At 43.0% G+C, this 119346-nt stretch overlaps 4 protein-coding genes across 13 annotated transcripts; 3 read left to right on the forward strand and 1 right to left on the reverse strand.

Moving 5' to 3' along the window:
- The first annotated feature begins 16384 nt into the window (after positions 1-16384).
- On the forward strand, positions 16385-40072 carry LOC306787242 (protein tweety homolog 2-like). The gene is made up of 14 exons (XM_079282336.1): positions 16385-16677; positions 20013-20185; positions 23593-23704; positions 27557-27777; positions 30518-30613; positions 32158-32230; positions 34433-34502; positions 34599-34654; positions 36087-36179; positions 36268-36360; positions 37393-37535; positions 37655-37840; positions 37929-38007; positions 39255-40072. Exons 1-14 carry the CDS (start codon positions 16549-16551, stop codon positions 39333-39335), a joined length of 1605 nt encoding a protein of 534 aa, XP_079138462.1. The 5' UTR covers positions 16385-16548; the 3' UTR covers positions 39336-40072.
- A 1150-nt stretch (positions 40073-41222) lies between these two features.
- Positions 41223-47315, forward strand: LOC306787530 (charged multivesicular body protein 6-like). Of its 3 annotated transcripts, XM_079282694.1 has the most exons (10): positions 41308-41409; positions 41544-41675; positions 41826-41935; positions 43908-44446; positions 44645-44732; positions 45000-45086; positions 45506-45571; positions 45923-46003; positions 46847-46922; positions 47043-47315. In XM_079282694.1, exons 4-10 carry the CDS (start codon positions 44373-44375, stop codon positions 47090-47092), a joined length of 522 nt encoding a protein of 173 aa, XP_079138820.1. In that variant the 5' UTR covers positions 41308-41409; positions 41544-41675; positions 41826-41935; positions 43908-44372; the 3' UTR covers positions 47093-47315. The 3 variants fall into 3 exon arrangements, with proteins under 3 accessions (XP_079138819.1, XP_079138820.1, XP_079138821.1); XM_079282695.1 differs by lacking the exon at positions 41544-41675 and having other exon boundaries at positions 41393-41409; XM_079282693.1 differs by lacking the exons at positions 41544-41675; positions 43908-44446 and having other exon boundaries at positions 41223-41409; positions 47043-47313.
- Positions 47316-48820: 1505 nt separating this feature from the next.
- On the forward strand, positions 48821-96588 carry LOC306787107 (BAR/IMD domain-containing adapter protein 2-like). 8 transcript variants are annotated; one of them, XM_079282140.1, is made up of 16 exons: positions 48821-48929; positions 62756-62831; positions 65705-65791; positions 76783-76800; positions 76992-77053; positions 77941-78012; positions 80523-80660; positions 85752-85904; positions 88134-88376; positions 88873-89104; positions 89407-89608; positions 89730-89798; positions 89892-90045; positions 90283-90320; positions 94480-94522; positions 95040-96588. In XM_079282140.1, the coding sequence occupies exons 1-15, from the start codon at positions 48858-48860 to the stop codon at positions 94505-94507; spliced, it is 1644 nt and encodes a 547-aa protein (XP_079138266.1). In that variant the 5' UTR covers positions 48821-48857; the 3' UTR covers positions 94508-94522; positions 95040-96588. The 8 variants fall into 8 exon arrangements, with proteins under 8 accessions (XP_079138266.1, XP_079138263.1, XP_079138267.1 ...); XM_079282137.1 differs by lacking the exon at positions 94480-94522; XM_079282141.1 differs by lacking the exon at positions 76783-76800.
- A 131-nt stretch (positions 96589-96719) lies between these two features.
- On the reverse strand, positions 96720-107333 carry aatka (apoptosis-associated tyrosine kinase a). Its single transcript, XM_079282135.1, has 12 exons — positions 106808-107333; positions 106429-106508; positions 105908-106026; positions 105674-105761; positions 105444-105577; positions 104717-104801; positions 104503-104624; positions 104022-104171; positions 99974-103346; positions 99695-99875; positions 99411-99614; positions 96720-98208 (listed from the first exon to the last, which is right to left on the reverse strand). The coding sequence occupies exons 1-12, from the start codon at positions 106821-106823 to the stop codon at positions 98180-98182; spliced, it is 4581 nt and encodes a 1526-aa protein (XP_079138261.1). The 5' UTR covers positions 106824-107333; the 3' UTR covers positions 96720-98179.
- Between the last annotated feature and the right edge of the window lie 12013 nt (positions 107334-119346).

Genomic DNA, 119346 nt, shown 5'->3' on the forward strand with positions numbered 1-119346 from the left:
GAAATAATGTATAATCGCAAATGGAAGAGAGAGCTGAATATATTAAGTTTTGAACTGAGTTCATGGATAATGTGAAACATGATATGCTACTGCCAGAGGTATTACATATGTGTATGTTTTCTATTTTCAGAACAATGGCCATCACAATAGGCTCAAGCTTATCGCCGCTGTCATGGCTGAACAAAGCTCCGTGAACAGCGTTCCAGGGTCGCACCCATGTGAAGGCAGAGCCTGTACCCTACTTAACGCTCGTGCCGTCACCTTTCCAGCCCCACGCTGCACCTCATTTCGTGTGGATGGATTTATTTCTGGTAGATCCCGATGTTTTTGATCCAAACTACTTTATCTGTGTTTTTCAGTACAGGACTCTTAAAGAGGCAACCAGGATTCCCGAACGTCAACCAAGTGAAAGCGTTACATTTTTTCACATCTGGTAGATTAAACTGAAGTGTAGAAATGGCCTCATCCCGCCATACAAGCAGCACTTCAAAACACACATTAGATGTCTGCAAGATTGTTTTGCACTTTGAGGCAAACAAAAATATAATTTGGTCGCACACAGTGTACAATCTGAAATCTCTTTGTGAGATGATGGCGCCTGAGGACACAAGGTGCTATTTGCATCCACTGAATTAGACCTTTTTATTATCCCCCATGAAATTGCAAGTTCATGGAAATTTGAATGATTGAGGGAGTCATGTCGCTGCATCAAAAGAAGCTTAGAATGAGGTCTTACAAGGGACATCTAACAACACGGAGAGTGTGATGGACTCGCGTTGTGTCCCCGACTCTACCCCTCTCGGCTCCTGTTTTCTCTCCTCCTCGTCCCTCTGGACTCTGCAGTGCATTCAGTCACTCTCAAACTCACAGGATACGCGGCGTTGCCTACATTACTCGTTGAATTGACCTCATCCTCCTGAAATGTTGTGTTGATATTTATATCTACAGTAAATCCAAAGCAATTGGCATATACTCCATTCACCTTATATTTTCCACTTATTTGCGTGACATGAAATTAATTAATTATACGATACGATTGGTTTTGCATCGGTTCTAATCTTTGTTTTACAGTCATACAATCTTTTTATCTGACTGACTATATTGTTCCTTGAGGGGAAAAATAACTACATTTAAATAACTTTGAATCCTGTGCAGCAGATCTCTCATCGCTCTACTGGTTCCGGTTCTGGTTCTGTTCTGGTTCTGGTTCTGGCCTTGTGTTCCTGACCCGTCGACTATACGGCCATCAGTCTAAGATGTCCTGCAGCTCCAACCTGTGATGCACCAACGAGCTAAAGGATTTTTCCAGCAACTATAAAGCGAAAGAGACATTAAAAGAAAATGCTTTAAAATGAAAGTAATTTTGATACTGGCTTGATGCCATAATGATCCCTGCAGCTACAATGGGGGATGATCAGAGAGAGAGAGAGCGAGAGACAGAGAGAGAGAGAGAGAGAGAGAGAGAGAGAGAGAGAGAGAGACATGGTCCAAAGATACCAGAGGAAGCAGAACAAACTGTCACCAGATGGAGAGATGGAAGAACACAATCCAAACAAACCACTGAGTGACATTCAACCAGATTGAAAATGCCGAGATGCCCAGAGGCAAACCGCGGCCCCTTTGTACAGCTTAACCTCCCATCTGCACATCAGAACTGTCAGGTGAATACGATACATTTTCAGATACTAGATGCTGGATTTATCGAGATATTAATGAACTCACCAATACGCTTTTGACCAAAATTAGGATCTCCCTTAAATTACAACTAATATAAAATGCTTCTTAAACTCTCAACTGCTGAACGGTGCGTTCTTCTTTTAAAACAAAATTTGAGTGATAAACGTGAAACAACAAATGTATTGATGATTTGAGTCACTGACTCTACCTGGTCACATGTCCATTCATACATGGCCATTTTATTCCTCATTTATTTATTCATTCGTCTGTTGAGTTTAGTGTGTAGTTAACAGATCAATACATATTCCCTTCATCGAGAATTTGATGATTTGACGTGTGTATATGAAATGATAGGTCACTGTACATCATGTCAACATCTCCGTCAAATGTTGACATTTTGGCTGCTTTTTTATTTTAAATTCTGTTGCTTAAACTAATTGCGTCTTATAGCTGAAGCTGTGTGCCGTCACTTCCCTTCACTTTTTTTACACAAATGTATGGGTTTATGATGCATCATTTAATTATTATCGTTACATGTTTTAATATTGATGTATTATTAATTATAACATGTACTAGCAATAACTCGGATGTGAATTAAAATACATAAGTAAAACATTGGGTAATTAAATGCTGTTAAAAAAGCCATTATGTTTGCCTCAGAGAAGAGACTTTTATGACTGGGCTGAGTCTTCTTCTGACACACTGCGGACTTTTACAAAGTAAATGACACAATATCTTTAAATACTCTTTTGTCATGGGGCTTGTCTTGAAAGATGTGTTCACAATCAGCAGAACATGGGCACACGCCTTAGTAACAGTGATAGAAAGTCAGAGCAAAGCCCCAAATTACTTGAGGATCTACCTCGAAAAATGCTTGGCAGAAAGAACAAAATTTAAGATCTTGTTTTTCACACCTTTGCTGTCTTTCATCTTCTTTTCTCCTTCTTATCTCTTTGCGGCTGAGTGCATTTCTCTCACCTCGCTCGCTGTCTCTGTTCTCTTCCCATGAAATGCATTGCTTTTACTGAATGTCTCCTGGTAAGGTGTGGAGGAAACCATTGTGTGCTGCTGTCAGTCAACTAGATTACAGCTCTGGAGGATCCTTATTGCTCACCCTCCAGAAATAAGTAGATGCCTCCTAACTTTGCTGGCCAAAAATATCTGAAGATGTCTGTTTTTCCCATTTTGAGAGGTTGTGGCACCAAAAAACTCAGCATGAGAGACGGGATTGGAAGAGTAAATCGTAAATTCATTCGACAAAGCTTCTATCACCGAATCCTCACACACTTTGTAACCCTGCAGATGCAAAGATCTATAAAAGCAAAAGATAACCAAACAGACACCCTATTCAAACCTTAAATCCCTTTTTTTATTTTTTGCCTTTAGCAGCTAAGTTTTCTCAACATCAGTTCTCTGTTCACCCGTCAACACTCCCACTGAGCTGTCAGCTTACTTAGCCGTGGTCTTGTGAGGTTCATAGTGTTTTGATGGCTAAAACAGGTCTATAACTGCTGTGCGAGGCTTTGCGTCATCATTAGTACTATAAACAAAATGCCTACTGCATGCAAAGTGATCTCAACAGACAAGATCGTGCTGCTCCTTATCTGTCCAAGTCCAACCTGCTGGTCATCACAACGCTCAGTCTGAAAAACTACATGAAACCCGTTGGAGTGCCCGCCTCTTTTCACTCCCAAAAAGTTTGGCCTTGAGCATTAGAAATTATTTTGGAGAACAGCTTCACCTGGTACACTCTCTATGAAGCAAGTAGTGGTTTTAAAAGGGGCAAAAAAGACTGATGTGTCCAATCTCAGTAGTGAGAGTGGAGGTGGGTTGGTGCATGGTCTGTCTCTTTGCCCTCCTGCAGTGTGCCAGGTTTTGAGATTCTGGTAGATGCGCAGATGAGACCGGGTGAAGATTTGGGCAGGTGAGGAGCAATTAGGTTTTTTTTTTGGCTGAAATTGGATTTTATTTTTGTCCACTCTGAGACCTCCATCTTATCCTGCAACCCAGTCCTCCCACTCAATTTCCATCTCACCATGCTGAAATTGGAGTGATATAAAGATGTGAGCTGTAGATGGAGAGGACAGTCAGAGATGGTTAATAAGGAGGGCAAGGCAATGGCAAAAGATGCAGACAGCGAGATATCGGGGAAAGAGTGAGATGGAAGGCGAACACATTTCAGCATTTCCAGTGCACACCAGCAAATGTCTTGACCAGATTTCTTTTAATAGCTTTTACTCATGTGGAGATGTGTAGCTATCACACTCGAGTAAGTTATTTACTTTAAACTGTTTCCTTCTCGCTTCAAAATATAAACTACTGAAAAGAACATTGTATCGAAGAACTTGTATCGAAGAACTTGTATCGAATTGTATCTTTGGCTACTTAGTATTCAAAGTGTGAGTGAAATGAAACGCCAGCCCTGCCCACTCTCGTCCCAGGTGGAACGACAGAGACACTCATACAGACATATAAATCATCTTGGATGCATTACACGTTGATAACAGGACGGTCAAACAAAATCTCTCTCCTTCAAATGCATTCCAAATCCTCTTTTTATAGAGTCTACAATGGAAATTACAACACATTCACCAGCATGCATGAAAGGAGCGAGAACAAAAATCATTAGCTGAAAGTAAAGAGAGAAATCAATGAATAGAAAAAGGCCCGAATAGCAAAGGTGGGACGGGTTGTATTCGGTTGGTTTGCATTCATAATGTATGGTCGACAGCCCATTAGACAGCATTAAAGGGAAATCAGATTCTGGCCTTCCTCCAAAGACATTAGGCGATGGGGTTAGACTGAAAACAAACTGGTAATTGACCAATAGATTCAGGTAAATTGCAGGTAAATAGTTGGGAGGAACAACAATTCTGTAAACAGCTTTTCTAACTGTTTGTGAGGGGAATTTGGATTGCAGGTGCATTAAAGCAATGACAGCGTTGCAATGAGCCCGGCAATCCGACAGTCCTATTACTTCCAGTTCTGTAAAGACATGCCCCCCCCCCCAGTGCATTATGGGATGTTGCATTGGAGGAAATTGGGAGTTTGTAAATGAAAACTCTGATATTAGTTTGCACATGATTTGTACAATAGAGAATGGCTGGTTATGTGTTCTGCATAATTGAAGAGTCAGAGTTAGTTCAGCTGCTGAACAAAACCTCAGCAGCCACCCGTCAGTCACATTAATGGACACTAACAATAGTAAGGTCAATGTTTTTTTTTCAGATACATTTTTCTTGTGAGTGTTAATCTGCTACCAGCCTGTTAAGCGTGAATTGCTAAACAAGCTTAACCGTGATGCGCGCAAGATTCTGGCAAATTATATTGTATTGATCGAGTGTCAGTGATCATGTTCAATCTGTTCATGCAGGCGCATGGTTTAGTGAGCTTCCTAACATCCATGTGCGTTTAAACAAATTGTCTCTGTGGGTGCAGTGATTAATTCACCTTTTGCAGGAACAGAAAATCAAAATGATTGTAATTATACATCCGATCAAAGAGACTCTTTCACACATTCGCCATTTTACAGGAGAACATGTTTTACTTATTATTACTGGTAGTTATCTAGTAATTCCTGGTATTATGAAATGAAAAACTGTAGCTTTCTTTCAGTCTGTTGAGGACAGTTAGTATGCTGAACACATCCACAAACAGCTACGGACGATGGTTGTTCACAAAACGTGCCAGTCATGTTGCAAAGGCTGAGTGAATTCCAGACTTGGTGCCACAGGACTGAGTACCGGTAGTAACTTGATCTCGCAGTAACGTGCAGGCTTGAATTTGATCAATGCTCAGCAATTACCCTGGGGAAATCAGATCTGCAGACCTGCCTCCACCTCCCGGACCCTTCATAGACAGACCCTGCTGGTCAAAGATGGGAAAGCAGCCTGGTTGATGGAGAGGAGGATGAGGATGAGGATGAGTTGGAGGATGTGGATGTAGGCCCAGCTCTGCAGGTGTGACTTTCGACAGTGGAAGAGACCCGCTGCTCAGTTACAGTGATGAACGACTTTGCCTACCGTCTGATAATTGCTCACTCAGGGGCAGAGAGAGGTCCATTAATCAAAATGAGCTGAGGGACTGCAGGACTCCTCCATGGTAGACTCCAGCATGCCTCAACAACCCTGGGGCAGACCCAAAGGCATCGGCTTCAGAGGAATCTGGCTGCTCAGGACACTGTCATTCTGCGTCGACAGTCAGTGCATCCGCCCGATGGTCTGCAATCCAACTTGCTGAACGAGGGGAAACACAGGTGGAAGAGGACAGGGGTTCCCCGTTAAGCGACTGCCAAATGGAAAAGCCTCTCAACCTAAACTTGAAGCAAACTGCACCTATGGGATTGTCAAACTGACTTTGTTGACATGTCTGAGAGTGAGCGAGAGGAAGAGAGGGTACAAATAAGAACAAAACAACATGACAAATTGAAAAAAGACAACGAGAGTAAACGTTTAAAATGAATTCTTGCAAGAATGGAGTTAGGATGTCTGTTTGTAAGTGATTGTTTTAGTGTTGGGTATGTTTTATAGAAATGTGGCCAGATCACTTTGCCTCAAGAGTCAAATTCATCAGGTCAAAGTTAAGTAATCTTGTTAGGGGACGATCCTGCGTCTTCAGATTGATGGGAAATAGCAGTCAAGGTCACAGTCTTAACTGTTTTGTAGTGTTTGCTCATTCGTTTAGTGCTTTGATTTAAAAGGAACATGTCATGAAAAACTTGTCAGTGCTTATGCACATACATTTTGGTACCAGGACTGCCTACCAACCCACATTATTGTGAATTACTGTGAAATAAGACAACCCAGTCATTTTTGTCGGCTGTCTATATAAAACAAACATCGGATTCCACAGGCCATTCAGATTTGGCACCACTTTCTACGTCACATAGGCTCATCAGAATATGCCGCCCACAACTTGAGAACAATACCTTTGCAAATAGTGCACTACAATTTTCTCAGACTTGGCTTTTTCAGGAGGGGGGCTTAAAGAGAGAGGCACTAAAACAGGGTAAATACAGCTACATTATATATATGCCCAGTCAGAATTATTGCCCATCACAAGGCAAACCGCAGGGATCAATCCTGGGTCCTGTCTTATTTACGATCAATACTAATTGATTGTCTCATTTTCAAGTTGCCGTCAAGATTATCTTTATGTGAATGACACTATTGTCTATTGCATTGCTGACTCTGGGTAACAAGCCATTCAAATTAGTATAAAAAAATCGAACAATATTCATGCTGTTCTCAAGAGCCATAGATTTTGCTTCCATTCATTTGCATACATCCATTGGTAATGGGTCTGACATTTAGAGAGTTACAGAATACTAATATCTTGGCATCTGCCTTGATGAGAAATTTACGTTTGAATTCCATACAGACGATCTTGTCAGTAAACTTTGGAAAGAAAATTGGCTTCTTGTACATGAACAGAATTTATCAGTCTTGGATTATGCAGATGCCGTCTATAGACAAACTGCTAGTTCCACTCTTAGACCCTTAGTTCAGATTCTGTATATCACTTATGGTTCTCACCATCAGACCCTGATCAACAAGGTTGGGTGGTCCTCTCTGGCAGAGAGGCGCGATATGCACCGGCATCTCCTTCTTAATAAAGCCATTGTTGGAGATCTGTCACCTTACATCCTCTCATTATACCGCTGAACTGTTTCATACTCATACCAATGTTTGGCTTATACAGCTAAAATAAAATAAACATAGGAAGAAGCTCAACCAGGTGTGCAACAGAGCTAAAAGAAGACTGAATATCTGACTTAAATCAGCCTGGTGGCCAGAAACACGACTGCAGAAAGGCCCAAAGCGCCAGAGATACAAAAACAAAAACATGGGGAAAAAGATTGTTTGAAATGTGTAAATGTGTATACAGATATGACTTACAACTATATGTTGTAGTCTTTATCATTTGATTAGGGCTCATAGATTGTGAATTCATAGTGAGGTTGATGGGAGCAGCAGATTTAAGGCCCTCCATCAGTGGGCTGGGATCACTCTTTACCCTAAAGGCAGCTCCTACCAGTCTTCAGTGACAAATTCACCATTCATTCATTCACGTCTGTGAGAGCACAAACATTATTATCCTTCAAGCCCCCCACCCTTCAGTGTGTGGATGCCCATGTTTCTGGATGGGTTGGTGGGAGTCCACATCGCACAGCTGGTCATTCAATGAAAATCAGTTCCTCCCATCTCATCCTCACACATTCACACACAATAAACTATATACCTCTACCGTTCCGAGCCAATCTGCAGGCAGCCCGTCTAGTTCACGGCCTAGTTTATTTGCAGTGTGTGTCACTCCTGTTGTGTCCTGTCGCTGTATATACCACACATCTGCTATAATTAGGGGCAGGAGAGAGCCTTGGCTTCAGGGGCTCACATGGGAGCCCACATTGTTGTCATTGCGTTAGGGGCCTATAGCTTATAGTGGTTTATCCCTGTGTTAGCTCTGCCCATCAGATTAGACTGGACATCGGCAGGGTGACTGAGACCTACAGAGTAAATAAGCAGCAATGGGCACCGTGTTGAACACTGAAATAAACAGCGCTGGTGTCACACTGCTGTGGAGACGGGTCATACATATTGTCATGAGACGCTTTCATTCCCCAGCTGTGCTTTCAGTCCATCAATTTGAAACACAGCTGTAAAGATTGAAGAACTGTGCTCTCACTTGCTCTCACTCACATCACTGGCTCATTTTCCAGACAGTTGCATGAATTAATAGCAGACCAGGTGCTTACAGTGCCACCTGCTCTTCACTCAGTCTGGAGATGTGTACTGTGCGGCTGCCAGCACTCCAGGTCATAGCTGTCTACCCCACCAGGAAACCTCCACCAGGCAACCTCTCCTGTGCTTTGTAGTAATTACATGAAGCATAAACTTTGTCATTCAAAGAGGAATTAAATCAGGGCCTTGCCAGCATCTTATTCAGCTGTTCCGTAGAAGAGAAGGTCTTCCTTTTAACGCTCCATTTATATTTTTTAGATTTAGATTTTGCCACAGACACAATGATAATACCTTCCATGAATACACAGCTCTGCTTGACGCTCTGTTTGATTCTCTGTGGGATTGTAGAATCCAATTTAGTGATGGATCTTTCAGTTGTATGCCAGACATACAGCAGTGCTTTGACGGCATGTACAGCATGAACCTGAGAATTAGTCAAGATGAGTGATGGTGTGTTCAAGGTGAAAACTAACTCTTTAGCTGATGCTCAACTATCTTCCTTCTCTCATTCGCAGGATCATGGCGCTCGTGTGAAAACATGTTCTGCACCTAACAGCGCCCGCCAAAAACCTGTGTTGTTTAAAACGAATGAAGAACCAGCTGGTGCAACTGTCCTCAAGCTGTAATGAAGTGCTCAGGGAAACTTTCTGAGAAACCTCCTCTGAGTCGTACAAGGGCAAACGTTCAGGCTGACAAACTGCACAAACCGATCATTACTCAGTGACCAAGTGAATCCATCCGACAACACCGAGCGTCAACACACACACACACACAAACACACACACACATCTTTGTCAAGAGGACACTCGTTGACATAATTCATTCCCTAGCTCCTTACCCTGACCTCAACCATGACAACTAAATGCCATACCCATACCCGTACCCTTAACCTAAACCGAGTTCCAACCTGAACCTTAAAACCTAGCCTGAACCCTCAAACAGCTGCCTCTGACGAAGTGAGGACCGGCCAAAATGTCCTCACTTTCCAAAGAATATCCTCACTCTGAGGGTCTAAACTCAAATGGGTCCTCACAAAGACAGATGTACAAGAACACACACACACACACACACTCACACACATGCACACACAAACAAGGACAGTTGATTACCACCTCCTCCTGATTGCAGCCCCTCTGTCTTCTAAACCTAAATTGCAACTCCAGACACAAAAGCATTCCATGCAGCTGAAGCACATTAAATCAATCTCAGCCACTCTCCGGCTCCTTCACTGCCAGATACAAAGCGCAACCTTTTTGAGAGACAATTAAGCAGCCGCAGAATGCAAAATATGCCATGTAGGACAACACGGTCTGCCCTTCATGACCTTGCACTTCATGTCCAAGGCGAATGGACAATATCTCGAGTACATTATCTTGACAAGTCTTCATGATGCATGGAGACATTGATATCAAAGCTTTCACCAAATGCTCCTTAGTTTATTTTCCTCTCGAATGAGAGTGGAATTTATTGTCCAAATACGTTTAATTTCCTCCACTGTGGCTTTATATATTATTCCCTCCACATCCTTTAAACAATTGGAAATTATTCCTCCAGGAACCCTGTCTGTCTAATTACCCACTGACTATACACTCCATTGATTTGAATTTTTAACAATTCAAATTTTACAATACGTTGCATTTTAAACACTGACAAAACTACTTAAAATTCAGCGATTAAACTCATTGAAGTATATCAGCAGTTTTGAGAGTACATTATCTACTATGGAATACTTTAGATCCACAGCTTGTGGTAATGATTCAAGAGCACACCATCACCACTCCCCCCATTAATTACATGTATCTGTATGGATGTAATAATTTCTCTCTCACCACCTTCACTTCACACGACAGCATTCTCTCTACACTTGGACCCCGGTATTGTTTGTCACATGTATCACAAACCGGTCTTTGATGAACCCTATCTGAGACCTTGTCCTTAGCAGGGGGGCCATTATGTGTAATGGTTGTCAGCTGTTTGGAATGCATCACCCATGTGCCACTGTAATGTGCTCATCTGTACCCTTGTCTAGAGTCCGAGTGCACACGAGCACTCTTGGTTATTCAAAAGCTGAAATTGGAAAAGTTGCCACCATGAATGGACCTCCGCAAATTTGCCTATTCTCCCAAAAAATGTGTTTGTGTGAAATGACTGAGGCTGAGAGGATGTCATTGATGGAGAGATGTTTTAATTATCTGTGGTAAAGCCCTCTTCAGTCAACCTTGCGTGAAGTTGGCTGAGTTCCTTCTCGGAGGAGGACTCATCATCAGCATCAAGAAGGACAGTGCTTGGGGTCCAACAGTACTTCTCCCAGCTGCATTGAGTGAAAATTCTATTTATGAAAGTGTGTTCTAAGTATGATGGAAGTCCCATATGTTGGCATCAATGGGGCATGAGGTCAATTTAGGAGACAATTTACGACACACAACACAAATGAACTACCGAGCAAGGAGCTTTGTGTCACGAAGTAAGATGTATAAATCTAAACGCTGCTCCCCACTTGATAAGCAGAGTCACATCAGCTATGCAGCAGATAATTATGAACTTAAGCATATTAAACTCGTAAAAATGTGTACAGCTTGGAGCAGAGAGTCTCTTAATATAATAGTATGTAGCATTGATAAGCAGCAGATGATCATCAGTTCATTACAACGTTACAAGCAGCATTTGTTGTCATTGTACAAAACAGAGTTGCCCAACGAAATGGTGTTTGTAGTATTTTGCTGCATAAGAAAAAACACACTGGGGTGAGCTTTGTCTTTTAATATCTTTCGAGCACGCAGGCACCTCATCTCACCAATATCACTAATGCTCGGTAGATGGGAACCAATGATGTTCTGAGTTTACTTGAGAATTACAGCCAGTTTTGAGCTTTCTTCACCAGTATGGAGACGTGCATCTGCTCGGCCCGCCCTGTGTTTGTTTCACTCCTCCCCTTTTGCAGGTCATCAGTGTGCTGGCACACCTGGGCTAACGAGTACAAGCCTACAAACAAGCCAGTTCAGGCTGCTTCCTTCCCGCTCCCTCCTACGTGGTTGTTTTGTTTGATTGCTCCGTGTTGTTTTTCCTTTTAGCATGCAACACTATCAGACTCACAGGACTTACATCATCGATGTACTGTGTTGGTCACACCTCAATATGTGTTTGTTAAATTACATTCTTTATGAATTTGTGATACTTTTGGCCTTTCAACCTTTGTGTTATCTCCCTCTTTTTGTGAGATAGCTCATGACACTCGGGTAATAAAAGGAATAACATTTGTGTCAGCCTCTTCTAATTTGGCAGTTTGTTTGCACTTATTTTCCGGGGATGCAAAATTTGACAATTGTTTTGGGGATACTGTTTGGGGATGAGGAAGCTTTTGTCAGTCTGGTGCTCAGTAGTAATATTTGGTGGGTTCACAATGACTTTTGAAAAACAAAATTGTTGCAAGTTAAAATACTGGTAACTGAGGACATGAGTAAGCAACTCTTAGTTTTCCAGCAGTCAACCCGGTGGCTCGAACATTTGAACAACAAAGGGAACTGCTGAGGAGACAGTATTAGAGGTCCTGGATGAGGGTTAGAGGGCCTGGGGTGTCGAGCTCTTCAATTACTTCATCTTTATATGGTAACCTTTCCTTTTCCTCATGCACTTTGTTTGTTTCCACTCCATGGACTCACTTTCAATACAATGCAGTTGCAATTATTACCATCAGCAACCATTTGGAATGATTGGATTTGCTCCAAAAGCTGAAAAATAGACGCAGGCTGTATCATATGGTCGACTTCGCACTGCTGTGAAAGCCATTTTCCTGTGAGGGAATACAAAAAAGGACAAATGTGCCAATGTTGCTTTAGTTTTTTCTCCTCGCAAAAACATTACTGCATGAAAGAGCCCTCATAGCACTGGGTGGCTGTATAAAATAGTATAATACAGCAGCTCCGATGGCTGAGATTAACCTCACACAGGTTTGAAAAACCTCAGCAGAGTAGAGTAGTCAACATACGCCAGTGGAGGGATAGCTCTCGGGGGGACAATGCTGAATGCTTTGCACTCCAAAGTTTTCATTTGGGCCCCAAGCATTTGCACACAACAGACTTTTACAGGAAAAACAAACGGAAGACAAAGGTTCAAGGCAGTCCTTTTGTCAAAAACAAATTAACTGTACAGTTAATAACAAAGTTCATATGTTCTGGCCAAGACTATAGCACAGAACCCCTCGTAGCACTTTGCAAAGCTGTAACACCATACTGAAGAATTTACTTTGTCTCTTTCTGCACTTTTTTGTAACTTTCTGAGGGTAAAGATGGTTAAGAGGTGTTTAAATTCAGCTTCATTAGAGCACCTTCACACAAAGTGCTTATAGCCTTGGTCATTCTGTCGCTGTTTGGAGATAGTGGCTCATGTCCGCAATTAATCGCTGCAATTTTGCATTGCATTGTGTCTAAAGAAACGTAAGGCGAGGCATACGAATCAATGAATGTACTTTCTTTTGTAATGAGGACACTCTTTATGAAATAGATTCCAGGGACTCTGTTCTATTTCATTTACTGTACAGACAGAGATATATTGTAATCTGGTTATTCCCCCTTTGCTTTTATTTGTTTATTTTCAGGTCACCTGCACTGCTTTGACATTTCATTTTTTTTCTCTCCATCCAATGATTGATCAAAATAAATGAAACACGGGAGGCAACCTTTGATTAATTTACCGAAGCAATCTCCTCCGTGAAACATTACCTAAATAGACAAATCCCCCTGATCATGCGGCTATAGCATCGGAGGGACACTGGGTGTTTCAAAGTGGCAATATCCCGCAGATTGCTGCATTGATATTACACTTTAATGCAATCTCAGGAGCCACTGAGCAGCCCAGTTTGATTGGATAATACCGGTACATTGAGCTCTCAGGCATAAATCTTCATTCCTATGTATGAATCACTCAAAATAGAGCAAGGGGATTTGAGTCACAAATCCAAAAAAAGCAATAACCATGAAGGAGGAAAAGTCCAATACAACACATTTCCACATTCCACTGAGCAGTAACTGTTATGGCTTGGAAGGAGCCCAGTAGTATAGGATGTAGACACGAGGCTCTTCAAAACACTTTTAAATGAACCAATCATCCCTGTAATTGTTATGGAGACAGTCAATCAGGAGGTAAATCCAGCGCTGGTTGAGGACACCTGAGCACATGATGAGGAAGAAGCAACAATTACATCACATAACGAGGGCTGGGAAAAGTGTTGTTTTTTCTCCTGTTTTTCATAAAAATAGCATCGGCCAACCACTGCATGTGTCCGTGTCAAGGCATCTCATGCTATTTCTTATTCTACACATTCCACTGGAAAAGTCCTCTTTTCTGTAATTCCAGTCATGGGGTGTGACATTATTCTCAAGGCAGTTCCAGCTCCGGGTGAAATGTGGCTGCCCGCAGAAATCAAGGTCAGAGTATCACCTGCTCCTAAAGGAATATTTGGCCCACAATTTAATATTCTCCAGGTTTTTTTTTTTTTTTTTTAGCTGTAGAACATTCCAGTAGAGCTGTTGGAGCACTACTGCCCTTCAGACCTGTCACTCACTCTATGACTTTATTTCTTCACTGCCCGCTTTGAGGTTGACGGTAAAGTCTAAGTTGCTTGACTTCAAAGTCCTCTTTGATATCTCTTTCCTGTATAGCATCAACGCCCAAACTGCTGACCCCAGATATTATTTCAAGAGAGTAGTGTATCTGATCTATAAGTCAGACTTCATTCAGAGTATATCTCACTTTATGACCAGAATTATGCCCAAAGGAGCTCTGTGCAATGATGGATTGAGATTATGTTCTTCACACATATCCAAACAGAGGACACCACTGGACAGTGAACAGTAAGGTCTAAGGCATTGCAGAAAAGTGCTGGGCTGCCACCTAACGGTCCAGCTTCATTGTCCGTGAATAAGTGGTGGATGAGCATTTGAACCATTTCCCAATTCGTGATGGCTTTTATGCAAAGCTCTTTCAGCCACAACTACGTACATTTATAGTGAATCCTCTACCACAGCCCAGCAGTGTTTAAAAATAATTGAAACATGGATTTACAAAGCTACACTGAGAGCTGAGTTTAATTAGACTCAGAACATGAATTGGACTGACAAACAAGTAGTAAGAAATAAGACGAAAGTTGGGTTTGTGGCTTAACGACATACATCCTTCGGGTACAAGTTCACACTGGCGTCAATGTGATTTGTGGGTCTGACATTTTTTTGTCTGCACCGAAACAACAAGAATAAATGAACAGCAGGCAAGGGGGCTTGATACATGTGGCTTGAATTAAAGATACACAGACAGAGGTGCTTGTATTCATGCCATTCCCTTTTTTCACATTGGTCCCCAGAGTGATTGGCACTGCAATCACCGGAGAGTTTCCTGGCACCATATCCAACTGTTTGTGAAAGCAGAGCATTGTCAAGAATTCATATTCATACAGTGTCTTTCAAGTATTACCTCCTCATAGTATTCAGACTCAGGGCACACTCACTTTTTTACTCTGACCGTGGAGGCGCATCAAAGCATCCAAATAATTGCAGCGGTATAGCACATGCCATATGATATCAAGATGGTTTAGCTTGCAAGGAAACCACTCTATGTAGATAAAACAACTCTTCCTCTGGGAACAATGTAAATGACATTCTCTTCCCTTTTATCTGTCATACATTGTAAATAAGATTTGAAATATCAATGTGGCCCATTTAATTCAGATATGCTGGAGGCACTTCCAGAGGTATCAAACGCTTTCTTCTAAATAAATGAACAAACAAATAAACAGAAATGCAGTCAGAGGCAGATCTCATCACACAGAAGCTGAAACAGTGAATTGTTTCCAGTAGCCTAACAGTCCTGTGAACCAATGTTACTATTCATTCCCAAACACTAGAAATGGGAACAATACTGTATGTCTTAACACGAAACACCAACTCATACACTCATACCACGAATTACTCTTTCATGGTTACATGTTTACAAACTCAAAAACCTTGGTATCCAGCGCCAGTTAAGGTCCGTATGACCCCACTTCAATGCATTTTCCATGTTTTCCATCCTACCCAGTGCCACTCTCTCTCACTACAGCACTGTTAGTCTCTAGATGTAACCATCTGTATGCGTTGCTGTATGAATTCACATAATAATCAATTATAATAATCATTTACTTCTGTGCTTTAGCCATTTACCGGGTCATATACCGTACCACATCAAGCCTTAGCACCAAAAAAACAAGTTTGTTTATAAGTGCCATACCTGCTGGCATTTGTTGTCACTATACGAGTTTAAATGTGTTTCTGCACACGACACCAAAATAGGATCCTGCACGTTTAATACAGTTAATGTGGTGAATCTGATACAGGTGTAAATTCTACTTTGGGAAAGAAAAGCACCACACTGTAAATAACAGCATAGAAGCCAACATACTGCACTCATGTCTGCAGCATCACATTAACATGATCATTACTGTTCACCTCAGTGCGCCTCATTGTCCACAAGAGGTCAGACATTAACAGCAGAAGTCATAAATAGTGTACTTAACACCCCCTGTGCCTCTTGCGCCAAATGGTGCTGCACGTCGAGGCCGGAGTGCAGAGCTTCTTTTTTTTTTATGTGACTCAATTTTATCGTGGAATCAGTATTTTAATTTTCAATGTGGAGAAGTTGGCCCAGGCCATTGACATCCAAACGCAGCTCGTCTATTCGGTGTTTGAACACGTTTTCAGGGTTCACATATTTTGATTTACTTTTTAAAGTGTGCCGTGGCCTGGCCCACTTGACTGCAAAGTGTTTGTCACGCCTTCTCTGTGTTCATACCGTCACTCGATCCCGTGTCTTGGATACAAACGCTTGGCCCGCACTGAAGCTGTATATGTTGTAGTAGTTGCGCAACTTAACAGTTCACACAGAACTATGGGAACCGGAGTGAGAAGTAGTGACAATCTGTCCGGTTCTAAAGGTGTCATGGCAAAAAAAGAACTGACCCAATAATGTTGTGTGGTGATTCTAACCTCTACTAAAGTCGCGTTGATTTTTATTTATTTTTTATTTTTCATAAAACCTGGGAATATTTGATTGTCAATATCTCGAAAGAAAGCGCGCGGTCAGTGGACTGACTTTTCAAGCAGGAATGGCCACTGCAAGACTCGATTACGTCGCTCCGTGGTGGACATACTGGCTGCACAATTTCCCCCACTTCAATTTATTTTTCCAGCCGGTCGACAACACTTTCAAGCCGGAGGAGGCGAGCTATCAGCAGGTTAGTAAATGTACTTGCGCGTAAAAGCGCACGTAGTTTCGAAAGAATCGCGTCAGAACAATCAGAGCTCCCGTGGACCGCTGACAGTGGTAAACAACATATAGATTCAGATTCAAACAAAAAAAGTTGTGTTAGACAAACTGCTGTGTTGAGTGATAAACGCTGTCTTTTCCTCTCTTCTGTCAGGAAGTAAGAGCCCATTCTGTACTGTAGTTCTCACATGATGACACATGACCTGTATTAACTGGACTGTGTACTATTTCGGGTAATAAACGACATGTATCTATATTTCTGCAAGCTTGCACACTCTGCTTAGAGGGACACTACTAACTCTTCTAGTCTTTATTACTCTTGAACACTCAGCTTTAACATGTATATTGTATGTTGTGTACTTTTTTTTATACAGTCTTGTTAGTGTCTTTAGCTAAGTTAAAACGGTAAAACACATCAAACAACCTACTCCTTGTAGGAGATGGTTGTGTTCTGCTCTCTCCCCTAATCCTTTCCATGATTGTATTTCAAAAGAAATTGGATTGTATGAGGCATATTTTTCACAGTGTAAAGATTACATTTTTTCAAATTAAGTATTTCAATTTCCCCAGAGTACATTTATGGCAATTCGAGGCCATGTGAATGTCCCAAACTGTCATGTTTAGTAATGGGCACTGACTGTGGGCTGCAGGACCAGAGTCATTATCGATCAAATACGCTGTGGGATGGTGAAAAACACATGGGTTTCTCATGCTCAGTTGTTGCCATAGTTTTCCGTCTGCAGTCAATCACTTCATTATCGCTGTTATATATTGTGCCTTCGTGTTTTGGACTTAATTTTCTTCGCTTCTTGTCTGTTTGACTCTTGCCATATCAGCCTTGCATTTGTTATTTGTCTACAAAGAGCTTGGATGTATTCTCACACAGTGTACACTGTACAGTACAAATGAGTCACATGATATCACAACAGCGTACAGTTTGACGGGCGTAAATGTAATTAAAAATCACGAATGAAGTTCGTGTGAGACAAACGGTCAACACTGCATTCTTTGATTTATTCCAACAAAATAAAATCTTTGTGTCTATTTGTTGCTTGACAGAAAAAGCTGTTTCCAAATCAAATTTAGGAAAAATTGTGAACATATTGGTTTACTGATTTACTTGGAACGACTCATGACAGCATTGTCTGGGTGATATTACAAAATTACAACAGCCCCCCCCCCCCCACACACACACGAAATATAAATGAGTTTATAAGTGTGTGTCTGTGTGTAAGGGAACTTCCATGTGCCACTGCTTGCTCCTTTTTTGCCCCATTCATTTACAAAGAAGCCGTTACCAAGGATCTCTGTGCTCTGGCTCGTTTCCTTTTAATGTGCCTCTCTCTTCATGTGTCAAGGTCCATGTGGCTCATTGAATCCCAGTAGTGTCACACTGGCACAGCTGAGCACGAGTCAGCGAGGAGTGAAGATAGCCACGGTGGCGTCACGAACACCGTTGGTACTCCGCAAGGCTCGCTCAGCCCCCTCGAGCCTGAGAATAATTCATGTTCTTCACTTGACATGTTCGTCTGTTGTCTTTTGAGGAAAGTAGGAAGTGTAGAGCAGCCACAGAAACATTTCCTAGTGCTCGTTGTTTGCTGTTTCAATAAATTAGACAGGCATACATACTTAAACCTACTTTAAACAGACATCCTTTTGGGAAGATAAAAGATCGATGACTTCCCGGTCAATTACCGCAGACACACTGTAGTTGTTTTCTGTCTCTCTTTCCTCCTCCGTCTCATGCATCCTTTCCCTTGTCTTGGCATTGCAGCCTGTGGAAATTGAAGTGCCTGCCTGTCTAATTACAGTGGAAAATTGGAGAAGAGAGTGGAACTAGCAGAATGAAGGGCCTGAAACGGAGTTATGGTGACAGAAAATCTAACCAGGGTTGAAACCACTGTAGATTCCACACCACTGCGACTCTTGACTCATCAAAGGTGTCCTCATAAATCGATGATTAGTAAATTATTGGATTAAGGTTTATGCCTGGATTAAGGAAGGGCATCTCAGCTGGCTGCGTGTCTGTATTGACCTATTTCGTTGAAGACACAATCCATCTTACGCCACTGGCTGAACTGTGTTTTTTCCCTGTGCAGTCACATGGAAGATATTCAAGTGGGCATGATTGGTATTTTTTCAAGGCCACCATTTATCTTGGTTTGCAAAGCAATGTTCACCCGCACACCCCAGCAATACAGTATTTATTACTGTATGCTTGTTCACTCATCCTGAGCACGTTTTTTTGCGAATCTAAGGGCAAAATAAGGCTCGGCTTGAAACAGAGTTTGAATAATGAAGGACTATGCAAAGACTATGCAAAATAATGTCATTTAAATTCAGCCACAGTGTCAATGTCATCTAAATGCAATCATTAGTCACAGACATCGTACCCAAGGAACAGCTCTTGCTAAGTCAGCCAGACCCAGACTTTATGAACGTGCGGGCACTAAAACCAGAGTGCAAAGTATTTGCAAGTAAAACCAATGTCATGCTGTTCTCTTGTCCTTAAACTAACATCGAGCTCCATGTTTTGAATTTGAGCTATTGAGGATTATAAACTCTTTAGTGTCAAGCAAGACATTTTCCCCAAATATGATCTGATGCAAGTAAACAATGCCATATGTTTGTCTGCCTTGGAGCGTGCTGCCAATAGTGTATTTCAGCAAACTCTATGTACTGATAACAGCTTTGCAGAGAATAAAAAAAACCAAGGACCGCGGGGATTTATCATGAAATAGTCTGTGTTTCACGTACTTACATACTTTTTAATACAGCATTCCCAGCTTCTCTATAGAGTGTTTCTCTCCATCCTTCAGGCTTTGACTATTACACACTCAGAAATCACAAGACCGAATGAAAGCCATTGTGTCACATGATTCTCCCCTCCCACAGCCCTGGATCATTTCTGTTTCCCTCTGAGCCACAGTCCAAGTTCTGCTGTGGCAGAAAAGTCAACATTCTCTGTTGGCTTTTTTCGCCCCAAAACCTCAGACGTCTGTTTCTGTCCCCCTTTTTGCTGCAGTGATGATGATGATGATGATGATCATCATTGGGATGAGGTAGCTACACGCTAACCTCAACAATATCTTTACGCATGAGTGTTGTCCGATAGTGGTGGGTTGTTTTCACTCAGGCTGTTAACCTTTTTCGGGTGGCGGGGTCACGCAGCCTGACATCTCAAACCCGGCTGTCTGCCTCTTTCCAGATATTTGTGGACGTAATCTGCTGAACAGTTCTTAGCCTTGACTTCAACTGATGAAATGTGTTGCCTCTTTTCTCTCTCCAACTGTCCTGCCCCAGTCTCTGATATTTCTAGCATGTGTTGGTGCAGTGGGTCTGTGTCTGAGCCTGCTGGTTGTGGCGGTATGCCTGGTCTGCATGTGTTGCTGCCGCAGAGACACAGATGAAGACACCAAAAGGCCGGATACCTGCTGTCTCACCTGGTCTGCTGTCATCACGGGTCTGGTCATATGGTGAGTCTGAAGGGTTAAATGGTAAACCAATGGCATTGTGTTTCACACATTTGATGACATATGAGCATTACGCTTTGGATTAAGCCTCTCATCTCGTGGAAGAACACTGCAACAATGTCATCCAGATATTCAGATAATCAATCAAGAAAACATTTGACTCTATTTTATTCCATACAAACGTTTTCTCCACTACCTGCTTGTAACCAAAGGTTCAACCATTTCTTTCTAAAGAATACAAATAAGGGTATTTCTGGCAGGCATCGGCATCATCAGCAGGGCCCCTGAGCAGCTGACGGCTGATCAGATTGCTAAATCTCTCAGCTGACTGTTCAGCTGACCATGCCCGCCAAAACTTTGACCGCTGATTGCTTCGCTTCGCCCATTTAATAATTGCTCTACCAAACCGCAATGCTGCAGCTTTTAGAATTGGCCTGGTCTTTTACAATGTTGTCGTGTGCTTTGTCCACTGTTTACATTTTGACATGCTGTCTCAACAGCATACGATATGGTCACAGGGATCTTCCAAAAATTCTCCCAGAGCTCATAATTGTACTTCCATTCATGATATTATACTCCTGTCAGAAACAAGAGTCACCAGATGACAGTCTCCCCAATGAGTCAACAAAAAAGACTTGACTGAATTTGCGTACAGATCCGCTCAAACTTGTGGCATTTATCTAAGTGTTGGGCTTTAACTTTGTTAACTTTCTGTGTGCCGTAGATACCAAGCTGCTATGGCACACAAGGCCTTCTGTGTTGTTAAGTGACTGAGCGTGATGCTGTTCAGCAAAGAGGCTCTGGTCTCTGCTCAGAGCTCTCATTTCTCTCTGCAGAAACTTGTACCAAGGGACTTTAGGATATTCATGTCGACAAATTATATATTTAATAATTGACGGATGCAGCATCCAATTAGATACTCTAGCTATAATAAACAGTCTTCCCATTACAGGTTAGGTTTTTGTAAGTATTGCCTGCTCCCTCTACGCTTACTTGCTGATACCAGCATTTTATCTTTGGCTTGAGATTGTGAAGTTGTTCCCTTTGACATGTTTTTAATGTTTAATAGCTATTGACTGACGTTATTGCTGGTAGTGTTGAGCTGTTGCAGCACAATTGAAAATGTGCTTGTTACACAGTTTTGATGGCTTTTTTTGTCGTTGCTGGATTGGATCAAAGTAGACACAAAGAGATGTGTGTATAAAACAGAAATGCTCATATATGATATGGCACTCAACTGCACATATTTTTGTTCTCTCATTATGCTATCACGGCATTTAAGAAAGATCTAATTGTTCATTCCGTTCACTTTTTCCATCTTTTAAGTGAGCATGATACTCAAACAGAATTACATCTCAGTCGCCCCGCAGAAAATGGAAAAAGGACCTAAGAGCCACTGCACCTCTATTTCTGACCCGAGGAGAATGAATGAGGGTAAATTAAGGTTAACAATAACAAACAAATCGAATATTCTAAAAATCCTTCCTACCTGTGTCGGATTCTGTTAACCCCCGATGCAATGTATTATAGCAGCAATGCACTGGTCTCCACAGAATCAAGGCATTCATCTGTTATTACTTCTTCATCCAGCTGGCCCCTTGTGCTGCTCACAGCATGTTTGAATGCTAAGATGCAATTGTCCAGTCATCACACAGTCTGTGAAGTGATCCATCCTTGCAGGAACAAAGGCACTAAATATCCTGGAGTGCACATAAGCTCTAGTGCTATTGCTTATTGTGTTGCTTTCCTTTAGCTGCTGCAGACAGACCTTTTTCAAAGCCACAAAAAAATACTAATGTTTCCCTGGAGGCGAGACACACGATGTCCTGTGTCATTACTGTGTCGTTAGTGGGTCTTTCTTGTCGCTGACATGTCACTAGGGTTGGCCACAGGGTTGACGAATAGCTCATTGTTCAGCTTGCCGCAGATCAGCTGAAACAAAAAAAATGTATTGAAAAGCTGAAAGCAAGTGGTCTTTAACCAGCTGAATTATGGCATTTTCTAAAACCACAAACATGCATTTATGCTCGTAAGGATTCATTTCATTGTATCATTTTTTGCTCCGACTTGATTGTGCAGATAAAGACCTCAGTGGCCCTAATCATAACCCGAGGATATTAGTTTAATAGATGATACGCAGGCAGTGGTTTTCATTATGCTTACAAGGTTACAGGTACAGGATGCTAATGGGCACACACCTATGCACATAAGCACTCATAGTGAGATATTACACACATCCTGACAGGATGTATTAAATGCTAAAATTAAACCCCACCTCCCTTCTTTGCACTTTAATAACGTCCTTCATTGTCTTTTTCTCACTGGATGATAGTGTTAACGCGGCCATGTGTCCACCCCGCTATCGTGTACTATTTGTGTGGTTTTGCAGCACAGATGGTGTTAAAAACCCTCAGTATGTGAGTCATTTGGGAAAGTAAATTAGCTCTTCGTTTTCCGTACATGTGGTATCACAGAAACGACAATCCTGCTCTGACTTCCTGTGATCTGAAGTTTGATTGATGAGCTCCCTGTAGCTATATGGGAAATGCCCCTAAATGCAGTTGAAAGTGTTCCTAACCTCCGACCTTTGTGCGGAGTGACCTCGCCTCAATAAAGTACAATGGAATTGTGTCATCGCTCATGTCACTGTGGACCGCTAGCATCGGGGTACGCTGACTCAGGGGGTTAGGACATTAATCTTCCCCATAACAGAGGCTCTGAAAATCTCAGGCTGCAGGAAGGTGGCAAATCGGGATCCTGTGTATTCCGCTCTGATACATTTAGCCCTGAATGGGATAACAAGCTGCTGCTGAAAATAGACGGTTTGATACAGTGTGTTTAGCTCAGAATGTATGTGTGAGAGAAAGGGGTCAAACATATAAGTAATACAATTGATAACTGAAGGAAGTAGCACGGGACACAATTTGTACTAAAACTGCACAATAAAGGTTCAAAATGAAGAAGAAGATTATAGAGAAACAATGCAAAGTCTAGAGCGGGTCGCCCTTTGATCTAAAGATCGGTGGTTCGATTCCCGGCTCCTCCAGTCCACGTCGATGTGTCTTTGGGCAAACCCAACCAAATCAGCTGTGCTATGGTGCGTGATTGGTTTACGAGTGTTTGTTAGTTACCTTGTATGCTAGCCCCTGTCGTCAGTGTGTGAATGGGTGAATGACATGTAGTGTAAGCGTGCTTTGGCGCTGTACAAGTCCATTTACCCCGATACATATCTCCCCTAAAGCATCAATGTTCCCCCTTTAGGAGCTGTGAACAACATTTCTTTGTCTTACTTGTCGTCTAATAACCTCATGCAGTCTGTTATCAAGAAGTGCCACGATACAACAAACAGGGCATGATTAATTATGTTTATTTATTTACTCATTAAATCTGAATCTCTCCTTTTTTCACAGTTCGGCTGTGGGAGTGGGTTTCTATGGTAACAGCGAGACCAACGACGGGGTGCACCAGCTGACCTACTCGCTCTACAACGCCAATCACACATTGGGGAGCATCAACAATCTGGTGAGAGAAGCGTGCCAAGCTCCCTTCAGTCCTACAAGCATCACACATATTAGATAATAGATGTGTCAGTGTCGTAAATAATAAGGACTGTCATTTTGCTGTGAATGAATTGTCCCACGCTTCGTATATTTTGGCTTTTATTTTCAATTACTAACATTTTTGATGAGCTATTATGACACAAAGCACCATCTTGCTCGGAAAAGTGATTCACAGCAGGCAGACACTAGAACCCCTCCTCTACTAATGGGGTGTGCATCTGTCTGAAAGCCAGCGCCTCACTGTGGGGGGTCTGTATCCGCGCTTTGTCACAGGGAAGAAGTTGAGGTGACCGCTGCCTCAGGATTTGTAAATAAGGGATTCTTGCCATACAACTGCTGACCTGCATTCGGGGGGAGTTATTTGGGAGGCTTAGAGGGGAGGAGGGGTAGGGAAGAGGCAGGAGAGAGCGAGGGAGTCACAGCCAGGCCCTGCGAGAAGCAATAATCTCAACGAGGAAGAAGAGGATTCACTGCATCTGCAGTGAATTAATGGATGTAAAGCCTCTCCTCTTTCCATCTCTCCCAGTCTCACTATCGATACTGTGTGAGTGTGTGCATGTCCATTTCACCGTCACACATTAACTTAAAGGCCTCATATGCACACATAGTGTTTCAATGTATCGACCCAAACAGCTTTATGTTCACTCGTTTCATTGTGTTTGCTTTAGATTTAGAGTTAATCCATTTGTAGCTCACACGTTGATTCGTGTGATACAACAATTTGGGTCATGATGGATAAAAGGGATCGTTATAAAATATACTCTTAGTTGCCAGTTTATTATGGCCCTGCAATAAAAAATCTGTTCTAGAGAGGTGTTGATTCAACTTTGTGGCGTTTTGGAAGCTCTGTCCACTCTCTCGTGTTGTTATAAATGTGTTATTAGAAACATGTCTCAGTATAATTCAATATAATTCAGCAACGTCCCAAATGACATCCTCCAAAATGACCATGAAGTTGAATCAACACCTCCCTGAAGCAGTTTCAGTTGTATTGGACTGCATTCAGTTCAGGATTACAAATAACCTGGAAAAAGGGTGTACCGGTAGTCTGCACAACATTTTCTTCGCGCTGTAGCAAGTAAATGGGACTCAGCTCTGAGGATTTCACTTCCTTGCTACCGACCTTCTCTGCAGTTTCTTGGTATTGATTTGATCCTGTAGCATGATCTATACCATGGCAGCAAGAGCAACATATATGTTCCCCTGGGAAACAAAGGCTTTCTCACTTGCAGGATCATTGCTGGATGTAATGTATTCCACTTACAGAGCTGATGAGCTGGCCGGCTGTCCATCCAATGAAGCCAAAGCTGCTTTAGCCTTGTGATTGAGAAAGCCATTTATCCACAGATCTTTATTGATTCACCAAATCCTTTCTTGGCCTTCATTTGTGTTTCAATTAAGTTCAAACTAAAATAAAAAAAATGTCACAACACATACACGCGCACACACACACACACACACACACACATACATATATATATATATATATATATATATATATATATATATATATATATATATATATATATATATATTCAGCATATATGAGGCTCCTGGGAGGTTGGTGATTTACACTAGGAGCTGTTTGGCACTTCTGATGGCTTGTTAAGGCTCTTCCCATCATACATTATGCACTCTCACATACTGCGAGGGCCATAATGGCATAAAGGGAAAGATTTGATCAGGAGGACCATTCTGTCTCTCGCTATTGAAGGGGGCTGTTGATTGTTCGCAGGCATCCTTTATTAGAGCTTTATTTCCAGTCTTCCGCTTGCAATATTAAGAGCTCGTCAGCGCTGTCCGGAACAAAAACGAAAACATGGCAATCGCACTATATCTGCGCTTCCAATTTGCAACCGGTTACACTTTTATACGCAGCTCTTTCTCTTTGAAAGTGAAAGCTGTCTTGTGATTCTTGGAACAAAATGATGACTAATGTCTGCACCATGCATCAGTTGCCCTGAATGTCCCTCTTCAGTGTCCTATTTCTCAATGTGTTACGTAGCTTGACTTTAAACCGTTGTGATTATTTATATATATATTTATATATATATATGTATATATATGTATATATATATACTGTGTATATATATATATATATTTATTTTATATATATATATATAGTTTTATTGTCACAGTTAAACAGTAAATCTCAGATATAGAAAATCACTTAAAAGGCAAAGCAATTCAGTTGCATGTGAATTGGCACTCGGACTGCTGCTGCTGTGAGCCTCAAATCCGTGGGTTTCATTTAACAGGCTTGTCCAATGGAGAAGCCTCCTTGTGACCCGCTTTCAGTAAAAGTGAGCTTTAATCCATTTTAAGAGGAGACGGGACGGTCCAGATTAGGGAAATGTGGATCACCCAGAGCAGCTAGCTGATGGATCCCATTTCTTGCACTCAGGCACATACAGGCTCGCAGATAAGATTCGGGGCATTGTGGCAGGAGGAGCTGTGTGAGATGATGAACATAGAGGTGGGGAGTGAGAGCAGTTTACTGGCAATCACATATCCCTCTAGCCTCCCTAGAATTTAATCAAGAGTGTTTGAAATGTTACACTGTCAGGGAGACTGACTGAGATTCCTTTTTATCTTCTTCGTGGTAAGTTTTCGTAGCGTGGGAATGAACAGCCTTACTCAGAGTGTGAGGAAGTCATGGGTCTAATGGAGAAAAGATGACAGATAAAGAAAGAGGGACTGCTGCAAACCGCCTCAGATTAGAATATAGAAAGCAACATCTGCTCAGAATTAGTGGAACCTCCAACTCAGTGTAATGTTAAATAATACGGTTTCTAAGTAATTGTAGTGTGGGTGTTGTGTGTGTGTGTGTCCTTCTTAAACCAGGGACCTCTTGCTGAATTCTTGTTGGTTTAAGAGGTCCCTTTACAGTATACCTACTGTTCCCAGAACTGAAAATATCAACACCATTCTCATATCTTTCTGTTAAATACAAGGCTACATGCTGACATCCAATTAGCTTAGCATAACACAAAGACTGGAAACAGGGGAAACAAGTAGCAGTCCGAAGCTAACAAAGCGAGTAAGCATATTTCCCAAAATGTTGAACTTTTCCTTTAAAAAAAAAAGAGCAAATGTATTGTCTTTCTGCAAACAAATATTAAACCCAAAGCCATACAATGAGGTTCAATTGCTTCGTGTTAGTCCGTGTATTGAAAGACCAATCATTTTGTGTGACAGCAGGTTTCACGCACATATTTTCAATCTTGATGGCAGAGTGTATTGTACCTTTAATGCACTTTTTTTTTTTTTTATATCTTCATACAGTAAGTGGGTCAAGCTCGTGTGCATGAAATGTGGCTACGGCGGAGAAACAATTCCCACCTGCCAACATCTGGCTTAAATTGACCTGTTTCTAACTGATGCTGTGAAAGTGCAGGCATTTACTGCATCACATTGTTTTTGTTCAAACAGAAAAGTAAAATGTATTTACTCTACTCCACCATGCCTCCTCCCACTCCATTCTGACTATCAAAGACCCCTGTGATAAGAAGTCTCCCTGGTATTGTTATCACCATTCCACTCTAACATTGTTTACCTGAATAAAACACACGGTTGAGAAGAAACGTTAATCTTCCCCCTAAGGGAGTGCTCCCTTTGGTTTTTTCCCCTTTCTCTATATTTTCAATCTTCTTTTTATGAATGTCTTTCGATGAATTTATTTATGTTCCCGTTTCCCTCCCCCTTCTCTCTTATTCTGTTACCTTGTTGTTGAAATGTGCTATACAAATAAACTTGCCTTGCCTTGTTACGACTATTTTCTTTCATTTCTTCTGATTTTTGGTTTATTTTCTAGGTTGCAGGATCTCTGGGTAATGCTGAAACTGGACTCAAAACGCACCTGGAACGCCTGGATGAAATCTTTAGCACAAGGACCGACTACCTCAAAAGTCTTCGCTTCATGCAGCTGATGGTCAACAACGTCATCCGTGAGATGACTACTCTGCCGGATATAAACAAAGCCAATGTTGACTTGGAGGCTATCGCTGACCAAACAGCCTTCATTGAGTATTACAGGTAGGTGGAGCCTGGGGAGATCGACACTATTTGATTTAGTCTGTTTTTAGTTGAAGCAAACATGCCCCTTCGAATGGTATGTGATCCAGACGAGTGACGGAGCAGATGGGATTTTATCGATCTTCCCTCTGGAACACAGACCGGAAAAAGCTATTTTCTCTTGATTGCTAAATAAATGAAAGCTGAAATTGAGCTTATTGCCCAGTGTGCAGTTTGAGATCTAATGCTTATGTTCCAACAGAATGTTATGCATGGAACAGTGGCTGTTAGACCAGAAATGATCTCCTTACCCCACAGACCACTGCTCACATTGATTGCAATTATTGTTTTCATGCGGTTTTCTCTTTGAGAACTTTCTTTTCAAAAAAGGAACTGTGAAGAATTAATGAGAGGCCGAGACTGAAATTCAATAAACGGAGAAAAAAAAAAATGAACTCAATCAACAGCAAAGTAGTCCAAATAAATACAATATCCTGCATTCATTTAGGAGAGGGATGGTAATTTATGTGACTCCAAAGGCTGCTGCTCCAAACTGTGAGTGTAATTTTATAGCTCCGGTGGCTTGTTTTATTCCTCAGCACATAAAACTTAATAGTGCTGTTATGCTGTGAAGTTTCACATTTGCAACCTGTTCATTACAGTACTGTAGGAGTATTTTGGACTAAATTGGAATGAATGACTCACGGGAGACAGCTTTAGGGGTATCGTGTGGTACCTTCTGCAATAGCATTTGTTTGATTTACATTATAGATGCAAAGTTAGTCGGGGAACAGAGCTCATCTGGATGTATGCGAGCAAGTTCTGTAGCGACCTGCAGTTTATTTCATCTAATCAAATTCATCCCATAACTCCTGTCCTGTCCCAGTAGGTTAGCAGATTCGGTAGAAGTAAATTGCAGCGTGAAGCAGTCATTCTGAAACAAACTCAACACTGAAGTGCTATTGCTTCTTCAGCCTCGTTTCACCTTAATTCGACTGATAAAAACGCATGTTGAATCAAATTTGTCACCACTTTTCATTGCTTGCGTGAAATCTGCATTCTGCAGTACACACTGATGAATTCAAGTCTATGCCCTCAAAAGAGTAAGAAAAGATGTGCGTGGCTCTGACTTATGTAAGTGTGTGGAGCAGGAGGATTAACAGCACAGTGCGCTGCTTTGTTTCCTTGTAATGAGGCTCATCTCCCTGTGTCTATGGACGGTTGTGTTCGTCACTTAGCCCCTGGTTATATACGAGATAGGAAGTCTCAGACAACCTCCACTGCAGCTACATTTTCTTTTTAACTTTATGCCTTTTTGCTGAATATTAATGCATATGTCCAAGATTTTTACGACCTACTTTCTATCATTTTTTTTACGACATATATTGTCGTTATAAAAATGCAACGAGAGAATGGGCGTTCACTTGTCTATCACCATCCAAACGATCTAAGAAAGCAGATGATTCATTGATGACCTCAAGAGTCCGTCTTGCTGGTTGCTATGTAAGCCTGTGTGTAGCAGAAAGTGTGTGTACACAACAACACAGCAAAACCGTCTGCATAGCTCTGTTGTCAAGGTCTTAATCAGGCCTTCTACTTGAATCATGAAATAAGAATTTTTTTTATTTTTTGATATAAAACTAACATAAATTGCCATATTTCTTTCTTTACTTCTCATTAATGCGTCTTTGGTGATAGCAAATGTCTCCGACTTTTGGCATGACACAGCACAAATATGCACAGTTGTATCCCTGGTAGTGTTCTCTCACTGACATATTTCCATTATTAATTTCATGCATACATATCCCCACATGGTGTGGGGTTGTATCCTGTCATGACACCGGATCTTTCTGTTGGACTACAGTTGCTACTTTGTGCATCCTGACACCAATCTCCTGGGCTTTGATTGAATTTCATGCAGCCATTGAGCAATGAACAGCCTGTGGCAGGGCTTTATTGACGAACTGAAAATGTAATGGGCAACCCAGTGTTAGTCGAACAAGGGAAGAAATGACACCGCTCTGTTTTCCAATATTATATCCTCCCTTCCCAATTCTGTTTCTGTATTCATCCCGGTCCCTGTGCTCAGACAAACCATCCGCAGTTGTCTTTGTGCAGACAAAGTAACGCGCAGCCTCTTTTAGTGTTTATCTCCAAACGTATTCCCTCCTCTGAGAGCAGGCTGCTTTCAAAGTCTATTAGTGTACATCCAGACTTCCTCACATAGCATGAGAGAATCATATTCTCTGCTGACCTTGGTGTACAGATTTACAACAATACTTCTCAGCCGGAATCTTCAGAATTCACCATCCTGAACGTCAGTGTCTGTAATTTCCTTTGTCGTTGCTAAAAGATTTATAACGCTACCGGGGCTCGTGGAGTTAAGAATGAGTCATGAGCATTCCCACGTGTTTGGTTGGTCAGAACACACTCACAGACACACACACGCACACGCGCGCGCACACGCACGAGCGCACACACTTCAAGTCCAGGCTGCCTGTGAAGGACATTTTCAGAGCTTGAAAAATTGATGCCTATGGATTTGTGGTGCTGAATTATTAAGCCAACAGGCTGGAAATTACCTGAAACAGATGGGCTCTAACTAGGAGACAAGAATGCTGATGTACAGCACACAGATCTCACACTTTCGGTCTCGAACATATGTTGGGCCAGCACTTCCCGAGGCTTAACCATAAAGTATGCAGTCTGCAAGTGAAAGCGATCAATCAGAGTTGTTATACTGACGCCTCCTGTCCCGTAGATGGCTGACCTATCTGCTGCTGCTCATCCTGGATCTGGTCATTTGCTTGGCCATGTGCTTGGGGATGGCCAAGCAGTCTCGAGGGCTGCTCATCATGTAGGTACCCCGAGTGTGTATGTGGAGGTATTTGCTGTTTATCTTGTTTCTGAGGCCTTTTTTTTTTGTTTTAGCTTTTTCTTGCGGTCGATCAATGTTCTCTTTGGCCTCTGCCTGGATCACAGACTGCAGGCAGACAGGGCACCAGTCAGCCTCACTGGCTCCATATTGGTCACTCCATTAACGGCACCAGCGATAGCATTACATCTTCAAATAGCACTGATAATAGCACTGCCCTTATCCGTCTCCTCAGTGACTTGCATTTTATTTCCACATACAATTAAAGGCAACTCTACAGTATTTTACGCTCAATCAAACCGACTGATCAGTTTGCTGAATGTAAATTGCATGTTTTATATCGAAATTGATCAAAAACACAGTTGTTTCTCCTCTAAAAAATAGAAAATAAGAACTGGAAAGATTAGGAAAGATTAGGAATAGGAACATTTTGTTGAGTAAATTGCAGCCATTCATTTTTAACCAACATCGATGTCTGACAAGCATATCCACAGCCAGACTTCCCATCCCATTTGCCCAATTTAGTGCAGCCTACGTGTCGGTGTTAGCAGAGGATGCCCAGGATCCCTCCTCACATCTCTCTCTGATGGGTCTCACTAATGCCTATTGATCGCCCAAGCAGGATGAGTCCGCTCCCTCAACTAATTATTAAGTGCTCTCAGGCTACTTTATGGTTGCTTTCAAGACGGTCGGAGAAGTGAGTTGAGAACAGAAGCCCTCTGTAACCTTTTTACATCCATCAGGGGGCCATTCCTCCTCTTTTTAGTGGTTTATCTCCCTAAAATGTACATCACTTTCTCTTCTTTCTGCCAGTGATCACAAAGAAATTGGGGTTAATAGTGGGGAGTTTTTTTTATTTATTTATTTTTTTCTCATAAAACCACCTCGACAATGTGAAGACCCTGTTGAACTCATCGCGCTTTCCAGACAAAAAGGGGGCAGATAGCACAAGAGGTCGACATAATCAAATATTGTGGCAGCTTTTGATTGACAGCAACATCGCCGAGTGATGTGACCGCCATGCTTGACAGAAAGAGCAGCCAATTAAGATGCTGCCAGTGGAGCAGAAATGACAAAACGGGTCAAAAGTCCCCAGACTTCGAGTCGTATTATCTTTAGTTGTGCCATTGTGAGACCTCTATTAAACATATCTGTTTAGATATGAATAGAATAGAGAATAGATCTTTTCTCTTTTTTTATAGAAGTCTCGAGCAAACGAGTAAATTCTGCATGGAGTCGTGAGATAATTCATCTTTATATCACCCTCATAATAAATAGAACTACGGCCGTATCGTCTAATCTACGGTGCACCAGCACAACGTGCGAGTTGGGCCTCCGTCTTCAGGCAGAGGGAGAACAATTCCCAAGCAAACGCTGAAACGCATAAATCAAATGAACCAGGTGAAAAAGAGCTGAAGGTCATTGTTACAAAGACAAGCTGGTTCATCTGCTCCTCCCCATGTGTCTTTGTCTTTGTGCCTCCCTGTCACCTCAATCGTTCTCTCCCTTTTGCTGTTTTCCTCCAGGATCATGGCTTTTGTCGTGCTGTCTATGATCCTAAGCTGGGCCTCACTGGGAGCGGGCACTGCTACAGCTGTGGTGAGAAGAAAATCCTAACTTACTTGCTTCTCATTTATTTATTCATGCAGGGTTACATTTGATATTCTGCTCCTGCCAACCAGTTTGCTGTTTGTTAACCCACAGTGTTGGTGGAAGTTGGTGGTTCTTGTGTTAAGCTCATTACTTTCCCAGTGGTTTTACTGTCAATAAGCATGTGTTCTTGGACATATCTGCATCTGTTTGTTCAGTCTACAGCGGGCACTTTTCTGCGGTCAGTCATGCAGTAAAGCAGATTACAAGTCCCGAGCGTTTTAGGTTTATCAACCCTCAGCCCTATCATTGTAAACAAAGGTGTTTCTAGCTTTAATTACAAGCCCGGTTTTCTTCAAAATCTCTTCTTTTGTTGTGCTCGGCTTTATTTGTCTGTTAGTCCTCCACATGGCTGACAGATTGCGCTCTCTTCCTGTCAGTATGCCATGTACATCTGGACTACATCTGCTTAGTGTGTTTAATGAGCTCATATTAGGGGCAGTGTCTGGGGTAACAAAGAGTAACCCCTTACTTCCAGCATTCCTCTATTCCCGCTGTCTTTTCTCCTCCGTCGCCTCGCCTTCAAGGAATTTACATCTGGACAGCTGTTTCAGTGAGGCAAGAAGAAACGAGAATGAAGCATAAGAGGGGTTGATAGCTGCTTTTAACCTGGAATTAACGACACAGGCGTGAAAATATAGACACATATCTTGTGGTTCTCTGTGAATGCAGAGCTTCTCTGCAGGTGTAAAACCCGATTACCAATATCACGGACTGTGCATGTGGCTTAGTTCAGCCCATTATAGTAGAGCATGAACCCGCATTCAAAACAAAATAGTTGAGCACAGCTTTGCTCCAGCAAGCATCTCTTTGTCGCAGACTGTTGCGTCACAGGTCGGGCTGTCCTCGACCAAAGAAATTCTTGGTCCACTATCACTCAAACTATTTTGACTATTTCGACTAATCTATTAGTTGATTTAATTGATAGGTCTGTAAAACTGAGTTTCTCCACAAATAATCAAGCAAAAACTTTAATCATTGCGTCTTCAAGAAAAGTTGTAATTATCCAAAAATAACACAGTTTTCAGTTAAATCATTTGAGTATAGGACCGTATGCATCATTACTCAAAAATTGCATGGCGCAAAAACATGGTGTGTCTTGAAAGCAAGGTAGATGATGGTGGTGGCCTAGAAAATGCTCATAAATGTCTACATATTTGATGAGACGAAGCACAAACAAAATGTCCCCGCTTGTATAATGAGATAGTGATGAAGGGTAACATCCTAACGGTGCCTGACACACGTTGCTGTTCAGTTTTTGCTGAGAACAAATGTCATGTGACCCCAGTCCGGTTTAGAGATGTTGGTCATCTGCAATTGAGGTGAAATAAGTGTAAATCGAAGGTTATTTGTGCCTATTATGTGTTTTGTCTTGCTTTGTAGATGTATTTCCAAGCGTGTTATTTAGTGGCATTTCATGTTTTTTTTATAGGCTTTGTAAAGTCCTTTGAGCGGTGCTTTACAACGAGAGGCTGTAGAACGATACTTTTGATTGGGGCTGACATGAAAAGCAGTGGACTCAAGAATTATATGAGAAATAAATGACATGAAGCTTTTGATGTTTCACTCGGCATCACAGCAGATTTCTTGATCCCTTTGAACTTGATCAATTTGAAGAGCGGCCTGTTATTTTCCACCAACTGTCAATTATGCATGTCTTTGAGAAGTTCTTTTTGTGTTGCCCTCTTTTTGTGTTCTAGGGAAGAAGTGCCAGAGAGACTGTGTGACCCTTACTTGTTAGCGCATGTCCATTAGCAGGTCTCCATGGATGTTTCTCAGAGCATGAACATATTTAGTAGATTTCGCCGATGGTCATCAAAGCAACAAGCTCTACACGGTCAATACAGCACGAGGCCAGTCCCTACATACCACACGTGTTTCTGTGTGCTTGTTTAAAGCACGTGTGTGTGTGTGTGTGCATTTGTGACAATACCAACATTTCACGGACTCACTCACTGCGAAGTTAAATGGTGATAAAAATATTGTAAAACAAATAGTTTGTGTTGGGTGAGAGATTCACCATAACTGCCCAGTGCAAACTCAGTTTCACTCAGTTGCAGCACAATACATTGGATCGAGTTCACAGCTTGAACACATCTTGCACTTCTTTCTGGTCTTGTAAGATTACAGCATGTTGTTGTTTTCCTACAGGGCACCAGCGACTTCTGTGTGTCTCCAGCCACGTTTTTTGTGAACCAAACCAAGGATTTCCTCAGTGCAGGTAATTCATTTCAACAAGCAGACACCTCTGTGGCCTTGAATCTGAAGACACAATGCTAATCTGTCTCCCTGTCTCCCTATTTCTCCCACCCTCCAGATGTTGCACACTATTATTTGTTCTGCAGCCCGAATCTACCAAACCCTTTCCAAAAGGTATTGACAAAATGTCCAAAGTCTCAGCTGGCTGCTTACGCATGAATTTTACACGGAGTCACACGCTGGAAAATGTATTTCTATTTTTAAATAGTTTTTTTCCGTGTTAGATGCCAAGCTGCTAGATCGTCATCGGGCCCTAATCGGATACGCTCTGAAAAATGAGCCCCCAACACTAATTTAATTCCTTAAAGTGATAAACTTTGATCAAAGAATATTCCTTTTTCATATGCCGTTCTCCAAAAAAATTAGCCGTATCTTTTACCCTGTGCATAATCTCTGCCTTGGGGTACTCTCACAAGCAACATTTCTGAGTTATTTATTCAATTTACTGTAGATCATGCATAAAGGCAACCACTATTTAGAGGCAACTGGAACATACTTAAGAAGGAGGAAAAGGAATTAAGAATCCAGATTTATTTCTATGTTTAAAGACATCAGCCCATCACTTCTTGCATATACGACTTTGGAAAGAAAGATTAAGACAACTCAGACATTCTTAGGCTAAGTATTGCTACTTCAATTGCAAGTGCATTACAAATATGTACAATATATATATATTCAAAGCCAGCAGACTTAAACATAACCTTGTATTATAAGCACAAAACTCAATTTTTCTTCCATTGTGTTTTTTAATTCGAAATTATTTACAACTAGATGTCGATTGCAAATGTGGTCTTGAAACTGTAACGGCTGTGAAACAAAGTTTTGTAAGCGGCATGGGGCTGAAGGTTAAGGTTATCTTTCTCTGTATGACCAGGTGTACCACATGAGGTTTTCAAATTCATGGAGAGGACGATGAAGTCAGCCTCCATGATCACTTACTCTATCTCTGCACAGAGTGAGAAAGTGACGCCGACTCACAAATGACAAGGAGTAATGCTCCACCTTCCCACCACAGCAACGTGCACGGCATCATGCAATTTAAGATAGCGTGCGTCATATTACTCCTTATTAATATTTCTAGTTAAGATAGTGAGTCGAGATTTTTTTTCCATGTGCTGTTAGTGTAAGGCATGCATTGATGGAATTTGTGAAGGATAAATCCATGACCAATATGTGTTTAAAACCTGCATGCTTTGTTATCATCACAGTATCCATAGGGATTAAAATGATGCCTGTTAAGTGGGTGAAAGATAATCTTTTCCTCTGATGGCCTCGTTGATATAAATATTGCTCTTTTGTTTGTGCGTGAGATTGGGTTGGGGGGGAATGGGAGGAGGGACAGCGGGCGAGACGGTTGGTGGCTAATCTGGGCCTATCTGTCTGGAAAGAAATGTGTCCCAAGCGCATTGGAAAGCCTCTTTTAACACCAAAGTACTTGTTGACATGCTGCATCCCAACAATGCTTTGCTTAATATGATCCTCTCTTTTGTTTGCTGTGTGGATGTCTGTGCATGTGATGTTGGTGGGCGATTATGCTTTTTTGCAGTCTCTGACAATCTGCCAGCGTTCCCTGACCACCATGCAGATCCAGATCCAGGGCTTGCTGCAGCTCTCTGTGCCCGTCTTTCCCACTGCTGAGGTAAGTGGCTGGCTGACGGTCTTTTACAGACCATTGGAAGATGTGTATCATTCTCTCCTGTCTTTTATACCTTTTTTTTTTTATACAGAGAGACCTTTTGGGGATCCAGCGACTGCTGAACTCTACCGAGTTCAGTCTACACCAGCTAACAGCCTTGCTCGATTGCCGCGGGCTACATAAGGTAAGGTCAGATTCCTACCAGGACACTTTTTAATAAGGCTGCTTCCTAGCGTAGCTCAAAGCCACTCGGAGGACCAACTTGGCTGATGTTTAACCATACCTCTGTGTACGTCCCATGGGCTGACCTGTTTTTATACACCATTGCAAGTGGCGTTACACTCTGTCTCTGCTAAAGTGGCTCCATCCACCAACCCCGGTTTTCCTCACTTTAAAGTTTACGTTTGCTCGTTTCAGAATGTCAAGAGCTTTTTCTGGAAAGGGAATAAGATGTCTCAGTGCTTCTCGCTGCTGTGATCGCAACATCAGATGTCTTTCATGGCTTTTAGATCCTATGACTATTGTATTCTGCGTGTGTTGTGGGTGAGTTATTTTTTTAACAAAAGCACATCGACAAGGTAAGGTGGAGGGTGGATGTGCTCTATTGTCACATCCGTATTCACTGCGTCAGTGTGGTGGTGGTTTAGTGAACGCGGAGGTCAACATGCACGCCAGTAACATGTGCTATTTACGATAAAAGTGAGGATACTCTAAAAGACTTAATAATGCTGAATAACAGTGACAACACACACAGAGAGATGCAAACAAAGTCGACACTGCTCTCAGAGCTGGTTCGTCTAAACAAACAAAGAATGCATTTGTTACCTGCATGCCATCAGAGTAACAGGAGTGTCTCAATACACTGCATTGTGTTTGTGTGTATAAAGTGGTCCGTCCATTTCTGACATATCGTCCGTGACAGGCTACAGTAAGACAGAGAATTCACGCTTAGAATAGAGCTCTAACGTTGCCCTTTGAAAGACATGACTAGAATGGAAGTCAATTAAATGTAGTGGTATAAACAACATATTTGTGTGGTCCATCATTCTGCCCATGTTACGTTTGTCCATACAACTCTTTTAAGTTCATGGATTGATCTCTGTGGGTTTAGAAGAATAGTTATACGAACCTAATACACCGAAGTTCTCTTTGAAAGGTAATATTTTTACTGGACACTGACAGTAACTGACTGTACTATATGTGTCCATTCTTCTAGGACTACCTGGATGCCCTAATGGGTGTGTGCTATGATGGGGTGGAAGGGCTCCTCTACCTCTCCTTGTTTTCTCTGCTGGCTGCCTGCACTCTCTCTGCCATGCTGTGTGCAATTTTCAGAGTGTGGACACTAATGGGCAGCAGGTCAGAACCAAGCGACCCCCTTATCCCATTACGTACTGCCGACAATGCACAAATTGTTAACGCCTGCACTCTCTCTGTTTCTCTCTCTCTCTGTGTGTCGGTGTCCCACTTTCATCCAGAGACAAAGAGTATGCCGACAGAGATGAGGAGGACCCATTCAACCCCGAGGCGCGCCGGCTGTCCTACAACCCCAGAAGGTCCAACATCCACAGTTTTTGTAGTTATACCAGCAGCCTCAGTAGCCAGGCCAGCCTTCATCCACCTCCGCCATCTGCCTCTAATGTCATGCCACCTCCTGAATACATGTAAGATCAATCGATGATGATAGTATATTAGTATTTGCGTGTTTCATCGCTTACATTTGTCCTTTTTTCTTTTCACTGTCCGCCACAGGAATCAGTCCATGCTGTTTGGAGGGAGTCCTCGATATGAGAACGTGCCGCTGATAGGGAGAGGATCCCCACCTCCCTCGGTGCGTTGGCCCTATGAGGCACTCGTGTCCCGAGTGTGATGTCGACGATGGCACTACTGACCGCAACACTAACAGAAAGCATGCATAAAAACGCCATGAACGAAACAATGCATGTACGCTGTATGAAACCTCACACTGTCAACAGTTAGTGAGGAGAGTTTGCAAGTGATGGAGGACTGCTCTCTGCTGGCCATTTACTGAAGTGCATACACTTCTAGCCCAGTGCCATCTCTGTATGCAAGACACACACTCTCACTACTAACCTCTGAGCATATGCTCATGTTTTTTTCACCATTGCCTTGGATTGCAGTTATTATTCTTATAAAGTAATGGTTTACTAAGACTCAGGAAATAACCATAGGTTTTTGCAGTGCAGGTACCTAGTTTTAATGGTAGAACTCATAGTCTTTAAGCGTGCAGTGTGCCTCCGGAGCTGAAGCTAGATGATAAATTAGGCTCGTAAATCTCATTTGGGTCAAGTTTTTTTTTCCGTGACGTTTTTTTCGTTTGGGTGGCTGAGTCACTGCTTAAACTGCATTCACAGCGTAAAGACTTGAAAACACCTTTTGAGAGAAAAAAAGGGAGAGAATGTGGAATGGACCATTGATTGAAATGTTCGTCTGTGAGGCACATATTTAACAGCTACTGGCATGTTCCTCAATGCATTTTACTCATGCTATTATTTAAGCTGTCTCTCAAAATGTTATCTAACTGCTGAATATTGACCAGTGTTTTGTAACTCACCCTTTTATTATTTTCATTTTTTTTACTCAGACTTTTAAAAACCGTACGTTTTTATCGTCGTCTGTCTTCTTCCCTGCTTTGTTTTGATTTCATTTTCATTCCACTCCTTGAAACTGTGGGCTTACCTCTGTGGTGCTGCTTGCTGTGCAGAATGTTTTAACCTATAACCCCAACACCCTCTTAACACTCCACACAGTACCTCAGCTGTGTGACCTTCCGGTACTGTTTTATCCACGGAGTGTTTTATGTGAGTGTAACATATTCTGTGACCCCTGACTCATGCCCTCTGTCTGCTCTTCACCTGCTCTTTAATTCCCCCACTACATTAAAGTACCACCCCGATTCCACAACCTCCTAATTAAAGAGCAGCTCATAATTAAAAGAAATACTCTCCAAACTTGGATCAGTTTACACTATTTAAATATCTAATTTGATTTTAAAATGCTGTTGTTTAAATGCAGATGTACTAAATTTTGTTTTTTTTTCAATCATTTCCCTTGCAGTACTCGCCCAGTATGAGGACCACCTATCTATCTATGACTGACGCCCAGATCAGACACTTTGGGACTGACTTCCAGGTGTAGCCTGCTGCCTACTGAATCCTTTCCAGAGAGACACTGTCTGAGACTCTGGGTTCTTACCGAGAATGCTGGCGTAATCCTGTTTACGGGATCTGCAGCCTGCTGTCCCAATCTGAGACATGAAAGCAGGCCACATGAGGCTCAGAAACACACCAATGCAGTGCTCTGAAAGCCCTGCATGCAGTTTTGAACTGAGAAAGCCTCTAAAACTTAATCTCAAGACTGTTGTTGATGTTATTATGATGTTTGGAAACACTGTTGATCCAATACAAGCATTTCTGTGAGCCACATCAGGAGCCTCTGAGCTGATTGGATCAAAAATGTGTTTTACTTTTTCCTACTTTTTCCTACTTTTTTGTAATTTTTAATGGTTCTGTCTTGAACAATAAGAAAAAATGAAAACTATTCCAAATATTGTGGTTTTGTTGTGAAGCCAAAGATGCAACTTTGTTGATATTTGTCTGTATCTAATGTATGACCTGCTGATCAGCCACGAGTCAAATAGTCATAGCTGAGGGGTTTATTATTGTTTTGCTATATTTGCAGACCATATAGCTGTTGCATGTGGGAAAATACCCCAAGACTAATTAAGCACAACAGAATGGGATTTGATTCACGTCCAGGCATGTATCACTGTGCTGCTACACAGCTTGTTCTCAGATCCATACCCTCAGTACCTTGTGAATGAGAAATTGTTTGAAAAATCTGTATGCCGTTTTCTGTGTTGGATAATATATCAAAGTAAACTAATATGGACCATAAATGCTGTATTGTATTGTATAGTATTGTGTCTCCACTCCATAAAACATCTTACAAATAACTTTAAAAGAGATATTAATGACAGATATGTCTTGAATAATACACAACATTAAAGTCATAATTGACGAGTTACATTAAGACTAACTAACTAAGAATAACTTATTGTCTTACCAGGTTTTTAAATGTGTACATATGCAAATTATGCATTAGCTCATCAAATATGTGTTAATTTGCATAATTCCCAACACAGAAATCTGTTCGTTAAAGCCAGATTAAAAATTATTGTTTCATTTTGTTAACAGTAAAGTCAAAGGTTTTTACAGAGGGAATTTTGGATATCTCTTTCTGTCAACAGCCATTACAAAATAATATATTTCGCCATGTTTCTTTGATGATGTTATATACATCAGGCTCTGAATGGTATATGAACAAACACCTCTCTGTAAACACATTCAGAATATAGATGGGAATGAAACTGGCAAATTTGATATAACTGAGGTGGAGATATTTGGCGAACTTTGGGTGAATTTAAGACACAAATAGACAAAGTCTAGTAATATAAACAACTCAATGTGTATGTTGGATTGTTTTATTTCTATTAGTCCAGCAAAATAGCCCAAAATCTCAACATTGATTGGTGCATGAAAAAAAAGTTTTTGCCTGGGGTGTTTCCCCTTCATTAATCTGATCAAAACAAAACACGTGGTACACTAGGGACTGTACAATTGCAACTATAAACCTGTATTCTATTCAGATATGATGACTGTTGAATAGACACGCTGCAGCATCCTCCTGTCTCAGCTCAGGTGGGTCATTTTCACAACATTGATTGCTGTCCAAGGTGCTGATCCTGGAACCCTCCGGGGAGTCTGGAGCTTTCCAAGGTAACCGATCATGCTACTAGATGTGCTAGCTACTAGATGTGCTGCTACATGTGCTGCTATATGTGCTGCTAATGTCAAATGATATGTGATGACAGTTGTGATATGGCTGCTCTATCAGGATAATGAAACGAAGCAATGCTAGTCGGAGTTCCAGACTTGAATGAAGTCAAATACTACAGACTTCCAAATGTGATGTCCTGCCTCGCTTGCCGTAGGAATCACGGACAAACTGTGGACATGGTGGTAACGTTAGTCAGTTAGCCTGCTAGCCATTGCTTTTGGCTGTTTATTATCATGGTAAAATGTTCGATAATATGTAGTGATCTGTCTGTTGATGCAGGAGGATGTGGAGGGGATGTGGCTGAACAATGGGTACCGTTTTTGGGAGAAAGAGTCAATCTACGCGTGTAACGGAACAAGACAAAGCCATTTTGGTGAGCTGATAGCGGTGGGAGCAGCAGATTACTAGTCCCGTTACATTAGCACAAGGCTACTGTTAGCTTGCTGCACAGCGCTGCGGGCTGCTAGGCAACATGGAGTAATGCTAGTCTGTTTTTCTGTCATTCAGATTGAGACAGAAGTCCTCTGTTGGGACGTGTTGTCCGTCATCTGTGAAGGGAAAATATAACCCACTCTACATTACAATGTAGTACAAAACACTCGTGTTACTTTAACTGTTGGACACATTGTCAGATATGTGGTAATCCAACGTATTGCACATATATGCCGACAGTTTTTGTATTAATGAGTTCCCCCACTGGGGAGCTTTCTAATCTAATTCAGAATATAAGCAATTTCGTTACTTCATTACTTAAAAATACATCTGACTTTGTGTTGTTTTTTCCTCCAGCAATTGAAGCAGCAGAGAGATAAACTGAAGCAGTACCAAAAGAGAATCACCCTCCAGCTGGAGAAAGAGCGACTTCTGGCAAAGCAGTTGCTAAAAGATGGAAAGAAAGAGTAAGCATATCCCCATGTAGTCAGTAGTGTGTGACGGTAATTAGGAGTACTGTAGGTCGATTAAATAACAACAGTACACGCATGACATGCAGAACTTCACACAGAGGTGCAGATCTCGCCATGGGCTCAATGAAATCATCTATTTGATTCTGTATATATATTGTGGCAGCCGGAGGGGCAACCTCAGAGGAGAAGTGGTAGAGGGACGATATTGCCGGACATGGAGGCGGAGCCCCATGTCAGGGAGTGGAAAAGAGCGCCAAACCACCATCAGCCCAAACAAGCAACACCTGAGGAGGAGAGCCGAGGGAGCGACCACACCCTATCGGAGGAGGAGGAGGGGACTATAAAAGGGCCCCGGACACAGGAAACTAGGAGAGAGTAGGAGTGGAAAGAGACGGAGACACAGCAAACGCATTGGAGACAACTGGCTTACCCCTTGATCACCCTGGAACGTCTGACTACCCGCCCGGCTCCCGACCCCTGCCTGTACGACTACCCTGCTCCTGCCCGCGCCCTGGACCGTATGAGGAATACCCGTTGTGCACCGAACCGTGGAAGTGAACCCCGACCATCCCTCTGGAAAGCGGACAGTGTATTGTTGAGTGTCTATCCTACCCCTATCCACTCTCTATCTTCAGTAAAAACCTCACTTGCACCATTTATCTACCGACTGGTTGTGTTTATTGGTCCGTGTTGTCGTGAAACCCCCTTGCCACCCCGGGGGCTGTCACAATTTGGTGGAGAATGTGGGCACAGTCCGGTTCTGGCAACACTGACCGATAGACCGACCAACCCAGTAAGCATGGCCACCCCGGTGCCATTTCAAGAGCTGCTAGCGGGGCTAATCGCTAGCAACCAGGAAACCCAAAAACGCCACGAACAAGCCATGCAAGTACAAATGCAAATCCTCCAAGCACAGCAGCAACAACAATACCAACAGCAAGTACACATGGAGCAGTATATGGCGGTACAAACCGAACGCGCGGAGGCGATGCAAAGCGACATCGAGGGCCAGATACATCACCACCCTCGACTTGACTAAAGGCTACTGGCAAGTGGCAGTAGCCCCCGAAGACAGGGAAAAAACGGCCTTCACTACGCCCATGGGACTGTACCACTATAAGAGGCTGCCGTTCGGTCTCCACGGAGCCCCCCCCACGTACCAGAGACTGATGGACCAGGTACTACGTCCCCATCGAGAATACGCGGCAGCCTATCTGGACGACATCGTCGTGCACGGGGAGGAATGGGGGGCTCACCTCCAAAGACTGGAAGCCGTCCTGAAAGCTCTGCGAGGGGCGGGGCTGACAGCCAACCCCAAGAAATGTCGCCTCGGCCTCCGGGAAGCTGACTACCTGGGGTACACCATCGGCCGCGGCTGCGTCAAGCCCCAGGTAGGGAAAGTCGAGGCGATCCGGGAATGGCCCCGCCCCCGCACAAAGAAACAGGTACGAGCATTCATTGGGCTAGCTAGCTACTATCGACGGTTTGTTCCCCAGTTCTCTGCTCTTGCAGCACCCCTGACGGACCTAACAAAAAACCGGCTGCCAGATCGGATCGTATGGACGGCAGAGACCGAGGACGCCTTCGAGAAGCTGAAGGAAGTACTCTGTTCTGAACCAGTGCTGGTGACCCCGGACTTTACGCAACCATTGGTGGTACAGACAGATGCCTCCGAGACCGGGGTGGGTGCCGTCCTGTCCCAGCTGAGGGATGGAGAGGAGCACCCGATCACATACGTAAGCAGAAAATTATTACCGAGAGAAACGAGATACGCCACGGTCGAGAAGGAGTGTTTGGCCATCAAATGGGCTCTGGGGGAGTTGAAATATTATCTGCTGGGACGACACTTTACCCTGGTCACGGACCACGCCCCCCTGGTATGGATGTCCCGTTCAAAAGACAATAACGCCCGGGTCACACGCTGGTTTTTATCCCTTCAACCATATGCTTTCTCTGTTGTCCACAGATCCGGGGCCGCTCATGGAAACGCGGACGCCCTGTCTAGACGGGACGCCCTAGGTTCCTGGAGCAGTCCTCCCCCCAGGTCGGATTTAAGGGGGGGGGTATGTGGCAGCCGGAGGGGCAACCTCAGAGGAGAAGTGGTAGAGGGACGATATTGCCGGACATGGAGGCGGAGCCCCATGTCAGGGAGTGGAAAAGAGCGCCAAACCACCATCAGCCCAAACAAGCAACACCTGAGGAGGAGAGCCGAGGGAGCGACCACACCCTATCGGAGGAGGAGGAGGGGACTATAAAAGGGCCCCGGACACAGGAAACTAGGAGAGAGTAGGAGTGGAAAGAGACGGAGACACAGCAAACGCATTGGAGACAACTGGCTTACCCCTTGATCACCCTGGAACGTCTGACTACCCGCCCGGCTCCCGACCCCTGCCTGTACGACTACCCTGCTCCTGCCCGCGCCCTGGACCGTATGAGGAATACCCGTTGTGCACCGAACCGTGGAAGTGAACCCCGACCATCCCTCTGGAAAGCGGACAGTGTATTGTTGAGTGTCTATCCTACCCCTATCCACTCTCTATCTTCAGTAAAAACCTCACTTGCACCATTTATCTACCGACTGGTTGTGTTTATTGGTCCGTGTTGTCGTGAAACCCCCTTGCCACCCCGGGGGCTGTCACAATATATATATAACATGCTCTTTGCTGTATTATGTATTTTTTTTCTTTGTATTTGTTATTGCAGAAAAGCACTGCTGCTTCTTAAGAAAAAACGATATCAGGATCAGCTACTAGACAAGACTGAAAACCAGATATCCAACCTGGAGCGGATGGTAAGTTTTTGTGCCATTATGCTATTTGATGTCAGCGTGTTTTAAGTCACCAAGCCTCAGCCAATGTGTGTGTCAGATTTAAAGTTCATGCACTTGTTTTAAAGAGCAAGGCACATTTTTTTTAATGTGATGGAAAACATGAAGATAAAAAGTCAAATCTTCCAAGGTCTGCCTATTCATGTTCTGCAAAATGCAAGCTTTACCTGAGCTAGAAAAATCTGTATTTTTGGACATTTTTATGTTTTACATGCTAATATTTGTCAACAGGTTCAAGATATTGAGTTCATGCAAATTGAGATGACAGTCATCGAGGGACTTAAGGTTGGCAACGATTGTCTGAAGAGTATGCACGAGGTAGATATGCTTTCATGTTTCTTTCCTGCCTTTTGTGTTTAAAAATATGCCTTTTATGTGTGATTCATGTGATAACACCCCCTCCCTCAAGCTTTAGATATGTGAGAGTACACGTCAATAATGTCAAACGCTTTAACTGATAAACACACTTTATTCGATGTGATCCTTCAGGCGAGGATTGGGCAGCGGAGCAAGCTTGTGGTTTGTGTTAGCATGGCCGGTGCACATTGTTTGAAGATTAAGGGATTAAAAAGCAAAGCCTTGACTACAGCGGTGTGACTGCAGCACATCCTTGGATACAAGTGTACAGATCTTTGCCCTGGAAAATTCACAAGCCCACAATGTGAGGAAAACACTTTTCATCGCAAAACACTTTTCTTCTGTAATGTTGGATTTCCTTTCTTCTTGTTTTGTGACAGATCATGTCGGTTGAAGATGTGGAGAGAATCCTGGATGAGACCCAGGAATCAATTGACTATCAAAAGGTAAATGTCTGCTTGATGTCACAAAACGTCCACTGTGAGCTCACGGGAACACGTTTGGGCCATAACTCAAGAATTCATATGCCAATTATGAACATTTCATGCCAGTGTCTTAATAGAATAAAAATGATGACGAGATGACATTTTGGAAAGACATTGACGTAAACTGCAGCATGACTCATTGGCAGAGGCTACGTTTAGAGGCCGCAGACTGCTTTAATCTGGAACTCTCCTACACATTGTATATAGATAACTGTCCATGTTTATAGTACGTCAGCAGAAGAAAATCTGAGCTGTCCGTCACTGTGCTGTCGGCTAACACATTTATTCATTTTTTTTTTGCTCCTCCTGCAGCAAATAGATGAAATGCTGGCTGGAGCCCTGACGCAGGAGGACGAGGAGGCTGCATTAGCAGAGCTGGAAGCTATCACTCAGGTGGGTGTTGCGCTACATCTTTAACCTTTTACAAACACAGAGAATGTGTTTACACCCCCCCCCCCCCCCCTTTGGTATTTACAGTGAGACCTGGAGTAACTGCAGGCTTCAACTGTTTGCCACTTACTGTAGCGCTTCCTCTGGAGCAGTGGTGATGTTAAATCTGTGATTCAGAGTTAAGTCAAGTGCGGATTTCATACCCAGGCATGCTGGTGTTTTGACCAGCTGTGTACATTATCCGTCTCTCGAGGAGAGGAATAAGTGTAGCAAAGTTAGAGGCCACAAAATCATAATTTGTGTGTCATAACAGGCTGTATAATAGAAACAGTTGTGGATATGAATTTGGCTGATTGCTAATAATTAAAACCTCAGCAGATGTTTTCTCTTTTGTGATCTAATTATCTTTCCAAACGACACCCACTCTCAAAGCCTATCAAACGACACAAATGATTATGTCTCACACTTGAACACAGACGCAGACTCTAATTCTGAGTCTTCTCAATTTGACAAAAAGGCAGCAAGCAATGTAATATTCCTTTTAACAGTTTATCTACAAATGTTTTAGATGTTTGGGTTTAATAACGTGCCTCTATTTACACATGTGGCTTCAAATAGAACATTAAAAAGTACAGTGCTTAGTTGTATCAGGGACATTAAAGGAGAGGGTCAAGAAGTAAAAGATTCAGAATCCTGACGCTTGCATTGCCAAAACGTCAAGTTTTTTGGAAGTGAAAAACACATTTTCAGCGTGGCAAATAAACACTTTTGTGCCTTTCTTCGTCGGTCACTGTAACCTCCATTATTTCAACGTATACTGTTACTCTGTCCCATCTCATGTAACAGGGAGAAGATTTAGCACTTCCAGAAGTCCCCACTGAGCCGATACCAGAGGTCCCAGAGACGCATAAAGCTGAGACAGGTATACGGTTGTTTTTCTTATTTCACACCATGAAGCGTTCCTCACACACTTTTTGATATATTTGTACAGCAATTGATGCCAGGTTGATCTTATTTACTTCACTTTGACTTTCTTTTCTAGAGAGAAGAGAAGCAAAGGACAAGCCAGACAGAGAGATGTTAACAGCCTAGAGACAGAGTCAATTTGTACTGATGGTCACTCTGTTGATTTCACTCTTTCATCCTTAATTGTTAGTAGATGAAGGCGGGACCTGCACGCATCAGTGCTCCCCTGAAGTATCTACATAAAGGATTTGTATCAGCAAAGAAATGTCACATTGTAACTGTCATGGTTATGGTGTAACAGAATGAACGGACACATTTTTAGATGTTTTACACGTTGATTTCAGATGTTTTCCATATTAAATTGAGCTGTGGCCACAACATGAATTCTTTTGACTCGATATGTTGTTCACATTTTCATCTTGTGTGTCATAAGTTGTCCAGAAGGGGGCACCCTTTGCTAGTTTTCTTTTGACTCAACAGTTTACAAAACAGGTGTGTTCATTCGCATCCCATCAGCAAAGTGTGTGTGGTTATTGGCAGAAAGTAGAAAGCGCATGTTGCTGATATGTGGGAGATGTTTGACAAGAAAGCCAGTATAGTATTTACAATCCTACACTAAGTGGGCACTTAGACTTTAATTGGCATGTACAATGAAACTACACACAAAGTACCCGCTGTGAGAAAAACATCAGCTATGGTGTTACTGACTCACTTACAGACTTCTGCAACGCAATTGCATACATAAAGCTGTCTTTGTAAACATAGAGAAGAGAAACTTAATGGGGACAACTGTCATTTTTTTAGGTTGCTCAGATGACGGCAACAGTGTGCACAAAGGCTTTAATTGGCAGAGGCAGAGAACAACAAAATGCACCATGCTGCTGTGGACATGGAACACTGGGGACAGGATACATACTCTAAATCTGTATATTCTGTCTTTTTATTGCTGGATTGGTTTTTTAAAGCAGCCAATCTTTGTCAGAATGAAAACAAACGGGTTTGATTTGCTTCTTTGCTCTGACGACAACATGACAGGGTCCCTCCTGCAGTATTTAATCACCTTGTGCAGAGTTTGGCTGTAGGCAAATTGTTTTATATTAATGCAAATTTTAGAGAACTGTGTATTTTAAGCTCTTAACTAAATCAATAGGCAATTACATCGTAAATACTTTTTTCTTGGCCAAGAACTTTATTTAAATACATGTTTTTTTTTGCAGAGAAACAAATGTAAATCTGCATATTATAGCAATGATGGAGCTCAATTGGTACAGAAATATGGGGGGGGGGGGGGGGCGTGCACCAAATGTGCACTAACATAACATGGTGCTGCGTTCTGATACTGTTGGAAATATTGGGTTTATGGTTTGAACGAAGTGTACATGTGCTCTGGATCCATGTCAACATGGAATATACCAGCATATCATTCTCCTTATTTAATTAGTTAATGCAAGCCTTGACAATCGTTTTTTTCTAAATCACAGTAGCCTAATTTAGTTTTTTTTTATGAGATTACATTCCTGAATATCTCTATCACTCACTAGCGCAACGTGTAAGTATTGCTGTATTTTACACAACATTATGTAAAATGTTATTTTCTGTGCTTTTTGTGTTTTCACCGTATTTTGCACTTTATTTCTGCACGCTTTTACCGCGCGTCTGAACTGCGAAAAAAAACCAAACTGTCGCTGAGACCGTGAAGGCAGCAGCGGGCTGTCAGCTGAGCAGAGGGAAGGTGTGTTTTAGTTGGAGTGGGGTTTCGGGAGCGCAGTGTTATCTCCCTCTCACGGAGCGCGTCGCCTCGCCTATTTGATCAAACTCGCGTATTTATCCAGTCACCCCCCCCCCCCCCCCCCATTTTACGCGGATACATTGTTGAAGGAAAGAACCGTTTATGGTCCTGGCTGAAGATTCCACGATGTCTCGCACCGACGAGGTTCACCGCATGACGGAAAATGTCTATAAGGTAAGATTCAACTTATGAGTAAAGTTTTGAGTTCCGTTTAATAATAAGATTCCAGCTGTGAGACACCGTGTATTTCCACCATGAATGACACCTATGCATTTACTGACCAAGACGCATTCAGAGCCTTGTCGTTTAAATTGTTTTAACGATAATCTATTTAGGGAGAGGCGCCGTAGCTCATTTGGTTGATTTTTTTTGTTTTTTTGGGGGGGGGGGGGGGGATTAGTCTTCCACCTCCACACATTTGTCATCGAAACCAGGTTTGCTAATTAGGGCAACACCTCTCTGCTAAAAAAAAGCCCCCGTGCGTACCAAACCAAACTCATTCATTCTTTTCCTACATGTTGGCCTATTTTATTCCTATACTCCACCGAACGTTACTGCTCTGATAATAGGCTATTCCTAAAAAACCAGTGGGTTTCTATAGCTTTTAGCTTTCAGGCCGAAATGGGGACGGATTGCATTCCAGAAGTGAGTTTTTGAAGGAGAAGAAAAGGTTGGGCTGATTTGTTGCAACAAGTAAACATTTGCCCCAAAGGAGTTTCAACATTCAAACCTGTTCTGCCTAAAAACCCGTGAGAACTGCATGCAGTGGTAAGCCTCAGCACTGGGAAAACATATTCAAGTATGTTTTTTATTATTTGATCATTTTGTCTATAAAATGGCAGAAAACAGTAAAAAAATTAATTATTTTATTTATATTATTATTATTATTATCAGATCCCCAAATGTTTTAATTAGCAATGCCGTAAAAGGAAGAGAACCAGCTAATCTAGGGATTTGTCATGTATGAATACTTGATACGTGATTGAAATATTAAATTGACTATGGAAGTTGTTGACGTTTAACTGTTCGCTGAACATCTGATCAATTAATCGACAAATCATTTCAGCAGTATAGTTGCCATGTAAATCTTTAAAAGTCCGGACTTTGGTTCATTACGCCATGTTTCAGCACGGCAGGAATGACAGCAAAAGTCCAGGTTATGAGGGCTCCACACCTCAGTGTCTTGTGATAATCTCATGTTTCTGTTTTGATTGGAGCTTCACTGATACCGGAGGAAGTCTCTTTCAATATTTTCTCACTCGCACAACAAACCTTAAATGGTACTTTAGTTTGAACTGCCCCCATCCAGCTGTAGTTCAGCTTAACAGAAGGCCAAGGATGGGTAGAGGGTAGCTGTTCATCCTCCTGCAGGGAATAGACTTACATCAGTAAGGAGGTCGGGTGAGCCAAGAGTGACCGACTGCTGCTTCTTTTAGAGCCAACAAGGGAAGCAAATGTTTCAGGCTATTTCTGCCCAGGATTGGTCAAACAACCTACAGTGTATCCTTCTTTTTCATTGTGAATTGTGTGCCCATGCTCTGTCGGGTTTTGTCCAAGTATTTACACCTACTAATGTGGGCAAATCAACATGGACACGCTGTAGGTGTCTGGGTCCCGAACCCTCGTAGATGGTCTTGCTCATTCAAGCACAAGCCCAGCAGTGGGGCTCTCTCTCTGGGGGTGAAAGCACCGTGTCAGCCAAGAACGCTGATTGGTGGCAGAGTGGAGAGACGCAGACCTTCTTCCACACTGGGGATCTGAACTTGTGTCAAAAGCTCGGAGCTCACAAGAGTGTCATCTATAGTCGCTGCCTATTTGGCGTTCCTCGTGCTTTCTTCACCAACGTTGCAGCGTAAAAGCTAGTTTCTTTAGTGTCCTGTAATATTGAAAGAGATGGATTCAATTAGACTCTCAACATATCTCAGTGATGATACACATCAGTGTTTCACTGCATGTTTTTAGGTGCTTATAGCCTCAAAACCGCACTTGTTTTATTTTAAAGTGATGCTGTTTTATTATAGATGTAGGTGGGAATCGGCTGGTTTTGTCAATGACGTTTGCTGCCATTGAAGTGCAGACTGTCACCTTTAGTTTCATGGGCTTGTCGGCCACATTGAGGGAATGGTAGAGCTGCAAGACATCTGACAGTATGCTGAAAGTTTACCCGAGTTCACCCTGTCATTAGTGGCACAGACAGCAGGGCACAATGATCGGGTATTTCTTAACAAAGTGCAGAGTGAGACTCTATATTGGTGCCCCCCCCCCCCCTAAAGTCATGTTCAGAGTGTTATACCTTTGACTCTTTGTGGCTTTGTTCTATTTTTATAATGCCGTTGCTAAATGTTTGCAACGATGATTAAACATGGAGAGTCATGAGTCTCCAACTGTTGGACAAACTCTTAACAGCCAGTCACTTACCTCTAACTTTGGGGGGGCAGACACATGGCACTTCCATAACGCTGGCTGCCCACTGTGTCCATTTCTCTCCACGTTACGAGTTTGAAAGCGTCAGTGGACAGCAATTGTTTTCGTATGCAAACGGACCTCTCCTGAGGGAGAGGAGATCTAAAAAAGTACGGCATGGCTGCAAAGTCACTGCGGCTGGGCAGATACTGAGTAATCGCAGAGGAGGAGAGGAGGGTAACTGCACCGCTGTGACTCATGTTAGCCCAGTGAGTTGAGAGTGTTTGTTTAACAGGGCTGGGACTGTAAGCATGGCGAGGGTGAGACTGGAGATTCAGCATCTCCCGGTGAGTGTTGCTCCTTAAAGGCCAGAGGCACTCCTAAATTTTCTTTACTTTATGGTAATCAACCGGGGAGTCAACCCTGTGAAACCCAGCAATCCGAAAGTGATCCTCTGTGACTCACTTCAATTCTCCTCCCTCACATAGACGGTTCCAGACGTGGCGAATGGCATCTAGTCATTCCCGCGCTGACGGGGGGAGACGGATACTTAAGACTGACACGTGTGTGTGTGTGTGTGTGTGTGTGTGTGTGTGTGTGTGTGTGCACCACAGTCATCTCCACCAGCTGGCCTTGTTGCTGGGTGTCTTGGAGAGACGGTGTCCGGGTCAAGCCCCATAACATGCCGATTGATGAAGTCTGAGCGCAGTGTGGGGGGGGCCACAGGCACATACTGAAGTGAACAAACAGATTAATCAGACTAGAGGCCAAAGAAGAATGGGACTGTGTATTAAATCAGTTTATAATGAGGCCTTTTAATCGCTACTTATAACGTTTAACCCTCAAGGTAGCACGGAAGCGAGCCGGTTGAACACACCCTTTTAGCGCGAGATAACTTTTACTTATGTTTAATTAGAGTCTTCGTCATGGAAGCTTTGTGTGTGTGTTGCAGGTTTTGAACACACCCTTGCAGGTAAGGGAGTACAAGGGTGTGTCTCGTCTCCTGCAGCCCGCGGGACAATGCTCGTTTTCCCATTCTGCAACCACTCCCTAATTGTCAACAGTGGACGCCATTTTCTCAAATGGCTGTTATGAGGAAAGGCAAAATCGTGGTTTGACGTCAAGCGTGATACTTGATACACTCCGGTTAGAGGATCTTCATTGTGTGACGAGTGCGATACTGCTGCAGTATAGGCTGCTTGATCTGGATCGGAACCGCAGTTTTTCCTGCCTAAAAGACATGCGGTTATATAAGAGGTTCCTCTCTCAGTTAAAATATTGTGGTGACATTCGCGACACTCGATTGAATCATATTCTGATAATGGTAAGAGGACTAACGGTTCCACCTCAATCTCATGTGGGAGATCTGAACAGGTGGTCTCTTAGCAACAACGTGCCATTATTCTTATGCGTTTCTGTCGTATCATTGTGCTGAAAGACGTGCAGTAAAGCGAAGGGCTGGAGAAGGCGAGTGAGAGGGAGGAAGAGCAAAGGATTTTTTTCTTTCGGAGTTAAAAGAGATGTTGTAATAGACGGGAAATGCTTCATGAAAGGCCCACAAGGGCTTCAGTGTAAACCAGCCCTGTCTGATGTGTACACGGTGCTGTGTGGTCCTGCATTAGGAAGCTGTCTAGAGGCACCCGAATGATGACGCCATCATCACGTTATTTACCTTTTTTTTTTTCTTCTTGCAGTATATCCCATCAGGCACCACTTCCCCCTATACTATGCAATTTAATGGAGTTTCAAATGACTTCAGCTCCTGAACATCTGCCTCCAGAATATAGTGTTTCAACAAGTTTGTGCCTGCCGGTGCCATGGGCCTTGAAAAGATTGCATTAGGCACTGCAGGAGATATCATAACATTCATTGCCTGTGGAACAGCAGATTTGTTCCCTGTGCCTTTAGACTGCGATGCAGAGAGAGGACTATTGCTCCACACACCCACCTTCTCTGCACGTCCGGGGGTGGATGGTTTAGAGACATTCTCTCTTTTCTTTTACTCATCACTGCTTTTTCCAAGGACTGAGACTGGAGATGCTCGGTGCTAAAATCCAAGGCTACACTGAATTGACTGCAAAAGGGGGCTTCATAGCTGACAGAACAGGTTCCTTCAAAGTCATCTCGTAAAGATAGGATGAAACGGTGTTGTCCATGTTGGCGACATCAAATCATCTGTAAGGGAACCTTCCGTTAATGTGTCCATCGTCCCAAAATGTTACTTATCTGTCACAAAAAAACCCGGCGTGCATGAGAATGGACTTCGCTTTATAGAGTGCATTAGAATGCTTATTGTGGGGGTAGAAGAGAGGAGATGAAGAGAAGGAAACATGGATGGAGAGATTCCAAATCCTTGTTGAAATAGTCCCTAATTACTGTCGAGGGTGAAGCTGTAATTACACGGACCGAAAGAGACACACAGAAGCAGTGACAGAACATCTCAGTAAGTGCTGCGGCAGTGGACAATGGCCTTACATTTATGGGTCATGGACTGCAGTTAACGTGCCTGTGGCTAGTGTGACTTTATGCCTCTGTGGCAGATGCTACTACTTTCAGTCGCATTGGCCACACTCCACCCACTTAGGCACTGAGACCCAGACCAGTCATGCTATTGTGCAGAAAGTAGGAAATTCGGCTTGCATACCCACATGGTTTGAATGTTCCTTTTGGTTATAAGACATTTGGACACACAGCGAGACATTACGATTGGGGTGTAAAGTGACGAATGCAACAGACACTCACTAGTAGGGCATTCCCTGGACTTTTTTTTTTTTAGTGTATTTGTTAAAATCATCATCATTTAGATTATGTTCTTGCTTGTCACTGTGGGACACTTCACTAGGAGACATGCATGTTCTTTGGGTTTACATCTGTCAAGCACTAGATACATGGTGTTCTGTCCATGTAGGGCTGTGTTGAAATCTGAACGTGGCAAGGAGGAGGTCAGCAGTGGCACCCTCGCGCAATGCATCCATAATTCATAAACAGCCCTCCTGAAAGCTGCCATGCAAAATGTGAATTTGCAGATATCCTCTTCATCTGACCATGAAGCAACCCACACTCAAATGAAGTCCGTCATTCTACAACGTGTTATTTTTCCTTTGATGGTCATTTGAAGAAACGACGATCTCTGCTGCTGTCAGTTTATTACCTTTCGAGTCTTTCATAATTCATTGGAAGAATATTTTTTGGGGGGATTTCACAGTTTTTCCTCCACCAAAATGAACGAGTGTTTTGCTGGTCAAAGAACTAAAGCTTGCAAATACGTCTGGGTCTTGGTTGCTGTGGTAACCAGGGCCTGTGTTGGGTTAGGCTGTCGAGTAGGCTGAGTAGAGGGGGAGGGGGGGTCACACTGGCTGCAGATGACGGCAAAGCAAACAAACGCAGTAAATAGTTGGTCTCTGGCAAGCAAATGATTTGTTTTGCGTTGGCAGAGGATTAAAGGTGGGGAGTGGACAAAGAGTTTTTGCTTCTCCACCTGAGGCCCCTTGTTGATGACTTTTAGGTCATCAAGCCTCATGTGTGACTAAATCTAACATTGGTAAAAAGCCTCTTATGTTTCTGTTATGTTTTTGTTTGTGACTAACATTTGCCAAAGTGTAAGGATATCATTTTATTTGCAAGGTGGGAGGCACTGACAGTAGAGTCCTTATATACTTGTCTTGGATCTCTTCAAGATTCTGCTGGGTCACGAGTTTTTCATGTGACTTCTGTAGCTACAACCCATGATTGGATAATTGGTCACTAATGACCTGCAATAGCTAGCAATAGAACACACACACACCGTTTCATCATTGTTGGAATGCTGTTAAGCATTCCAACTATTGTTATCCTGTTTCTTTATTGTTGGAATGCTGTTAAGCATTCCAACTATTGTTATCCTGTTTCTTTATTCCACTATTTCTTCCGTCCCCCGTTTCGTCGCAACGCTTCTTCTTCTTCATTTTTTAAGCTACAGAAACCGTTCAACTATCAAAATGTTCAGCTCCTTCAGCTCATCTCTGCTATGACTTTTTCTATTTCTAACCTTTAAACTTTTTGAATTATTAAGCTTTTTGCAACTTTTTTTTGAATGGGTTTCTATGGAGAAGATTTTCAAATCCTTCAAAAACTTCAAAACCTTCTTCAACTTTCAAATCCTTCAACTTCCTCATACTTTCAGCAACAGACACCATTGCAACTTTCAAATGTTGAGAAAACCCTCAACTATTGCCAACATGATTCAGCTTTTTGATATCTTTTTAACTTTTTGAACTGCAGCAATTTAAATTTTATGATTTTTCAGCCCTTTTCTGACTTTATAATGGGTGTGTATTGCGCAGCTTAGAGTGCGTGATGTCACCGCTAGAGTGAAGAGCAGCTTGAGATTCTTGTGAAAAAAACATTTGTTTTGCCACTGTGTCCACAATCTTCACTCTTCATGCATAATTTCTGGATGTAGAAGTAGCTAATATTGTCCTTGTCATAGAAAAATTACTGTGGAATCCCACAGATTTCCACATTTGACACAGAAGCCGTTAATTGAGAGGAAAACCAACTTTCTGCTCCATAGAGACCAATGTTAAATTTAGCTTCAAAAACATCTTCCACAGAAAACGGTACCCCATTTCTAGATCGCCAGTTAAGCCACATTTTTAACACTACAGACACAATTTGTTGTGTATGTAGCTGTTACGTGTTGCATCTCGGCCAATCAGACATGAGTATTCTGATAAGTTTCCTGATTCGAGTGACATTTACACACACCGCGACACAAGAGGGAGAGGTGAGGAAAGACATGGCAGAGCAGGACAACAGTCATGTAAGCTGTAAAAGATAAAACATCAGACAATCTCCAAATGAGAAAGTTTGCCAGAGATATCAGAGCCTCTCTCTCGCTCTCGCTCTCTGCCTCTCTCTCTCACAAATTCTTTCTTCTCTCTCTCTCACAAATTCTTTCTCTCTCTCTTGCTCTCTCTCTCACAAATTCTTTCTTCTCTCTCTCTCTCTTGCTCTCTCTCACAAATTCTTTCTTCTCTCTCTCTCTCTCTCTTGCTCTCTCTCTCACAAATTCTTTCTTCTCTCTCTCTCTCTTGCTCTCTCTCTCACAAATTCTTTCTTCTCTCTCTCTCTCTTGCTCTCTCTCTCACAAATTCTTTCTTCTCTCTCTCTCTTGCTCTCTCTCTCACAAATTCTTTCTTCTCTCTCTCTCACAAATTCTTTCTTCTCTCTCTCTTGCTCTCTCTCTCACAAATTCTTTCTTCTCTCTCTCGCTCACAAATTCTTTCTTCTCTCGCTCACAAATTCTTCTCTCTCGCTCTCACTAATTCTTTCTTCTCTCTCTCTCTCTCTCTCCCTCCATCTATGTTTCTCTCTCATACAGTCATTCAGGTCTTAGCGACTTTTAGAGGACCCCCCCCACACACACCCCATTTCAAAATAAAAGCCCCAAAGAGTGAATTCTAATTGAAATGTTTGTGATGAAGCCAGGCATTTAATAACCTCTGTTTATGTGTGTCAGACATTATGATTATGTCTCCTCTCCCCCACCCAGCACCACCCTTTCAAAATAAAAGCCCCATGGATTAACTGTATTTTACCATAAATTTTACCATAAATAGTATCACTACCACTACTGCTATTACTACCACTACTATTATTACTTATACCACAACTGCTAATACTGCTATTCCTGCTACTACCAGTACTACTACTACTACAGCTATTAGTACGACTGCTACTAGTACTACTGCTACTTCAAAAACTGACTTTACTATTACTACGACTACTTATTATACTACTACCACTGTTCTGTAAAATACTACGACCACTACTACAGCTATTACTACGACTACTGATACTACTACTTCTACTACTTCTTCTAATTACTAATACTTCGACTTCAACTTCTACTACTACTGCTACTACAAATATCACTCCTGCTACAACTAGTACTTATTCAAATGCTACTGATACTGCTAATAATACTTCTCCTACAACTTCTACTACTACTACTACAACAAATATCACTACCACTGGAATTCTTTTAAGCTACAGAAACCGTTCGAAGATCAAAATGTTCAGCTCTTTCAGGAGAAGGGTGATGTAACTTCATATTTGTAATCTTTCAACTTTTCGAATTAATAAGCTTTTTGCAATTTTTTTAAAAATTGGATATCTATTTTCAGCAATGTTTTTGAGATTCATTTCAGCTTTCAGCATTCCAACGGATTTTCAGCAGGAAATGCATTTTCTAGTTGTTTTTAACATAAGAACAAGCGCTGGAACTTGAGCTGTTTTTGCAGCATCAACAAACAAAGCATTGCCTGGCACTTTGTGACGTTAGGAGAACGTGTATGGGTCTGTGTTTGACATGACTGATGTGCGATAATGTACTCGGTACTCTTCCGTAACAAAAGAACACGAGAGCTGCTCTGGAACAGCACCGTCTTCTTTCAGCCCACGATGCTAAGAAGTTTGCTCTCCTCAATACAACTTGGAAAGGACACAAATATTCACGTGGTATTCTTGGACTTGCTGTTCGCTATGGGTTCTGCTGAAAGCACATGCTGTGACTACTGCAGTAGGCTTTAGGTATGCAAGAAGAAGTACACACTTCTGTACTGGCAGTTGGCTCTGAAATAAGGATGTGACGGTGTGTGTGTTGTCTCTGAGGTGTGTCCTTAAGAAAGTGCTCTGACTTGTCTTTGCACTTTCCGGCAATATGTAATCGAATTTTTTACAAGCGTTCGCTGTCTTTCCAATACAGCAAGTCTGCCAGTCTCAGTTATGACAGCAGGAGGGATATATTTTAACAATGTGAACAATTTGTGAGAAAATGTGACTGGCCTTGGTACTAAATGAATTCATTGGAGAATGAAGAACCCAAAATGACAGAAGTGAACCAGACTGACCCTGGACAAATTACCCACGCCTACTCCGCTAACTGTCTGCTTTTTCAATACAGTTGATACATCTTACACTATATGCAGTAATATCTATATTTCATAGTTTAATATATATTGAATAACTTCTACGATCAGTTGTTGGGAGCTTTTTTTTCTGCTCTCTGACCTTTTTTTTTAATGCCGCATTTAAATCAGAATCACAGAAAATCTTAACTGTCCTTGTTATGTATTTTCCATTGTTGAATTGTTCCTGCTTGTATTTTATAATACTGATATTTCCGGCCTGCTCATGAAGGCAGCATGATGTATTTTTGACACAAGTGATCAGAGTACAATGACTGCAACTGAAGTAAAACAGGAAGAGGTTGGCTGTTTGAGATGTGGTTTAACACCCCAACCACATACTGTACACTCGTCTGTATGGAGTACGCTAGCCTACTGCAGATAACTCAAAATAAATTGCACTGAAGATTTAGTTTTTGCCAAGAATTTCGGAACCACCTGACCTACACATTGCAAATCTATTGCTCTGCACCTACCGCACTAACGTGCACACCCACAGCTTTCCCGAGGCAAAACTAAGTGGCATTGGTTTTAACTTTATTTAATTGTAGTTCATTTTGTGTGCGTATACTTGCATGTTGCAAAGTACATTTTTAAAACTAGAAACTCTTACTCTGCCTTGCTGTGTTTTATTTTCAGTAAACAATCCACAAGTGATTCCACGAGCTTTATAATTTAGCTTCACGTAATGATATCAAAACATGATATGGTACAATTAGCAATTTTCTCTTTCGACGCTATGTTCAAGCCTAGTTTAGCGTGTGGACATCTGCAACACAGGGTTCCCCTCGGGAAACTACTTAGCCGAGGTGATGAGACCAACCAGATCCGGTCGTGTCGCTTCCTGGTCTGTCCAATCAGACGGGAGATTACACAGCAACCTGACTATTTTCTCTTGGCACAGTAATTGGTTCATGCTAAATGTCTCCGCTATCATCCAGATGATTGAGACGCATCATAAACCCCCACTGCTTCTTATTAGGGAAGACAAGACTGTTTGTGGGGTTGTCATAACTACATCCGCACATGATGCTCTTTCTTTACATTCCTCTGGATTACATCATTAGGCTCGGCCTAATGTCGCCACATTACGTGCCCCTACAGTTCTCACGAATACAATAATTGGTGGCTGCAGTGCTCAGCTGATCCTGGGCATCATCAGGTCCGCGTCTGGTTGCCATGTAGAAGAGTGGCTGAGGAGGAAGGAGCGATGGGAAGGCGTGAAGGAACAGATGATCATGACTGCATCCTGGCATCTGATTGCGTGTGATTTCCCCCTGATTCTAATCAGCTGGTGTTGCTTTGAAATTAGCCCCTTTGCATGTCATTACTGGGTGTGTGTGTGTGTGTGTGTGTGTGTGTGTGTGACAGAACAGAATGAGAAAAGATGGATGAATATCCCATCATTTGAATCGACAATCCATTTCCCACACACTGGCCTTGTTTGCTACTTCCACGCCAAGGATAAATTCACATTATTCGTGTGTTTTCTCTTATTTGCAGCCTTTATGCTTGTGCTACCGAGTTCTCCAGTTTCTTCCCGTCTTATTTTATTCATTTTGTAGGAGACGGTTCTCTGCCCTCCTTTTAATTGTCTGCTTTATGATTTTTGGCCTGAGTGCTGATAATGAATTAATTTGGTCCTCGTGTAGGCAGCCGCAATATGGACAAGCTTCTCTGTCCCTGCAAAGGAAAGAATTACACTTCAGCCGTGACAGTTATTTCATTACTTCTTTCAGGGAAAGATGATACAGAGGAGTGTTTCAATGGGAAGGGATGTAAAGTACATGATTACATAGACGCATTTGCTCTTAATTTATGAAATATTCCATCCTCGCAATTTTCTCGCTCTCGCTCTTTCGCGCTCTCTGTCGCACACTGTCAAGTGCCTCCTGGCCCCATTTCCCAATTAACCACCAGAATTAGGGTAACGATGTAGTACAAGAGAACTTGAATGACAAATTTAGCAACAATGGGAAGAAAGAACCTACCTCACTGTACTTTTCCGTCTTCTCTTCCCTTCCCCTTAGCTGCATGTCGCTGCAAACGTATCTTATATAATCGTTCTATCCGTGGCTAATCATTTAAACGCCTTATGTTCCATTACTGCATGCGTTTTCTGTCTATTCAGTGGCAGTGGGTCAGCGCGTGTGTTTGTGTGAGAAAGGTGGCCGGGCTTGTGTCTGCTACCTTTGTCCCCCTCAGTGGGAGAGTGTGCCGCAATGATGCTGCACAGGGGCCATGCTTTGTTATGTAACCCACCCACAAGTTTGAAACACCACCACTCTTTTTATTATAAAGCCTTGTATTCATGTGGGTGTGTGCACGAGTACACGCTGATGCATAAATGATGCGTGTGTGTGCGATTTGCACACATTCATGTGACCTTATCCTCATTTATGGGATGCACTCTACATGGGAATGAGGCAGCGCGAAGAAACATTTAGGTATTAACATTTCTCCAGCGAGGTCCTGAGGGATGTTAGTCTTTCATCTTCCCAGAGGCAGCGAGAGCGGGGATACCTTTTTTATTTTTTATTTTTTAAAGCAGCGCTGTGTGTGCTTGAAGATGGGATTCTCCCTAATTATGCTCCTAGTCTTCCAGTATATTAGACTAGCTGACCCAGATGGTAAAGACAGGGAGCTGATTTAAACAGGAGTTGCTATTAGAGTAGCTTATAAAGCTCATTAAAGCATCTTTGTGGTAGCTGGGGGATGAGTTCATGTGAAAGAATAAGATGACACGGTGCCCTCTGTAGAAGGTAATCAGCTGTGTATTTGAGTGCTCTCTTTTTCTTTTTTTTGAGGACATCGCTTCCTTCAGGAACAAATGTTTTTAAAAGAAGTTTCTCTCTACAGTCTCCTGAAAGCTGCTGAACCGGTGCACAGAGTCCATTGCGCCCGAGGGCTATAGGGCCAGTTAACAGACAGGAACTCAACAGAGTTCAGCCAGCCAATATTCACGGGGACCTGCAGTGCACCTGTCTGTTTGCTCACTTTTGTTACTCATTTACACTTTTAGCCGCAATGACCAGAATTTAAAAGGGTGTTCAAATATTTTATACACAATTTTCACCAGTTAGGATGCTTCTGGAAAACTATAGAAACTATTAGAGCTGCAACAATTCAAATATTTAGTTGATCAAGATAGAAAATAATCAGCAACTATTTTCACAATCGATTCATCCTATTTTTTTTTCAAGCTAAAATGCTAAATATTTGCTAATTCCAGCTTCTTAAATGCGGGATTTTATGTTTTGTTTTGTGGCATACAAAAGTAAACAGAATATATTTTAGTGTTGACTGTCAAAATAAAATAAGCTACCTGAGACTTAAGACAAAACATCTGATCAGTTAAATCGATCAAACAATTGGGAGATTAATCAATACTTAAAATAATCGTTTGTTGCAGCCCTAGAAAAATCTGTAGTAATACTTTGACACAAATGTTTGCGTGATGATCAGCACAAGTGAACCGATTTCATTCAAACTATTTACAATAGGTAAGGCCACATCCTTGACAGATGTCATTGGTGGTGACTGCATCTTTTCCAGATGCAAGCACAGTCATGGAGAGTAGTAGTACAATAGTTACTGTTGGTAATCACGGTATCAGTGGTTTATGTGTGACTCGCTGGTATTTCTACTGTAGGTGGGTCGCGCTGCACTCGAGCCACTTGCAAAAATGCTGATGTCTGACTGAAGATGAGAGGCTTCTGATTTTCAGAATGAGCTGCGGGATTGTTTGAGGTTGACACTGGTGGTGGCGCCTTGCCATATTATTCTGCCACAGTGTGAATCCAGCCTAGAAGGAGATTATGAAGTGTATTGATGGCTTGTGTGTCGAGACTGCTGCTGCGGCGATGTTGCGGCCGTCTCTCTGTCCCCTGGCTTTTCCTGACTGGCTGACTGGGGACCGGCTAATTGGAGGAAGCACAGGGAGAGGTAGAGGAAACAATGATGGTGGGAGATGGCAGGCATCATGCATTCTCCGCATTTACCGACTCTGCCCTCAGTTTAGTGTGACACTGCATCTCTGCAGTAACGGCGCGTGTTACTGCTGCCATGACAAAAACAATCTGCTTGGTTTCTAGATTGTTTCTTATCACAGGATACTTGCATTATATCAAGATATACAATGTTATAGCTGTAATTTTAATTCTAAATGCTGATTCCTTATGGCCATGTCTGTAGAATCTACAATTCTCTGTTCACTAGCAACCACAATGACTCTTGGTGTCAGTCATCTATCATGCTGAAAGGTAACGCGCATCCCTGTCGATTTAGTCCCGCGAGTATCCATCCCACTCCTCCGCCACCATCCTCAACCCCTGCCTCGTCCCACCTGGACTATTCCTCACCGTAAGAGGGCAGAATGTGGGTGGAGGAAGCCGTTCCTGCCCTCATCAACAACAAGACAGCCACTTAGTGTGTCCAAAGATTCTGTCGGTGCCTATATCTGCCTCTGTGCGAGACAGATTCTGTGCAGCTGAAGGAGGTTTGTGTATGTCAGAGAGAGAGATAGAGGGGCAGGGAGTGATAGTGAATGAATAGAGCAAGGTGCAAGTCTTTCTTCTCTGCCCTTGACCCCGCTCTGTTGATAAGTGAAACCTGTACCTCCCATTCATCTCTTGTTTTCTCTTTCAGACCATCATGGAGCAGTTCAACCCCTGCTTACGGAACTTTGTTGCCATGGGGAAGAACTATGAGAAGGCTCTTGCCAGTAAGTCCTTTTTTCTCTTTTATTTTCTCCATGCTCCCTTTTTTGCCGCAGGTTTGGGCAGATGGCCAAGCCAGCACTCTCTTTGTCTCTTTCTCGTGTGTATGTATGTGTCTATCTAGCTATCTATCTATCTAGTGCTCGTGGACTCTGACGAATACAAGATGCCTCTAATCTGATGCAGAAGTGAGGATACCTCTCTGTTAGCAGTCAAATTCACAAAAGATGTATGTTTGTTTCACCCTAAACACTTACAGCGGTGCATCATGCTTTTTGAGATTTTTGAAAATGTCCCTCAACCCTAACACAAGGCTAACTCCCCTCAGTCCAGCTAATCCAGCAATTAGTGCGTCCCCCCCCCCCCCCCCCCGTTTTAAAGCCTGTGTCTTTCGCCTTCTTTCCACCTGACACACACACAATAACTAATCCTGGCCTTGGTATAGGTAGGAGACAGACTGGCTGAGCCATTAAAGACACACTTTGCAGAATTGGCTCGACCCAAGCGACTAAGAGGCTCTGCTTTGCGGGGGCAGGGGGATGGGAGGACACACTTCCACCCATATGGTGCAATCACTGAAATTAGTCAGCATCAGAAATTCCGAAAGGGCTCCATGGGGTAGGCTTGCTAGATCTGGATATGGACACGGTTCCAGGTTTTCTAACGCGCCAGTGAGTCGCTAGTTCTGACAGCGTTTGGTAAGTGTAAAAGCAACAGATGCATACAACTGAGTGACTCCAACTGCCTACGGAACACAGCCTGGAACGTATTCTAAAAGTCCCCCAACAGCATGATGGGGGATGACGCAAGTACAGGAAATGATCGTTGTCCTGATTAAGGATGTGGTTCTTCCACCTCTTCTCCTGAGTGATTGATCAGTAGCTCTGAGATGAGCCCCTCCCCTATCAATTGTCTGTCTGCCTTACAATCAGAGATCCGATAATCCTCATATATATATATATATATATATATATATATATATATATACACATACATACACATATATACACGCACACACACACACACTCGCCCTCGCTGCTGCAGCAGCGTTGGGCAAGAAGATAGAGTCTGCTGCTTGCGTGTACAGACACACATTCACGCACACTCTCCACATCAAGGCAAGCAGTGGGGTGTGTTTGGCATAATGAAGGTGAAATCAGCTGCGATGCTCTGGAGGCTCTGCTCTCAGTTCTCAGGTGTCGCCCCCCCCCTCAGCAAGAGAGGAAGGCGGAAACGCACGCCGCCTCCTGCCGTTGACTCAGCTGTAATTGGGATTATCATTAGCATATGTGCCTCAGCCTCGGAGCAGAGCCGCGAGGCTTCCAGCCTGGGAGACTTCCTCTATCGCAGGGCTGCTAGGATTAGCCTGCCCCTGCCAGGCTATTGTTGTAAATGTGTATGTGTCTTTCACCTGGCAGCTGTCTGCAGGCACGGGGCCCCCATCTGTCACCTGGACCGCTGTTGAAGTCTCCTCTAAAAGCGGCGTCCATTCATCACTGGAGATGGGCCGATTGGCAGGCTGTATGGCAGTCGGGCAGGAGTCACTGGAAGCTGACTCTGCCCTGTGTGACCTTTTTATTGGCCAGCACAGCAGCAGTTGAAATAATAGGGACTGGAGTGGATATTGATCTGGACAACCAGGAGTACTCTTGATCTGTGTTTAGGCGGTGGGAGAGAAGAGGCGATATGGCTGCTGATTAGGTTAGCCGTAACCTCACTGATTGACACAGAGCAGAGGTCAAGCATTTTATGCGTGTGCACACGTCTGCACATCTGTGCATACATGTGACCTCTTGTTCTACTTGACCCGTGGACTCTCCCACTGTAAAAAGGGATTTTTTATTTCAGCAAATAGGTAGCCCCATTAGATTTTAAAAGCCTTTAGAGTTGCATTACTACACATTCCATCAACGCCAGAGGGAAAGACTCCTTTCCCCCCCAACAAACAAAAAAAAGATGCTGCAGTTTGGGCCACAATACAGCATCCAGCAGCAGGTGGAAGCTTTGTCAATACAGGTCTCCTCGTCACTGTGTCAACCTGCTGTCCAGTGTTCAGACATATTGACAAAAGAAGACTCGATGGAAGGAGGAGAAGGCAACTGTTGGTTATCAGCATGTGGTTAACACCGTGAAATTACTATTCACTTGGAGACACAGCTATTGGCTGGTAAATATTGCTTTTTGTAGTCAGTTTGGTCATAGATCAAGAGACCAAGTATGAACAATGGGCCAAAATGTACTCGAACGCATGACATCATAAAGTTAAACGCACATAACAAAGCTGATTGGCTCACTGTAATGTGTGTTGGTGTCGGGGGTTCCAGTCCTCTGGAAATTGTAGAAACTGAGTTTTGTGCAGCATTCAGGCGTCGCTGACTGTGAAGTGTAGGGGGAATATACTTGGTGCCAAAGCCCTCTAAATATTCAAATTGCTCACATGCGCTTTGTGCCGATAATAAACCAACTTTCCTTCTCATTATGCCACCAAGCCATGACCAAAACATAACGGCAAAAACACATTTGTATGCTTTGTGTGGCTTCCCCATCAGGCACAGATTAGCTGTCAGAAAATAATTTCCTCTTTGCAATCAAGCGTGCAGATTGTCAACAAGATGAGTAATTGAGTCGCAACATCAGTGCTGCTTATTTGCTGGTGGCGAGAAGCTGGGATTCAGTATTTCAAAAACTATCTGAGGAAAACCAGAAGTGGAAGGAAAGAGTGCAAATGTTTTAGGCCGGACTGCTGACTGCTTTGTTTACTCGAAGCTAAGACGTATTACAGTTTGTCTTCCTATTTGAAGTGACACGCTGCACTGTTACTTTTAACTTAATCACTCATCCTGCTTTCCCTTTTGTTCTTGCTTCTCTCCGTCTCCAGACGTGACATTTGCTGCCAAAGGATACTTTGATGCTCTAGTCAGAATGGGTGAACTGGCCAGTGAAAGTCAAGGATCCAAAGATTTAGGTAAGTGACTGACGTTCAACTGATGACCAGCTTTCTCTCATTCTTTCTTATTGTTGGAACAACAGCAACATCGGTTCATACAGACTCTCGTGATTTGTATTCAGAGAGACGCGTGTGTGTTCTAGTTAGAAACATAGTGGTCAGTTGGCAACCAACACCTGGTCCTCTCATAGTGAATTGTTTCCTTGGTGATCGGTGTCTCTGAGCGAGTCTGTGTTTGCCGCCACCGGCCCGTGGGAAATCAGCTCCTGTTTGTAGAGATTCCCTTTGCACTGATTGGGCTTTTGGCTGCTTGATCTACGTGTAAATAGCTTGTTGATTTGACGGGGCCTTTGTTGCAGTGGAGCTGGGATCTAGTTTGGGTTTCCTTCAGCCCAGCCAACAGGGACCGACATGAAAGTGCTCTCAGGATGTTTTATTCAGCAAGCGTCCCTCCATCGCTCTATCTCTGCGAGGTTTTCCATTGATACAGCAGCAGTATCTCCGGGTCGTACTGTGCCTCGCTTACAGTAGCGGGTTCTTCCAAGCCAGGCATCCTCGGCTGAACTTGTCGAAATAGAGAACAACATGTACGTGATCTGACTGACTGCTGATCTAATCTCTTCTTGCGCCGAACGCTGTGGCTCTAACGGCGAGGGATTATTTAATCGAATAGGTTGGGTCAGAAACTATTAAATGTGTGACACTGGTCGACCCTCCTTCGTTGTTACACATATTGCTATGGTAATTTTGGAAATTGCGCATATCTGCGAGTGTGTATGGTAATGTATCAAATTGCTCACCTCTTTTGTCACAAGTTCGTGTGAGGGAACAATAACCTGATCCAATTTCAAAAGCCCTGGCTGGAGGAGGATCTCCAATGGACTGGATATTTGAAATGACTCGTCCTCTCCGTCTTTACATCAGTCTGTTTTTGTCTGTTCATCGACTTGACTCGCTCTGTGCAGTTGTACGGTTGCGGTGTAGCTAAGATATCAGCCCCCTGTTGTTCACCGGCAATCTCCAGATACGATGCGCCAGCTACACCAAACTCCCTCCTGCATGCCATTGTGGTTCCCCGGAGAAGAATCGATGTTGTTTTATTTTCCAGCCACCTGCTCTCGAGTCCCCGCCCTGAGGTCGCCACCGGTGCCTTGACCTCCTGTCAGACTGCATGCAGGGATGTGTCCCAAAGCTCAGAGTTTCCTGTTAGACCGGGGTAGAGCACAGAAATAGCCACAGATTGGAGGAAAAGAGAACGCTGGAGGTGAACAAAGCACCGCTTATGTGCTATGTTTTCAACCAATATCTCACATCTGTAATATTTGCGTTGTCAGATATCGATCTTAATTCAATTGAAAAATGATCTTTTTATATGCGTCTATTGAATTTAATGCCAGCGTTTATTTGTTCTATTCTCCACAGTAACGTTGTCTTTAGAGATGATTTTACCCGCTGGTCATGTGTGTATTCATGGAGACTTAAAAAAAATAACACCAAGGGGATATTAAGGCTTGGAGAGAAGTATATCTTTGGTATTAAGCGTGATAATTGTTGCTTGCTTGGTTCATTTCAACTACACTCAGGCTCCGTCTTCAAGATTTTAAATTGTTCCCACCTACACACCTAAGAGCCGGCAGCTGCTCTCCGTCTCTTCCTCCCTCCGGTTTTTTTTTCCTCCGTTCTTTCGCACACATACACTCTCATTAGAAGTATGCTTTAAGCAGGGAATTGAATTACCTCGTGAAATAATGCCCGCTATTGCAGTTTTTGTTTTGTTTTTTTTATCGACAAATTAACATGCACTCTACTCTGGCTTAAGTCTTACTTCATTCCTTTAGAACACAGTATGGTCCCACAGCAATCCACCCTTGTGTGTATGCACTGTATGTGCGTGCATGCTTATATGGTTGTATGCATGTTTTGTGCATATATATCGTTTGTAGGGGTGTAACAATACGCGTATTCGTATTGAACCGTTCGGTACGAGGCTCACGGTTCGGTACGCATGACGAACCAAACAATACGTTCGAATAAAAAAAATTAAATATATATATATATATTTTTTTTTCTTTTTTTTTTACCTTTATTTAACCAATGAGATGAAAAATCTCTTTTGCAAGATGTAAGTAACAATACAAGATGTAAGTAACAATACTACATCACATTAAGGAGCAGTTTTAGTTTTTATGCTTATGTGTCGCTAAGAAGACACCCCAGAAGATGAGTCACTCAGGTATAGTTCCATCATTGTTCAAAGTCAAAGAATAACTTCATGATGTTAGTTGTAATGAATAAATATATTTTAAAATCAAGTACATTTCTCTGGCATTTATAGTTTTCTACTGTATCGTACCGAACCGAACCGTGAATTTTGTGAACCGTTACACCCCAAATCGTTTGTCATTTCTATGTGTTTATACAGTATAGAGTGCTCTTTTAATCCACTTGTGTATGTCTCTGCCGAAAGAGACAGTCAGCCTTTTTCTCTCTCTCTCTCTTCCTCTCTCTCACTCGCTTGCTCGCTCACGCGCGCCAGCCCCACTACTCCCACACACTCCCTCCCACATATCCTCCTCTGGTTGGGCTAATCATCGCCTGTCACTTTGCCACCCGCACACACACACACATTCATGCACACGCTTACGCACACCCCTGCCCTCCCTCCCTCTCTTTCCCTTCGCTCCCTCTGTTTCTGCCATCCTCCTCCTCCTTTATCCCTCTTCGTGAGGAAGGAGTAAGCACTTCAGTGACATCTGTGGCTTTCCAACCCTTCTTGGGAAATGTAGAGTTTGTGGGGCTGAAAATATTTACGACAATCTTCTCCGACTAGCTCGGCTCCACTGTGTTTATATTCCTGAACTAAGAGGCTTGTTATTGTCCACCCCACCCAGAGCGGAATAGTCCTGAAATTCCTAGTATTTTGATTCGTCAACATTCCTAGAGCTCATTTATCTTTGTTGAAACTGCCAGACATCCAACCAACCAATCACCTTTGACTTCTTACAAAAAAGCTACCGGTATATCAAATGGCTCCGAGTCAGTTGAATCAGCTAGCAAGTGTTTGTACATTGTAGAGATTACTTCTTCTGCAAACTCAGAAGTCTTATCTTTCACCACATTTTCCTAATATGGTTTTCAATCAGAAGTTCTTCTTCAGATTACTTCTCAAATGGTTTGGTTGCAACGATCATGCGTTTAGCACATCTCTCTTGTTTACTCAGTTTGTGTTCGCGAATAGATTACAAAAGAGTCTAGTTAATCCGACCCATTGCGTGCCATGTTGCCCTATCAGTTGACGGTACGTTTTCAGGAACACCACCCACTGGAGTACAAGGCACGGCCTGTTGCTTACTGTGACATTTTAAAGGGGACATGACATTTGGGTATCTGGAGTGCCGACCAACCCAAACACTGTGAAATAAGAAAACCCAGTCAGTTTTTTTATGGGCTGCCTGGATCAGAAAACATGTGAGTGAACAAGCCATTCAGATTTTGCCCCGACACATTGCAGGCTCATTGGAACATACCACCCAAGGCAAACTACCTTTGCATTTTTCTCACAAGCCAGTCTGAGCATACTGGGCTTTTTCAGGAGGGGGGGGGGGGGGGGGGGGGGCTTAAAGAGACAGCAGCTGAAATGGAGCGTTTAGGATAGAAGGGAGAATACATGTGTATACAGACATTATGAGACATGTGTTTTTTGAAAATTAAAGCGTGGTACACATGTTGTAGTAGAAACTCAAAATACAAATCTGAGCCTAAAAAAATAGTATAGTATATCCCCTTTAATTAGAGCAGGTGATTATAGATTATTTTTTTCTGGTTTCAAACAATATTTTGAATGTTTGGATTTTGAAAAGTGACAGCTGTAAATCATTGCTGTTCGAGCTCACAGACATAAATACTGTTTGTCTACAAACAAACAAGTCACTTTATTAAACCAATTTGTGTGTTTGTTTTACATTTACTCCACTGACAGAATGGTAAAGAGGTTATGTACCATATTCTAAAGCAGGGGTCTTCAATGTTTTTCAGGCCAAGGACCCCCAAACTGTTAGAGCGATGGAGCAGGGACCCCCGACTACATATCTTGTGTACAATTGTGTTTTATATTAAATGGGCCTAGTGCCGTGTATAAACATACCTCTTTATTGTGCATTCAATACTAAGCTGTTCAAATACTGCACAGGTTCATATATTCATGTATTTATTTTAAACATGTGCAAGGTGCAGTGAGTAGGGGGGCCGTGCCACTGCCATTTATAAACACACCTTGTCAACTGACACCAATGCCAATATCAACATTGTCTGTCAATTGCATGATAATTATACAAGCTGTTCAAATGGCTGTTTTCATTTTAAGCATAAATGTGGAAATGAAAAATGAGTGATGGCCTATTAGTGCCACTGCCTTATCTTTCATACAATACTCAACTATTAAAATAATGGACAGATTCATGTTTAGAGAAAAAAATATATATATATTTTTTTTAATTGTCTAATCAACCAAAAATTCCGCGGATCCCCTGAAGTACCTCCGCGGACTCCCAAGGGGCCGCAGACCCCTTGTTGAAGACCTCTGTTCTAAAGGAAATAGGTTTCTGTTTACCACTCGCAAACAGGTCAGCCTGTTCTTTTAGCCTCCTCAGATGAAGTAAAGTTTGAGATCTGCTCTGTACCTGGCTGGGTGGGTTCCACTATGTTGCTCTGTCACTGTTGGGTATTATGTAAAAGTCAGACTACAAACGCCTAATTCTAGTAAATGTACGTATTTCATTTTTGCAATGGCTTTCCTTCATCCTCTGGTTAACAGTTAAAGTAAACTCACTCTTGGGCCTTTTGGCTGATGAGTCTGTTTTCAAGAACCTGGAAAGGAATGTGAAGTGCTTACAGTTCAGCCTCCCAGCCAGAGGAAATCAAATATCTCTCTCCCCTCTTATCAGCTGCTATAACCTTGCTAATTGCCACGTTTTAATAACACACACGTATGATTCAGCACAAAGACATGTCTTTTGGGAAATTGCCAGCATTAGAGAATGAAATGGGGTCACATTGTAGTCAACCAATGGATTGCTTAGGTAGGTTGATGCTGGTAAGAGGGCCCATGAAAAAAACCACCTCATAGCCCTCCCAGTAATAATTACCTGAGGAGAAAAAAAGGTTCACACAGGGAAAATGAGGCTGCAAACTGAGTATATTAATGGATCTGGTACAAATGCTTTACATTGCTGCTGAGAAATGGGAGACGTCTAAAAGGCTAAATGATATGTTGTTAAGGGCAGAGGTTAGCAATGGGTAAAGTGGAAATGGGTTAACTCTGACATGCTGAATTTGAATAAGCACCCACGAGTACACATGCTGTATACACGCAGCGCTCTCTCTCTCTCTCTCTGTCTTCAGTATGGCCTCTCTCCTCCTCCAGCACCTGTCCCTGTTTAAATGAGAGCAGAGGAGCTCTTTTCTTAGCTCTGTCCCAACATCCCAGGGGTCCCTGCCTTCTCCTGCTCTATTTCTGAGATACGCACTGCATGATGGGAAGCCAGTGGCCCCCACACTCTCCATCCACACTCATTCACATTGCCCTTCATTTGTTCGTGGAAGCGGCATTTGCTGAAGGTGAGGTATATGCTGCTGGGATGGACATGGGAGTACTTGCACAGACCTTGCGCTCGCTCTCTCCCCTCTTGCAATAGGTAGTGTTTTTTTTTTTGTGTGTTTTTTTTTAATCCTGCCTGATAATGACCATTGTTTCCCCTCACTAGTGCATAGTCGGCCTTGAATACACTGTGTTCGGAGACCATTTTGGCCCTTTTTTTTATTTTTTTTTTTAGGGCGTTTAACTGGCTGGATCAAGTAAAATACACTCAGACACTCACTCAGCCACTCCTTGAATCTCCATACCTCAACAGGTAGATGCATGACTCGGCTAGATGCATGACTCGGCTCTGCTACACAGCTTTGGAGAATACGGCGGTATCATGAACTCTTAAAATGGTGTAAGAGTTCACGTCAGTTTCTTTTCTCTTACATTGAGGTATCGCTGCAATCTCGAGGGATTTTCCCGATCACTACACATTTTGCTCCACTAAACAACTAAAGCTAAATTATTCTGCCATCTTTTTGGTCTCGCTGTTATTTTAGCCTACCTATTTCTACCTGCTTTGTCGCTGTACGTTTCACCTGAGTTTGAGATACGATGTCATTGTGCTGCAGTGGTCAAGCTTTCTCTCTGGGGACATACTTTTGTTTTTATGAGAGTTTAAGTCACGGATTGTTTTTGCAGCCGTGTGCAGGTTTCTGTTAAGTTATTGAGCCTCTGTAACCTAAAATCTTGTTTCAATCCCGGGAGACGATGTGAAACATACATAGTTTTGCATTTGACGAAGGATATCGCACAAGTCAGGTTTTGTCATGAAGATATTTTCATGGAGTAGTTTCTCCTAGACTTGTACCCCCAGCTACATTTCATGACCCCAAGCAACAGGATTAACGAACACGCCCACTAAGATGCTCTGGACCAATCATCAACTCTGTAGAAGGTAACAGGCAGCAGGTTAAGACATCAGCTATGCAGCTATTTAGCTTTTGCATAATAAGGGCGCAGGAATTGAAGAATTGTAGAGCTGACGTGTTGTAAAATGTTAGTTTTATGTTGGCTTTCTGTTTGCCTCAGCCCAAAGTCCTGCTCCACTTCTGAATTGGCTTTTTGTCATCAGTTGAGTGTGACGCCTGTGTTTTATGTCTCTGCTCAAGCTAATTGGGTTAAAAGTATTTGATGTAACCTATTGTGAAATACTAAGTTAAAACACCTAATCATCACCCATCAGGCGTTGGCAACTCAAGACTCATGATATGTTGTTTGAGCTCTAAATAAACTAGTAACGAAATAGCTATGATGCTATCTTTGTTAGATTTTAACATACCTACTCATTCATCTGAGCATAGAAATCAGCTCGTTTATGTTTCAGCTTTTTGCCGTTCTAAGATGTGTTGCGAAACATGTTGTCGCCCTAATGATTACCATAATACATCATCAAAAAATAGGTCTAAAGGAAAAATCAAAAAGTATTAAACAACCTATAAGGAAATAGGTGTATGTGGCCAGCTCCTGAGCGTGGCATTTGGTCTGGAAGGGCTGGTGGAACAGCGGCTTAAAAAGAGGCCAGGCTTTTCTGGATTTGCGACATACAGTCTTATCCAGACAATGCACGGCAACCTACCTGAGACCTTCTTAAAATAAATGCAGAGACGACTTGCAGTAGCACTGTGGCCCACTTCTCTTTGACCGGTCTTACATGTTTGCTGTTGAGCCTTCATTATGGCCTAAATGCATGACACCATTGCTGGACTAACTTATATTGGGTTAGTAGGTTGAACAGCTGTGATGCTGGAGCTTCCAAGTTTAGTAACGCGTCATATATATATATATATACTGTATATCAATAGTTTTCTCTTGTGAGAGGCTATTTGAATGGGCAAAGTGGGAAAAGAGTTCAAGCTGAGTTTATCAGTTCACAAAACTACAAAATCGTTGTGTGTGTGTGTGAGAGAGACTAACAGATCAAGTGTGTTTTAGATGTTGTGTACTCACACACACGTGCATATACACAAACATGCACGCATGGCCACCCAGACTCTCAGCTGTTATTTACGTCTGGCACTTCATGCCGCTCCCCCATTATACCTGCCACTTGTTTGGATCCCTTATGACTTGGCATGCTAGGTAAGCAGATATTACCATCACTGTATTTAGTCTCACACACATACTGTACACAAACGCTCCACTTTCCTCCCCAGGGAAGTGTAGATGCTGATGTGATGATAGATAGGGGTGGAGATCTTTTGAACAGTGTTTTGTAACGCTTCACAGCCGCTGCGCCTCATCTTGCCACTTCTCCCATGGCAACGACCCTAACATTATCCTGCTTCCATGACAACCCGTAGTGAATGTGACTTGACCTTCACCAGTGATTCAGTATCTCTCCATCCACCTCCATTCGCTCCCTCCCGCCATCTCTGTCTCTCTTGTTCTCTCCGTTCAACATTGCCAACTTCCACTTTTTTATTTTTATTTTTTATTTATTTTTTTTCTTTGTTTTTTTTTGTTATGCTCCCCGCATTTTGTCTTTCTCGTTCTCTACTTGTGTGGGTGTATCATCGCTTCTGTTACACAAGCAGTCGATGCATCTACACAAGCTGATGTCATACTTCAGGGGACAGTCTGTTCCTATGCACTCAAGTTGATGCGTTCCCTCCTGTGACTCAGTGGTTTAAGCTCCCAGGCATGTGGCTGCTTGTCGCTGAGCTTGCAGGTGCAGATCAACCTGAGCTCACCTCCCCAACAGAGGAACTATTGTTTTCTCTCAACCAGGGGCGAAGCGAGCCGGGTCGAAGCGAGCCGGGAAACATTGATACAGCAACGACGAGCCTTTGAGAGTTTGCTCGCTGGCGTGTGTAGCCGTGTGTCTCAAATGTTCACACTGCGCGCGTTAATGAGTTTGTCACTGTCGCTATCGACCTGCCTTGTCGTGTCGCTCCTATAGCTGGTATGCGGATATCCTCGTCAGGCTGGCAGCTGAGCTTTTTGCACTCGGTCTCACAGGTTGTGTCACGCCTGCCAGATCATTTACGCACATACAAAAAAAAAAACAATAACGTTGCACATTCAAATGTTTCCACATTATGCCTCTTTATTGGTTCTCGATTGAATTATCTGCTGATAACGTCCCCTGAAGGTTGCAGTCTAATCGTCTGTGTTGTTGTGTGATTATGATATCAAAGTTGCCATGGTAACTGTTTGCATCTCCAAAGTGCGAGTACATGTTTTTGGTCTTCTGGTGCTGTGGCATCGTACCCAGTAATGCAACTGCAGATGACAAGATGAGATATCTCTCGCAGATTCATTCATTACCTGTTTGGCGTCTTGCAAAGCACCCTGTCCTGCCAGTTTACTTGACGTGTGTGTGTGTGTGTGAGAGAGAGAGAGGGACACTGCGGCACAACGATGGCTGCTTATTTGTTCATTGATCCAGCTAGTTGAAGACGCCGACAGAATGCCAGGGTTTCTAAGCCTGGCGATCAGGGATGAGTATCTGTAAGCTGCTTAGCCGGCCTGCTGGGAACTGACGGGATGCGTTTCTTCTCTGCTCCTGTGAGGCATGAAAATCAGCAGGTTGCACAGTGGGCAGGATTCCTGGCTCACTGGGGTATACGGGAGCTGTGGGGGCCAGTGGTTGCACTGAATTTAGCATGTATTTAAAAGCAACTTCTTTCAAACACGACTGATTTTCGGCACACACTTAACATGTTTCTACATGATTAACGGGTCAACGAGATGGTTGAAGTAGAGTTTGACTTATTAGTAGGTCATTAGTTATATCGGAGTCAAACCACTGTTTAAAAAGGCCCATGATTGTGCAGAATGTTCAGGAATTCATCTTTTTGCTGTTTACCTCTTAAATTGAAGTCTTACTGTTTAGCGTTCGTTAGCAGCAAAAACACACATTTGATAAAAACATAATTTACTTGTAAGCCGATATAACTGTTTAATATGTGTCAACAACTGTAACTCCTCCTGTGGGTACACACACTTGTCTTCAGAAGTTGTTATAATTCTTGACAAACACTGAACGTTCATAAAATGTGCTCATATCTTCTTCCAAATATATATAGCATGTTATAAACCATTTATTAAATGTTTATACACTACTTATAAATAAAGTGTTGGCAACACAAATGAAGATTCAACTTTTTCCCAGAACATGGACTATATATTGTGTTTGTTTGGCCCTCCCCTATAGTCTAACGCTCCAACCTGCTTCACTGTCTGTCTGTAGCTATTGGCCTTGTACGTGTGCTGTCTGTTGTGATGGAGACCGCTCCAAAGCCCTTTGGTGAAGACCAAAGTTTTTTACTGAAACCCCTTCAGCACAGGTTCTGGTTTCACTTATTTATCATTTTGTTATCGGTTGAGATGTACTCTTACAGGTCCGCTTTCAAAAGAGGACACAGCAGGGGGAGTGCGAGATTGAACGAATCTGATGTGCACTCTAAAGTGTTGCACTTCAGTATGCAGCACCTACTCCGTCACAAATGTCCAGTACTTACTTCTCTGTACACGGCATCCCTTTCTGCAGTAAGACGGTGATAAATAGCATTTTACCACAGTTCAGTCTTGTCCTCGACAGGGCTTCACTTTTGCCAAAATGTGATGGATCTTTATAAACTGCAATTTAAATGCTGTTGCTTTCCTGATGAATGCGATTTTTATTATGACCTGTCACAGTTTTATTGATATTTTCATCGCAGACCTCTTATTGCACTCTACTTACTTCCCATTAAATTTCCAGTCGTTTACATATAATGGTAGAATGTTTCTTTAATAATCGATACAAGCTATTGTTAATGCCAGCTGACACCACAGGTTTTCGCCAGGCAATAAGCCATTATTTAATATGTCAGAAAGAGCTAAAGCTAAGGGGCTTTGGACCTTTTGGTCATGGAAATGTACGTGTGTCTCATTTCTCTGTACATGCAGATCTCACTCTGTCTTTCCACCAGGTCTCTTATATGTATATGTGTCTGTCGCTCAATTTAGCTCTTTGTTTTCCTTTTCCTGACAATGCACTGCATATTCAGAAGAGGCAGCCTGTAGGTATATGAAAATGAAACACTCACTAGCTGCATGACCCTCCTTATCTCTCCCCTCTTGGTCATTTCCTTTTTTGTGTAGAGACTTTAACCTTTCTTTGAGGCGTTTTTTTTTTTTTTTTGGTTCAAGTATAAAATCACTGCCTGATAAGATTAACCAAAGAGAGAACGGCGAAATGTTTGAGCTCCACAAGACATCAGCACTTACACGCTTGAAGAACCAGAATTTAATTTTAAGCATTTTGTCTCCCCCATTTTTCGTACTTGTCATCACTTGTTATCGTTTCATTGCTCTGTTTTCTGTTACCTTGTACCGAAAAAACCCCCACAAACTTCCATCATGTTCTCCGTTGTCCCAGTAACCAGTCACGTGTCCTGTATGTTTGAGTATCTCGTATTGCTGCATGAGCTTTGCACGCTGGGGTCTCTCTGGTTCTCTCTCTTGCTTTTCTTGTTTCCCCCTCTAGCTTCCTACTTCTCTCCTCCTCTTTGTTTCTCTGCTCTAGGAATGCTTGTGCTGTTGAGTGTTGTTCACGTGTTCCCTGTCTCCCTCTTTCTCTCTGTGCAGGGGATGTGCTGTTCCAGATGGCTGAGGTCCACAGACAGATCCAAGTGCAGCTAGAGGAGATGGTTGGTATTCTGACCTCAAAGGCGTTCGTAGCTGTGTGGTTAAACACCGCACGGTCTCCATGAGACTCTGGCAGTGCAGAAGGTCTCACAATGTAATATTTTAACAATAGCTGTTGTCCCTGAGCACTCGAAGCCCCTGCGGGCAGTACATGGATACAGGATAATTAAATGAACTCGTATTGAATGAGCAGACATGCTGAGTTCATATAAATCCAGGCTGCTAATACTGGAGGTGGCTGGGGAAGTGGAGTGAGTTTATTGAGCAGTATGGCATTCTGGGTAATACGCTTGTGTAATGAGTTATCCGCAGCTCGTCAATAGTAAGTTCATTAGTTTGTGTTCAGTATAGAGAGAGGAAGGCCTGAGCGTAGGTGATCATCATGTGGATGCCCTGGAGCTTGAGCCAGCTGCTCTTTCATGTCTACTGCCTTGACGAACCGGCCTTATGCGTTATGCCAATCTGAGTTGGAAATATGTAAATGTAAACTGTTATTGAAGGTAACGGATGTTATCATTAACAGTTCTGAATGTCAGCGGAGCAAAGATTGAACGCTTTTATTCTGATATGGTAGAATATCTACGCCGGGTCTTTGGGCAGGTCGGTTTACAATCCAGTGACGAAGCATTGTGTCAGATAGCACTGAATCAGTGACAGTGATGTGCAAGCTGAGAGAGGCTTCACAGGCCAGGCCTTTGTTGATAAAACATTTATTCAGTGACTGAGGAAATGAGGATAACACATATTTGAATGACTTATTTGTCTATTGCATACAACTTCATGTGGACAACTTTGTTGCTGACCTTGTTATCCACATGCAGCCTTCATGATTCATTTCATTGAACTGTTTTTGTGGTTCTCCCCCCCCCCCCCCCCCCCCCCCCCCCAGTTGAAATCCTTCCACAACGAGCTGCTCTCTGAGCTGGAGAAGAAGGTGGACCTGGATTCCCGTTATCTGACTGTGAGTATCTGATCGTTGTCCTGGAGCCCCGAGTACAGCCTCGAATAAGTGCATATTTTATCTCATTGTTGGTGTTTTATATTACGTCACATCAGATCTGTTTACGCCTGCTTTGACCAAAGCGATAACAGAGATGGGGGTGAAGTTGTGTTTTAGCATCAGGATCAAAGTCTGTCTCTAAGCCCGTGTGTGTGTGTGTGTGTGTGAGCAGTGTGGAGCTGGTCTACATGAGATATCTTTAGAATGAGTGGGTTGCAGCCTGAGTGTATAGCAGCACTGCTGCGTTGTTGTTTTGGGGATGGGATAACGTTGCCATTATTGTACTGTTGGAAGAACCACGTTACGAGCTGCTTCGGTTAACAGGCGCTGACTCACTTACACACAACTTAATATGATATTGCTCCGAAAATGTAATGGGGGGGGGGGGGGGGGGGAGGCTTGTTTGTAGACTTCTTGACTTAACAAAGAGGGCTCATCAGTAACATCTGAGCTCAAAATGACAACATGGAAGTGTTTTGATTCTTCGTTTGTATTTATTTCGATCCATCTTCACGTAATCTTGGACTCATACACGTATGGAAATGTTTCATGCTTCTTTCGTTAGTTCTGATGCATCAACTATTTTAGGCATTGCTATCAGGATCCATTATTTTAATGAGTTTCCTACAGCTCTGCTGTGGTGATAATAGTCATTTAGCTTCAGACTTTGTGAATTAATCATCTGAAATCTCGACTTCAAAAAGACTCGAAGGAGAGCTCGCTGTTTTCCGTGTGTGTGTGTGTGTGTGTGTGTGTGTGTGTGTGTGTGTGTGTGTGTGTGTGTGTGTGTGTGTGTGTGTGTGTGTGTGTGTGTGTGTGTGTGTGTGTGTGTGTGTGTGTGTGTGTGTGTGTGTGTGTGTGTGTGTGTGTGTGTGTGTGTGTGTGTGTGTGTGTGTCGTTCCCAGCAGTGGATCTCGCTTTGTTCTCCGTCTCACTTTGTCTTGTCACGTGTAATGACTTGCGCAGGGTTTTACGACACGAGGTCAGATCTTGGGCATTCAGTGAACCTAAAATGCAGAAAAAACCAGCACATAGATTTCCAATGAAGAATATTTCTGGCAGATAAGCTGCAAGAGACGAGGGTCAGATTCTGAAAGTTGACCAAAGTTCATCTGCTGTCCACTCTGTTTCTAACTAGATTTAATCACCAATAATCTCTCTGCAGCAGTAGCCAGTGATTGAGAGTTGTGGGTACTGGCACTGCAAACAAAAGTCAACAAGCTTTTGATTTGTTAATTAGAAAGAACATTCCGGCTCAAATGAGGCGGATAGATTATCTTGTTTACCCAATTTCACCCTGCAATCCTTTCACAATACCCGATTGCGTCTCCCCTAACCATCACCACACTGTGTGATCTATGCGAGGGGGGTTTCCCACTGGGAGCCCCGGCTTCAGGGAGTTAAAGATAGGAATAGCAGAGCAACCCCATATTGGTTGTACTGCTTTACCTCAAACACCAGGAGAGACTGAAAGGATTTTTTTTGTCCCATTTTGAAATGTTGAGCAAATTAATATTTCTGAGAAGCTCCTGACCTGGAAAATGAGTCAACAGCAGATCAATTTAAACTTGTAAATGTCATTTTTGTTATTTATTATTGTGACGTCACTATTTGATGAGAGGTTTCCAGCTCAGCTCAGACCCACAGAGCTAATGCCACCCACTGCCTGTGTCATACTGCGAGTCCTGCAGTGACAACAGCTTCCTTTCAGCTTCCTTTTCAGCCAGAAGGTACCTCGAGGATACCTACGTCCTCGGTGTCTTTCAGTGCGCATATGCATGAGCTCTCCTCAGCCAACGTTGCCTCGTACAGAAACCACATCAGCTTTGTCACACCAGACCCAGTTACTATAGCAACAGAGCTGGTTCAGCTGGGAAACAAAGTTGTTATTCTCAATAAATAAATAAATAATTAAACAAGCGGCTCAAAAAAAAATCAAAAAGCTCTGGTTGTAAAAGGACTAGGCCTATCGTTTCGCTACAAATCACACATTAGGTTTGGCTTTGTAGGCTGCCACTGATTTCTATTCTTTTCACCACCCTTAGACTTGAGATGTGCCGGAGATGGGTAATCACTGACTGTGGATGTTTTTTAAGAGACACAATCGAGTGTTTTGTTGTCGTAAAATCAAACCTGGGAAAACAAAATACAAATAAGCGAGCATGGCTGTGGTAAAGAATCGCCTGAATATGCTTGTTTCTTGAGATTAAAAGGAAAATCGCACAGAAATAATGTCGCATCCATGAAAATGAATTACTGTGAGATGATTTTCATACTGTGGTGAAATGAGTTGAATCCAGTGGCTTGTGTTTCAGGTAAGAATTAGTCTAAAATCTTTTTAGAAATAGGTTGGTAGTAATGTTGCACATTTGTTCATACGTCCCCCCCCCCCTTTGGTCACCCAGGCTTTTTTTTTTTTGATTTGTGGTCCTGATTTTGTGTTGCCGCTCTGCCTTGTCTTCCCCACGTAGGCTGCCCTGAAGAAATACCAGGTGGAACACAAGAGCAAAGGGGAAAGTCTGGAGAAGTGCCAGGCCGAGCTGAAGAAGCTGCGCAGGAAGAGCCAGGGCAGCAAGAACCCCTCCAAGTACGGAGAGAAGGAGATGCAGGTGAGCCTCGGGAGTAAACGAGTAGGAGGAAGATGTCTCATTACCGTCATCATGGGCTGCTCAATTCAGAATTACGTTTCGTCCATTGTGAAGGGCTTCTTTAAAGCACACAAAATGTGTTCAATATTTACCACTCAAGCCAGTTTGTAGCCCTGCTGTACTTTTAGCAGAGTTCGCATGCATGTGGGTGACTGTTGGATTGGATTTGTATGAGTCTTGGAGGAAAATAATGTCTTCATTCTTCATAAAGTCAAGAGAATTCACAAAACAGCCAGGATGGGGGAGGAGGCAGTGGCGACGAGGTGCCCTGAGTGGGAAGGCAAATAGTGGAGGTTTGATTGTGAATTGTGTGCCCTCACCAATTTTTCGCACATAGACACAAACGTTAGAAAGATAATCAGAGAAGCGTCACTAAATGATGTACTGAAGGCTGCATTTACTTCAGCCAATGTGTTTCTGCACTTTGATCAGGGTTTTAACAGAATGATTAAAAGCACAGCTTGTGTGTGTGTGTATACACATATATATACACACCACGAAATAGCCTACGCAGTTATCCTACGTTAGCCTACGCAGTTATCCTCAAAGGAGGATTTACCTCGAGCACAGACATTTAAAGAGAGAAGCTTAAAGCAGAGCTGTGTTATTTACGAAGATTCTGAAATATTGCCATTTTATCGTTGTTTGTGTTCTTACACTGTATATAAGAAGAAACATGTTTGGTGTTATTCATTATATAGCATCCTGCTGTATATTTTCATTTTTGTTTCAAAATGAAGTCAGAATATGGACGCGTCACGTGAAACATATTATGCTGCTGAACTATGAATATGTACATTTAAACAGAAAGCTTTAAAATGTCTTATTTTGGTAACGGCGGTTAGGTGGCGTGCTTGTTTTGGGCGTCATCATTCGTGTTATTTCCATCGCAAAGCGGCCTCCGACAGAGCAGCTCGGATGAAATTCATTTTGATGAATTGGAATGAACCCTCAGTGTTAGACATAACTTAATTAGTTACCTGTCGCATTTACTTTTCCGTCACTTGAGTGCCTAACTGACAGGGGAGGTCGTGTTCTTCCTCCACATAGACACACACACCACCTCTTTATTAACCCTAAAGCCTTCACTGTGGTGTTGTTTACAAGTCATTTGTTGGTGAAAACCTGTAACCTGTTGCTGTCAAACTGAGAAAACGGGGACAGAGTGACTGAGGTTCATTGACCAGGATATCACTAGAAGCTGGAAGTCTGACTGCCTGGAGAGGTGGAAACAGAAATCTCTAACAGGTTGAGGCTTGCAGCGGTAATAGCTGAGCTGCTGTTGTGTGGCCGCCCATGACGGATAATGATCAATAGCTGGACTAGAAACATGACTCGTATGGCTACAGTGTTTTATAGAGTCGGGTATGAAAACGTTGCTCTTCCCATGTTGTTGTAAAGCACCTCCTCTGCCCAGGGCTCTGAGTCTTCACAGTCACACAGACAACCATCTTTCCTTTCTCGTCTGGGATGGTATGACGGCGCTGCTCGATGTGACTGCTGTGTCACATGGAGTTTGTTCCACCGTGTCAGGAATGCCATGAGGAGACGCTGCATGAAAGGTCAAAGCGTGCAGCGGTCCAGCTTTGCGTTGAGCCGGGCTGGGGATGGGAAAGGGTGTTTGAGTGCACTAAGCCAGTAAATGTCAGTCGAGAATGGCAAGTTGTTACATGTTCCGTACCGCCTCGTGTGTTGGATACGTAGGCCTCTGTGAGGTTAGGTGGAGCACAGTTTGACGAACAGAAATGGGAATGGAGGCTGATAGAGTTCATAATCTTCATTAAACCCCAGAATACAAATATTTAGTAAGTAAAATTACCATTTTTTTTTAGAGCCTAATGAGTAGTGACGCTAATTTAGAGTTTGTCTCGAGGGGTTCTGTAATACCACAGGGGCATTAGAAATAAAACGGTTCATCCCCTGAGGAGTATGAATGTGCTTGGCCATTACTTTTCTTATCATTAATATCTTGTGTGCAATATTTAAAATGTATCTTAACCGTGGTACAAAGCAATGTGTGGCAATCTGCCCAATGGACTTTGATATGTTATTTGTTCTAACTTGAAGTTTGGCCGGATGGTGACGACAGACAAAAGGTCAGGGGTTCACTGAAAATGTCAGTGGCGGCGTGTTTCGTCGCCATTAGTGTGTACTCTGTGATACAGTATCTCGCTGTAGATGTGGAGGCAGGCGGCCACTGCCGCAGCACAACTCCCAACAATTGAAACGTGATGCATATTGGACGTAGTGTGACTCCACTACTCTATTACTGCGTCTCTACCACTGATCAATTGGGCCCCCATCTGCGCAGAGGAGCACGCTCATCAGGCTCTGGACTCATGATGTCAGTGAGCAGACAAAAAGGAAAATCAATCTCCTTGATCCACTTTCAGCCTGCTCCCTTCCACTGATCATATCACGGCTGTAGGCGTGTGAGAGAGAAGTCAACTCGTTTGTGCCAGAGTCCCCCGGGGAGGACCCCCCACACACACACACACACGCACACACACACACACACACACACACGCACGCAGAGAGCCCTGCACTCTTTCAAGACGCTTCACAATTGCATCCACCTAAGAAGGCTTTGACAGTGACCAACGTCTAAGACTATTTCGTTCAATTTCTGCGGACGGAGATGTGTACTTTCAGGCAATAATGAGGCAGTTGAGAAAGTAAATGTTGCTGTGCCGAGATCAACATTTCCTCATCCTCCTCCTCGTCGTCCTCCGCCACGTCTTTGTTATTCTAGCAGATGAGAGGCACAAAAGTCTTCTTTCATATCTCCTCTCTTTTCATTAAAAAGTAAAGTATGTCTGACCGAAGTCTGGCGGCGGCCACAGATGGCGGCCGCATTGCATTGATTTATCTCGCTCTCTCTCGCTCTCTCTCTCTCTCTCTCTTTGTCTGTCCTCCCTTCCCTGTTCTCTCCTGTCTTCAGACACTTCCACTGTTCCATCACATCAATGGGTAAAGACCCTGCCAAAATGCTGATCAGCTCATGATGTCGTTCAGTGGAGTGGACTAAAGGGGGTTTCATCTAGATAAACTCCTTTGCGCCGCGTAGGCTGTTAATAAGAGCTCAGACAGAGACGGGGAGACGGAGTACAGGATTAAGGATGTCTCGAGATGTTTGATAAGCTCCGGGTTTCTTCTGCTCGGTGTCATAAAATTGAAAAGGGATTCCAACCTGGAATCGTGGATTCATACGGATGGAGGGAAAAAAGTGCGCAGGTGCAGTGGATGAGCACTGACCAACACACCAAGCAGATTTAAAGTAGTACTGTAGGTGTAGGTGCTTACTGTTGTGCACCCTGGAGTGTTGCAAAACAATTATTTTGACTCCAAAAAGTGCTGATGATGGAGGAACTGTTGAGCAGACCTAAGCAGCTCCTTAGCTGTGCAGGAAAAATGCCTTTGAATCCCCGCCGGAAGGAAAATGAGTATCAAAGGTGTTGACTTCACTTTTGGGAGGGTGTGAAACCCTCCCCATGTCACTGATTGTAATTACTGGAAGCTGTATTAGTGTTCAGAGCAGCGGAGTGCACACTGCAGATCTTGTGAGGATGTTGTCCTGGATATGTCAGTATAAGGGGGGAGGCAGCAATGCTGATCTCTTAAAAGCCTGTATGTGAGAACTGCATCGACGTGTTGCAGGTTTCATTTATATTCATAAACTTTGCGAAACAAGTTATTCCAGCGATGATGTAACCCGAGGTTGCTGCAGCTATAATAGTGGCTGCTGTCTGCCTGGGCATTTCCCCCACTGCGGTCGTTGTCTTGGGTTACTTTGGTGACCTTTTTTGAATGGTTTGAGAATCGGGCCATGTGGATTTGACAAGTCCTTTTAGCTTGTTGAGGTGACGCTCAGCCCTTTAATTGGACGCTGTGCCTGTAAAGAACTAAAGCAACCAGACTGAACCAGTTTCAAAGCACTTAATTTGAGCTTAAGGTGTCCAGAAAGAACCGAATAAGGTCAGGCTGTTCTCAGGAGAAAAATGTGTTTCAACCCCCGTCTTGCTTGATTTGACGACTTGGCTCTGTGGATTTCGACCACCGCTAGTGCAAAAGGCCGTTCCTAAAAAAATGTAAGCATCATTTATGCACCGAAGATATTCCTCCACACATGGACTCCCAATGAACTAACTTGTTGCTTTTGGCAGTGGGGAAGTAGTGTGCTCTGGTGGTTACTAAATGAGATGCAGCTCCACTGTGCGGTGGCACCACAGGATCTTACATGCTGCAGGAAACGACTCAACTTAACACACCTTTTATTGTTCACCTTTGTGAAATATGATGAGAGAACGTTCTACAGTGTATTCTAGTGCTTTGAGAATACCGAACCTGAGGAATTATGACAATTATTCTTTCTTACGGCTAAGACTAAAATGACAAAAGTAACTTGAGACGGTGTCTGTACCATTTCCTAATTTGAAAGGGTATTGGACTCATGTGTCGGTAGCCATGTTTGTCATTGGAAGCATTCAGAACAAAGTGTATCTGGTGATCACCCATGACACGCCGGCTTGATTTGTACACCAAAATAAACTCATTTATGTGTATTTGTTTCCAAAAGTAAACCTTTACCCCACAGCAAACTTCAGTGAATATCCCAAAGAAAAGGTCAAATCATTAAACTAAATATTAACCCTCTCGTCTGTCATTACTAATCAGCAGATGTTAGGATTAAAGCCATGAATGTCAGCTTCTAGACTACAGTATTGAAAACTGACTGAGCAGCTCTAAGTGTGAATGGGTGTAATTGTGTGAATGTGAAGAAGGGTGTTATTTAAAAAAGGAGTACTTGGATAGCTGCTTTGACCCTTTCCTTGTCTACCTTCTGTCCATTTGGCATAATGCTGTGAAAGGACCCAAACTTCTTTTTCACTGTCTCAGGTCTAAAACCTATACAAAGGTAATGATTAGGCATATGAAACAAAAGAAAATGTGGACATCTTTTGATTCAAACACTGGCATGGTGTGGTTCTTTTGTGTTCTTATGTCCCATGTTCATGAGTCATTGTGTTTGCCCCCCCCCCCCCCCCCCCCCAGTTTGTGGAGACCATCAGCAGTAAGCAGACTGAGCTGGACACCTTCATCGCAGAGGGATTCAAGACGGCCTTGTCTGAGGAGCGTCGCAGGTACTGCTTCCTGGTGGACCGCCAGTGTGCCGTGGCCAAGAACAGTAGCGCCTACCATGGCAAGGTAAGTGTCAAACGACTAACAATAAGAGGGGGGGGGGCTTACGATCAAAGAACGATGAGGAGAGACATGAACACCATGGAATTGGAATAGATAATTATGTATTTCAGTCATGGCTAATGTTCTCAAGAAGACAGCTGTTTAAGTCAATGCTGCCACTTTAAGTAGTTCTATGTCTATGGCGAGATATAATTAAAAAATACCTAAATGTTTTTGCGTTAGTGTTCCACTCACAATCTCCGCCGATCTGCTTCCGCAGGACTGTGTGGGTGTGTTTCGATCACATTTGATTGATTGTGATGACAACACAAGCAAGCAACCCCTCGACTGTTATCAGACGGAAATGTTGCTCAACTCTGATTGGTGCACAGAAATGACATCACATTTATTTAATTTTTTTTTCCACCTGAGCCTCGCCAGCTCATTATTATCGTAGGAAATCTCCCATTTGAAATTAGCAAACATGTTTCCTTGACTCATTCATTGTGTCATCAAGTATCTGTTTGCAGTAACTAATGGAGTCGAACCTGTTTTCCCAATGTCACCGTAGTTTTCAACACAACTAATGAGGAACAGTTTCTCTCCGTTGTGTCCAGAAAGGGATGTGTGCAGAGCTTGTTCGGTCAATTTAAAACAAAAATGAATTTCCTTTCTGCTGTTGTTGATTCTCGCCAGCTACTCCCCCATCTGTCATCTGTGTTTTATTTGAAACTCACCTGCTGCAAACCATTGTTCAGCCAAGAGAGCGTCCTAGGAGATATATAATTCAAAGTCGCATTAGCTTTGACCGCTCACAGGGGCCTCTTCATTTTACAAATTCATTAAGACTTTAGACGATGCCCAGCTGACATATCTGAAGCTGTAATCCATCACTGCACCGTCGAGTGCCCGGCCAACGTTTTGTGTAGAGAACTGCCTCGCTTCTTTGGTTCATGAGAGACTTTAATTGGAAAAGACATGAACACGCTGAATGCAGAGGGAAAAAACGGATTGAAATCAAAGAGCGGGACTAGAGTTGCAAACTGTTACTCACTCGTTTTGTTTACAACAGTCCGTAGATGGTTTTATTATATCTGCTTGTTATTTTCACCTTGCTGCTGACATTTAAAGCGAAGAACCTTTTTAGATCTGAACAGACCTATATCATACCATCAAAGGTAATGGAGCAATATTAAAAGACACGGTAAAAACTACAAATTAGCACATACAAAGGGACAAAACTGTCTGTGTTTTGTGTCTGTGTCCATGTGTGTATACTGTACCGTAGAGTTTTACACAAATGTGTGGATTTCTGTCCTTCCATTAAACTCTTCTTTGGATGGTTGTGGAAAGAGCAGCCGTGTCCACAGGCTGTGAGGCGCTGCAGTGGGCAGCTTTGGTTGTATGTTCGTCTGTCCCACAGCATCACCCACGCAGCACATTATCATAGTTGTGCAAAGGGCAGTGGTCAAGGATACAGAGTGAGGAAAAACCTTTGAGAACTGATGTTTGTAACGCTTCTCTATTCAATAGAGAACCGTTGACTGAGCTTTTCTCCGGTCGCATTGCCACTACATCGATACCGTTTAATGCCTCCGCGACAGTCGTGGCTGGAGGCATTGTTTTGTCTGGTTGTCCTGCCTCTATTCACATACATATGTCCCATTCTTGGAGGAAATTTCTTCTAATTTTGGACTCAAGGACGAACTAATTATAATTTGGTGGTCAGAGGTAGAGATCACCGTGACCTCACAACACACTTTTTTTTTGGCCATAATTCAAGAATGAATATGAAAAATTCACACAAATATAGTTAGCAGTAGATACTATGACATTTTTATGAAACTATTTTATGGCATTCTGTTCTGTGACATTGTTGTAGCTTACAATACTATGACTTTGTTCTGATATACTCTACATAGAATTTGTATGGCAAAGTATTCCATGATTCTTTTGGGACATTTTTATGTCATTCTTTACTATGACATCTTTTATGGAATTATATATCTTATTATACTGCGACACTTTTATGTCATATGGTACTACGACATTTTTGTAGAATTTGAATAGCATATTATAATATTACATTTTTCATTGCATTTTAAGTCATATCACACTATGCCATTTTATGTCATTTTTATGTCATACTATACATTTTTAAAGCATATTAATGACATTTTTACAGCAAATTCGAGGCGGTAATTCTAATTTAGTTGGGTTTTTTTTCTACAATCCTTTCCTTACTACTTCCAGGGTAAAGACCTTCTGACTCAGAAGATCCCAGTTTGGCAACAGGCTTGCTCAGACCCCAACAAGCTGCCAGAGAGGGCCATGCTTCTGGCCCAGCAGATGGGCTCAACTGCCCTTGGGGGTACAAGCCCCCTGCATACCTCCAAATCCAACTTGGTCATCTCAGACCCGATCCCCGGGGCCCAGCCTCTTCCTGTGCCCCCAGAGCTGGCTGTTTTCATGGGCAGTGGCCTGGGACACCCAGCGGTGAGTTATGGGAATAAATAGGCTGATGGAGGCTAAAAAAAATACGCTAACTTTAAGCCAGAGGAAATGCATTTTAATTTTGCTGTGGTCTTGGATAGGACATTACAGAACACAAATATATGCCAATTTACTCAGAAATGTTCTTTGTTTTTGTTAAGAGAAGTGAATTCCATAACTATAATGACTTCACTTCAATTTCCTCCGTGGTGCCACTGTGACGGAGCGAAGGGTTCTCGCCTAATGTCAGCTAGTCAGCTAATCAGACGTCTAGTCTCACTTTATTTTATTTCATGACTTCGATATATTTTTACTCAAATTTTCTCCAAAGTCGACTCCAAAGTTGTGTTAGATTAGTTAATATGAATGCAACAGATGTTAATCACGACATATCATCACTTGAGCTTCATATAAATATTTTATGAAGTAATTGCTTGTTAGTACTTCACAGAAATGTTCACGATTGTACTTATTGATCCATATATGTTGTTTATTCCAGAGGCTGATTGGCCCCGATGGTATGTCCATGGTAAATGGGACAACAGGAGTCCACGGGGAGGAGTATTGGACGGATGGTGGGACTATATCCGTGCCCCAAGTCAGGCCTTCATCCCCTCAGACCCAGGCGCAGGGCCAGTCCCAGCCTCAGCCACAGAGACAAGTCAGCGATGTCTACTCCAACACCCTCCCTGTCCGCAGGCCTGCCCCCGCCAAGAATAAGAACCCCGTGGGTAAGATATCCAAAACACTGCGAGAATTTAATGAGCATCAGTAGCACTGCAGCAGGACATTCACAAGCAGAATATTTGATTGAGCGTCAAGCCTATTCCTATCATTTTACTTAAAGGTACACTGAGGAGTACTTTAACACCTCATGAATAGTTTAAATCATAATAACATTATCACCTTCCAATGTCTATGTTTAATTGCAACGGCGGCCATTGGGATGAGAACTGCTGCTCTTCGGTGTCTCAAAGGAAGCTCAGGGAATGTTCGTGTCACTGACCAAGGTCCCTGTCTGCAAACATTACAGGAGAGACACGAACCCTGCCCAGGTCCAGTTCCATGGCAGCGGGCCTGGAAAAGAACGGGCGCGCTCGTGTCCAGGCCATCTTCTCCCACGCTGCAGGTGACAACGGCACCCTGCTGAGTTTCTCTGAGGGAGATGTCATCACCCTGCTAGTGCCTGAGGCCCGCGATGGCTGGCACTACGGGGAAAATGAGAAGAACAAGATGTAAGTAATGTGCTAATCTGTTCAAATTAGTCTGAATCCATACTGTGAGATCGGATACATACTTGTTACTTACTACAGTTAATGTACAGTATAACTTAACAAAGTGCTCCCTTTTCCTCAGGCGTGGCTGGTTCCCATTCTCCTACACGCGTGTGCTGCCCGAAAGCGACAGTGAGAAGCTCAAAGTGAAGTACGGAGCATTGTTCCGTCCCAAGCTGTGTCGAGTTAATGAGCCCGAGTGAACCCAAGTCTGAGGCCCTTTTTCTTTTCTTGCCTATCCCAGCCTCAACCATGGGAAAAGTAGCAGCACAGGGAATTTGTTGGAGAGTGATGCATCACTGCCCACACCGGACTATGGCCTGACCGCCCGACTGCTGGCACAGAGCCTAGCACAGACCCGCCCGCGGCCCTACAGCTTGGCAGGCTTTGGCACACAGGTAGGTGCAATTTAGCATATGTAGTATCCGTTAACGACACACAAACGCTGATTTCTCTTGCTCGCTTCATTTGTAGCCCTCCTCTGGTTTAGTCTTGTGTTTTGCATAATTGCATGCGAGTAATGCTGCAGTAGCTGTAAAGGAGACTTTTGCTCAGTTTCTGCTGCCGCCTAGTGTTTGTATGCAAGTACAGCAAGGTAATTCAGTCCTAAACAAGTGTTCCTTTTCTCTTTTCAGCCTGCTATTGAGGATTATGACGGCCGCTTTGCCACAAGGTAAGTGCCTTTTCTGCCCTCTAAGTATTGACTGCTGCTGCCACCTGGATTGTTTAACTTGGATAGTTTGGATGTAGTTACTCATTAGAGAAAGACACAAGTGCCACACACTTCAGCTGAATGGCATTTCACCTGAGTTAATACATGCTGGAATATTCAAGAGACAGCAAGGCAACTGTTTAATATATGCAGTGTCCAAATTCAATGCTACATACACCTTCTAAGCAGGTTCAGAGTATGTGGTGTAGTGGACACAATTTGGTGCATGCATACATTATTCTCCACAGAGTCAGTATGGATCCTAAAGATGACCTGCTTTTTTTTTTTTGAGTTCAGTGTTGTAAACCATTGTCCCATAACACAATGACCAGTCGCAAAACATGACTAATGGGTAGTAGTGAGATGGCACAGGGAAGATCATTTTCATTTAAATTGGCAGAGGCATTTCACACATTGCATCACTCTGAAGCACATTTATTTTTAACCAACCGCATAGAGTATTCCATGATAAATAGTATACAACAGATACTGTATACAGTTAGTGTGTGGGGGACACTTTGATGAACCGTACAATCACCCATATCTGAATAAGATAAGCAGTATTTATTGTTTGCTGTCGAATATTTTTCCAGTATTAGTTAAGTATATAAGATGTCAGAAAAATGTGGCAAATTTTAATCAGCAGTCTTCAAATTACCTGAACCCAAATATATCCAATTTACAATAAGAAGAAAGTGCCCCGAGAATTTAGGATTTCACAATTTACTCAACAAATAACAATTATCAACCAATTGGCAATTCATATTTTTTTGGGAATCGACTAATTGATTAATACACACTAATATTTCACAACTGGTGACTAATATAATTAGGCCCAAGCGATTTTATGTTATTGCTGTATCGGTAAAATACCCACCTCATGAGATGTATGCACAGTGTTTCCTTTCAATATTTTTTGACTGTCTTTTTTTGTCCTTTGCTCTTGTTTACTTAACTTTAAAAAAAAAAAAATAGCTCTTTAAAGTAATGAATGCAGTCTAGCGGGGGTCAGAGTCTCAGTTTATAGTCTGAGTACTTTTCTTGGCACAGTATAATGTCTCTGTAATCAAATCCTTGCTGACTCAGGAGGGTTGTGTGAGGTTAGGATTAGGAATGATGCCATGCCTGTTTCCGTCCAATCAGGGAGTACATCTTTGTGTACGTGTATATAAGTGTGTGTGTGTGTGTGTGTGAGAGAGAGAGGAATGGCCTACGTGCACTGGTATTCGTGTTTGGTGGAGTACATGTTGTGACGGTAGACATCACGCTGACCTCATCTCAGTCATCACTGCTTGTCAGTCTGGGGCTTTGGGCACCGGTGTCGAGCTGTTTTACATACTCTTGTCTGCTCTGAATGTGTTTTTTTTTTCTCTGTATCAATATTTTGAGACCGCACTGTCGTGCAGGGTGTATTCACCCCAACAGACGAATAGAACACTACATCCCTCCAGCTAAGGAGATGACTTGATTTTCTCATCAACCTTAACTTCTGGGGTTTGTCTACTTTCTCAGTGACAGACAGACGTCAATATTCACCAAAACCGCTTAATATGGGCAGTAATATCCAACCGGCAAACATATCTGGATTTAAAAAGTGTTGATGAGGGAATTGGAAGTCCAATCTTCCTGATCACGGCAGGCGTGTTTGGAGCTGTAGGTGGGGCGACATATGTTTCGTGACCCCCACCTACACTTCTCCAAAACTCGACTCTGCCTCCTTGTGCCTGTCTTGTCTTTCTCCATTTCTCTCTGAGTGTGTCCGACCTGGCAAGCTTCCTTCTCTCTTTGTTCCACAGTGACAGTCCTGATGGCAAATTGATTTCGACTGTGTGAGAACAGACATAAAGACAGACACAGACAGCTGCGGATAGCACAGGGGCCTCTTCCTCCCCATCTTTCCCTCCTCTTAGCCTCCCTCCTGTCCACTTATCTCCACCTCTCCTCCTCTGCCTCCACACACACCCCTTCTCCAAGTGGAAGAGGCCAGTTTCATCCCTCCTTTCTGTCCTCTCTTCCTCCTCGGGTCCCTCCTTTCCTCCTTCCGTCCATCCCGGGTGCTGCTGCTGGTGGTGTCGATGTGGACAGTAGCGGTTGGTGGGTGGAGGATTGCGTTGAGCGTGAGAGCCAGAGTGGGCCCTACCCGCTCGGCATGCAGCGATATGGACTCTGAATACTCTATCTCTGATCACAGTCCACCATCACGGACTGATCTCTCAAGAGACTGCCTTGGCTACTGCTTGTCTTTCATGCATGTACATGGTTGTGTCATTTTGTCAAACTAAAAGACATGTTCATGTACTGTACAAGTGCCAAAAGACTTCAATGTCGTTGTACTGAAGCCACTGGCTGAATGGCCTTTTTTTAAGCACACGTGGGCCCAATATTATCGAGTTCCCACCCAACACACATATGCTAACAAAAAAAAAAGCTTTGTTTCATTAAAGTAAGGCTGTGCAGCAGATTACTATGTTTCTGTTCTGAGAGATCCCGTAGGTCGCGCTGTGCTTCCTCGTGTCAGTGCTAGACTTGATTTTCCGTCAACAGGGTGTGTGTCATATTTGCCTTACTTTGCTTCTTTTTGTTTTCTTTCTATCAAACACAGACTTTATCTGCAATGAAGCAAATTTTCAAATTTAGCTTCCAGAATATATATATATATATATATATATATATATATATTTTTAACCCTTTTTTTACTTTTTTCTTTGTTTCCATCAGTCAACCAAATTGCACTGTATTATGATCATTGCAAAACCAGTTTTCATATCGATTTTCAATTAATCTTTCCAATCTCAGCCCAATAAAAGAGAACTGTATTTTTTTTGCCATTCTTGGCTGAACTTACATGCCAGAGTTGTAAGTATAAATGAAAATGCCTCACTCAATAACCTTCAGTGTGGTCTTTCTTCTGAGGCTGTTGAGTTTGGAGTTCTCAATAACAGCTGTGATTTAGTTTTTAGGTGAAATGACAACCACGGCTTTTGCAGCTCTGTGTTATTTATGATTGTATTCCCTGAGTGGCTCTGTAGTTTTTGGTCTTTTTTTTTTTTTTTTTTTTTTTAATTATTATTATTATTATTGTCCTTGTAAAAAAAATTAATAATTTCCAGAAACAATGAGAAACTACTGATTAGTTGAAGTGTTTATCTTATGCATGCTGTGGAGGGAAACCAGAAAATGTGATACTAAAAATTTACCTTGAATGTATGGTGACTTTTTACAAAGGTATTCTAAATAAAACATATCTCTATATATTAATAAACAGTCTGGTCTGACGAGAAATCTGTTCTGTCAGTGACGCTGACATTTTCAGTTTTGTTGAACTTTTTTTTTTTTCCTCTTGTTTCAAAGTTATGGCTGGCAAAATGATTTTTTCATTTTTTTTATTGTTAATAATATAAAAAGGGAAAAGCAGCAAATCCTCATGTAAGAAGCAACTGCCAGTGTCTGTTTTGTCCCCTCTGCTCTTACTTACTCAACTTTTTAAAAAATAGCTAATTAATTCAGTCTATTCTTTCTTTCTTTCTTGTTTCAAAGTCATGGCTCTTAACTGATTTTTCTTTTTTTTTCCCGTTCAATGTTGAAATGAATTATTTTTTTAGGCCACAGCTGTGTCCCAGGCATGCAGTTTATCCTTGTACTTCTCCCCCGTAACACCCAAAGCATCTGTGGTGCTCTCTTTGTTACTGTAACAACAACAAAACTTGTCAGAAAGACTTTCCGTTTGTGTGGTGGTGTTGTGTATTATGTGATTTGTGAGTATCTGAACGCTGCCTGCCTGCTTATCTTCTTTTTGTTGTATTTTAGCTTGTGCGTGTCAATTGTATTTGGTTGATGGAAATAGTCATGTACGCATTTTTAGCAGACACGCCTGCCTGTTGATTGCATTGCATTTGCAGTAAACTGTACGTCCACTAAGGCGAGCCACAGACACATTTCCTCACCGAGTTTAGGGATTTGAAAAGCAGCATACAGTATATGGCATGTTGAGCATGAAGTGTGAACCTACGGTGTGTTCATCTTGCACCAGACTAACCAGCAGTGTCGTTGCACAAATGTGACCCATGCATGATCTGAGCGAAGAGCCCATTCAAACCCAAAGGTTCTCTTTACCTTCCAGTTTGGGTCCAGAATTGTCCCGCTTCTGAGGGAACAGGACCTCCGTAAGTCACCAGCCTCCATCGCCTCTCAGCCAATCTCTTTACTCCTTCTCTCTGTTACTCATGTCTCTCTCGCTCTCTCTCTCTCGCTCTCTCTCTCTCTCTCTCTCTCTCTGCTATCATTGGCTTTCTGGCTGCAGTAGGATGCTGGGAATTACGGGTCTTTTCTGTCCTTTGGCCTCCGTGGATGTGGCAGCATTTGGTTCAGTCAGTCCAGGAGGCTTTGGGTTGTAAAAGAGCTATTTTTATGTGTGCATATCACAATATCAGAAAACTAACCCTGCATGCAAGCCTATAGCGAGCTGTTTTTGTTCTTTTTTTTCTTACCTGAGCTTTCTCATTACATGCTTGCTCAAACTCACCGTAGATACTGTAACTATTTGCTCAGCTTTACTGTCAGAAACAAAGCAATTGGAAGGCAGATTTCTTTGGGTGTTGTTACATATCTGACCATGTATCCCTCTAAACTCTGTCTATGTTCAACCTGACTGTCCTTGTCTCACCCCTCCTCTTCCCACAGTGACCGTTCCATGGAGGTCTACCTCCGGCCCACCTTCAATGATGACCGATCTGCTCCCATCTTCTACTAGCGGCCTGCTGCCCACTTTTGTCCACTAATGGGCCCTTTTTGACGGAGAGAGAGAGAAAATGGCCAACATTGACATGTGTCAGTTGTATGATGTCATCACAAGAGGGCACAAGAGGTGTCGCACTACTAAGAATTCAGTTTCTTTGCCGCGGAAATTCACTCTGAGAATTTCTAGTTGATCCTCGTGATATTTTTTTGCAAATGCCTCCACACACGTTGAATGTCTCGGCCTGAACATTCAATCGCATTCAATTGTGATAGTAGATTTGATTAGTTATTTAGATCTCGCCAGTTGTGGATAAGGTATGGCTAATAGGTTTTTACTAGTAATGCAGTGACAATATTATTTATCTGCACTTATGGGATTTATTTAGTTCTTCAACGCTTATACACTGTAAATTTAATTTGAGGATTATTTGCATTCATGAGCAGTGAAGGAACAGCAAAGGTTGTTTTAATGCGGCTTGAGGGTGAATACGATTGTCGACAACAGTTCAGTGCATCACTGTAATCTGCACAGTGTGTTGATTGGATACTGCAACAGATAGCTAGAACTGGTCAGCTGGTAAGTAAACTATGATTCTGCTTTTGTTAAATGATATAACATAGTGATATATTTACTAGTTGTGATACAGTATACCCATATTTTAAATGTGGGAACTGTGCCTTCTATTATTTTTTTGTATATGTATTTCATGCAGCATTGACCCAATCATTATGTAAACTGGTTTGAGGGCTTATGCATCACAGTACAATTCGTTTTTTTTTATATATTCCTTAAAGTAAAAGTGGGATTATTTCCCTTTTTTGTTTTGCTTGTAATGTCAGAACTTTTTTTTTTTTTTTTTTTTTGCTTAGAAATCTCCTGCACAGTGCGATCTCACTGAAATACAAGGATATTTTTGCTATTCCTTCCTTGTCTTTAAATTTCAGTAATGTCTAAGTTGTCAGATATCCAAGAGATGAACGCCTGTGCATACATAATGGGTCTTTTAAAAAACTATATATTTAGCTTTGAGGGAGTGGTAGCTTATCAGATAAGGTACAGTATTATCATAGCTTTTGATCGTTCATTCTCAGTATTATGCACTCGTCTGGGAGAAAAGCTTAGATCGGAGGCATTTATCTAGAGTGTTGGGGTAGAAGCGGCGCTGTATGCCATTTAAAAGAAAACAAAACAGTGTGGTTGTGTGAACGTGTTAAAATGCCTCTGAGACTGCAGGAAATCAAGTTCCATCATGACAATGTCAATTTTCCATGGATGAGTCCTTTACACTGAGTGATGTGATCAGGCTTTTATTACACGGCTCATTTGGGCAGCAAGTTTGAAATCAGTTCTTTTTTCTTTTTTTTTTACTTTTATATAGCTTTCATTGTGTCCATTTCTCACTTTTGTCCCTGTTTGTATTATATCCGTACTGTACAGAAAGTGCATAAATTATCTTGTCCAAAATAAATCTAAATGGGCAGAAACTTCACAGTTTTATGTGTCGTGTTTTCGTTTACTTTTGTTTTTTAGGGAAGTGCACCGCCTCGCCATCGATGCAGATAAATGTACCACAGACACACAAAGGGGAAAAAGTATTTGGATTTATTTGTTTGGGATAGTACAATAGCAATGAGTGAGGGGGGGGGGAAATGGGAAGAGCAATGATGTTACTACCGGTGCACACAGCAGCCCACCTCACCTTCTCCAAAGGTGTCTGCCACTTTAGCCAATAGGCCTTGTAATATCTCCGGCACATTTTAAGAGACCATCATCCTGGATTGCATCTTTTTCAAATTCGTATAAAAATACTAGCAACGTTTTCTCTTCTTGCAGAAATGAAAAGGCAAGGTGAGAGGAAACCGAATTGGCACTTTGAGCTGCTGAAGGATAGAGAAGGGGAGGGAGCCGTCGATACAGCAGTAGTAATTCAAGTCACGCTACCTGCTACATGTTGGTAAAACATTCATACAATATGTGAGATGTCATCTTTTTTTTAATTTTTTTTTAACACCGGGGCATTCAGCACAAATCTAATAGAATACATTATGTATGACACTGTGGACAATACATGGATGTAGAAAAGACGCATGATGACATATTGACATGACACCGCTCAGTTGAAACACCGCTATCCTTTCGGTGTCACTATTGCTGATGAAATGTCACAAACAAAGCTAATATGCCACAAATAAAGTGAAACTGTAGCTGGCACTGTGGACACCAATAAGGAACCTCACATGTTTAGATATTTTCATTCCATGATAGGAGGGGGGGGGGGGGATGAAGAGCAACTTCTACAATAAAAGACCCAGTTTGGCTATACAAAGTGCTTCAGACAGATATGGTAACTCTAGACATATACGGTAGGTCATCATTAACCAGAGTGAGTGTTTGTGATAATTAGGGAGTGACGACTTGATTTCCTGCATCATATTTCCATTAACATAGCACAGCGAATCCACCATCAATATGATTTGGATTAAGGGACTAAATAAGTTCCTGTACCTCCATTCTACAAACACCCTCACCAACACCGCCGCCCACGGCTGTTATAAAGTCCGGTTTTGTGTTTAGAAATCGACTATAGCAACAATCATTGAGCATTGTTCTCTGGCGCCAACGATGAGAGCTGAAACAGTCTTTAAAAATGCCAGAGAAATGTTGAGCGGGTGGACCAAGGCAGCCAATGAGAGGAGCAGTTATTTTTTCTTTTAAATGAACTCATTTAGCTGTAAGGTCACCAACAGAAATCAACATACTGTATATTAAGCTGATAAACTTGTAGATTTTAACTCTGCAAACAATACGATCTGAATTGTGTGCACTGGCTTGGTTGTCTCTCTCAGGTTACCGCTCCAGCAGCTATCCCTTTTGCCACAAAATAAAAATTCAAAAAAGGTGCCAAATAATCATTTTTTTCACTACAATATGAGGCACTGTCTCATAAAGGGTCACCAGGGTCAGATGCCCCAAATGTTGATACAAAATAAAACTCTGTAAAACATTTAAATATAATAATGCTGCTTTTCTGTGGTGAGAAGGACCAGGATTCATCCTCGTCCACTCAGGACCGTGGGGGCAATCAATCTTTTGGGCCATCTTCTCTGTTACCTGTTGAAAATCAATGATTGGAAATAAGTATGGACGCTTTCATTGCAGCATCCCATTATATACACAGAAATGGAACTATGCACAAAATTCCGAAAACTTAATGCGCATGTATCAACAAATATAATCAACACTGCTAAGCTACTACAAAATGTGTCATCGTTTTTACTCAAAAAGTAATTCTAAATCAGCCGGGACTGGTCGTATTATTTTGCGTTTGTCTCTTTTTTGGCAAATGAGATGCACGTGAAATATGACTGAAGGGAGGAGAGAGCCGGTACATGTCTAACATGGATTACAAGACATCACCATATGTTTATTGTCAAGTTGATCAATATTTTACGTTTAGCGTCAATACCTGTCGCGACGCCACCAACACTAAGCTGTGACTATTTTATCAAATAATATACTCAGACTTTTTATTTCCTACTTTTTTATGGAATACTATATTTGGACTTCATGAAGACATACTATACTATGACATTTTCATGTCCTTTTATAACACACAATAATATGACTTTTAAATTACAATTGAATGACATACAATATTATTACTTTTCAGTTATTTTTTTATGCCATACTATAGAATTGGTTTTTAATGACACAAAATTTGTTTTATGGCACACTATAGTATGACATTTCTGTCATAGTATGACTTTTTTATTGGCATGATATAGTATAGTTTGTGACAATAAAAGTTGTAGTATAACTTTGTATGGCATACTATTCTATGACATTTCTGTCATTTCTCTCGTCATTTTTCATGACTTTTTTGTGACACACTAGCAGCACACTTTTCCCCACTAAGCTCAGGTGCCGAACAAGACTTGTACGTTAGACAAGAAAGAGACGTATGGAGGACAGCTAATATGGGTTTCTGTTCAAAGTCTGGAGCTATTGTGCTGTGTAGAAGGCTGCTGTCTGGTTGTTAGTCAGTGTGACTGTCTACGATAGAACGGTAACATTACCACTTTATGCAAATAAGGTTTGAAATAAAGGGATTTGATCAGCCATTTGGAATGACAGTACTCTATGAGACAGCACTTTATGAGGGTTTCTGTGATTTACAGGGCTCATATGTATGCTGTAGCAGCAAAAAACAAGAGCATTTATTACTATATCAGATGATTGTGAATTTAAGATTCGAGAGAGTTTCAACATTATACAACAGTCCCAACTGTGTATGAAAGACAGTTAATACAGACCTGTAGCTGAGCCCATGTGGGGGTCGGAGACATGTGTGATAGAGAATCGGGAGACCATAAAACGGTTAAGTGCTACAGCTGCAGGTTTCGGAGCCTCAGGACGGTTGGAGGGGGATGTGGGTGAGGACGGGGGCTCGGGGATGGTTTTAGGTGAGGATGAATGCGGCTCTAACAAGAGCTCATCTTCCCATTCATAACCCGCACCTGAATGCACACAGACAAGTCACAATTGCATCAACTACAGGATAACTCTGCGTAGCATTTTGTATCCTTGACAAACTCACCCTTCTCTGAGTTGTTCCCATCTGTTTCTTCAGAAACACAAAACGGTTCACAGGATCGAGCTTCAAGTTCAGGGTCAGGTTGCAGCTGGTGGTCAGTGTTTTCTTCCCCCGGAGATTCCCGTCCATTGGACTCTGTTCCAGTGGGGAAGGCGTAATCAGCCAGCTCTCCCGTGGGGCTCTCCTAGAAGACATGAACGTAAACATCCCCCTCATTCTCTAAAGCAATAAAGCAATTATAAATATACAATACACATTGAACGTCTTTTTAAGGCGTCATACCTGATCAAAAAGGAACACCGTAACATCATCAAAAAAGGACACCACTTTTTTCTTCCTCTCCAGCTCGTCACAGAAGGACTGGGTGAGCAATGTGGGCATCTTCAGGAGACTGCGGAGGTGTCTAGCCCTGCTGCAGTCGCTTACCACCACTGGCACCGGGGTGAGATCCTCCTCCTCACTCTCCTCGCTGTCTTCATCTTGGATGTTATAAGTCCTCAACTCTTCATCAGACTCGCTGTCATCTGAATCATCTTGCTCCTCGAGCGGCGCTCTCACATCTTCTCCGCACAGCTCCAACAACGACGAGGAAGAGGACAGGTTGACGGCGCCGTTATATTCCTCACATAAGCTGTCCTGTGAGTCGCATTCCCCCGCGTCTATGTCCTCAAAATCCTCCTCGTTTATTCTCGCACCCTCCCTTCTGTCCTCCGTCTCTTCCTGGACGTGATTGAACTCGGGCAGCTCATCCTCTGTGGATCCATCACCACTTTCCTTTTTGTTGGGGGCCTCATCTCTGTAGTCAGTTATGGTGGAGTCAGAATTCAAAGACTGGACAGGAGAATAATCTCCTGCTCTCCTGTTCCCCTGGTCATGGTTTCCTGAGGCAGTGGAACAGGCCTCAGACCCAATGGAGGAGCTAAGCTCTGAGGAAGGTTCCTCTCCTGAGTGCTCCGTCAACCCAAGATCATCATCTGCAGGGGCAGACTCTTTAGTCAGGCAGCCACCCATCTGTGGAGGAAACGGTGATAGCATGGACAACCCAGGGGTGGGGAGGGGATTGTTTGAGCCAAGGTCAGCCTCTGAGTGATTCCCCAAAACACAACTTTTGACGTGTCTCAGATTTGTTAAATGTTTCTCCTTTAATTGCCTTTTCACAATATCATCATCTTTGATGGCGCTCAATTTCTCAGTCGGAAAGTCACATTTACTTGGACCTGAAAAGAAATTACTGCCTTCCTCTTGAGGGCTCCTCTCATTTTCAGCATCATAGTCTGAGAAATAGGCTGAATCCCTGTACGCATTCTTGTCAGTCAGGCTCTTTAACTGTAGCTCTGAGGTGCAGACCCCTTGTCCCAAACCCACCTGCAGAATGAGTTCTGGTTCTCCCTCCAGCCTAGGGCTCCTCTCACCACACCGGGGATCTCCAAGCTCTTTGAAGAGAAACTCTGGAGATTCATTGTTCTCTGTGTCATAGCCACTGTCCAGGGATTTGGGTAGGACAGGGGTATTGAAGGGATCGGGGCTGAAGGCCTGATTACTTGCCATCGACGAGGACAGGTTAAGGGTGTCTACAGAGTCAGGAGTTCCCTCCGGATGCTTTAATGGGCTGAGCTCCTCCTCCTCTATCTCAGCATAGTCCAGGTTGAAGTCGGCAAAGATCCCCGATGTAATATCTGTGATGTCATCATCATCATCCTCACTAAAGTCACCAAGCTCAACCAGGCTAATGCTGGAGTGTCTGACCCCCACTCCGCTGTCCAATCCTCTGCTACTTTCTGATGTATCCGGATAGTTTAGCCTCTTGTCTCCATGACCAACAGGGATTCCTGTTGAAACTCCCTCCCACATGTTACCTTGCCACTTGTCTGACAAGGCTCCTGTCTGGCCAGTCTGAGCCTCCTTGAAAGAGGATGGAGACTTTATATAACTTGGCTCAGGTATCATCTTAGGCTCAGAGTACAATCTCTCTCCCTTAGGCAACAACTGCTTTTCATATTGTCCCTCCATCGTTCGACCCTCTGCGCTTCTGGTATTAATACTCGAGCTGGTAAGAGAATATATGCTTCTTAGATGTTCTGCAGTTAAGTTATTTTCTGCTTGAGAGGCAGCCTCCTCTTTTTCCTTGTGACATAAGTGAATGTATGAACCTAATTCACTGGGCTTGCTAGCAACGTTACAACCAGAGTCTCCTCCTTCTGCCTCGAAGGTGCCACAAAACCTGGAGCTGTGGAAGGTTCTTGTGGTGGCCTTGGTTAAAGACCATAATTCTGTTGCGTTAGAGTGAGCAGTATATTGAAGGTCCAGATAGCTGTCATGCCCACTGCCTGTCTGCCTGCCGTCAAAGCTCAGGCTATTATTGTTTGCTGAGTGGTTTGAGGTCCAGTTAGTGGCCTCTCCTTCAGAGAAAAGGCCATCCTCGATGTCGTCGCCTCTCTGCTGGCCCACCAGCAGGCCGTCGTCGGTCTCAACATCGATGCTAATGTGGTTAACAATGGGTAGTGTCTTTCTGAGGGGACCCATCATATTATGGCAGCTTTCATTCACCATGCTCCGGCCTGTGCCGGCTTCAAGGTAGGGATCACAGAACCCCAAGCTTGGGCTGCTGACTGCTTGTGACAAACTGCGCGGGTTTTCTAAACGCCCAACTGGATGGACAAGGTTTGATCTGGACTCTGGCGATGTATCCAGTGCAGACAGACAGGATTGGCGGGCATTGTATGCCGATGACTGTTCACAGTAGATCGGGTCGTCTTGACTGGATGAGAAGCAGTTGTGCGAGTGGCGTAGTTTTACAGGGCTGGTGCTGGATGGCCGTCTCAGCAGTGGCTCCATGCTTAGTTGGACGGTGGGGCTTGAATCAGAGTCATAGGCAGAAGATCTGTTGTTGTCAGTTGACCAGTAAGCACTGGGCTGTGCCATGGATTGACCAGTCCGACTCTCAGAGGACAACCTGCTGCTGCTGGCCTCCAGTCCTGGGCTGTAGTCCACCACGCTGTCATCCAGGTTGATGTTACACTCCATTGGTTCCTCTATGCGAATGTAATACTCGCTGCTGACCGAGGGGCTGTGGGCACTCAACACTGGGACCACACCAGGGTGTTCAGGTTCATAGTAGGATGGGGATAGGCCTGATGTCGGGCTGTCAGTCTTGCAGCCCCCTGAGGTGCTTCCTTTACTTGAATAGTAGATATCCTGGTAATATGGGTTCCCTTGGCCCAGTGCCCCACTGGTGGAGGAGGAGCAGTAAGGCTGCTCAGCTCGGGCCTGCTCCCATTTGTACTCAAAGTTGAGACCATGGCTGGTCTCTGTGACGGTCAGCAGGTCATCCCCTGTGTCGGAGTGGAAGCTGTCAGAGAAGTGCTCCAGGAGGGGGAAGGAGGACGAGGCAGAGGAGGCCAGCTCCAATGCCTGTGTTTGGTCTGGACTGGGGACGTCAGCTGAGGCAGGTGTGGGGGTCAGGACTAGGTTTGTGGATGCAGCTGTGTGGGAGGTGCTGCTGAACAGATTGGGTCTCAAGGCGTTCCAACGTTGTTCAAAGTCTTCCTCAGCCTCACACGAGCCTTTGGCACACAAGTATGTGACCAGAAGGTGGACTTCCTCGCTGCTAGGTCTCAGCTCCGGCTGCAGCCAGCAGAACTGCATCACCTCATACCTGGACAGAAAGAGAAGAACAAAATCGGGGGCAAAAGAGATTACGTGTTATAATTGTGTTACTGTTACTTACTTCTGCATATCAGTTCGCTAAAAATATCTTATTAACATATATATGCTATTTTACATAAGGAGAGAAATAGGAAAAAGTAAAACAATTGATCCTAGACTCGCATCAAGGCGACATAAAATAAACTTTTGAAGTCAGCACTTTCTAGCAACACATACTTGTTCCAGACATATAGAGTATATGACGGAGGTGCAGTGCAGATGCTGACATAGTTAAGAGATGTTTACTTTCCTCCTTGGAGCCTCCTCAGTGGAGCGCATTTAATTTAGTGAAGAACAATTTTGAAAAGAAATGAATAAGCATAATATTTGGCTGGCTGCCCAGATGAAGATGAATGAGGTGATTTTACTCCGGTCGATGCCAAGGGGGGATCATAAAGAATAGGAAAAGTATTGATCATCTGCCCTTGCTAGCAAAGAGAATTATTGCTAAGGTGGACCGGTGCACCACTAAAAGCAGAACCCTATTTCAAAAACAAGACACATTGACTTGTTAAAAATGAATTGGCCAGCAAGACCTGAAGGCTTTGTAATGTCTAAAATGTATGTGGAACCAAGATATAGAAGAGTCACCCTGCACATGTGTGGGCAGGCAACTATGTCTCACCAGCGCTCAGCCAGGGGAAACTGGAGCAGGGGTTTGGGTAGTTTGAGCTGCTGTTCCTTCACAGCATATGTCAGCACCTGTCTGTCAGAGTAGTGTCTGTACGGCTGGTTTCCCAGCTCAAACAGCTCCCACACAGTCACCCCCAATGACCTGGAACGAGCAAAGAAACCATTAAGTGCACTCACTCATACCTCAGATATGGCCATGTTCCAAACGAGCTGTATCCGTTTTTATGTTATGTCACGAGTATATTTGTGCTGTACACAAATTTCCCAAAGAGTTTCACAATAAAAGCAGAGGACAAAGCACAGGAACACATCATAAGCTGAGCATCCAAAGTAACATTCTAGCAATGAAATAGGCATTAAATCAAAGTAAGAGCATTTAATTCCAATTTTTATATACAGAAAGAAAATAATCTGCGTTAAACCATTGCTATACTATGACAGAAGATGATGTCGGTATGGTAGTGTTATCTCACCATATGTTGCTGGACTTTGTTTGGTCAACGACCAGCAGGTTTCCGTGGACTTCGTCTATGAGCTCAGGTGCAATCCAGCGCAGGGGCACCCACATCTGGTCTTGTGTTACATAATAGTCATCCTATAAAAACAACAAAAATACATGTTGGACTACTAACAGGGTGAAAAAGTAAAAAGCAGTCAAAAAGAAATGACATCGAAATACAGTCTGACCTTGTATCGGCTGTGAGAAAGGCCATAGTCTCCGATCTTAACGGACATTTCTGAAGTTAGCAGGCAGTTTCGCAAGGCCAAGTCACTGTCAAAACAAAAGAAACTCATCTAATACAGTACAACAGTGCTGCATAAACATATTTATTGATCTTCTTTAAAGACCCTGAAAAACCTTTTTAATTTCAATCACAAGTTAGAACAGTTTTTTACTTTTTAATCCTCTTTTGTTTTGTCTCTGAACATCATACTGGTTTTAAGTGGGCGGGACTCCGTTGGAAAAGATGTTGTTGATGAATATTTGAAATGAATGTCTCCGCAGCATCATGGTGATCCTATGTAGCCACAGTATTAATTCAATCACATCATGAAATGTGTACATGTAAAGCATCATGTACTATTTCTTCTCACCTGACCGTGTAAAGAACCGGACTAAACAAAGTCACGTTGTTTAATCTCAACTCCTCCTCAAACACTGAGATCTTTCGTCTGGCAGCCACTGATTAGTTGCTATGGCAGCCAAACACATGGCTGCGAGAGAGCGACAGGGGCTCGCCCCCCGCAACAAAATCACTGATGCTGGAGTTTGTGACAAGTACTCAGGCAGCACCAGGATGTTGTTGCCGGGAGAGACCAGCAGGGGGTGCGCAGAGCATTTGGGTTCCTTTCTGGTGCATTAAGATTCAAGTTGATGTTGGGAAATAGAGCTAGACTGACTGGCATACTGTACCTGTGTATAAAGTTGTATTTCTGGAGTTGCAGAAGCCCTGAGGCAATATCACACGCCATTCGCTGGAGGATCAAAGGGTCAGGAGCCTCGGAGTCGGCCACCCGACAGCTGCGCAGATAGCTCTTCAGATCGCCCTGAGAGGAGAAAGGACATGGAAGCTGTATGAATAATCCAAACAATACGGTACCAAGAAAGAAAATAATGAATTTGATCATTAAAGTGTGTCCCACCAGAGGGCAAAACTCCATGACCAGCAGATAAGGAGTGACCTCTGAGCACTGTGCCAGGCACTGCAGGAGGGCCGGGTGCTGGAGGGTTCTGGTGGAGGAAACAGGGTTTGAGTTTGAGCGCACAAAGACCGTACATACAATACATCTTTAATTTAAGTTGTTTCATTGCTATGTCGTGCTACTCGTGCTCTAAAGGGCTGTGCTGAGTGATCGCTGATGTTTCAGTGAACTGACCGGTATGGCTGCGCCTCCTCCAAGAACTGCATCTGATCCTGGACACTGGCACTGGCTTTCAGCTCCTTTACAACCGCCTGGGTGGTGCTGAGGCCCGCATTGACCTCACCCAGCAGAACCTGGGAAGTATACACAAGTACGTTGTTGCCAAACTCTAGGACTGCAGACTGTGATTAATGAGAGAGCAAAAAAAACAAACACACAAGATTGCTTCATGAGCAAATCTAAGAAGTGTAGCAGCAGCACATGCTGTGCAGTAAATAGTGAGGAATTTACTGTGACTGTGAATTTCAACTTCCCTCCTCAACACAAGTGCCAAAGATTAGCTTTGCTAGAATGACATCATCATCACATTACAATCGCATTCCTCACAGAGTATAGAAAGCACATTGGAGTACAGTACGAGTACAGTAAAGAGGCATTTGAAGGCAAGTAATAATTGGTACAAAGATGGTGTCTGCCGACACAAATACACTGTGTGATTGAGTGTGTTTGAGGAACAAAAAAAATATCTTTTTCACCTTGCCAAACCACCCATGTCCAATCTCCTTTAGATAGAGTAGACTATGGCGGCCAAGGTCTGATGATTTCAGCAGCTGGACTGGAAAGGAACAGGAAGAAAGATATAAGATTACTTTTAAACAGGAATAAAAAAAAGACTTGTAGTTGGAAAGAAGAGACGAAAGGTCTTCAATGAGTAAAGTCAATAAAACAAAGAGGGGCACAGAGAAAAAATACAAATTCCTCTCAGCCCAAAAAATGAACGTACATTTTCCTGAATAAAACGTTGCATCAACTGAAGAAGACCGATTTCCTGATTGCAAATGAACCCAACTTTAAATAAGTATCTACAAGAACAAAGAAACTTTAAGCCAGCGAGTCGTGCGCAAATTCAAATACCTCCATGGATCTTCATATTTCAAGAGTGAAGATGACGATGGTGAGTCGAAAGACGAAGATGGAGCGGCCAGCCACTCTGAGCACCGGGACCACGGACCGAGTCTGAGTCCCAGGCAGGGATGAAGTGCTGGTCCAGAGTGTGAGAACCGAGAGCCTGTGACCCCAACCCCAGGCATCTTAGCCTCATTGTGTGTATTTGAGAAAGAGCCCCCGGTCGCAGTATGTGTGTGTGAGAGCCTCGGCAGGATTTAACCCTCCGAGCCCTCGCACAGCTGAACAAGCTCGCCACGCTGCCTCTCCCGGTCTGCACCGAACTCATCCTCCAACTGGGACACGCGAAAACACACATACTGTACTGTCCTCGTCTAGAGCTCTCCAGCTGTCGAGCAAACAAGGAAATCCTGGATTCCCATACAGACTACATTCAAAAAGTGCAGAAAGCTGAGCAAGATAGAAACGTATCGCAGCTTTCCAGTCAGTGGACCGATCTGCAGACGGTGGAGGATTTCTGCCCTGGGCGCTGAGATTTTCTGGTCATGTATCACGCCTGATGTGACCGTCACGCATGTTAGTAGTGTGCCGACTGACGCGCCAGCTCTGTGTGCAGCTTCAAGACACCCAGTAGTGACATAAGGCCCACATAATGCCCCCCTGTCACCCAGGACAGCAGCATTCCTCAGCCAAACAGGACACAAACACTGCTCTGTCAGATGCAGAAAAGACCTCTGTCATACACACTCACCGCCCCTATCTCAAGCCTCCCCTCCCCGCTCTTAGGTCCTGGTGCATGCCACCACCCTTCCCCTGTCTCTCCTCATTCTGTCACAGACCCCTCACTGTATTCTCCCCATAATGCCAGTCCTCCACTGGTGCGTTCCATGGACGTTTCAGCCCGGCCTTATGCTCACCCACTGCCCAGCCGGCCTAAATCAGGGCCATTGTTTGGCTCGCTCGCTCACACACACACACACACACTCATGCTGCGTCTCCTGGTACCCAGTGGACCAAACACACACACACACACACACACACAGGCACGCAAACACTCATGTGGAGACACACACACAAGGCCCTTTCTCCAGTGGAACGCTGGGCAGAGGTTGTCACGGTGATAACAGACCCACACTTCTACACACCAAACCCCCCGAGCCTCTACCACCCCTCCCTGACCGAGAAAAAAATGAAAAAGTGGTATTATTCCGAATGTGGAATGTGTGAGCGTGAGTGAGCATTCCCGTCCTACTCGTGGCATTTCCGGAGAAGATGTTGGGTTGCAGTGAGGCTGTGGGATCGGGTGGGCCCACGGAATGATACACACACACACACACAATCGCTTCACACACTCACTTTGATGCATCGAGTCTCTGTAGTGGGTTGTAATGAAAAGCAGGACTGTCAGATCAATGGCAAACGTTGTACTGCGTGTTCATACAGATGTATAGAAGTAATATAGAACACGCCATTCATGGTAAGCGTATAAACGATACAACTTGTGTTTCTGCTCAACATGTAGGCCTAATAGGCAACTCATTTTCTCTGTGTGCGTCGGCGTGGGGGAGGATAACATTTGACATGTGCATAATGTTAATATGGGGGGGGGGGGGGGGGGCCTGCTCTTCAACTTGCAGTTTATTGTAGTAACTGAAATATGATAATCCTGCCATTTCCTATCCTCTGTCTTTTTACATTTTTGCATGCTTGATAATTTGTCAGATATTCCCAAAGCAATGGAGAGGCTGCAAAAAAATATACTTTCCAATGCACAATTTGTACATGTAAACATTGTATGTCATAGGAACAACACGTCTTTACATACGACAGGGGGAATGAGTAAGAGACATTCTCGTCTCGTTTTGCCATCTATCCATTCCTCGCCCTGCAACACCTGGTCCAATCATACAGCGGCAGCGATGGAGGACAGAGGGGAGGCTCGTGATTGGCTGCAAGCCTGAGGCTGCCTTGCCCAATCATTGCTGGAGCTCACATCCTGGGATGCTGAGCCCCGACTCACCTCCCTTCTGGCTGAGCACAGTGCAGCGCAGACAGCCGGTGAGTCATGCAGGGAGAGGCACCCAGGATCTGGCTTACACAGAGATTCACACACACACACACACACACACACTGCACACACACATACACATTTTAACAGACTGGGATGGAGGCAGAATGACCTGAAGAAAAGCAAACAGTGTGTGACGCTGCTGAGGAGGATCATGGATGTAGAAATTGAACACACCAACATAATATGGACGTGTGCGGAAATGCTGACGTTGGATTATGTAAGATTCAAATAAAATAGTAGATTCATTTTATTGTAAAGTAGTATGCATTTAAGAACTTGCATAGAACCCGATAATATCAGATTCCTTTCTCTCCAGTGAGATGCAGTTTTCACATGCAGCATGTAGGGCGATTTCTAAATGCATTACACAATGTACAGATGTCTCTCACTGATTGAGAGAGAGGACAAGAAAGAAGGGACATACAATAAAAGACAACAACTGAAAAAGGCCATTCCACATCAATGGAGCCAGTAAGATGTTACATAACTCATTTGTACTGTGCTCCAGAGAGGTAACAACCTTTTTAATCGTCTATTACGGTGGCAGAAATGCACTCTTTCTAAAGAGCAGGGAATTAACAATGCCGATGGAGATATGCAATACAGAAAACAGAGAAGATGAAAGGAAGAAATGAGAAACACCAGGAAGCAAAAAATTGTACTTAAAAGACAGGTCATTAAAAGTCCATACAGATGTAACTTAGAGGTGTGTGTGTTAAAGGGATTGTGTAGTTTCTTACTGGATCTGCCAGGCTGTTTGGAGACAGGCAGGGAGACCTCAGTGAGGGGAAGGATGTAGACCTCAGGGCCATTCTGGGAGGAAGGCGAGGCCAGAGCGGAGAGATCTGCCTGGTACTCCTCTCCCTCAGTGTTTTCAAACTCCTGGTGCAAAGAGAGACGTGCTGTAATTAGTCATCCACTCGCAGCCATCCTACCACTGAGATAGTGGGAGACAATGGTTCAACTGTGAGGGCATTCAAATGCATTGAGGCACGCCCACCGAGTTATATACATCAGTCATGTACGTTGTGGGGTGTATTGTGTGGGTCAGGACAAAGACGCTGTAGGGGGAACACGCAAATGTGTGTGTTCAAACTGCATACACAAAGAGGATCTTTCTTTCGCTCCATCTTTTCTTTCATTACATTACATTACAGCCATTTAGCAGACGCTTTTATCCAAAGCGACTTACAATTCAGAGCCTATCACATTTCTACACCGTAGGCACAGCTACGGGAGCAATTTTGGGGTTAAGTGTCTTGCTCGAGGACACATCGACATGCGACTAGCGGAGCCGGAGCTCCAACTCCCGATCCTCTGATTGAAGGACGGCCCGGCTCTCCACTTAGCCACAGTTCTCCCACATATACACTCACAAAACGAGGTCCCTATCATGAAAAAATACTCATTGGCACGTCAAAGACGAGAAGTTATTTCACACAAAGAGCTTCTCGTTTCTGTGATTATTTTTTAATGGAGTAAAAGGTATATTTTGGCATTTATTTTAACACATGAAGACTTGTTCTCCAAGGATGTTTTAGTTTAGTAGAGAGGAAACACCAGTGTTGGGATTATCATGATTTAAACTGTGCATCTGCCATAAACACTGGTCTTTTAACTGAAGATTGGCCTCCTAGGATGGATGAGGAAGGCAGGAAGTGGAAAACAGTGACCCGCTCTCTTTCCATCCCTAACAAACACCATATCCCACATCCTCTGTCTGTTTTTCATATCTACTCTTCTTTCTGTCCCCGTCCGTTGTTGATCCCCAGTCTACTGCAGTGTCCTTCCTCTCTAATTCTGCAGTGTGTCCCTATAGAAACCCCCATACAGTATGTATTCAAAGTGCTGACGTACCACATAGGAAGGGGACATATTTGATACTTTGCACATACCTGCTAGAAAAAAAAGCTTGCATTGTCCCTTTACAGAGTCTTTCCTTTCCCACCTCCAAATGTAGCTTCAGAACCTGACTTCACTCTGGGAAGTAGCCATTATTTAGTCCATAAACAACCTTCCGGCTATAAATGCTAAGAAAGAAACAGCAGAATAGTGGAAGATACGCAGCCAAAGGAAACATATTGTCAGGGTGGGTCAAGATTTTTTAAGTGTGAACAACTCCATGAGCTCAAATGAGTGCAAAGCCCCCGTACAGCCACACAGTTTTCAATCAATCTGGTTGATTAGACCTCTCCTCAGGACTGTGTGTGGGCCTGTATACGCTGACGTCTGTCTGAGCGTCCTGTTGAACCTGTTAAGGCGGGACAAATTACACCTCTATCATTCTTATTGGGAGATAATAAACTCCCATCAAAGCTCCAGCCCGGCTTCAACCTGAGTAGAATTGTAATCAGCCAGAACAACTGAAAACACCTGTGTGGCTGTGCAGAGGCTTTCTTAAAGAGTCCGACGTGTTCAATTGTAATTTCATTATTGTTACAGATTTATACTTTTTATGATTTTTTTAATTCTTCTATTTGGAAACAATGCAACTGTTGATCAGCAAATGCACTGGTCCCAGTCTAAACCTAAAAACAACGAACTTACTCCACTCACTCCAGGCTGAGTAAGGATGAATTGTGTTCATTTGGATCCCGGTATTTTCCGGGACGTTTTATCAAAATTGTACTTTTTCCCTTGAAGGGATCCATTAGGAACCCCACATATGTGTGCTTGTGCTCCGTTACTCAAAATGCTGAACAACACACTGTTAATGTGACCGATTTGTCTTTGCTGCCACTGCAATTATACCTCAGGTCAGCACTCCGACGGTCATACACTTGAATGAGTGATTGAGTTTGCTGCGGTTGTAATGATTTTCTTCTCCGAATCATTTTTCAGGTCATAGCAGACATACAAAGTCTCCTGAATGAGGACCGCCCTTCTTTCCATGTAATATCAGGTCCTTCAGTCAAAGCGCCTCTTGATGATGTCCTGAACATGTAGACTGTAGCTATATTGGGGGAAACAGGACAGCAATAGTGCTTTGTTCACAAGCACTGAGCAATTCACCCATCCATCCATCTGCTGGTTAATGAACTGTTACCCATAAAAAGCCTATGCAGCAACCGCAGAGGTGGAAAAGGAGAAAATCGTCAAGAGAAAACTGGAGGAAATGAGAAAGGAGGAGAGCAGGAGAGTAGGTTGCAAGATGGACAAATATGAAATATTTGAATGCCTCATTGTCTGTGTTTACAGGTCTCCCAAAACATCAGTGTGGGTGTGTACGTATGCATGTACATGAATGTGTGTTTCTCATTCAAGAGAACCATCTGCCACTCTCAGAGCAAAGTGTGAAAGCGAGCACCTGGCTGTGAGTCAGCGTTGCATAGCTCCCGGGAGGGCCTTCAGTTGAGAAAGCACTTAATACCCAGCCTCACACACTACGCGCTCCGGCAAGAGCACCGTGATGGAGAGGAATAATGGAGCTTTTTGGACGGCGCAGCGGTGCGAATTTGCAGTCCCACACGAATGCGCACCTTTTTACAAGTGTGCCGTTGAGAGACGATCCGGTGCCAAAGAGAAGGGGAGAACAGTGGGAAACCATTCTGGGATGTTTGCTGCCAAACTAAGAGGGAAAGATGAAGATTTGACAGTTTGTCTTCACGGAAATTATAATGCACGATGATCAAGACTCCAAGCACAGTTTGTATTCACTAAAGTCACAATGTGCCGTGTACTATGTTAGCATACATTTTAGCACATTTTAAATTCAAACTGCCTGAGAGCTGAAAGTTGTGCTGCACTGACAGAAGTTTCTTTGTGAGTAACCACAATGTGCTTTCTTGTTATCATAATCCTCTCATTGCCATTTTCTCAAATGTCCACCACGCTTATTATTATGTCATCAATGACCTTTGAGTCAAATCTCAATGAAGCTGCATGGAGCTCAATGAATGCTGTTACTCTCCAACGACTCTTTTGTACAACGTATGCATAACGTTAAGAGGAGAAGAGGACAGTGAGCTCATGAGTCTCTAAAAATGATTTTCAACAACAACTGTATTATATGTGCTAAAACAACACATAGTGGTTTGTAACCGTGTGCAAGCAGACGCAGACTTCAACTGTTCCTGCAGGTTATTAAGATCCATGTTCTCGTGTACGTAGTGAGGCAGAAGGGATCTGGCGTGGGAGAGACAAATGTGGGCACACGCGCATAAACAAAAAAAGTCCAGAAGTTAATAATGGTGCATCTCTGTGCTGTGCTCATTAGTGACACTGTCACCCCTGCAGCGTCTACCTACCACAGGCTGTTCAGTGTGAATGCTGAAGCACAGACCTGACTCACCACAGACATAAACAAGCTGCTCTGCTCTCATCCTCTCCAATCAACAACAAAAAGGTAAATATGGTTTTCATTCCCTCGATTCCTAGCCCCATAAGTCATGCAAGGAATTCGGTGGCAAGATTGTGAATTGAAATTGCCAAATGATTTGCGTAATCTTAACAAAAGGCTGTTCAGTCGGGGCTGTAATAACCTAAAATAGTTCAACATTAATTTGCACGACTAAAATGAACAATACGTTTTGATGCCAGTGCTATAATAGGAGCAGCAAGTTAATGAGGACACTTGTAAAGACAAGGAGCAGCCACGACAGCGACTTCAGGGTTTCTCCTGCCTCTCCCCCTCCACATGCCCCCCTGCCTGTGTCAGTCTTCATTAGCCCTAAGCCTTCGCAGTTCAGCGCTGATGTTTGACACAGCATGGCTGAGTCATGCAGACAGCTGAAGGCAACACAGAGATTCGGTACGGGTGCTTTCCTGGTTGCATCACTTGCGTACAATGAGGCATTAATCCTCAGCAAAAGACTTTAGCATTAACAGTAAATGCAGGTTTAGGGAGTTGTATCGATCATGATCCTTCCATCTCCTGAGAATGAGATCTCACTTCAAATATTAACACTGTACTAAATGTTTTTTCAAATTGCCACTCAACTTGCCACAATTAAATTAAAGCTGAAGTCAATTCAGCCATTTGTACAGCAGACATTTGGACGTGTCATTGCAGGAAAGCACAGGCGACACTAATAACAGTAATGATGGCTCTGATCTTTGCTCCAGTGACGCACAATACCAAGACCCTGAACTCAAAGTCAAAATGTTGATGCTGCTCTGAATTTCAACCTCAATTCAGCCTTTACTGAATGGCACATTAAAGAGGTTGAATGGCAGTTTATAAAATGTATTTAAAGTTTAAAGATGCTTTTCTCATGTTTGTACAGCGTGTGTTAGTACTAGTAATACAAGCACATTTGATACCTTCAAATGATTAGTTCCCGTATGTAAATCACTGATCAGGATTCCCCTCCATTGTGCACACACACACACACACACACACACACACACACACACACACACACACACGCACACACACACACACAGTTGGTGCTCTCCTCATTTCCTCCAGCAGGGGGCAGCAGTGAGCTCACCTTGAAGCCGATGTCACCCTTCTTGCAGCAGAGGCAGGCCAGCATGAGGAAGACGAAGGTGAAGAGGCCAGAGAACGAGACAGCTACCACCGCCAGGGATGAAGGCCACGACAGCTCGCTCAGCGGAGCACCATCTGCAACATGGGAGGATGATGCCAGTGTTAACAGGGTGGAGCTGTTCAGAGATCAGACGGCAAACTGCAGTCATGCAGGAAATTAAAAAAAACGAAATAGAGATGAAGGTGATCGGTATACACACAGGTGATTTGTGACCGTTTCATTTGCAGCGCAGAAAGAAGCATGCAACTCACAATTAGCATTCTCTTCTGCTGCCTATCCACCGCTAGAATCTGTGACTCTGAATGGAAATCAGGTTCCTGTGGCTTAATTACAGTAGTTACTATGCACTCTGAGCCATCGAGGCAAAGAGGTCCACCCACACACACAATGACTCCCTCTGGATAATAATTTAATAAAGCAGCCGCAGAGAAGGTGTAGTGGCTCATTCTGTCTCCGTGTAAACAACTCATGAATAAAAATGCTTACTGTGACTCTGCTTTTCGTTTTCTGAAAAACACAACCCTTCATTTATTTAATTGGAGCAACTTTTTTCCAGAGCAATGCACACAGTATTAAATCCACAATGAGTAGTAATGTTTGAGTGCACACAGCATTTGGAAAGTGCAAAGAAATGTTTTGTTCGTCTTTGACCGGCAAACAAGAGAGTATACACGCTTATTGATGGTGTGTGCGTACTTATTTCTCCACGTGTGAACGATTCACCTTTATGTTTTAAAATTCCATAATTAATCTGAATTATTTTGTGGACAAAGCTCCGTATCTACATGACCATTTATCCATATTAAGGCCCCCTGCATTAATCTTTAACCAAACATTTGCACATCTCTGTATCATTCCAACAACTGGTTGAGGGACTCGACCTCAATCAATGACGTATTGAACACTCAAAGGTTCTTCTATTGCATCAACTAACCATCAGCATCAGCAAAATACTGAATACATCAATAGGACATTCATGTGGTTCAATCTTCAAAAATCCCACAATGCACTTCAACAACATCTTTCATTGGATTCTCCCGGCAAGGTGAATGCCATAGACTGGATATAAGAAGTAGACGTAGTCAGCGTGACGTCACCCATTGGTTGTGGGAACTGGTTTTGAAGCCTTCAGTTTGGGTTTTTGACCGTCACCATCTTGTTTTTTTGCAGCCAGAAGTGAGAGGGTGGAGCTAAGTACAAGCAAACATTTTTTTAGGCAACCAAAAAGGTTACTATTAACTTTCATGAACTGAAAACACACTGTGAAAGGGTTAAAGTTATACGACAAAAACACAGACAACTCCCAGACTGGATAACGCCGTGGAAGAGACCGGTCAATCACAGGGTACCCTGTAGCATACCCTGCTACTGAAGAATAAATGAGACCATAAACTCATGTTTACAATGTTTACTGAGGTAATAAATCAAGTCAGAAGTATCGGGTCACTTTTTCATAAACTTCCATACAATCAGACTTCTTTTTGCAACCAGAGGAGTCGCTCCAGATGACCATTGGAGTTTAAGCCACTTCCGCATCGTCTTCGCTTTTCAGACCCGGAGGTTGCCACCTGGTAAATGTCCATGTCTTTCGAAACTTCACACCCCCAGTTTGAAACACAGGCTTTGTGTAAAAAGTGGCCGATGTAAATAACCCTGCTGACATGACTATGACATCGTCAGGGTTATTTTCTCAAACTCTTGACAGCTCCCTCCAGAGCCGCAGAAGACATTATATACAACTGTTTTCAGAGTAGCTGATGTGATGATTCTGTTGAGAAGTTATTTAATCGTTAGGGTTATTTTATGTAATGTTGCATTCTTTATGGTTAGTTCCCGAAATTAAGCTCACGCACATCACAAGAAATGTTTTGGTGGTCAGAAATTCTTGGCAAAGATCTTTCTCTTTTTATTGACAGCAAATTCATTATTTCTTATTTTCCCAAGTTTATATAAACCTCATTTATGCATCTCTGTTATGAGTTCTCATCAACTGTTTTTCCTCGAAACATGAAAAAAATGTGGAGGCATTAAACCCACAAGTAAACATAGCCAACCACTGCAATCTGGCAGAACTCGCCCATCTGTCAGTACACCACGTCATGCCAAGATGTCCGTACCAGACCTGCATGTTACTCATGTGGATGCCATGTTTACTCCCTTTCTCTATGTGCTGTTGCTGTATATCTATCCATCACAGCCTATTAAAGAAGAGGACAGGCATATTGCCCTCACTCCAGGATTCCCTTTATTTCTCCATCCTTGTGAGGACAATACAAACATGGCACTCCTGTGCCCACTGTATCCACTAGGACAGTGGTTCTCAAACTGTGGGGCGCGGTGGTATTACAGGTGGGGCGCAGGGGGAAATGCATCATTTTTGTATTTAAAAAAAATAAAAATAAAATTCTTTTTTTTCAGTAAATAATAAATACATGGCCAAATGCCTGCACTTTCGTGTACATGTTTACGTTACGCCGTTAACAGGTTACGCTTGCGCATGTGCGGCGGCCATGATCCTTGGCGACTCACATGTGTGGCTTAGTGTTCCAAATGAAGAGACATTTGGCGGGAACAGAAAAGCAACCGCAAGCGATGCATCCGAGACGAACAGCAGGCAGCCAAGAAGAACATATGATGAGGCCTCTCTTGCTCTGGTTTCACAGTGAACGCGGTAGGAGATGAGGAGAGACCAGTCTGTGCTTTATGTCTGAAAACTAGCTGCGGATAGTATGAAACTTGTTTTGTTTAGTTTTTCACAGGTTGCACTTTATTGTTATCTTGAAAAGATGTTTAGTGCAAAACAGGTTAATTGCAGCCAATTGCAAGAAGCTATTTTTTGCCAAATTGTAGTTCTTTTTTGCACAGATATAACTTTATTTGCATTGTTCTAACAAAGTGATTGCACATTTTATTTGTTTTTGTCTGATGGAGCAATCTGGTTTACTTAAAAGTGATTGCAATTTTCTTTACTCTATTATTTGAAAAAGCACAGACGGAGGAGTCACAAAATGTTGTTTCAATAAAAGTTCAAGACGGACCACTTTGTTACAATTTTGTTGGGGCGGTGCGGCATGAACATTTTTCTTCCTCCAAAGTGGGGCGCGACAGAAAAGGTTTGAGAACCACTGCACTAGGAGTTGTGGTGTGTGATACGTGTGTGTGCGAGACTCAGCGGTCCTGACCCATTCGGCTGTGGGGAACACGCTGTTCCAGACCTGACAGCTCCTGTGGCTCAAACAGCACTGCTCCAACCAAAGCTTGACCCGAGGTCACGGCCACAAAGCACATGCAGACACGCACACACACACACATTGGTAGACTATAAAAACAGACAGGTTCCTACTTGAAGCCTGGTTTTAGAACTACACCATGTGTGTGACCCACCGACCCATCACCATGGGAACAACCTTGCAGGCCGACAGGTATCAGTTGATTGCCATTTACGACGCGGTACACCTCCTGCCCTCTCTTTGTTTCCACACTTTTGGAAGATAGATTCCTGTAATATGCTGCGACAGCTTGTGTGTGTGTGTGTGTGTGTGTGTGTGTGATAGTGTCTGAAGAAGCTAACCCAAGCAGTGCCCTTTCTGGATCCACCACATACCACAACACAGAGCCTGAGTGGGTGGTGACAAGACACATTGTGTTGAGGCTGATAGGGGAAACAGGAAACCAAATATTGTTAAAACGCTTTCTTCTTCTTTGCCACAATACAGCTAAATTACCAGCCTAATTTCCAACGGATATTTAGCACTTTACACAGAACTATTGAGCCATTTAACGGAACTTCAAAAGCATTTTTTAAGGCAATGTGCTGCACATGAGTAACCTTGAGGGTATTGTTGAACTTTTGGATGAATGGATGTGAGGAAGCATGCAGATGGTGCCAGAAGCATGGAGGACACATGGTGAATATGAGGGAGTGGTGACTCAAGGCTTACAATAGCGTGTTAAGGTCTGCTGTCATGATGTGCAAGCCCTGGGGCAGATTGATTGCTCCGTTTTCTGTCTTTCTTTGACAGTTTTATGTCACCATTACACACCTCTCCTTTAAAAGAAAACACATCACTTCACATTCAGTTTTAATAGCAACAACATGCAACTGTTAACCTTGAGGTAAAGGAGGTGTACGATCTCGTCCACTTTCTCCTTTGTTGGTCCGTTCGCACCACAGAACCCAGTTTCCCAGTAATCCTACTTCAGGCCACTGCTTCTTTGAATCAAGGGTGTACAAGTACCTTGTCAGTACCTTACAAGTATTTACAAGTGCATAAACGGCTGAGTGAAGTGTTCAGGGCAGACAGAGGTTGGGGTATGCCCCTAAAGATTTGGAGAGTTTGCTTCTCTGCTCATCCTTTCTTTTCCCCACCATGATCAGAATAATCAGTTTAAAAATTGATGAATAGAAAATAGATTCCATTTGTTTTATTTATTGTTAACTGTTTGACTAATAGCACGGTGAAACAGTTAATTGTTAACATCCCTACTGCAAAGAACTATGCTCTGTTTGTTTCAGGAAAATACAATCTTGAATGTTAAAATTTCAGCAACAGCATCATGTTGTATTTTTGTATTTGTAACAGTCAAGTGAGGAACATCTGATGAAAATAAAAGATGATTTCAAAGTCATTGTTGGAACTGTAATGGTATTATCAAGTAACACTATCGGTACTAGGTACCGGCAAGTACTCAAATGTAAGAACTTGTACTTCATAAAAGTGGTACTGATGCAGTTCATGCATGTATGTACGAGATGACAATGTAGTGTGTTAAGCACACTGAACTTTTCATGGTAGATGATAAATAAAGCATGCACCAGCGAGGTAGGGCTTTCTGTTGCCGTGCAGCTGAAGCAACTGTAAGGTCCACAGCGGCTAGAAGATACCGACTACCTGGTAGACGCGATAGTGCTCATCAGGCATTCAACAAATCTGTTCCAAATGGACACGTGTAGGAGAGGTAGAGAGGACCGATTTCTCCCTGTG

The sequence above is a fragment of the Melanostigma gelatinosum genome (genome assembly GCF_949748355.1).
Source record: "Melanostigma gelatinosum genome assembly, chromosome: 13".
Taxonomy (NCBI): Eukaryota; Metazoa; Chordata; class Actinopteri; order Perciformes; family Zoarcidae; genus Melanostigma; species Melanostigma gelatinosum.

Excerpts from the sequence above, each read along its gene's own strand:
- LOC306787242 (XM_079282336.1), top strand. The coding sequence starts at position 16,549 with ATGGCCACTGCAAGACTCGATTACGTCGCTCCGTGGTGGACATACTGG. Across the intron at positions 20,186-23,592 it reads ATCACGGGTCTGGTCATATG|TTCGGCTGTGGGAGTGGGTT; the intron begins GTGAGTCTGAAG and ends CTTTTTTCACAG. Across the intron at positions 30,614-32,157 it reads TCTCGAGGGCTGCTCATCAT|GATCATGGCTTTTGTCGTGC; the intron begins GTAGGTACCCCG and ends GTTTTCCTCCAG.
- LOC306787530 (XM_079282693.1), top strand. The coding sequence starts at position 41,344 with ATGGGTACCGTTTTTGGGAGAAAGAGTCAATCTACGCGTGTAACGGAA. Across the intron at positions 44,733-44,999 it reads TATCCAACCTGGAGCGGATG|GTTCAAGATATTGAGTTCAT; the intron begins GTAAGTTTTTGT and ends ATTTGTCAACAG. Across the intron at positions 45,087-45,505 it reads GTCTGAAGAGTATGCACGAG|ATCATGTCGGTTGAAGATGT; the intron begins GTAGATATGCTT and ends GTTTTGTGACAG.
- LOC306787107 (XM_079282136.1), top strand. The coding sequence starts at position 48,858 with ATGGTCCTGGCTGAAGATTCCACGATGTCTCGCACCGACGAGGTTCAC. Across the intron at positions 62,832-65,704 it reads CTATGAGAAGGCTCTTGCCA|ACGTGACATTTGCTGCCAAA; the intron begins GTAAGTCCTTTT and ends CTCCGTCTCCAG. Across the intron at positions 90,046-90,282 it reads TGGCAGGCTTTGGCACACAG|CCTGCTATTGAGGATTATGA; the intron begins GTAGGTGCAATT and ends TTCTCTTTTCAG.
- aatka (XM_079282135.1), bottom strand. Across the intron at positions 103,347-104,021 it reads TTTCCCCTGGCTGAGCGCTG|GTATGAGGTGATGCAGTTCT; the intron begins GTGAGACATAGT and ends CTTTCTGTCCAG. Across the intron at positions 98,209-99,410 it reads CCACATGGGCTCAGCTACAG|GTAACAGAGAAGATGGCCCA; the intron begins GTCTGTATTAAC and ends GATTTTCAACAG.